We start from the raw sequence: 140,374 nt of genomic DNA on the forward strand, positions 1-140,374 counted from the left end.
ATATTTTTTGGGGAAAGAGTTCCTTCCGTTCCCCCAACCCTAAACCTACCTCTAAAAGAACCCTAAACCTAACTTAAATTTTGGACTTTTAGTCATTTTTGTGAGTTCTCACAATTGTTGTGTTAAGTTTGTTAATAATTTTAGTGTATACTAATTTATAAATATTATTGGGATGGGGGAGCGGGAGGAACTCTTACCTTTTGTTTACAAACATAGAAGGTGGTGAAAACAAAATGGGTTTTTATAGCCATTAGCAATAAAATCCACAACAAATTGTGAAGAAATGTTCATCGAAAAATAGCAAACTGTTTTGAGACGCTTTTTACCACAACTTTAGATGTACCCTGCTCATACTCCTGATAGTCATAATGTTAGAGTTTTGGGAAAACACAAATCATCAACAACGCCATCAAGACTATTTTCACACAAATACATTAATCCGACATTTTCATTAATCCGACATTTTCGTTAATCCGACATATTTCTCTGCAACCACAAGTGTCGGATTAACGAGAGTTGACTGTACTCAACTGACAAGCCTTCAGAGCTATTGATTCCCTTGTGCTGATTCTCAGGCTGTAAACGTCGACAATCTCTGGGTGGATATGTTCTGATGACAGTCTCCCTTGAAGTGACAGAGGTCACAGCATGCGAAACATGCTCCTGTCTTCGGACCTTTGGATCGAAAAAATTGGTTAGTGATTGGTTGAACAGAAACGCAGCTTGCACGGCGGATCGCCTAGCTGACCTACTTCCATATGGCGCTTGATGTGCACGTTTCTGGCGTAATTTTCCGATCGTCGTCGGAATCATTCGCCAGTTCGTTAGAAACATATTTTCCAACTGTCTCCCAACCACCCTCTGATAGTGCTATTTTTATCAGTTTATTGTGTTTTTGAAGCCTTGTGATCTCTGACGTGATCAATGTATCACAGTCGTAGATACGTTGATGTTGAATAGCTATAAGAATTTGATAAAGTGAATCTATTGTCTCTTCATTGAAATTTGGTTAAATCTTGTTACCCTCCCAACTCCATGCATAATCTTTTTTCAGCACGCAGTTTCTTGTCATCTTTGGTGGTATGCTGAATCTTTTCTCTCAACGCTCCGTTGCGGTCATTAAGCGACAATTCAAAATTGTGCTATGTTTGATTCTAATTGCTGAACAATGGCATCCAGTTTGGCGTCCGTGTCTATTATTGAAAATAACGTAATGGCCGTGCTTGCACTTGAGCGAGAATGAAAAATTCAAATCTAAATCCCCTTAACTACCACTTGTTTAGCGCCACCTACTGGCGCAGACTACTCTACTTACAACAAAGCTCCACACCACTAGGAGAAAGTAATTTCCTTCTTATTCATCCTTCAAACGAAAGAAATAACATTTCAACAGACAGTGTTCCTCATCTTCCACTCGTTAGCATTGTAGAAGGTACATATTCTGTCTATTGTAGGGGTGTTATAGTAAGTCACTCTTTCAGTTTGAAGGTCGCGAGTCTCAACCTTGGGTCTATTTTGCAGTGTTCGGATGAGTTACCTTTAGGGCTAGGTATTGTTAAATTTCGAATCTACCCGTGAAGGTCCGGGTTAGAATATTGATCTTCAGTAACCCATGCTTGTCGTAAGAGGCGACTAACGGGATCGGGTGGTCAGGCTCGCTGATTTGGTTGACACATGTCGTCGGTTCCCAATTGCGCAGATTGATACTCATGCTGTTGATCACTGGATTGTCTGGTCCAGACTCGATTATTTACAGACCGCCACCATATAGCTGGAATATTGCTGAGTGCGGCGTAAAACTAAACTCACTCACTCCAAGTCAGCGAGTCTGACCACCCGATCCCGTTAGTCGCCTCTTCAACTCCAATTCTAACCTTCATATTCACGGGTAGGCTGGATGGTGACCCAAATGTGACAATAAATCGGTATTGATACCTGCAGGCCTGCATTTGTAATTCAATGCTGCAGCGAGTTATCAGTGTGTGTGTATATATATATATTTGTTTCCTCGGATTTACCTTACTCTGTGCGCATACACAAACACATCGAACAGGTGACAAACGGGATCGGGTGGTCAGGCGCTCTGTCCTCCTTTCACGTCGTATCGTATCCCATTTGCGTAGATAGATGCGCAGGATGTTAATCACTGCATTGTCTGGTCCAGACGTCACATAGCTGCTATATTCCTGAGCCCGGTATTCAACAACAAACACACACATCATAACCGCATGCATAGGTAGGCCTTTTTTCTATCACATTGTGTCAGTGTATTAAATTCAAATATCGATATGGCATTCAAATACATTTATGCCAGTGTATCGATGAATTACTCTTCTAGACAGTCTTGCAAGTTGGACTGAATTTCCCTTCCCGTGGGATATATTACCAACCACGGGATAGTGGGCACTCCCCAAATATGCTTTGGACACTCCCCAAATATGCTTTTTTCGAATCCAATATCAAAGTCACTGCTACTTGGTCCCTTGTAAGATATACTCGTACGAACTCGTGGACTATACTATAAAACTAAAACAAAGCTAAGGGCCACCGGTTCTTTCGTATTACTAAAGCTAATCGAACCGTGAAGATCCAAGTCAGAATTGGTCATCTGCAACCCATGCTTGTCGAAATAGGCGACTAACAGGATCGGGTGGGTGGTCAGGCTCGCTGACTTGGTTGACACATGTCATCGTATCCCAATTGCGTAGATCGATGCTCAAGCTGTTGATCACTGGATTGTCTGGACCAGACTCGATTATTTACAGACCGCGGTCGTATAGCTGGAGTATTGCTGAGTGCGGCGTTAAACAACAAACAAACAAATCTGTCATCGGGGATCAGGACTCCAAATTATAATGATTACCTAGCAGATAAAACTGACATAACTTGATGCTCACCACTCCCTGTGACGCAATATTTACTTCCTGGGCGTGTATAGATGTATATATCCTCACTTAAGGGGTTGAGTTGAGAGGGGTCTCTGTATCACACCCATCTCTCCTTCATTACCTACTGATCCCCCTAAACATATTGTGTTAATGACACCAGCCCTCCCTGTAATGTATGGCCCGTCTCTAAATTAAGTTCAAATTAATTACATGTATTTAAAAAAAAAACATTAAGTTTTTCACCCCCTCTACTATCCGCTTATAAGCTGGGTATATGTAGACACAAGCACACACGCACCGTCCAAAGCTATGTCATGTTAAATAAGGTTTTATCAGCGACCATATACCGATATATCTGGCCTTTTCATGTACTTGTCACTTGTTCCATACACTGTGTACAAAATGTTTACTTCTGAAACTCCAACGTCATATCTGTTACATATTTGTACATACGTCATATAGGCGTCACCGACTTCATGACACGACATCAGCTTGTTGTACACATACCGTTGGAAGCTTGCGAAACAGCGGTAAACTCATCAAGGGCGGATAACTCTTACCGCTTAACCTCGAACTGGTTGCAACAGCTTTCCTGCCCATAATAACTTTAGACATTTCCTAGTCGGACCAAAGCCACACCCTCGGGATAACTGTCAAACTTCAACCCGCGTTCCTGCTCGTTTGTCAACGGAATAAGGTAATAGCAAGTCCATATGCAACCTTAACATCTTCTTGAGTGTTCACAAATGCAGTAGGAACCGTAAGGATTAACAGTATCGCAATGGAAGCGTCTGCATGAGTATCTAGGCCATTGCGAAACTGTATGTTTTTACACCGGTTTAGCTATCCTGTGGCTCCTTCACGACAGAAAAGCCTCTCAGATGTTATATGCTGATTTTATAAGAGTGTGAAATGGGTTAATTGCATCGCTACGTGGTAGAATCTTGAACGATTCACCGGGTGTTTTCGCACGCATGAATAATTCTGCACGGTAATCCATGTTTCGTGAAACCAGTTCGACCCCCAAGGCAGTCACTGACAGATGCGTGTTCCGCATGCCATTGACTGTCATATCATATTGAAGAGGCATGTTCAGAAACTGTGTTGCACTCGTGACGATATGGTGAACGCTCCGTATACGATATGAACGTGTATTATATCCGTTGTTACCTGTTGCAACTGTCAACAACATTGTTGTACTTTATAGACAAACAATTCCAAGGCAATCATAGTAATATAGTCTTGAACACGTTTTGTTAGCTCGTTCTATACACAACATGTCCATCAGTTCTTTCAGAACACGGTTGTTAGCTTGACAGCAAATCGTTTAATACAGAGCTCCAGATAAGATGTAGCTCATGTGGGTACTGTACCCACTGTATTTTTTTGGAGTGGGTATTATGAATGTTGAGTGGGTATTTCATTTTCCGTTACCCACTGTTTTCAAATATGTGGGTATTTCAGTGATTTTACTCACCTAAGTATATGTCATTGAGTAAGTTTACTAAGCAGGCATGTACTGCCTTATGTCATACCGAAGCAAAACCAACTGAAATACAATGGAAATGATTTCATAAAAAATCACTCATCCTGTACTGACAGTACAACAGTACTCCTATACTAACAATACAACTTGATACCAATCGATGTCTTTTTCATCGTAAAGCAACCTCAGTGCTCATACTTTAAAGGTCACATGCAACGTAAAACACAACTTTGCAGATTCTGATACCTTTCGGTATGGACTTACCGAAACAAATCGTCAAAAATGCAAATTCAACTTATAAAGTTGAAAAATAACATGATGAAAAATAACACGCGAAATCGGAGTTCAAACGTTTCACTAATTTTCCCCAGACTTTTCTGGGGAATACAGGTTTCAACAGCTGGCTGCGCTCATAGCACGTGCGCAGTGAAATAGTTTCGCGCAACTTGGAAGCGGGCTGTCTGGTGAATACTCGGTGAAGGCTTTGGTGTGAGCTAGTTTCATAATGTTTTGTTGATATCTCACAGGTGCGAGTTTTTTGTATGTTATGACAGTAAATAAACTGTTTATATAAGTTCATTTGTCTATTTCACCACACGTTCTTCTTACCGAGTCACTTTCTCAGTTCGATACTTAAAAGCAATGTCATTATTTAGAGTTGACACGATTTCTAACTGTGATATAGATATGTCGCTGTCACAGACAAAACTCAATGTCTTGTTTTATTGACACCAGTGTGTCTGCCTGCCTGTCTACTAATGACAATATTCAATACACAACTGCGATCACTGACCACATGCAATTTGAACTTAACACCAATCAGGCTATACACCATAAACAAAACACATTGATTTATGGCCCGAGTTCGGTCTCTGTCACATTATGTAATTACACAGACAGGCAGGTGTGATACTTGAACACATGACATGTTATGATGTCTGTTGATTGCAAAATGTTATACACAAAAAATGAGCATGTATTTACAAAACCCAACTTTCTATATATACACACACAATGACCCGTGAAGGCGGCATCTGCTAATGAACCAGCCGTTACACTTGAGTGCACACCCACCCGCTCTGACTGGGTTCGGTATCCCGGCTGCTTCGTTTCGAGGGAGGTAAACCCAAGTACAAAATATTGCACTTTTGATTTGCGATTATACGCTTATAATTTTGTTTATTTGTTTTTTCATAATCAGCAATGCATATTATATGTCATGAAGAAGTGATAATTGTGTTTTAATTATGTTTGATTTTTTGGTTGCATGTGACCTTTAACATACTCTTACAATTGTCATAGATCAAAGATATAATTGTGCAAGTGGATCCTCATAGCTTATTATTGGCAGGGTGGGTGAGACTTGTCACAGGGCATTCTGTTTATTATCATTGTGAGACTTTTATCTACACACACCTGCACCCTCCAGCCCATAACATTTTTTCACTCTCCAAATAGATGAAAAAATGGTTCCTGACAATAAATTACCAGTCCTTAAACAAATGCAGTTGGTTTCATGACCTGGGCCCTCTCTTTTCACCTTACCAACCTCCCCCTCCCCACCACCTACCCATCAAGGTCAAGGTTAGAATGAACCTTCAGTAACCCATGCTTGTCGTAAGAGGTGACTAACGGGGATTGGGTGGTCAGGCTCGCTGACTTGATTGACACATGTCAGATCGATGCTCATGCTGTTGATCACTGGATTGTCTGGTCCAGATTCTATTATTTTCAGAACGCTGCCATATAGCTGTTGTATTGCTGAGTGCAGTGTAAAACTAAACTCACTCACTCCCCACCATCTCCTGTCATAAACTATCAGTCCTTAGGAAAGTGGTATGAGTGATAAGAAGGCCATTAATTTTCTTTGTATGACTAAAAAATAGATGTGAAGGATGCGTGCATGATCACTTGGAAACAGCTGTATTCTAAGCTTTTCAGGACAGTTTGACATCCACTATTTCAATTGCCCCTCAGAGCATTACAGAAATATTATTTACTTAGTGACAACATCTGCGGCTATTTTACGAAAATCAATGTAAGTAGTACAGTTGACTTTTATTTCTGAATATCACATACTAGAAGCAGTATCTGAATGTAAGCCAGTTGGTGAAAATTTTGAACTTCAGAGACTGCAGATTTCTCTTTATTATTTATTTGTTTGTTGTTGTTTTTATGTATTTAATGGGATCAAGGTCTCTTATATTTCACTGTTATTTAGTGTTAACAGAACCAATCAAAGAGAAAGGATGTATATTTTGAGTATGTTAACTCTATTCTAATAACAATATCCACTCTCAGTGAATAAAACATATTATTCTAAAATCATCAGATCAGTGGATAAATGTACAAGTAAGGGCATGTAAGGCACGATTCCAGTCACCCATGATGTGTTATTTTTATTTGATGTTTATTCAAATCATATTGCATGCTGCCATCTTTTATCTGCTGTGAAGCCATTGTTTGAAACAATCATAATCAAATGTTTCTGGTTCCAGCAATAGATCTGTATTTTTCATATATATAACTGTAAGATATTTGATAGTGTCAAAAAATGAATGAAATCCTTCATTTAATCAATACATGCAAAATATTAGAAAAAGTTACATTGAAAAAAACGATCTTGCAGGACTTTGAGCAGTGAAAGGGTCCGATGATCACCTGTTTCATGGTGTCATGTTACGATGATCTCAGAAATAAAACAAACATCTGTTAACTGTGCAGCAGTCTAAGTAAACTTAGGCTCAGTATTATTCGTTACACTGCCATGCTGAGTCTACCAAAACCTAGTAGAAGGTCGTGTCAGCTATAACCTTTGAGCGACCTATGACCGTCCAATCAAACGCAAGATAGCCGAACGGATTTAACCAATCAGACAACGGCTGCTTGTTAGGGTTCGGCGGGACTTACATAGTTACAAAACGGTTTTTGGATTTTCTCTTCCCTGGTCACTGACACTGATCTATCAACAAACGCAAATCGGCATGAAACACAGATATTTGACCTGCAGCATATGCGCTTAGGGGTTTCTAATGACATGGTTACTATTAGCTTATATTTCCGCAAAATGACATCCTTGAATACTGACAAAAACTGTATACTCATTTCGTCCTCCATGTGTATCACTCGGAAGCGATCGTGTGGAAAATAGCATTCAGAATCGTTCGAGTTTTTGAGGTAAAGGTTCAAACGGTATGTGCGAATTAGAACTTTCGCGATTTAGTAAGCTGTGTTCTGATTGGTCAGTCCAAAAGGTTAGCTGACGCGACTTTCTACTAGGTTTTGTTAGACTTAGTAAAGCAGTGTAACGAATAATACTGAGCCTAAGTTTACTTAGACTGACTATGCAGCTGTGTGTGACCTTCATTGGATTTGGCGATTTTGGAATAACTGTTGTCTGAAAAAATTATATGCTGCAAAGTTCAAAATAATGTCTTCCTATCATTGCTGTTTGCATGGATGGCTTTGTCTTGTGGGATGAAGCAGATATACTCTGCAGAGTTGTGTCCCTTAGTTTTTAGGTTAGTCAGCATCATACCTATGTTTGTAGGATTCACTGGGTTTGGGGATTTCATCCCATATAAAGATGACTCACTGCGACATAACTGGAATATGTTTTAAAGGAGCATTACTCCCACCTTTCTTGTATCAGTTCTCTGCTTGTCACATGTCATCGTATCCTAATTGCACAGATCGATGTTCATAATGTTGATCATTGAATTGTCTGGTTCAGATTCAATACTTTGAGATTGCTGCTATACAGCTAATGAGTTAGTTTAGTTTTACGCCTCATTCAGCAATATTCCAGCTATATGGCGGCGGTCTGTAAATAATCGAGTCTGGACCAGACAATCCAGTGATCAACAGCATGAGCATCGATCTGCACAATTGGGAACCGATGACATGAGTCAACCAAGTCAGCGGGCCAGATCACCCGATCCATTCATCACCCCTTATGAGTGAGTGAGAGAGTTTAGTTTTACGCCACACTCAGCAATATTCCAGCTATATGGCGGCGGTTTTTAAACAATTGAGTCTGGACCAGACAATCCAGTGATCAACGGCATGAGCATCGATCCCCGCAATTGGGAACCGATGACATGTGTCAACCAAGTCAGTGTGCCTGAGCACCCAATCCCGTTACGACAAGCATGGGTCACTGAAGATCAATATTCTAACCCGGACCTTCTCGTGCGCTATACGGCCAGAATATTGCTGAGTGGGCATTAAACAACAAATATATGGCTGCCCTGTTGCTAAAAGTTATGATGAATAGATCTTGCTGGCCTGTTCCGTTGGAAACTCATCACTTTTCCAGTGATCCAAAGTAGAGGTGCCATAACCACTGTTTAAATGCCAAGGACAGGTGGCATTAAGACAATTTCATGATTTCATCAACTTTTCATGGGGCTTCCTATATCTCTATAAATATGGCATACATATTCAAGATATTTTGGTTGACAGTCAGTCAGTGGAATTTTAAGCAATCCTAAAATCTGGGGCAGTGGGGTAACTCATGGATAAACTCGTATCATTCAAGACCTTTGTTCTGCTGGTCACGCGGGTACTCTGTGTGAAGCCCATTTCAGGGGTCACCATTATAAGCCACCCACCGTTCATCAGGAATATTGCTGAATATTAGGTGTATATCATGTTTATGTCACAGATACTTGTAAGGCAAAAAAAAAATGACATCAAGGTATATATTGTCACTCTCTGGGTCTTCGCAACTTTTAACTTACACATGTATACCTATTACGTAGGTGCTAAGAGTAAGACCCAGTCAGTGGCAATATATACCTTGATGCCATGTTTTCCCTCTACAAACTCCTGTGGTTCATATAGGCCAAATAAAAAAAATGTTGTGGTTCCGATTTCACCTATTAAAAATTAGGGAAGGTAGGTCAGACTTTTTAAAATTATTTTTACATATATTTTTTTACAAACTCAAACTAATAATACATTTATCAATGTGTAATTGTTTATTCAATCTAGCTTGCAGCCATCATATTGACTTTCTCTATCCGAATGTCAGATATCTGTTGGTGCCGGGAAAAAAGAATGGTATCTGAAAGCTTATTTTATTCATTTCACTTAAAAAGAAATAGGGTTGGCCCCAGAATTCAAGGGTTGGTCGGGTAATTGGAACCACAACATTTGTTTTTTTAGGCCATATTTACACAGTAGGATCACTGTATATCAAGATATTGATTAGTTATAAGATATATTATCCTGTATCTGAAAAAGATACCAGTGTCGAACTGCAATTTATTGTTGTGTTATGAATGAGACTGATCCAGATGTCTAAAATCTAAAAATTTGTTTCCACGTTCTCCAAATGAACCATGGTGATTAATAAATGTACAAGTTTCTATGATAGTGAATTATTAGTGCAGTACTGATAGTCATAAATATATCGCTGCAGCATCTGTGCACCATTATACACTGATAACACTGGTTGCAGGGGTTTATACCCGGACTGTCGACAACAACAAATAATCCGTCCAAATTACTTGTCGACAGTCCGGGGAAAGGGGGATGATGTTCTACATGAGTGACTTCACGCCCAGTAACATATGTTATATTTGGGATTACACCCACCACCGCGGCTGAGCGGTCTAGGTGTCTGACTTTGTGTGCTGGCGATTAGGTGCCTCACTCTGAGGGTGTGGGTTCGAATCCCGGATGGGACTCAACCCCAAAAGTACTAGAATCTGTACTTTACTGAGAAAGTGTAATCCCAAATATAACATGTTACATTTCATCACTTTCTAAATGGCATTGTGTATTTCACGCCCAGTGTTCTTGAAATTAACAAACCAATTAAAACAGAGCGATATATATAGAAGACAATATATTTATTTAGTTAATATAACAATATGTATGTATCATATGTCACACAATATAACATATTTGTATATTTATTTCATAAATCTCACACAATATATCCCAAGACAAAATACGTTGTAAGCTCTCTGTTTCTTTCTGGTATTTTTTTTGCATGTTAAACTCCAAAATGGTAATCCTTCCAATCGCATAACGTAAAATACTAGTTTGTTTGCAAACTTAATTCTCTTACAAATTGTTAAAAAGACATTCTCTATAATTAACGTAATTCATTTACTCATGAAATGAACGAACATAGCCACTTGCAAATCACTAAGCAAACATTCTCTTTCATTAATTAACTCCGTCACGGTATGTTGACCACGCGATGTCGACACTCCTGGTTTTTTTTGTTCTGTCGATGATTAGCAACATCCTGTTTTTCATTTGTCGAGAGATCGGGCTGACACCGTTGCAGGAGCAATAAACAAGATGAGAATTTAATGTTTAGTTTTCATTTTTGCATTCAATAATGTTTTCACCTGTGAGAAGGCCAGCTGGAACTGGGTTTAGTGCAACATATGTTATACTTGTGATTACACTTTTCACAGTGTTGGCGATTACGGACCCTTCATAATTTATGGCTAGGGTGTGATGATGATTTTAAGGGAGGAGTTACCCCTTTTGTTCTGGGGAGGTAGGGGGGCTCATCAATGTTGTACACATGTACTAGGTGGGGTAGGGTCATTGATTTTGTACATTATATGGGGGGGGCACTTTGTACTTAAATTTTAGGGGGGTCATTCACATTGTACATGCTTTTCCATAAAAATCACGCCACGCCACGCCAAGCCACACCCCAGCCATACATTATGAATGGTCATGCCATGCCACGCCAAGCCACGCCCAGCCATACATTATGAATGGTCATGCCACGCCAAGCCACGCCCAGCCATACATTTTGAATGGTCCCTTAGGTTCCTCACCCTGAGACTATTGATAGTGTATACTCTAGTCCTGGATCATCAGGACTCATCCCCCCCAAACATTCTTGAATCTCTACTTTACTGACAAGGTGTAGTCCCAGATGTAACATGTTGCATCCAAGATCTGCATCCTTTGTGGTTTCCTCCAACATGGAATCTGACAAAGCTGTGTTTTAACTCACTCACTGTGATGTTCTCTAGGACACCCTTACCCTTTTCCGAATATCATGAATACACAATGCAATTGAAAAAGAGGTCAAATGTAATACTTGTGATTACACTTTTCAGAGTGTCATAGACTTTGTGATAGCATTGTGACGTCATAAGCATTGTGACGTCACGGGCTGAGTTAACAGTTACTGTTCAGTTTTACCTGATGATGGGGTCACAACTAGTGGTGTTCTGATTAATTGAAATAATCGAAGATTGGTTGCAGTGACCAAATGACCAAGCAATCGATCACATTTTCTCATAATTGAACACAAATGATTTTGGAACTGCTGTTTTAGTCTTTGAAACACTTGACGATGGAACATATCTTTGAAGTTGTCAGGGCCTGCAAACTTGTTTAATTCTTAGAAAAATCACTTCACTAACTGAAAAGTCATGACTGAATATTTCTTGAAGACTCCAGGAAGTTTATGTTCATGATATATTAGTCATCACTTTAAAGTAGCAAGTTGTATTATGTTATACATATCTGCAAGAACAATCTGGATAGGAAAATCTGAAAAATGATGCGAACCAATTTTGTTTGATGATTGTTCGTTGGTAATGAAGCAATCATCAATTGTGAGATTTTAACCAATTCCCAACACTAGCCACAACAAGCCCTGAAACATTGTACTCAAGAATAAAAAGATGATGTAACCCAGATGCCAATCAAGCAGCTAGGTGAAATGTAGTACTAGAATCTGTACGTTACTGAGAAAGTGTAATCCCAAATATAACACATACATTGTACGTTACTACTACCATAACGTCTACAGCTGATTGGGGATGCATGTATTTAACAAGTTACTTGAGCTTCAAACGATTACAAAATACCCATTGATCTGCTTCCGTTGTCCTGTGAAGGTGCTCACTCAACTATGCCATCTGGAGAACAGCTGACTGTAACAGTCTTACTTTATAGTATCTTATATTGATTATAGTAGATTTTGTGATGGCAATTCATAGCGTGAAGTACATAAGAACACCCTGCATTGTGATCAGAGGATCATTAAACTGACTGTAGAGTCGTGTAAACAGACTGTTATAATGTTGGTGTTAGCGTCACTCTGACGCAGTCATTGCCGAAGATGGGGGCGGTGGTTTTGTGTATCACTGGGTTTGACATAGGGAATGAAAATTGTACACCCTGTCTATTGAATGTATACCATTTGTACATAGTCAAGAAGAGGATGTAGTTTGTATTTGTAGCAGGACGTGGAGTCATCCCATGATGACATCCTTATCTTGTCAGCTTGATAATGGGGTTAATCTCTCTGGTAACGTGGACAAGGTGTCCGACTTCAGATCAGAAGGTCTGTGGTTCATATGCCAACATGACACTCGGAAATGTTATGGCCGCTGCATATTGAAGACATGAGAGTTATTGTTTGGATCAATTTATGTGACATTCTTGCACTCTCACTCCAACACATCTGGTTTGGAATGGATCACGAAAGTCACTCATTAAACAGTCTGGTTGTTCTGACAAGTGACCAGCTTCCTCTGTGGTCATCTGCTTGCAAGCACACAGTCCCCTGATGAGTCAGAGGTAGAATAACGCTTACCGGTAGTCTCTGAATGTGAATAATTCTGATAGAAACAAATATTTCTTTTAAACTGAAAAGGAGCCCCAGTATGATGCGAGACTCTCAAACTGAGGAAATCTAGATTTGCTTCATTTAGGGTATAACATTGCAGAAAGGGGTGGGCAGTGAGGATATATTTTTATGGAGTTCAGGGACTGACTCGTGTGAGACAGACTAAGTCAGAGGCTGCAATGGCTGTGTACATCTTAACTGACTGACTGAGTTTGGTTTTACGCCGCTTTTAGCAATATTCCAGCAACATCACGGCGGGGGAAACAAGAAATGGGTACTTCTTAACAATTAGGATCCTATCCTTTATATAACCTAACCATATACCATAACAATATGAATATTTCCTTTAATTATTTTATAATATGTACATGTAATTTCAGTGTATAAAACATAGTTCCACAGTCCTTGATGGTCTATTTTTGTGAAGGACGGTCTATTTAATAAATAAGGCCGTCCTTTGGTTGGGGGAAATATTTGAGAAAATAAACTTAACTTAAGAAAAGCAAGATTTATGGATATCAACTTCTTTATTGTGAATAAGACGACGTTTCTGAGTGTATGTTTACTCCTTCATCAGGTGAGCATACACTCTGAAACTTTGTGTTATTCATAATAAAGAAGTTGACATCCATAAATCTTGCTTTTCTTATGCATTCCACATCTAAATGCCCTTCATTTACATTTAACTTTGTTTGAACTTATATATATTTTTTATTGTTTTAGTTTTTGGGACTAGCAGTGTTTGTTCAGGACTGGTCACTCTTTTGGACAGCCAGTCTTTGGACAGGCCATATTTCAAAACTATTTTATACACTGGTAATTTTCAGTAGTTGTGTAGTCATGTGAATTGAGTATTCAGGACATATTTAAAACAGAATGTTTTTTCTTCAATTTGGGTGTTACACCCGATAATAGTCTTATATAGATAACATGGTCACTGGTTATTGTCCATATAAAATAACACTGTCAACATTGGTCAAAATATGTCAAATACCTATTTTGTTTTTGTTTCACTGAATACAATGGATAAAACATCAACACCTGAATTATTATTGTATTCATTACCCAATATTTGTATTTGTTACTCAACATTAGTGATACGTATCATATTCATCTCATCGTGGATCATTGCAGCCTCATTTCTGGTGTCCCCCGCCGTGATGTTGCTGGAATATTGCTAAAAGCGGCGTAAAACCAAACTCAGGCAGTCAGTCAGTCATTGCAGCCTTATTGATCAGAAAGTCCACTTAACAAGACTACCAGGTATTCAAAGTGGTAACATCATATTGGAAGAAAAATAATTATTTTAATCAGATTGATTGTTTGAGCAAATATAAATAACATGGTAAATAACTGTACTCATCATGTGATTTGAGTGGAAAGAAAAGGTGTATTAGGTAAGATGCCTGCTGTTTAAACAGCTGCAGCCTTGGCATGGAGACCGGACATGTGGTATTAAAGTTGATACCTGTTGTGATGTTACTAATAGTCCATGGCTACTGGTGTGTAGAGAGGCAGTGTATATGCCTCCTTGACTTAGGATAACATTTGACGAGCACATGTAGAAATACAACAGTAAGATGCAGTTTGGACCGACCAATCTTTCTCACATGTGATCTTGACGGAAGGAGGTAATTATTTTGAGTGGAAAGTGAGTGAGTGAGTGAGTGAGTCTTGACGTGGGACTGACTTACTGAGTTTAGTTTTACACCGCTTTTAGCAATATTCCAGCAACATCACGGCAGGGGACACCTGAAATGGGATTCACACATTGTACCCATGTGGGGAATCGAACCCGGGTCTTCGGCGTGATGAGCCAACACTTTAACCACTAGGCCCTTGACGTGTGAGGAAAGCCATAAGTGATGCAGGTCTGGGACATTTCCCACTCTGGCGTTATTAACACATTCATTGTCTCACTATTTTTATCATCATCAGCATCATCATCATCACTCACTGTCGACCCATGAAGATCCGGGTTAGAATTGATCTTCAGTAACCCTTGCTTGTTGTAAGAGGCGACTAATGGGATCGGGTGGTCAGGCTCGCTGACTTGGTTGACACGTCATCGTGTTCCAATTGCATAGATCGATGCTCATGATGTTGATCACTGGATTTTCTGCCATTAGCTTGAATATTGCTGAGTGCAGAGTTAAACAACAAACTAACCCACTCTGATGAAACCCACAAACACCTTTCCAGGTTAAGGGCTGAAGGGTCGCATCTTTGATACAACACTCCTTTAATAAAATAAAGAACTGACCTTTAATTTATTTTTTTTAATTTATCTTTTATCATACGTTGTTATTTACCAATGATGTATTAATTGTACCAATTATTGTACCGGTCTTTAGCTCAGAAATAATCTTACAGTTACAAGAATATTGTTTCAATAACTAAAACATTAAAATGACAGTCTGGATTTTCATGTGTAGGTGTATGTTAGACATATGTTTTTACAGAAAACAGCAGTGAATTATGCATATATATTTTCCAGTAGGTATTTTTTAAAGCGTTATAGTGTTTGGGACATATGAACTAAGTTTGTTCTGTACCAGCTATTCTCTGATAAATTGTTTTACTAGTGTATTGCTGTGTAGGCTAGCAACAATGTCCGCATTCTATACGCCAGGGCATTTATTACACCGAATATAGTGTGCATATAATCAGTATATACAAGACCAACCTAGCTACATGTGTATATACAGAGCTCCAGATAAGATTTAGCTCATGTGGGTACTAATTTTTTGGAGTGGGTATTATGAATGTTGAGTGGGTATTTTTCATTTTCCGTTACCCACTGCTTTCAAATATGTGCGTATTTCAGTCATTTTACTCACCTAAGTATTATGTCATTGAGTAAGTTTACTATGCAGGTATGTTCTGCCTTATATCATACCTAATCAAAACCAACTTAAATATAATGGAAATGATTTCATAAAAACATCACTTATCCAATACTGACAGTACAACACTAGTCCTATACTAACAGTACAACTTGATAGCAATCGATGTCTTTTTCATTACGCGAGCGATTTTTATAAATATATTCCGTACGCATTTGTTTTAAACTTTTTTCGTATCTAACATTTTAAATGCGTAATTGGTACGCAACAATTATTTTTGAACGCGTAATTGGAAATTTTCTATGCGTACTTTACCCGGATACGCAGCTTATCTGGGCCTCTGTATACAGTGAAGCCTCGTTAATCCGGACGGTTGCGTTTCTCAGTAAATTCGTCCGGATTGCGCATAGTCCGGACTACTGAATCAAGACCCAAATTGCTTCAAAAACGACACGAATCTGGATAAAACAAATAAGCATTTAATGTAAAGCTTAATTCATCACATCAATAATTTTACCGAGTGACATCCGCATGTTGATCCGACGTGTCTGATCACGTCCTGCCTCAGCACAGGTGAGGTAATGTCTAACAAGCGATCTATTGTAGTATGCCTTGAATGTCCGAATTATTCCTGCATCCATCGGTTGAATATGAGACGTGGTATTTGGTCACATTTCGCAAAGTTAGCGAAGCACACTTTCGACTTGCAGCATTGTCGTAAAGCAAAATCACTTTTAGTCCACGTGACCGGATCTGTCTGTCAAAGTACATTAACCAATCACAAAACAGCTCACTTGTCATCCACGCCTTTGTATTGTGGTGTCAATCAAAGTGTAAATGTACAGTATCTTCAGTCGGGAGCTTTTTATGTCTAATTAAAACAACAACCCAGTTGGCCAGTTATTTAAGTAAACATCGGCGGGCGGTGTTGTTACGGTTCGTTAACAAGACTTACAGCGTCCGGACTGTGAAGCAATTTACTGTTTATTTTACTGATAGGTGACAGCTACTTATGGTCCGGTTCCGGAAACCGAATTTCTGGATTATCGAGGCAAATTATATAGGCATAGATTGGTAACAAGCTTAAATCGCCCGGGAGGCGAGACATCCGGATTATCGGAGTCCGGACTAACGGGGCTTCACTGTATATACTCACACCGATGAATGCAACAAGCCGTTTTGTCCTAACTTTTCATCTATTTTCCTTACACCTATACATTTCTATTTCCTTGTGTATAGTGTGTATGTAGTACATAGACTGTTATACAATGCTACTCCATGGTATACAGGTTGTGTTAATATCTAGTGTTTCATGGATGTATGCACATATTTCCCCATATGGAATTGGGTCAGTGTATTTTGTATTGGACATGTGTAGATTTTCCCTGTCCATAATGTCAGTATGCTAGTGACTGTCACTTGGGTGCTGGTAGGAAACTAGAGTCACGTAGAGATTGACCATGATGTTTTTAGGTTTGTTTAGATTTGTGTAAATATCCAAAGTGGTAAAAGGTCTAAGATCTGAATACACAATGTCTTTTAGAAACTGGTCAGATGCAACAAATGTTTAGAATTACACTTTCTCAATAAAGTTCAGGTTCTAGTACTTTTGGGGTTGAATCCCAGCCAGGGTTTACACCCACAGTCTCAGAATCGGGCACCTAATCAGTGATCTAACCCACTCAGCCATCACAGCTTCTGACAACAATGTAGTCCAGATCACATACTTTGTGTCCCCCCTTCTGACAAGAGTAAACGCGGCTCCTACTGCTGAATATATGAATACACTATATCTTTCAGAAAGTGGTCACATGTAACACGTTATACTCAAGATTACACTTCTTAGCATGCAGGCGATTAGGTGCCTCACTCGGAGAGTATGGATTCAAATCCCAGAACTCTAAAAACATTCTAGAATATGTACTTGACTGAGACTGACTGACTGAGTTTGGTTTTATGCCGCTTTTAGCAATATTCCAGCAACATCACGGCGAAGGACACCAGAAATGGGCTTCACACATTGTACCCATGTGGGGATTCCAACCCGGGTCTTCGGCGTGATGAGCCAACGCTTTAACCACTAGGCTACCCCACCGCCCCACTTGACTGAGAAGGTGTAGTCCCACATATAACATATGTTGCATCCATGATGTGCATCCTTTGTGCTTTCCTCACACATGGAATCTGACACATGATGTGACGGGAATACTTGTCAAACCTGTGTTACTAGCTCACTGTGACTTTCTCTAGGTCACACCTAAACTGTTTGCTTGAACATGCAGAAGAGCTTTATATATATTAATTTTGATTTTGAATTCATTGAATGGAATACATGTATGACATTTCAGATGAAAATATTTCACATTTATATGGTATCCCACACAGGCATGTTGGCTATATTGCCTAACATGTACCTGTTGTGTTAACTGTTGTATATCATTCATCATACTGTACCCACTGTATTTTTTTGGAGTGGGTATTATGAATGTTGAGTGGGTATTTCATTTTCCGTTACCCACTGTTTTCAAATATGTGCCTATTTCAGTCATTTTACTCACCTAAGTGTTATGTCATTGAGTAAGTTTACTAAACAGGTATGTTCTGCCTTATGTCATACCTAATCAGTTAACTAACTTAAATATAATGGAAATGATTTCATAAAAAATCACTCATCCTATACTGACAGTACAACACTTGTCCTATACTAACAGTACAACTTGATAGCAATCGATGTCTTTTTCATTACGCAAGCAATGTTTATAAATATATTCCGTCCGCATTTGTTTTAAACTTTTTGCGTATCTAACATTTTAAATGCATAATTGGTACGCAACAATTATTTTTCAACGTGTAAATGGAAATTTTCTATGCATATTTTACCCGGATACACAGCTTATCTGGGCCTCTGGTGGTGACACGTATTTTGGTGAATGGAATAACTACTCAACTGAGACTATATGATTAATGACAGACAGATGAGTTGTATTCTGTCCACGGACACTGCGTGAGCCCAGCCATTTCATGACTGTGAGGCAGTGTAGTGTAGAGGGCCAGCATCAGCTGATTACGTACATGTTGCACACATTGTTGTATTCATGGATGATTGAGGAATGCAGGACAACCTCATGAAAATATGCATTTGTGAAACGTTTTTGAAAATGTAAGAGTGTCTCTTTGATTTTCAGTCAGGGTTGGTGGGGGGGGGGTGGTGGTGGTTATTTTTATCCCAGCTTTTACTTATTTATTTTTTATAAGTACTTATTTTCAGGGACTCACCAGATAATTTTCCTTTTTAAAATTATGAGGTCTGGGTATTTCCCACATAAAAAAATATTTTAATATTATATTAGGCATACTTCTGAACAATCTGTAAAGTAAAAACCATGTATGCTAGTATTCAGTAATTGAAGACTGTCAACTGGTATTGAGAATCAAAACAAAAAACTTATCAATTTTGTGTCAACAGTGCCAAACAGATGCTATTTTCAGTTTATAAGTTTGTAATTTTGAACCCTGCAACTGCATTTAGACAAGGCATGGTCAAATGTGACATTCAATAAAACTAAAAACAAAACAACAGAGTCTTCCACATGTTCAAACTAGTTATCTTGTCGACCTCCAGCCTGATGAACAAACACTCTAACCCCACTGCTCCACTTTATATATTTGTGAGTGGCCTATCTAGCATAGATAACGAATGGAACTATTCTGAGGTCATATTTACCTTGAAAATTCCAGCTTTCCCAAAACTTGGCTGACCCAGATCACCATGATGTCACAGGTATTTCAGACCATATACACCACAGACATCACAGTCAATCCTCCCCTGAACTCAAGCACGATGACATGTACTGTTATATCCCTCATTGTCTTCCTCTCTGTGTTATGTACATGTTCGTTCAAATAGTTACAGCACAACATCATTGAAACAGACAACGTTTACAACGCAAATAACCCTCAAAAGATGTTATTTACACAAAGTGCTGTATCTATCTGTTTAAGCGTGTGTTTTGTATCTAAGCAACATAACACCTTGTCATCTGACTGAATATCAGGTATTGCAGGTTAATATTGTACATGTCAGTGTCTGAAGATTGTGATTGATCCTGAAGGGTTACCTGGTTGGTTTATTTCATATAGTGTGATGCTCGTTATATATAAGGAAACTGTTCATGTCAAATTGGCGAGAAAGCTTTGGAAACAGATTCTTTGACTTGTCGTAGAAGCATTTACTGTGTGAAGCTTTTGTGAAGATTTCAAGTTTGTATTACTTTTGGGATAAACAGCGTTTTCTACTGGGTTACCACCACTGTCTTGAACCTTCAATACATCACAATGGTATGTATGAATTTCAGGAATGTGAACAATTCTGCTTATGGGCGTTAGCTGCAATTAGTATGAGATGACAATATTGTTATGTCAACTATGTTTGGGTGGTAAATATTGTTGATTCAGATGAAAAGGTTTTTGTAAAAATGTGTATGCATGATGGAGTTTGAAAGTAAGATATGTGAGTCATACGGGTAAACGAAACAAGTGGTACATTTCATCATGTGATGTGTGTAATGGAAGAGTCAGTCATCATAAGATATCTCGTGACACAGGCTATGAACAATAATAAAATGTATAGATACAGTGTAAATAGTGATGAAATATACACACAGTATGAACAGTGTTGAAATGTACACACAGTGTAAACAGTGTTGAAATTTACACACAGTGTAAATAGTGTTGAAATGTACACAGTGTAAACAGTGTTGAAATTTTCACAGTGAAAACACTTATTATGAAATGTGCACAGTGTAAACACTGTTGAAAGTACACATTGTAAACAGTGCTGAAATGTACACACAGTATAAACAGTGATGAAATGTACACAGTGTAAACAGTGCTGAAATGTACACAGTGTAAACAGTGCTGAAATGTGCACATTGTAAACAGTGATGAAATGTACACAGTGAAAACAGTGATGAAATGCACACACAGTATAAACAGTGATGAAATGTACAAAGTGTAAACAGTGTTGAAATGCACACACAGTATAAACAGTGATGAAATGTACACAGTGAAAACACTTATTATGAAATGTACACAGCGTAAACAGTGCTGAAATGTACACACAGTGTAAACAGTGTTGAAATGTACACACAGTATAAACAGTGTTGAAATGTACACACAGTGTAAACAGTGTTGAAATGTACACAGTGTAAACAGTGTTGAAATGTACACAGTATAAACAGTGATGAAATGTACACAGTGAAAACACTTATTATGACATGTACACAGTGTAAACAGTGTTGAAATGCACACACAGTATAAACAGTGATGAAATGTACACAGTGAAAACACTTATTATGAAATGTACACAGCGTAAACAGTGCTGAAATGTACACACAGTGTAAACAGTGTTGAAATGCACACAGTGTAAACAGTGTTGAAATGCACACACAGTATAAACAGTGATGAAATGTACACAGTGAAAACACTTATTGTACACAGTGTAAACAGTGCTGAAATGTACACACAGTGTAAACAGTGTTGAAATGTACACACAGTATACACGGTGTTGAAATGTACATACAGTATAAACAGTGATGAAAGTACACAGTGTAAACAGTGTTGAAATGTACACACAGTATAAACAGTGATGAAATGTACACACAGTATAAACCATGATAAACAGTGTTGAAATGTACACACAGTATAAACAGTTGACCCCATGGGGTCTGCAGGTAAGAGAGGACGGTAGGGTAGCCTAGTGGTTAAATGCTGAAGACCTGGGTTCGATTTCCCACATGGTACAATGTTTGAAACCCATTCCTGGTGTCCCCTGTCGTGGTATTGCTCGAATATTGCTAAAGGTGACGTAAATTTAAACTCAATCACAATCAAGAAGTACCACTACTAGTGCTAGACCTAGCATACTAGACATCTTACAAGTCTCCTCAGCTTCGATACACTTTCTCTTGTTACCTTCATGCAATTTGGTGTTTTTCCACCAAATTAAGACAACAGCGTTGTCTTCTTGCCAGCCGCCATTTTGCTGCAACTATCAGACATGTGATCACGCTTTTCATTGTGCATGATACCTTACACCCTAACAATCAATCAGAAATGTGGAGGGTATCGCAATGTGTCATTGTCGCTATTTTTAGCCTGGGTGTTTCATTTCTAATTTGATAACACCTCATTGTGAAAGCATAATCTTTTTTGAAGAGAAACAAAATTGACAGAGGTAATTAGAAAATTGATTTTAAAATTTGCCGACAGCCTTTGAAATTACACATTCTAACTTTGTACCGGTCAAAGTCCGGTATATACCAGATAACGGAGACACTGGATACGATGACACGTGTCAACCAAGTCAGCAAGTATGACAACCCGATGATCCTGTTAGTCACCTCTTATGACAAGCATGAGGCAGTGAAGACCAATTCTAACCCGGATCTTCACGGGTCGACACAAGTGTGAATACATGTGATTAGCTATATGAGTTTGATGAATCACCCTACAAACTCCTGATGGTTTACTCCTGTTGTGTGGATGGGGATTTCAGTGTTCATGACTACCCGTGAAGATCCGGGGTAGAATAGGTCTTCAGCAACCCATGTGCTTGCCATAAAAAGGCGACTATCTTGTTGTAAGAGGCGACTAACGGGATCGGGTGGTCAGTTTCGCTGACTTGGTTGACACATGTCATCGGTTCCCAATTGCGCAGATCGATGATCATGCTGTTGATCACTGGATTGTCTGGTCCAGACTCGATTATTTACAGACCGCCGCCATATAGCTGGAATATTGCTGAGTGCGGCGTAAAACAAAACTCACTCGCTCACTCACTCAGTGTTCATGACAACCAATGACACTGTATTTATTTCTTACCAGAATAGAAAAATAGAGGTCATGCATTATGGAATTATGATCAGTATTTGTATTCGAGCAGCTGTATGTTTTGCATTACTAGCAATGTAAAGTATTTGCGTCCATTATCAATTTGTATGCATACTAAACACTTTGCTTCTGATAAACCCACTGTTATTATGGTAAACCTATAATTCATTTATGGTTTTTTTTCAGGAGCTAGTCATCAGTACCAAGATTCAAGATGTCTGCCCCCTATCCTAACGCAGGCCCACATCAGGTCGATATCATTGTTCCAGAAGGCAAACCAGGTGAACCAATGCCTCAACCACAGCCTCAGCCTGGATACCCCCCTCAACAGCCAGGCTACCCTCAACAGCAGCCTGGCTACCCCCCTCAGCAGCCTGGTTATCCCCAACAACAGCCTGGCTACCCCGCTCAACAGCCTGGCCAGCAACAGCCAGGGTACCCAACCCAGCCGGGTGGCCAGGCGATCGGGATGCAGCCTATTCCTGGAGGTAAGGGATGCTGTGTTTGTTGTCAAGAGGTTACCATTGACTAATGTGAGTACTACCTGGGTGCCGTTGTACAAAGTGATCTTAGCTCTAAGGTGACCGTAACTCCCATGCCTTAACATAGACTTAAGGTAGTCTTAGAGCTAAAGTTGCTTTGTACAACGGCACCCTGTACTTTATCTGTTTGAGCCAATGTTATATTTGTACTAGAATTTGCACCTGTTGATAAGATACACTTATGTGTCAATTAATTAGAAGTTCAATTTCCCGGACATGGCATACGGAAGGACAGTTAGAGGTTGACATTAAGCAGAAAAAATACAGAACTGCTCTACTCAAAGTCAGTATATTTTTATCTGGGTGGGGTATTTGTGTTAAACTATGGCAGTGTATATTGGTGGGCTATCAGTAGAATGGGTTAGAATTGGTCTACAGCAAGTCTACAGTGTAAGTGAGACCCAGTTTCACCTGACCTCGCCCTGTACGTGTCTGTCTGTATATTACAACGTAAGTGTGTTGATGTCACCTGACCTCGCCCTGTATGAGTGTCTGTGAATGTTACAGCACCCCCAGTGGGAGGGCCCGGGGGTTGGGCTCAGCCAGGACAGGCACCTGTTGGCTGCCCCCCAGGGCTGGAGTACCTGGCTAGCATAGACCAGCTGCTCGTCAAACAGAAGAAAGAAGTATTTGAAGGTAGGTGACGCAGGACACATTGTGTCATTCCTGTAGTGGGGATATTGTACGGTACGTTGATTCATACAGCTGCAGTTACAGTTTTATTCTATTTACACGTCAATCAGCAGGAATAATATATGAATTGTGGTGAATAAATCTGGAAGACTTTAAAATATAGACAATTCACAAGTCTCTCAGTGTTTTTTCATGGTTGTTGGTTTTGTTGTAGTTTGAATTTGTAATGATTTGTAACGAATAGTGTACGAAGCCCTTACACTTGTAACTTCTGCCACATTTTCATGTGTTTCATGTGTAATATGGGTTGTCTCTGTGAAGATTGACAGATTGTTATCATACCTCCCAGTGATTACATGGTAGTGCATAATGTCATAAAGTCTCGTTATCTTTTAGTGTTACTTTAAATGAAATGTCAGTGGAAACCAAAATGCAATTATTATAAATATATTTCTTCTTAGAAGACTAAGATATGACTTCTTGGAAGAACTGGTGGTAAGGTGAAATAGATAATGAAAATTCGAAACTTGCTTTTGCAATGGTGAGAGAAAGAAAAAAAAATTGCTTTTGCAATGTCAAATTAAATAAGAAACTTGTTTTATAATGGCTAATGAAAATAATATCACTTCACATAGGCGGATCCAGAGGGGGGGTGCAGGGGTGCGCACCCCCCTTTTGTCCTGAAAGTTTATTAAATGACCATTGAAACTCTGGTGAAAATGAAGTGTGCACCCTCCCTTTTCTCAATAGTGTGCAATCCACCTTTCTCAAAAAGCTGTATCCGCCCCTGACTTCGTCCTCAATCAGGCTGGAAGGGTTTATCGGTACTGAAATTATTACACAGACTCATTTTTGGAAGGAAACAAAAGTGTTCTCCAACTTGTTATTTATTCCATAATTGTGAAATAACTGCCATTAGTCTGTAGTAAAGTGACTGTGTTTCAGCTGTGACTGGGTGTGAGAGAAACAACAAGTATGAGGTGTGCAACACACTAGGCCAGGTGGTGTACCGTGCCAAGGAAGGTATGTACAGGAATTGCAGGAGATGTTTTGTCAAAATGCAGCATCAATCAATAGCTGACAAAAAACCTGAGAAGATGCAGTTATAATTTGTCTCAGAAACCCATGCTAGTCATAAGGGGTGGGTATCGGGTGGTCAGGCTCGCTCACTTGGTTGACACATGTCATCGGTTCCCAATTGCGCAGATCAATGCTCGTGCTGTTGATCACTGGATTGTCTGGTCCAGACTCAATTATTTACAGACTGCAGCCATATAGCTAGAATATTGCTGAGTGCGGCGTAAAACTAAACTCTCTCACTCACTCACAAGGGGTGATTAATGGATCGGGTGGTCAGGCTCCTTGACTTGGTTGATTCATGTAATTGATCCCAACTGCGTAGATTGATGCTTGTGATGTCACTGGTTTTTCTGATCCAGAATCGGTTATTTACAGACACCATCATATACTACTCATCCAAAGTTAAACTCACTTAAAGCACTTGCTATATGTTTTGGATATCTATATGGTTACATCGAGGATGAATTTCTCCACTAACTTAGGGGAACCAACTGCAAACCTTATGCAGATGAATTGCTCGAGGATCATGCATAAAATTGCTGAAAAGCATGTGCAAATATCGTGCATGTGAACAGCTGCGTTTTGGTGTAACATTTTGTAAAGAATTCACCAATTTTCAATGAATTTCATCATTTATTGAACTCATGACAATAATCTTACGAATTTGTTTTACAATACATCGGTTCATGTGTAAACAGCACCTTTAAACAGTATGGAATATATTGCCAAATCTAGTTTAGAACATTTGACTGAAGTAAGTGGTTACATTTACACTAGTGAGTCTAAACTTTTTGATGGGTAGTATATAAAGCTGGGATATAGTTGAATGCTGCATGAAACAACAAATATATAAAGAATAGTAATAAAATATTTGAATCAAAGGAAGATGATGAGTTCATTAAAATATATTTGACTAATCCCCTATCACATTAATTATTACATTTTCATATCCACCAGCCTCTCTACCAAACCTCATACCTCTCATCACTCTTATATCCCCACAGATGATAAAAAATTACTATTGGACTCCATATTTACTGGATTAAATACACTATTAACACTTTTCTAATAACATTAATCTTCATGTAAGTCAGGTTTGCAACAGTCAAGGTACAGATATCTTGGGGGGCCAAGAGGTGGCCGAGTAGTTGAAGCATTTCCACATCAAACTAAGATCTGTGTTCGATTCCCCACATGGGTACAGTGTGTGAAGCAAATTTCTGGTATGTGTTGCTGTCATGTTGCTGGAATATTGCTAAAAAGGGAGTAAAGCCACTGACAGTTTATGTAAAAAAAAAGTTCAAATTCTAAACAAAATATGACTGACACATTGAATACAAATTAGGTAATTACTGAGTTTTTATGGCCTAACAATGTCATCACCTGGAATTGAGTTTGGAAGTAAGAGAGTGACTTTAGTGACTTTAGTTTTATGTCGATTTTAGCAATATTCCAGCAATATTGGAGTGGGGGGACACCAGAAATGGGCTTCACACATTGTACCCATATGGGGAATCAAACCTGGGTCTTCAGTGTGACGAGCGGATGCTTTAACCACTAGGCCACCCAACCGCCCTGGAAGTAAGAGGATGGTATTGGAGATGGTAGGTACAGATAAGCTGCGTATCTTCGTAAATCACACAAATATGTATGTGAAACTCAATTCCTATCAAGTCTGTTGCGTACGTGTTGAAGTTTTGTAAATACTCAATAAATTTGACATATACATTGAGGTACATGTGTATTGAGAGGTTCTATTTCAGCACCTGAACTTGGCAACGTGCAGTCTTTCTTAAGTCGTTTCTCATATAACAGATCAAATATAAATAACAAACATGTAAACCAACATTTAAACTTTATTATATTTTTGCAATTAATGGAAAAAGGCATAATACCCAATTGAGTTTGAGTGAGGTGGGTACAATTTATTTAGTTACTTAAAGGAAAATTAGGATACCCAGTTGAGATGAACACAAGCGAGTACATAACTCAAGCACCCAAAAAGTTATCTGTAGCTCTGGAGCTAGTGTTCAGTAAGGGTGACTATCGAGGGGGAAACAACTATTGCGATAGCGATAGTCTATTGCAACATACTATTGCCATGTTTTTTTTCTCTCAAATGAATGTATAGTTTATATGAAATAAAAACAAGCCGAAGTGGTTTCAATCTCTTTTAATAACTGACAAACTTGAAACCCAGTTCAAGTTTGTTTAAGAGGTAACAGGAGCAGATACCTCTAAATCAAAGTGAACAAATCTGGTATTTCCTATATTTTGTTCTGCGCATTTATCAACGGAAGTCAATTACTAAACTATCGATAGTCACACATACTATCGATGCATCAATAGTTTTTCGTTTCTTCTATCGATTAATTGCTATCGGAGACTCAACAATTGCGATACATCGATAGTTGGATGCATCGTTACAGCCCTAGTGTTCAGACACCTGCGTTGTGTTACAGACAACTGCTGCTGTGTGCTGTGCTGCTGTGGAGCTGTTAGACCCTTTGACATGAAAATCAAAGACAGTCAGAACCGTGAAGTGATGCACTTGTCACGACCGCTACGCTGTAACACTTGCTGGTGCCCTTGCTGTCTACAGGTAACTGTCACCTCCAACACACTCGTGTGTACTCGGGACTTTCACAAGGTCAATACAGACTTCTATACCATAAGAGGCTTTGTATATTTTCAGTTTTATCTCCTGTGTGCATATGATTCTGGTGATGTTGAAAATGACAGTGAATAGTAATCGATGATGAGGATGATTCTACCAATGCCAATTACTATAGTACTGATTACATGAGAAAAGAGATAAACTGTACTGGTGACATGATAGCAAAGATGATAGGTAATGTTAGTCCATGTTAATGGTTCATGTTGCAGATAAGTGATGACAGTGATTGGTGATGGTGATGATGAAGATGATTATGATGATGATATTAAAAATAGTGAGGCAATGAATGTGATGACAGTGATTGAATATTGTGATGATGATGATGATGATGATGATGATGATAAAAATAGTGAGGCAATGAATGTGATGACAGTGATTGGTGATGGTGATGATGAAGATGATTATGATGATGATGTTAAAAATAGTGAGGCAATGAATGTGATGACAGTGATTGAATATTGTGATGATGATGATGATGATAAAAATAGTGAGGCAATGAATGTGATGACAGTGATTGAATATTGTGATGATGATGATGATGATGATCAAAATGATAAAAATAGAGGGGCAATGAATGTGATGACAGTGATTGAATGTGATGATGATAATAAAAAAAAGTGAGGCAATGAATGTGATGACAGTGATTGATGATGATGATAAAAATAGTGAGGCAATGAATGTGATGACAGTGATTGAATGTGATGATGATGATGATGATAAAAATAGTGCGGCAATGAATGTGATGACAGTGATTGATGATGATGATGATAAAAATAGTGCGGCAATGAATGTGATGACAGTGATTGAATGTGATGATGATGATGATGATGATAAAAATAGTGAGGAAATGAATGTGATGATAGTGATTGATGATGATGATGATAATAAAAATAGTGAGGCAATGAATGTGATGACAGTGATTGAAGGGGTTGATGATGATGATGATGATGATGATGATGATGATAAAAAAAAGTGAGGCAATGAATGTGATGACAGTGATTGATGATGATGATGATAAAAAAGTGAGGCAATGAATGTTACGACAGTGATTGAATGTGATGATGATGATGATAATAAAAATAGTGAGGCAATGAATGTGATGATAGTGATTGATGATGATGATGATGATAATAAAAATAGTGAGGCAATGAATGTGATGACAGTGATTGAAGGGGTTGATGATGATGATGATGATGATGATAAAGTAAAGTGAGGCAATGAATGTGATGACAGTGATTGATGATGATGATGATGATGATGGTGATGATGATAAAAATAGTGAGGAAATGAATGTGATGACAGTGATTGATGATGATGATGATGATGATGATGATGATAAAAATAGTGAGGCAATGAATGTGATGACAGTGAGTAATGATTATGATGATGATGTTAAAAAAAGTGTTAGATTGTTATTATTGATGATTGCTGATGTCAGTGCTTGATGGTGACGATGCCAGTGATAATGGTGCCATTTGATATTAATGATGATGCTGATGACGATGATGATTGAAGATGACCTTGATGATGCTGATTATTGATAAAGTCTCTGATCACAATGACAGTGATAATGTGGCATTTGATGTTGATGATGACGGCAATGAGTGATGATGATGGCAACAAAAGCAAGGACGACGATGTCGACAACAGCATTACAAGTGTGTGTGTGTTTTGCTGTGCAGGTCATCGAGGTACAGTCGCCACCCGGCACGGTGATTGGCTACGTGAAGCAGGGCTGGCATCTGTGTAAGCCCAAGTTCTACATCCAGAACGCAGATGAACAGACCATCCTGGGGATCAAGGGGCCGTGCTGCCAATGGAATATCTGTGGAGACGTCGAGTTTGATGTGAGCAATGCATTACACTTCTTGCTTGGTCAGACATAAATGAATTAGTGGAATCTTTGAGAGTCTAAAGAAGAACTGTAAGAAGTCAAAGGTAGAACTATAAGAAGTCAAAGGTAGAAATTGTTAGAAGAATGAGATATTACTTTTGGTGCACTAAAGTATAACTTGTAGAATATATGGTCAAAACTACTAGTTTACGAAAATACTCATGAAAGGGGTCTGAAATGTGGATTGGAAGGTCACAATGTCCACTACAGCAATTATGATATCAACTGATTGTTGTAAATTGTAGGATTTCCTTGTCCAGTCTTGATTATTTACAAAATGTTGTCGTATTGCTGGAATATTGGTGAGTGTGTCATTAAACATCAAGGATACACACTTCTACGTACTGCCTCACTTATGACAACACATTCCTGGTTTACATGGATTATACATATAATTATTGTTCATATCTGACTTTTGAAATCTGTCTCCCTCAACACTCACACTGTATGTGGAATATATATACTGTGAGACATCTGACTTAAGACACCTCTCAATCTGTTTGCTGTAGTACCTACTTACTGTGAGACGTCTGACTTATGGTGGTTGTGGTGGAATTGGGTTTAACGTCGTGCTTGAGAATATTTCGCTCATATGACGATGTGCATGCGTGTGTAGGTGTATGTGCGGCTGCTTGTACTAGCAGAAACTTAAGCTGGTTTTATAGTGCTAGCCCACTGAGATACCAGGCCGCAGTGAAGCATGAATACCCCACTCACACACATTATACTGACTCCGAGCCGACCAGTCCTTGTTGTACCCATTAATGCCGAGCGCCAGGCAGGGACCAACAAGTACCATATTTTAATGTCTTTTGGTATGACACAGTCGGGGATCGAACCCGCGACCTTCCGCTCTCCGGGCGGACGCTCTAACCACTACACCACGGAGGCGGTCCGTTGACTTATAAGATCTGTCACTCTGAAAATTCATTTTCATAGAATGTATGCTTACCGTAAGACACCTGACTTAGACAATTTTCACTCTGCTCAATTCTGGTTTACACAGAGTATATACTTACTGTAAGGCATTTGACTTATGACCGATCTGACTCTGCACATTCCTTGTTTACGTGGAACATATATTTACCATGGAACATCTGACTTATGACAGCTCGCACTCTGCACACTCCTACTTTACATGGTGCATATACTTATCGTGAGACATCTGACTTACGACCGCTCACATTCTGCACACTCCTACTTTACATGGAGTATATACTTTGGCTTCTCCAGGTCACCTCTGCAGACCACAGTACGGAGGTGGGGAGGATCTCCAAGCAGTGGTCCGGCCTGGCCAAGGAGGTCTTCACGGATGCTGACAACTTCGGTATCTCCTTCCCCATGGATCTGGACGTCAAGATGAAGGCTGTCATGTTGGGAGCCATCTTCCTCATTGTAAGTATGGTCTGAGAGCTCAAATCATTCACTACAGACAGGTGGGATTTCTGGGTTAGAATAGGTCTCCAGCATAAAATGCTGGTTGTACAAGGAGACTGCAGGCACTGGGTGGCCAAACTCACTGACTTAGTTGACGATGTATCATGGTGTCATTGATGTCATTGATGGTTCATTGCTGTCATTATCAGTGACTGGATTGTTTGGTCCACACTCACTCGTGATATTTTGTTATGTAAGTTGTGCTACCAATACAGAAATTTAAATACCTGTGGAGATCCAGGTTAGAATTGGTCTTCAGCAACCCATGCTTGTCGTAAGAGGCGACTAACGGGATCGGGTGGTCAGGCTCGCTGCATCCCAGCAGAATAGATCGATGCTCATGATGCTGATCACTGGGCTGTGTGGTCGAGACTCGATTATTTTAGACCGCCGCCATAATGCTGAAATTTTACTGAGTCAGCGTTAAACCACAAACAAACAAACAAATCTTAGCATCCTCCAGTGAAGATGTTGACAGAAGAACAAACAATGTAAAACATGCATGCAGGTCATAAGATACTGTATGAAAGTGTGCGATTCTCTCAAACTTGGTATTCATACTTTGTTTATAAATTTACATCCTAGATAAGGTTATGTATTGCCATGGATTATTCTAAGAATGACATGATAAGATGAAAAGACCATTTCAAAAGACCATACATTTGTTTCTGTGTTGCAAATGTCAAATGTTAAGAATAACATAAAAGCATCCTGCTTATATTTCTAAAATATTTGTTCCTACTGGTGTTTACAGTGTGGATACCCTTGACTAATAACCTCTCTCTATATGTCGAGCAAGAATTAAGTTGTTGTTGCCTTGCTTGTTATTTTTTCCTATTTTTTTAAGAATATTGAAATTATCTTTCAGGAGGGCAGTATTTTATGGTTCTTCACAAAGTTGCTCATAATGTAACTGTTTCATCTCTCCTTATTTTCTTTCAGGATTTCATGTACTTTGAAAATGACAAGAAGAATGTCAAAAAGGAGATGGATCACTTACATTAGAATATATGTTCAGGCTGTACAACAAAAGAGTTTAGATGCTGTCTGCAATGTCCCTAGTTGTTCATAAAGCAGACAAGTTTAGTGTTCCTTGATTAAACTTGAACCTTTTATAAGGATAAGTTGAAACAACATGTAACAGTTATTTTCACACAGAATATTGATATTGTCTTTCTGTCATGAAACCTATGATAAGGATTAGGTTAAACCAATTATAACAGTCCATTGCCATGCATGTTAGTTTTGTTTTTCTGTCAGTGTAAACTCAAATTTGACGAGCTGATATAAAAAACAGAGTCATCCAGGCATTTGCTGTGTAGAGTTGCTTCCCTTGGGAATCCGAGAAAGCACTAATGGTGGGTTTGTCATGTCATGTACAAAATCAGTGACCCCCCTTCCCATAATTTTAAAACTTATTTTTTAAATAATTTCATTTACATAATTGCTGACACACACACACACCTCCCCCTGTACATGTGTACAAAATCCTCAGAATAAAATGGTGATACCCACACACCCCCACCCCTAAAATCATCATCATCCCCCTAGCCATAAATTATGATTGGTCCCTAGGTGTGTCGGCACTATACTCATGCCCTTGGATGTCACCAAAGTGAACTTTCCTCCAAAATAAAGCTGACATGTCCTGATGCAACTGGAATAGTGTTTAAGTCAGCTTTAAATCAGTCCACTCTACCACTCCACTCCACTCCGCTCCATGTTACCACAGTTGACTCCACACACCAACCAAACCCTCTGTTCTCCTGTGACCTTGATGGAATGCTCATCAGCATACTATGTGAGCTACTGTTCCAAGTCTTAATGACCTTGGTCGTCCATACAGAATTCTTTCCTTGGTGTGGCACCACCAGTGTATGCTGTTTTCTGTGATATACTGGCACCTATACCTTATTAATCACTTTTTAAATTGACGAGGTTAATATGTAACTTTTAAATCTTTGATATTATCAAAGTGTGTGTAAGAATATAAAAATATTAAATCTGTTTTATTTTACTTTATTTTTTATGTACCCACTTTATAGTATACATTGTATAATTCACCTCTCATTTTTATCATAAACATATATTTATTGTATATTTAGAGTAGATATTTCTACCATAGATCTGAGTGTAGATAGCGATTTCTGTAATGGCAGTAACTGTTGTAGGCTTTGCGTTTTTCTACTCAGACTTCAATGATACACTGAAGTATTTCTGTATCCTGGTAATATACGTACCATGATGAATGTGTTGTATCATAAATATTTTTCCTGGTGTACAAGAAGTTTAAAGGCACTGTTTGTAAAATTCTTCATTCTTTGATAATGTTTCATGGATTTTTGTAATTCCCTTTCTTTGATAGACTTTTGCTTCTTTACATGACATGGCTTCAGTTTACTTGTATTATATTGTGAATTAGATCTCTAACACAAAATCGTACTCAAGTACCTGTGTCTCAAACTCCCATCTAAATGCAAGTGCTCGATATTAACAGTAACAAATGACTGATGAAATCTCCACACAGCCTTTTATCTGAACATGATCCAAGTAAAATGGGTCCAGCTAAGCTTCCATTTATCTTCTATGCCTGCAGATTATGTTAGAGAAGTAAAGATGAGAGTTATCTCCCATTATCATGTCTTTGAGTTGTTGATGTAAGACTGGACTCCACCTATCTCTCCCAGTGGATATTCTCGGTTAGAAAATCCCTGACTTAATGGATTGAGTGGTCATACTGGGTTACTTGGTTATTGTATGTCATCCTTGCTGTATCAGTCACTGGATTATGTGGTCCTGATTGGATCACTTACAGGCTGCCATCATGAAGATATTGATATGAGAGGAGACAATCTATCTGGGTAAAACTGTACAGTACCAAAGTGTATCATTATAACAGCAAACTGTACAAAGAGTTATCAGTAACATTGATGTTTCTAATACAGTTTTGTTTGAGATCTGTTGTAGTGTTTCAAAAACATGGCCAGTAAAATCGCTCTGTTAAACTTTCATACAAGTGGTTGCCCAGTGGTTACAGGGTTTGCTCATCACATCGATGACCCGAGTTCGATTCATTACATGTGTAATGTGTGAAGCCTTTTTCTGGTGTCCCCTGATGTGATCTTACTGGAATAATGCTAAATGCAGCGCAAAACTGAACTCGCTCACTCATTCATTCAAATTGCATAACTTCCTGTAAACGAAATAATTTCCTTTGCACAACAACTCAAATGATTTCCCTTTTTAAATGATTAAAGTTCCAGAGTGATTAATCATTTCTATTTTTAACCCTGGTTGTAGGTATTTAGACCACTTCCTGTTGATGTGAAAGTGTTACAATTATCAAGTCTATTTGATACATGAAAGTAGGACAAACCAAAGAATATGTTTATGAATATTCATATATGGATATACAAACGTGCATTGTGTACAGTTTGGCCTAAATGTATTCATATATGGATATACAAACGTGCATTGTGTACAGTTTGGCCTAAATGTATCTTCCTCTTGGTGTATAACTAAATTACCATATTTAGTCATATAAACCGTGACCCACTGACCCTACTGAATATGCATAAGATCAGTCTATTTTGTTGTATGATATGGACAGGCAGGAAGTAGGTTTATGTAATGCCCATGTAAGCCAGACTTTGTGTGTGTTTAAGGTTACAAAAAGACAAACATTAAGTCAGGAATTGTTCTAAACATAGATCGGGGGTGGTAGAGCTGTAAACCATCACCATGGATGGTCGCTGCATTTGACTATCCCTACAACAGTGGACTTTCTTAAGCCGAACCAGATAGTCAGAAAGTGTTAATATACAGTATATGTTTGAGTATACATTCATTTAAGCGTCAGTGTCAAGTTTAATTTGTCTTTGAAGAAACATCATAGAAATTTCTCTGTGATGATATGATTTGGGTTACAAAATTCTTTTTTTGTGTGTTTGTACCTGCAACTGTTTCACTTCTCTGATGCATAAAGGCGTACAATTGCAAGGTCAAACAATGACAAGTACAAGGACATCCTAATGACAGGTCATTTATGTCATGTAGATTGATGTTTTTCACAAGATATAATGTGATATACTTGAATTATTTCATTGATACTTGGTGGAATTTTGCTGAACATATCTTAGACTAAACTTTTCAAAAGTTACAAAGTCAGTGTTTGGTCCTTACATTGGCGTCATCATCTAGTATGTTTCCCGTAGGGACAGTAAACTAAAATAAACATTGGACCAGTGTCATGGGTCATTTTTATGGTGAACAATTCATCCATGTTTGGGCAACTTTTAGAATCAGTGATAGATGATCTCCAGAGTCTAAGTAACGCCACCAATCTGAACAAACGTGCATTGAACAATGGTTACCTACTTGACTGGTTTCACACTCCAATTATGCATGCTCTCTTGTCAGATATACTTGATAATTCATCTACTCTCTATAACCTTTTTTTGGTCAGCACCATTGTGTCTTACCAAGATCCAACAAGAAGTAGAATTTTCTATGTCCCGGTCGTTTGGACCTCCAACACATTTTGGTCAGTGTCACACTCTGTAAATGTTATGCATTATATGTATTTGGAAAGGTAAGCAAAGATCTAAGTATACCCGTTATTTATGTTATTATCCCACTATGTTTCTATAGTACACATCAGGACGACCAAGTAGCATCATTTTATCATGTTTGGAGTTTAAACAGCAGGATGAACTCTTGTATATTCTCATTTAAAAGAAACAAATTCTATTATATTGTTGCATGTTTTTTAAGCGTGTTATTTTCTAAGGCTCAAAACATTTTTTCACGTTTTTTAATTAATGAAGTGATACACATTTTCAGCATGGGTAAATAGTTTTCTTATTGTCATATGTGTCTTGAAACAGGTGTTATAAATGTCTGTGTTGTGAGACAGGTGTTATCAATTTCTTTGTTTTGAGACAGGTGCCATTAGTGTCTGTGTCATGAGACAGGTGTCATTAGTGCCTGTGTCATGATACAGGTGTCATTAGTGTTTGTGTCATGAGACAGGTGTCATTAGTGTCTGTGTCTTGAGACAGGTGTTATTAGTGTCTTTGTCTTGAGACAGGTGTTATTAGTATCTGTGTCTTGAGACAGGTGTCATTAGTGTCTGTGTCTTGAGACAGGTGTCAGTATCTGTCATGAGACAGGTGTCATTAGTGTCTGTGTCTTGAGACAGGTGTCATTAGTGCATGTGTCACGAGACAGGTGTCATTAGTGTCTGTGTCTTGAGACAGGTGTCATTAGTGTCTGTCTTGAAACAGGTGTCATTAGTGTCTGTGTCTTGAGACAGGTGTCATTAGTGTCTGTCTTGAAACAGGTGTCATTAGTGTCTGTGTCTTGAGACAGGTGTCATTAGTGTCTGTCATGAGACAGGTATCATTAGTGTCTGTCTTGAAACAGGTGTCATTAGTGCCATTAGTGTCTGTGTCATGAGACAGGTGTCATTAGTGTCTGTGTCATGAGACAGGTGTCATTGTCAGTGTGTCTGTGTCTTGAGACAGGTGTCATTAGTGTCTTGAGACAGGTGTCATGTGTCATGTCATTAGACAGTGTCTGTCTTGAAACAGGTGTCATTAGTGTCTGTGTCTTGAGACAGGTGTCATTAGTGTCTGTCATGAGACAGGTATCATTAGTATGTCATGAGACAGGTGTCATTAGTGTCTGTGTCATGAGACAGGTGTCATTAGTGTCTGTGTCTTGAGACAGGTGCCATTAGTGTCTGTGTCTTGAGACAGGTGTTATTAGTATCTGTGTCTTGAGACAGGTGTTATTAGTATCTGTGTCTTGAGACAGGTGTCATTAGTGTCTGTGTCTTGAGACAGGTCTTATTGACTTCGGTCACATTATCGGTGTCAAGGGTAAAACAGGTGACTGTTATTTCAGTATTGAAATATTGTTCAACTTCAATAATGCATAATAAGCACAATCACTTTATAAGATCACATTGTTGAGTGCTGATTGTTATATGTACATCATGCACAGATACAGGGAGTAGCATCCTTGTTTTATAAACACATTTACATGCCGACGCTAACATGAGTTTCATAGCTGATCTCGTTAAATGTAACAACACTGCAACTAAACCATTTTGTGATACGTCTCCAACAATAACACAACAACCAAATAGATATTGTTCACAATTATTAGAATTCATTAAACAATGTTGACTTGTGATCTCAAAATACATCCAACTTTTCTACAAAACCTGTGTTCATGTTTGTAGTTGGCATGTATACATGCATTATTTGTTTTGTCTCTCTGTAGAATTGACAGTTTGAACTTGTTATTCTGAGTGGCATGCACAGCTTTTGAATTTTTTTCTGGTTTCTAAAATGTATCTGTCTTTGGATAGTGTTTCTCTGGGGTTTATATACTGGTTATGTTTTCAGCTTTTTAAAACTCAGTTAAGTTACCAATAAATTTTTTAATATTCATTTACAGCAATTTTTTTAATGGTTCCAAATAAATAATGTAAGGAGAATGTCATGCTGGATTTATTAACATAGAATGTTGTGTTCAATTTGTGACAAACTGCTTGATTTGAGTACAACTGCTGTACTTAATAGACATCTATTTTCATAGGTTTCCTAGCAACAGAGATTCTTTGTCTCCGTGTACATGTTGCTGCTTGCTTCTGTAAGTGGCCTCCAGAAGAGTGTCTTAATGTTGTTTGAAGGTTTACACACAGGGTTATTGCACCATGGGTTATTAGTCTTTTCCTGAGTATTGAATTAAGCAAAAAACTATTTTTATTTAATTGTTCAAGGGTTATATTTTTTTTTTGCTACATTCACACAACCTTTGCCCTTCTATCAAGGTTTGAAGATATTTCCTAGTTAGAATTATTTGTATTTATTATTATTATTGCAAAACTGTAGCTTTGTATTTGTTCTCTGATACAAACTGTTATTTTGTCTGTTTGTATGACACTCTTAATTTGGCGTGGTATTAAATTTAATGTTGTTTGAAAAGCTTGTGCCTTAAATGTTGAAACACTCAGGATTAACATGAATTAAGGAAGTATTTGGAAGTATGATTCAGAGTCACAATGTGTATTCAGTTGCAACTTGCTGCTGATACAACAGCTTGTGTTAGTATTACATGCATGGAGGTGCTGTTTGTCGTGCCATGAAGTGGGCGGTGTTTATCACTTTATCTCTGTTAGATTCCTGCTGTGTATAATTCTTTCAATTAATTCACTACTTCGTATTACCTGTACCATTATGTAATTAGCATGATTAGACAGAGACCGTCAGTACTTCAAAGACTTTATACACTGTCACCTGTGAACACCTGCTTATTTAGGTGAAGGAAGGCAGTGAATGCTGAGACAAAAGATGGCAACGTTCAAGAAATATTATTTCTTGCTGAACATATGCACCATATGCATAATTAACCTGAGGCTTCGCGCACTCACCGATAGTAGCGACTGTTGAGATGATGCAGTCACACGGATGTAGTTGATACATGTCATCATATTCCAGTTGTGTTGACTGATGCTCATGATGTCAATCACTGGATTAACTGGTTCAGACTCTATTACAGGTGGTGGGGTAGCCTAATGGTTAAAGTGTTTGCTCGTCACGCCGAAGACCTGGGTTCGAATCCCAACATGGGTACAATATGTGAAACCCATTTCTGGTGTCCCCCGCCATGATATTGCTGGAATATTGCTAAAAGCGGCGTAAAACCATACTCACCCACTAAGACTCTGTTAACATGTTATGTTGCGGGATTATTGCTAAGTGCTGAGTATCAAACGAGCATTGGTATAGTGTCTGGCAATGATAGGATCTCGATGTCCAAGAGTAGTAAACAAACTGATGTCAGTTCGGATGGAAGAACAGTGTACAAACTTATGAACTACTGACAATTGCTGTACATTACATCATGTACCTCAATACAATTACATTTTGATGTTTGTATCGGGGGGTGTAGAACATGATAACTGGAGGTGAGTTGATAGTAATGAAATATCAGTTTTATAAAAAAACCATAACTAAAGAATTGAAAAATATGCTTCAAAGATTTGAGAGGTGCATAACATCAGTGAAAATAAATGTGATTTTTTATATGTTGATTCGTCTGTAAGACAGTTATATGTGAAATGTTCGTGCCTGAAGTAACACTAAAAGTTACGCTACGTTTTGAGTGAAGAATCCCCGGTATTTCTTTACACTAACAATAACTCATAATCTGCTGTAAGTGTTGTGATTTTAGGGTGCAGCGATCACATATAAATCTATAGCACTGTACTCGGTACTATAGTAAATCTAATTCATCAGAAAACACTAGAAAAAGTCCTCTTTTGTAAGCGTGTTAATTACATAACATCATGTTTTTGTTGATCATGTTTCTTTTGCTTTTCAGTCTATATTTAATTAAAAAATATAAATATAAACTGAACAATACGGAATATGTAATTTACATGAGATTTGAATTTTGTTAAGGTTGATGTGAGGCCAGAAGTGAAATGTGTCTTGGCTAAAGTGATCGTTACACCCAAAGATTTTACAAGTGGAGTTGTAGTCATGTTTCACATAATGTGCAATAATTCTATTCAAATCTTGTAAATAGGTTAAATGGTAGCCATGTTATATTGCAGTCAGATCTATTTTCATTGGCTCAATTTTTTCTATTCAACTATTTCTGACGTATTGCTCGCTGAGAGAAGGATCTGGTGTTTCTACACAGTGACCATGTGTATGTATCTGCTTCAAATGTATACCCATCTGGAATAAACTGTTTTATGGTTTAAAAATGTGTTTTGGTTATCATTGTTCTTCTGAGAGCAAGTCTTATCTCTGATCAAGTCGATTGTGTCTGTCTGGGCAGGAGTATCTTCAAGGTTTACCAAAATGCAAATCCAGGAGATATAAGGTTCTGGCTTCAGGTATGATGTTGATGTAACCTTTTACTCAAGAGCAGACACTCTGTCCATTTGGCTATGGAGGTAGTATTGCAGATAGTAGAGTCTGAGGGTGATCCTGGCCTCCATCTTGAAGGACCGTTCACTAATTTGGATGGATGGATGGACTGAAGTCAAGAGGGGGACATGGAAACCAAGAGAGGGATATGAAAGCCAAGAGAACTATGAAAGTTGAGAGAAATATGAAAGCATTGAGAGGGATATGAAGGCCTTGATAGGGATATGAAAGCAATGAGAGGGGTATGATAGCCATGAGAGGGATAGGAAAGCCATGAGAGGGTAGGAAAGCCATGAGATGTGTAGGAAAGCCATGAGAGGGATATGAAAGCCATGAGATGGGTATGAAAGCCATGGGAGAGATATGAAAGCCATAAGACTGACTGACTGACTGACTGAGTTTAGTTTTACGCCGCTTTTAGCAATATTCCAGCAATATCATGGCGGGGGACACCAGAAATGGGCTTAACACATTGTGCCCATGTGGGGAATCGAACCCGGGTCTTCGGCGTGACGAGCCAACGCTTTAACCACTAGGCTACCCCACCGCCCGAAAGCCATGAGGGGGTGTGAAATGTCACAACAGAACGTAATGATATCTGGTTTCAAAATCAAACCAGTAGTTTATTCACATCACAGAATATACACAATATAAATGTCCATGTTATTACAGCATTAACACATTGAAAAAGATAGATGATTGGACTGAAGTTCTGGTGAACAAAACATGCCTGACTCATGTCCACCATTAAATTCATATACCACATGGACAAGTAATGCCATCCCCATCTGTTTTCTGTTTCCAAAGCAAAACGTCCAAACCATTCACTTCTGGATGAGTGAGTTGGGTTTTATGCCATTATTAGCAATATTCCAGCAATATCATGGCAGGGGGGCACCAGAAATGGGCTTCACACATTGTACCAATGTGGGGAATTGAACCCAGGATGAGAAAACGCTTTAACCACTGGGCTATCCCACCAACCCTATATCTGAATGAAACTTACTTGACAAGTCTAGTGTCATAGTGGTCACTTTTGACGATTTGGGATCAATAAAACTAATGAAAAGCATTACTGTTTTCTTGACTGAACTGAATGTATCCAGTAGCAATGAGCGGACACAGGATTGTAAGTAGCTATACTCTATTTCTGACTTGTACCGGGACCAAGTGATTTTAGTACTAAGCAATCCAAACACAAGTAAACTGTGGCCTATCAATATGACATGTCATTTAATTCTGTTTGTTTTGTGAGTCAGTAGCACTTGTGGATAGAGCTTGGAGTCAGTTTTCTGTAACTCTGGTAAATTTCCCATTAAAATCTGACCTGCCTGATACCACTTTACACATTTCTTAGGACATCCCATGACATGTCACATCAGAACATCTACAAACTTTGATGATCAATGAAAGAACAAGTTGAAGACAGATCATTCTTCCAACACTCTGATGCTGTGCTATGGAACTTTCTCAGCTTCACCTCTGATGTGCTCCTTCCTTGACTGGATTAAAACATGGCCAAAAGATCCATCTGTTCCTTAATTACTGACAACAGTTTAACTTTTTAGTTGCTGCACTTACAGCATACCCATGCAGCATGGAGTTTGACTCTACACACGTGACCGTATCATTGTTATTACTACTGAAACAAGGGGATGCAACTCAACATTGTAAACAAAGATAAATCCTTAGACACATTTTTCTTGCATGACTAATTAGGCCAGACCAATTTTATTTCTTGTTTTACGGATTTTTGTCCTCGGAAAACCTAAAGGCAGGAGGGAACAAATAAATAAATAAAATCACCAGTCAAAGTAATGTTCGTTCCAAAAACTCAAGTATTTTACTTTCAGCAATTTATGAAGTGTATATGGGGCAAAAAACAATCTAAAGAAACCTCTTTCTGTAAGTTTACATATTTGGCCAATAAAAACATTAGGATTTTATTTTTTGAGCGGGGAAAATTAAGTTTTATTTTTGTTCTTATTCTTGAAAAAATACGACCAGCGGATCCGTGACACAAGAAATAACATTGGTCTGGCCTTAACAAAAAGATAAATTCACACACACACAAATTTTGGTCTTTTAGCAGATTTCTTCATACAGGATATCAAGCAGACAAACTCAGATGTACATGTACATAAACTGACTTGAGACCCCACAATAAATAAAACACATCATTAAATCAAAACATTTTTGTATATCTCATCAAGGCCCTGTATAAGCATCTTTTTGTAATAATACCTACATATGGCAATGACAGGATATTTGTGTAACATACTAGACATCACTGGTTGACACACTTCACACACATTGTTACATCGTACAGGAATACCCCAAACAAATTGATGGATTATTAAATCATTCTTTGATGACGAGGGCTGGCTATCGATGTAGACCATAGAAATCAATAAACGTTAACTCAATATCAATCGAAATCTGAAATGTCTGAAAGAAATAAACATATTTCCCATCACCTGTGAGTGGGGACATGCTTTTGCTTGGAATATTAACAAAAAGGCGTTCTGAACAAAATTTAGAAGCAACCATGAATAAAGTCCTAAAATTGCATACTGAGTGAGAAAATTGAAACCTTTTTCTATCACAAAAGTTACAGTACGATATTACCGGTAACACAATTTTCATATCGATAATCATTCATCATTTTTCCTAACAACGATATTTCCGACTATCGATCATTTTAACCAGCCCTGTTGATGACCACCTAGCACATATTCAATACATGAAATCTCACAGAATCAGTTTCTGTCTTGACTTCCACCGGCTGACATGGTTAGAAATTAAGATATCCAAGAATCTACAAAACTGATTCGCTTCATGTGTTGGTAAACGTGGTACTCCACAAAGAAACAGTGTTCATCCTTCTTGAATTTAGACTGGTTATGGACAAACACTAATTTTAAACAGTCTTATTATTCAAATCACAAGGGGAAAACTTTGTGAAGCATCTGTTCAAGAGGTGGTGACAGGTAACTCCAATAATATAAAACAGACGAAACTGATGTCCATTTTTCCATCAATTTCCGAATGTAAATGTTTTATATCATGGTAGGCAACCAACACAGAGGTTCACACTAATGCCACGACAGCCCAACACAAAATGTGGCCTTGTGTTGACATGTCTGTGAAGGCTATGTGACAAGGTGAAAGTTGAGTGATCTGCGTGTACTGCTGGGATATACTGTGGGTGGGTGAGGACTACTTCCCAATGCGTTGCACTACCCACTCCTGCTGACACAAGGGGCACCTGTTGTTCTGCTTCACCCACAGGGACATGCAGCAGTTGTGGAAGGAATGGTTGCACTCTCCCCATACCACTGAAACAAGAACACATCAGTAGAGGATGGAACGTGAAATGCAAGATGAGTCCCCCATTATCTTGTATGCATGACTGCTTGACCACAGACGACAGAATTCTGCTATAACACGTTACATTTGGGATGACACTCACCAATCAGTAAAGTACAGATTCTAGTACTTTTTTGGGTTGAGTCACATCTGAGATTCAAACCCACACCCTCAGAGTCTGACACTAGAATCTGTACCTTACTGACCGCCTCCGTGGTGTAGTGGTTAGAGCGTCCGCCCGGAGAGCGGAAGGTCGCGGGTTCGATCCCCGACCGCGTCATACCAAAAGACGTTAAAATAGGGTACTTGTTGGTCCCTGCCTGGCACTCGGCATTAATGGGTACAACAAGGACTGGTCGGTTCGGAGTCAGTATAATGTGTCTGAGTGGGGTATTCCTGCTTCACTGCGGCATGGTATCTCAGTGGGCTAGCACTATAAAACCAGCCGCACATACACATACACACGCATGCACGTCGTCATATGAGCGAAATATTCTCAAGCACGACGTAAAACCCAATTTCACCTCACCTGTACCTTACTGCTAGAGTGTAATCCCAATATAACATGTGTTACATTTGACCACTTTCTAAATGGCATGGTATATTCAGAATTCTGCTGGTCACACAAAAATATGTCTACATGTGTCATTCATGAGAAAGAAAATTACTTACTCTCATTGACAGTTGTACACAACTAACAGACATGAGTGAAAAAGTGAATTGAAAATTGTCAAATTTTGGACAAAAAAATCTCAGCAACTTTGGATGATTTTTTACAGCAAATGTATACGATGATGATTGTCCTCATAGACAAGTGGCATATAGCTGTAATTCTGAACCATTTCTTGAGTGCTCCACTTTTGCTACAAAACAGCATTTGGAAAAAAACACAAAAACACAGTATGTCCTGTATTCACTGTTTAATGCTGCACTAAGCAACATTTCATTTATATGATAACAGCTTGTAAACAATCCTGTCTGGACCAAACAATCCTGTGACACATAATTAACCAAGTGGTTTAACCTAACCAACCGATCCATTAAGGTGCCTCCACCAACTAGCATAGGTAGCTAGGGAACAATTCTGTCCTCATGGGGTGTATGGTGCTGACAAATTAAGATCATCATAAGGACTTAACTAAGATTGGAGCCCATGATAAGCAGATCCTGGCAAGCCTAAGGAATGTAACTCTGGCTATATTTAATGAAACTCACCAACACAGTCATCTTGTTTGTTTTCTGATTGACACCGCAGACAAGCATCTAGAAAAAGATGACAGACATACAATGTATTTACTACAGTGATTTCTCAACATTCATATGTGTTTTAGGTGTCGTGAATGGGCACTTTATCATGTTCATTCACATATTTCAATGTTGTGTCAACAATCTCTTGCCAGTGAAATTGCCCCAGTTACAAAATGCTCCAGCAAATTTGGTCAAATTGCCCCAGGGAGGTAGTCAAAATGCCCCAGTATATTTAAAATGAATAAACATATGCCATAAATGCATAGGCTTTGTCAACTTCGATATTATATTCTTCATATAGAATAGTCAAGTAGAACAACCAGGTGTGTGAGATGTACGTGTGAAATTGAAATTTGACAGGCACCCTCAACAATCTGTTAATTTCACTATAGCATGTCTTTGCTTAATCATGCTAAAATAATAGTGTTGATTTCTAGACCGAAATTTGGGTTACAAAATTGCATTGTAATTTGAGGGATTGGCAAAATATGTACTCTCATTTCTAAAGAACAAAGGCAAAAAAAAAGAATTTTTATTTGAGTTGTAGCATGTTTCGAATTAACAGTCTAGCTTAAGATCTTTGAAAAGAATTAAGACTTTTACAAACAAAATCAATTCGAAGGCAAAAGAAAACAACAATTTTTAATGCCCATTACTGACTGAAGAACTTTTTCTCTCAAGAAGAACGTAGCAATTGACCAAGACAGACTGAACACACTACCCTTTGATAACACTAATATACGAAAGCGATAAACATGATATTGGTTTCGAAAGTGTGTCGATGTTACTGCCGTGTACACATAATGTCCCAAACATACGTGATGCTTCTATTTCTGTGTTGTGCAATACGACGTCTCGAACAAATATGGTTGTCAGCGTAAACTGCTAAGTGAGATGGATGACTTTGGATAAAGAAATAGAACATCGCATCCTCCTTCATCCTTACCCATAACCTGAACTCTACAGATGGCACACGTATCACACTCAACATCCCAGCTCCACATCGCTACCAAATTCCACTTCTTTAGGGTAAACATTTTCTCTGGCTTTTGTCCCGATTCTACCGCGTCTCTGTCGACTTCCATCTCGTCAGCCATGTTAGGTCTTGACGTGATGAACTTCACTCCTTACAGCGATACGGAGTTCCCGTACTCTCAGTACAACCACTAACGCGCTACACTTGTATTGGGGAAAAGAAGTGTTGGGCGCTGCGATAGAGCCTACTTGGTCACATGACCCAACTCCAAACAGCGATCACCCATTCCAACTTCACGAGTCTAACCGGAAGAGCAGTAGGAGGTGGCACGCGCTGCATTAGAGTGTACATAAACCAGGAAGTGTAATTTTGTTTTGTCGTTTAGGATGTGAAAACATTTTGTTCTACATATGCAAACTAGGTATTCAATATGAACGAAAGAGATGCGATTCATGATGGCACCCTTTATGCTAACAGTGATATTTTGAGGACTGCAAACGTTAGCAAGTTATTATTGTCCAAATCCTTGGAGCAACTTCTTTCAGAGGATCAAAAGGAAGTTGCCAAAGCCGATGAAAACAATGTCTGGTACCACAAGAAAATATCCAGGGAGTCAGCAGAGAGTATACTACAGGAAGGTAATTATCACAAGTACTTCTGGTGATGCTGTTATACCAAATCTGATTGTCTGCGATCTATACTGCATCTGTCATCTTGATCATGAACACACAAAACATGACATACAAATGGTAAATATCTCTTCCTGAATTTGCGATGTTTATGAATATAGGACATGTTGTGTTTGTTTAGACGTGTAAAGTACCATCATGTATGCTAAATGATTCCATCACCTTCATCCATGTGATATGTGGAACCGCATGAGAGCTCGATCTACCCATACAAAACATGCATAACATGCAACCTTCTGTGAAAAAACCTGAGCACCTTTAGAATACAGCACCACAATTTTTCGTGAGGACAATCTCTGCTGTTGATCATGTGTCACTTAGACAAGCAACCAGTTTTGTGAGAGTGAGAATCTGTTGCTGTGAACCCATGACTTTTGGATTGTTAGCCTGACAGTTAACCGACTGTTGCATATTGTGTAAATTTATCTAGTCATTCCTGAGACGTTATGGAAATGATCAGAAAGAGTCAAATATGTTAAGGACAATTACGAATGTTACAGGTAAACTTGCATGGTGTCTCGTGATTTTAATCTACAGACAACTGACTGTACCGATTCCATTTGGCATACTCGTCCCATTCTGTAATCTACAAGATGCTGAGTGGTGTGGAATGAGCAGATATGCAAACTGACAATGGCTGTTGACATAAGATGTCAAATTCATGGTATGCATGAATGAAGTGCTTTTTAAAAAATCGTGTGAGTTTGTAACAGAAAAGTGTTGTTGAGAACACTGTAAGGAGAATATGGATTACACTAAAGAATGAGGGAGACTTGAGCCTGTCTGGTGACGCCAGTGAGTCAGCCTTTGTATCATTGCTGAACAAATGTGAAACTGGTTCAAGTACAAGTTCTAGGACAATTTCCATTAGCCTAAATTTTCGACATTAAACCATTTCATTATGTACTTTACATTTTTGTGTGAAAAAAGGTATAAAAAAATGTGAATGGAAAAACAACAACAAAAGGTACATGCAACATACCAGACATCTAATCTATTGGATTAGGTCCCTAAGCCAAAACTTAACCCTAAGCCCTAAGCAACTCAAAATAACCCAAATAAATAAAATAAATTGACCGAATCGGCCCCAAAATTGCTGATGTGTCCAATGTAATGCATTCTTAAAAATATACTAAATAATCTCCATTCCTGTGTAATAATGCAAATTACTGAATGACAAAAAAAATATATATGTTAGTTCCCATTTATAATTCATTTAGTCCTGTACAAAAAGTGCTTTAATATACTGTCGCTTGTGTGAAATGCACTGCCATCGTGTATGTTAACATGTTGAACATGTAAACTCCCACAGTGCTTGGCTTACACAATGACAATGCGTATAGAGATGACAGAACACTGAGAGGAGCCTAGGCACACTCGATAACCCAGTAACATTCAGACGCCACAGAGCATTGTTTTTGGTAAAAATGTTCCACAAATTACGTCATAAGGGATTGTGGTCATTCTTGTTGATTTCACTAAAGTCTTTATTCTCTTTATTTCACATAATACAAGGCTAAACATTCTGTCCTGCTAGCTGGCCCAAGTTCACCCATGCGCTCAGTAAATTACCAAGCAAACCCACTTCTGTGCGCAGATCTTGCTCAATGTCACTTCCGTGCGCAGAGGGGCACCACCAGCCTAGCAGACGATATTTTATCTCAACAGTTCTAGCCAGCACCATATGTATTCACTCTACCAGCTTCTAGAATGCTAGCATGTTGAGAGATTGTGGTCAGGAAGACAACATATGTAGACTCTCTAAACAATGCCTTTATGCCTTTGTGAACACTGTTTGTTTAGCACATATTGCCCATGCTGATATATATAATGTTGTTGACATACTTTAAAACAAATGTTTTCAACCATTGTAGTGAAAAATTAGTTTCATTTGAGAATGACAAGTCTTTATGGATGATCCAACTTTTTTATTGTGCAATAACGACGCTCGGTATACCAATTTCCTCATGCCTTAAAACGGTATAAGTATCTATACCGAAACGCTGCGATTGCACAATAAAGAAGTTGATCATCCATAAAGACTTGTCATTTCTATTACTTACAACTTCTAGAATGCCTCTCAAACAGTTTTATTTAGCTCTGAACCTGTGCGGATGTGTGGTTAGTAGTGGTGTGACGATTCATCGATATGCATCGATACATCGATCCATGGGCCGCCAATACAGTGAATCGATACAAAGTTTTACATTGTCGTAAATCCTGATACGATACTTCAAATGGGTAACGATACATCGATGTTTAACTTTGAATATTGCCGAATCGCGATATCTGTCAAGAAAAAAGACTCACTTTTGTTTGCTGATTAAAATATTTGCTTACTTATTTTCCCTTCATAAGTAAACGTTTTCTCGGAAATTCTTGCGTCAAGAACTGTGTCAGACATATCGCTCACATGTTATTATAATTCACAAAGTCTGTGTGTAAACTTAATTATCTCGTTTCCGAACGAACATTGAAAAACGCTGGCAGAATTTGACGAAATACTTTGAAATGGTTTTGTTTTGATATTCAGGTGTTTTATAGTTGGTGTTAGAATTAAAGATTTTAGTATCGTGATACGTATTGTATCGCAGCTTCAGTGCACGATACTTTGGCAATATATCGTCGTGACTAAAATTTTAGCATCATGATGTATCGTATCACAGGTTGTATGCCAATACCAGCACTAGTGGTTAGACTTCTCCCCCAGCAAACTATAAAGAGGTTTGTCCATGGATTGGGTGGTCAGACTCAGCTTGCTCAGTGACAAGCTTGATTGTGTGTCATGCATAGGAGCACAGGTCGTTGTTCACAGTGTCAATCACAGTATTGTCTGGTCCTTGATGTTTTACGGGCACCTGTCTTATAGCTGGATGCCGATGTCAGTGTTACATTAAACAACACACATGCCACCCTGTCTCTGGTATATCAGACACACTGGAGTCATAGTTGACAGCACTTTTGTAATTAGTTGACTTCATGAATGTGTCAACCAAGTGAAGTCATTAGTCGTGTTACCATGTTATAAGCTGAACTTGTGGAATACTTGAGCAAAGGTGTTTGTAATTATATCCAAACTTCATCAGTGTATGAAATAAGGCCTGTCCGACCGCCTGAGACGGTCTAGATTTCTGACAGATGGTCTAAATGTACAGCTAGCCAGGCCGATGGTCTGGTAAAAAAATTCAGATGTTTCATGCATCTGAGTAAATCTGAGTAAATTTTCAGATGTTTCATGGCATCTGACCATATTTGGTCTGGTTAAATCCATTTTGGGCTGGTAACTTCAAAATGTTACCAGCCCAAAATGGATTTAACCAGACCAAATGTCTGGCTGGATTTTTGGCTTATTTCATACACTGACTTCATCAACAGCATCGAACACGAACACGTGTTTAATTATTCGTGTGAGAGAACCCACACTTCATAGTTCGTACAGAAACAGTGTTTAATTATTAGTGTGAGAGAACCCACACGTCATAGATGGTAGAGAGACAATGTTTAATTATTAGTGAGAACATAATATTTAGCAGTATATTTAGGAATTCTGTAACTCACATGCAAAATAAGAGATGGTCTGCTTTGTGTATCCATGCACATTGGCACCAGAACAAAACATACCTTGTTCCAGTTATGATATGGTAATTTTCAATTTTATCTTTCGACTTAATCACCAGATTAAAATGCAAGTATTATATTATTTGATAATAACTTGAGGTGATCTCAACTTATCCAGGGAAGGTGAGGGTTAATTAGGATACAGTTTTCCCGTCAACAAACTATCCCCTAATGACACAAATCATGTCGTCATACCTAGTTCTTTTGTAATACAACTTAAATGTTCAGTGTACTTGGGAGATTTTCTAAAACAATAAAACTTGTAATAAATATATATACTTGGTTAAAGTTTCATCACACTTACCATGATTTAAATTTGGCACATGGTCCATTTTAAAGGTTCTCAATGTTCAAATCAGGTGAAGCATCAGTCATGGCAAGATGGTAAGCTGGGCCCCGTCTCGCATATCGCAATATACGAGCCAGTTCAGGCCAAAGAGACGATGGCTGAGAAGGCCTACGAAAAGCTAACATTGACAATGTTATGTCATTTTCCATTGGTTGCTATTTTTAGACGGCCGCGCTGTCCTTCGTCGAAAGACGTCCAAAACACGTTTTGTAGCGTTTTCAAGAATCGGCCATGCAGGCTCTTGAAAGACCTTTGAAAATATAAATTGTTCTTATTTTTGGGAAACTTCTTTTTCAAAATTCTTACTTTCTGTAGTGTTATTGTACATATTTGATATCAATATTCACGAGAAATAGTAGTAAACGTAAATATTCGTTTTATTTGCATTAAAGGATCGTCGCTTTTCAAATACATACCCTAATTTCCTATGCGACAAAGATTTTTATTATAAGCTTGTCAGAAAACTGAGAGCAAATAAAATCATCTCTGATGTATGAACAAGACAAATATGCAGGTAATTTATACATGTGGACATCGGTCGAGCCACGCATACAAATTAAATCTCGTATTGCAAATATTCCAAACTTTCCTCGCGGATGATGTTAGAAATGTTTTAGAGTGGGTAGGTGTGCCAACAGGCCCAACACTGGCACAAAATCAGTAGTAAGTCGAAAAATGAATTTATAATATTTTGTGGCGATGTAAGTGTTGAATTATTCACTTAGGAACTGCTGAATGTGTCCTGAAGACACATTAGTACAGCAACAAGAAAACCTTTGAGGCGATGCATCAACACCGCGGCAAACTCTTTGTTCATCAATTTTCACCAAATATTAAATCAACATGGGTAGGCTTTTTAAGCAATATGGTCTTGTCATCAATACAAAGTGGTTATATGAAATTGAGCAATATAGATAAGGTGTGAAAACGAAGGTGGAGCAAACTCTACTTGTTTAAAATTTAAACAATTCATCACATTTCAGATCTTACACTGTGTAGTTTATAGATTTATGAACGTTTGATAATAGTTGGTTTGAACATACTTTTAATAGGAAATCGACAATGTTAGTGTTGTATACAAAATCTCGTACCTTTAGACAAGTGTCAGCAGATCTAAATGTATTCTACATCTGAACATAATTTTATAGTCGGAGGACCGTAGATCCAATGCAACGTTCACTTTTCAGATCCTATGAAACTGCGTCACAAAATACTTCCGCATCCAGTGGTATTATTTTCAGTAATTTTATTACATTTGAAGATATGACTAGTACTCTATTAATAATGATGCAAAATTAGTCAAAATACATCTACACTAACAGGTGAATATGGGAATCTAAGAACTAAATTATATATCAGATAGGGCCATCCAAATCGCTATTACATGCTTTCTCATGTAGTGCTTTGTCATCTTTTCTTATGAATTGTGCAACTACCAAAACATATCCGCTCACATTGTGGAACTTTGTATTAGTATAGTTTGGTTCATGGGGAACAAACCATAACGAAAAATATAGCGTCCAAATCCACAACAAATCCTCTCCAAGTATCCTGAGTTACATTGACCTAGTGTTAAGCATGTCGGAGTTATGACCCCTTATCTTTATACGTGTATGACCTCTCTGTCGTCGTTTGACGTCATAGAACAAATCCTTTTTCGACATTTCTTGCGAGTAATTTTTAAGATTGAGTGTATAACGTTATGCATAAGCACACAAACCCATTTCATATATACTTATGTCGTTCAGATATCAGGCTGTATTTTCTTCGCTCACACTTTCCGTAACGATGCCAAATTAAAAAATTCTTAGCACAGTGCTTTCATCAATACACAATCAAAAGCGGAGATATTTACTGCTTTTTAACGCATAACAAAATTTTGGACAACATTTAACAGTGTCTATTTCTCAAACCGCCGAGGTAGGTGCACTTATATTTATACCAACGCATAGGAAACTTAATATTCTACATTTCATTTCATTCTACAGTTAAACAACAAGCAAACAAACCCGAGTATTTATAATCAGTTATGGTTATGGAGTAGATGTACACAAGTCTCTAAAGCTATGTATATTACTTTGAATAATAATTTCTAGATTATATGAATAGAAAAAATAAGCTGCCCCTATGAAAGACTGGCATACGGTGTGTGTGCTTATCGAGATCTGCCTTTTATAAATATAGAATTACCTGACATCCGTGGTCTGATCATTTAGGGGGGCGGTGGGGTAGCCTAGTGGTTAAAGCGTTGGCTCGTCATGCCGAAGACCCGGGTTGGAATCCCCACATGGGTACAATGTGTGAAGCCCATTTCAGGTGTCCCCCGCCGTGATGTTGCTGGAATATTGCTAAAAGCGGCGTAAAACCATACTCAGTCAGTCAGTCATCATTTAGGACAGCCATGGAGGAAGGTTAGGTTGTGGAGGTACACCCACAGTTTTTGAATTTGTGCCAAGATATTTATAGGTCATCACTTGATACCAGTTGTATGACTGAACAGCTCCTAGATAAACATAAACACATGAGGCAGTGTTATCTCTCTCATGATCACCACGGTGTTTATATTTTGTATTACTACATTTTATCTCTGATATTGATGGTTTATATGAAACCTGAGTCAGATAACTTGAAAATCTTGTGCTTCATATCCTAATCAACATTATTTAGTAGCCTCTGTCTTTCCTCACAAGTCTGAGGCGGTGGGGTAGCCAAGTAGTTCAAGTCTGCTGTACAAAGCTGAACAATACAAGACAGTGCAAAACAACACTTAACTGGCGGGTCGTGGGGTAGCCTAGTGGATAAAGCGTTCGCTTGTCACACCGAAGACCCAGGTTCGATTCCTAACATGGGTACAATGTGTGAAGCCCATTTCTAGTGTCCCCCGCCGGAATATTGCTAAAAGCGGCGCAAAACTAAATTCATTCACTCACTTAACTGTCAGTTGTAGTTTTCCTTTGGTCTTTGTATTTTTTTAAGGGCAGCATGCCGTTTCCAGTTCCTTGTACTGTATGACTTAACAGTTACAGTACAACCAGAAATTATTGAGAATTTAAAGATTGTAATTTTTATATTTTTTTCACTCATTACTCACGTATTAAATGTGAATATTAGCAGAACGTAGCTCCAGATTCAAAGACAGGTGAACAGTTAGTATTTTGTCAAGTCACCGTGGGCAGCAATGTAGGCTAAGAATCAATGCGGCGGGGCATACTACTGATCAAAGAAGTTAGAAAGTTGTGGTCCATGCTGTCCCAATATCGGACCACCTCTTCTTTCATTTCAGCAATATTTGTCAGATTTTTCTTTTTGACACTTTCCTTCATAAGTCCCCAAACATTTTCTATTGGATTTAAGTCAGGGTTATAGCTTGGCCAATCTAATAATGTCATATTTTGGGTCCGAAACCAGGCCTGTGAATGCTTTGAACGATGTTTTGGGTCGTTGTCATGCTGGAAAGTCCAAACATGTCCATAGAACACATGAGCAGATGGAAGTAAATGTCCTCGAGAATATCTGTGTACCGCTCACTGTTCATATTCCCTTCAAATACACAGAGGGGCTTGCCCCTAACACTGATATGCCACCCCACACGTTAAATTTCGGACTGTACTTTGGGCGCTGATACAAAGGCTTTTCAGTTTGTTTGGTCCAGAATTTCAGTGTATTAGGAAACAGCCACACAGAACTTTCATCTGAGAAAATCACATTGTCCCAGTTAAAATTTCTATGCTGTAAGTACCAGTTCAACCTTCGCTCCTTTTGTTCAGGTTTCATGATTGGTGATGGAATTCCTCGACTTTTCTGCCAACCCATTGCATGCAGCTCAGTTCTAATTGTCTCCTTACAGACAGCCACATTTCCTCTATCAATCATATCCAGCCTTAAGTTTTCTAAACTCCTTCTTTTGTTTTTAGTAACAAGAATACCAAGCCGCCTCCTGTCACTGACAGTCAATTTTCTGGGCCTACCTGCGCCTCCCTGGTGCTCAATGCCATATCCATTTGCAATATTTATCAAAACACGATAAACAGTGGCCAAAGGGATGCCTGTTCTACTTGAAATCACTTTAGCTGATCTGATGTCCATGTTATAATACTCTAAAATCAACTTCCTCTTTTCTAAATCATCCATACTGAGGATCACTGAAAATGTCGTCTGCTAGCAAGTAAACAAGGGGGGTTACTCTTCACAAACTAATGAAAAAGGATTAGCAGAGTTGTCTTTCTTGAATGAAACCAAGCACTTGATAGCTGGTCAAGGTTGCTTATACCAGAAATCCAGTTAATCATATTCCTAAAATTCTCAATTATTTCTGGTCATACTATACTTTAATTACAAGAACTTTATATTTCTTGTCAAGCATTCAGTACCAGGAATATTATTGTGTATCCTTCAGGGTGCTCTGTGTGTGTGTTTATTTCGTTGTTTACATTGCGAATACTGGATACACATTTCTATTGGATAATACCCAGTGCTTTTGAGTGAGTGAGTGAGTGAGTATAGTTTTATGGTATTTTTTTAGCAATATTCCAGCAAAATTAGAGCGAGGGACAACAGAAATGGGCTTCACACATTGTACCCATGTGGGGAATTGAACCAGAGTTATCAGGTGACGAGCAAACGCTTTAACCACCGGGCTACCCCACCACCCCTCCCGGTGCTTGTGACTGGGTTAGGGACTAAATATGACTCTGAGGTTTTTTGGTCAACAGAATAAAACCCGCAGAAAGCATTGACAGATCTAGTAAGACTGAGGATGTTCCCAGACAATACTTAAATGTCCACAACTGCCCGGTTCACCAGAGGATATCCTGATGCGTAGGTGTTATTGTTTTGGTTTAGCCTTGACCTAAGAAAATAATTTGAAAATTAAATCCTGCTCTTGATTACTTCTGACTCTCCATTGGACAACATGTTGGAGGAGACCATTTTTTTCACTAGGTCAGCTGGCTGGACAATCGTGATTGAGGCGGGGCTCATTTAAATTCCTTTGTCACAATATGTGTAGTAGCATGCACAAGGAATTCATATACAGTCGATTTCTTGTCACGCATTCACTCACTGGGAATATTATCATACATCTTTCACAGTGCTCTGTATGTGTCTCTATGTGTATGTCTCAACTTATACTTAATGTTGAACCCAGGGTTGGTCTTGACGGTGAGCCTAGTGTTGGTCTTGATGGTGAACCTAGTGTTGGTCTTGATGGTGAGCCTGGTGTTGGTCTTGATGGTGAGCCTGGTGTTGGTCTTGATGGAGAACCTGGTGTTGGTCTTGATGGAGAACCTGGTGTTGGTCTTGATGGTGAACCTAGTGTTGGTCTTGATGGTGAACCTAGTGTTGGTCTTGATGGTGAACCTAGTGTTGGTCTTGATGGTGAACCTAGTGTTGGTCTTGATGGTGAACCTAGTGTTGGTCTTGATGGTGAACCTAGTGTTGGTCTTGATGGTGAACCTAGTGTTGGTCTTGATGGTGAACCTAACCTAGTGTTGGTCTTGGATGTTGAACCTAGTTTGGTCTTGATGGTGAACCTAGTGTTGGTCTTGGTGGTGAACCTAGTGTTGGTCTTGATGGTGGTGAACCTAGTGTTGGTCTTGATGGTGAACCTAGTGTTGGTCTTGATGGTGAACCTAGTGTTGGTCTTGGCCAGTGACCTAGTGTTAGTGTTGGTCTTGATGGTGAGAACCTAGTGTTGGTCTTCTTGATGTGAGAACCTGGTGTTGGTCTTGGTGGAGAACCTTGTTGGTCTTGATGGAGAACCTAGTGTTGGTCTTGATGGAGAACCTGGTGTTGGTCTTGATGGAGAACCTAGTGTTGGTCTTGATGGAGAACCTAGTGTTGGTCTTGATGGAGAACCTAGTGTTGGTCTTGATGGTGAACCTAGTGTTGGTCTTGATGGTGAACCTAGTGTTGGTCTTGTGTGTGCGACGCTAAATAAAGCAAATAACTAACTACTAACCTTGATATATCAGCATGGCTGGGTTACGCAAAGTCAAAATTATCATATTGCAGAGAGGCACTCAACAAATACTTAATAAATTTTGTATTATGCAGTAATGTAAATGAAATGCATCTACAAATTCCTTTAAATGACACCAAGACCATTGCCCGAGTCACACTCATAGTGAGTGAATTGTCAACATAATTTTTTAGGGGTATAGTCTGGGCTGGAGGGGTATACTTTGGCCTGGTCCAGAATTTACCCCCGGGGTATAAACTGGGCTAGTCTATAGTTTACCCCGGGGTATAATCTGGTGGGGGGTTATTCTGTGCTGCTACACCGGGTTTGATTCCCTACATGGGTACAATGTGTGAAGCCCATTTCTGGTGTCCCTGCTGTGATATTGCTGGAATATTGCTGAAAGCAGCGTAAAACTAAACTCACTCACTCCTATGGTTTTCATGCAAGATCATTACAATTGTTTGTCCCAAGTTTGACTAATATTATCAAGTGAGATATATATATAGAGAGAGAGAGATATAGATTACTGTATTGTCACATCACCAATAAATATAAATTATTTGTACACTTTCTACAGGCATTGTCAGATGCACAGCAGTTTTTTACCATTTAATAAGTATGTAATGGGAACGTCTACATTTTATGACAAGTTTAGGTGATAGTTGACAACAATTTGTCTGTGTCATTTCTTAAACATCCATAGAACTTCGTGCTGATGGAGATTACTATTATTCTGGTCAAGATCCCAAATGTTGGCACCAATTATCCCCAATGTTCCTTGTTGCCTCAGTTTGGGATCGGCATTTCTGGTACTGCGGCACATGATGTTGTGTAATAGCCCTACTGACAGGACGTAGGCGATGGAGTAGCTCATGACGGTGTGGTATTTCTGGCAGACACGCAAGCAAGGTCTACTTGACATCGTCACATGGGGAACCGCTGACACCAGAGCTCCGAATAAGTATATGTGCTTAAAAAATAGACACAATAAGTCACGCTAACCCTATTAATTTTAATTGCCTATATCACTCATAATAATAATAACAACAAAAGTAAGGGGGCTCTATGCCCCAATATATATTTAGTTGCTTGTATCATGCATGAACACAGCCCATAAAATACAATGGTCTCACCAGGACCCAATTTTCTTTATTTACCAGTGAAGGGTGCACAAAAATAACACCAAAAAAGTAACGTTATCACCACAACCCAATTATTTTATTTGCCTGTATCATGCATGGAAATATCAAAAAGTAACGTTATGACCGCAACCCAATTTATCGTTTTTTTGCCTGTATCATGCATAAAAAAGTAAGGTTATCACAACAACCCAATGTTTGGTGGCTTGTAAAATGCATAAACAATATGGACAAACAGCAGTGGAGTATCACTTCTCAGTTCGTAATCTCCCAGTGTAGCCTTTTCAGAAGCTGTATTTCTTTACATTTGTTTGTTTACTGAAGACATCATGTGTACATGAACTCTACTGCAGTGAATGACAACGCCCATGTTACTTAATCCAACATTTGTGTGCATGTGGGCTATTGGACGCTCATAGGTATCACATATCAAACAAGGAATCACTTGAAACTGTTTTTAGCAGAATTATGTTTAAAAAATGTTCACTCATTGACGTGAAAATAGCCAGTAGACTCAACCCAAGCAAGTAATATACAGTCGAGTACGCTGTGTTGAACTCTGATAACTCGATATCTTGGTTGTCTCCATATAACATCTCGGTCCCGGCAAAATCCTTCATAATTTATCATTATTCAAGCTCTTTTAACTCGATACGGTTGTCTCGATATTTCGGATATCTCGATATAATTTCATGTTCCCAACAAGCAAACTTACCCTTTTAACTCGATATTTGCAAAGAAACTCGATATTCACCTACCTTTCATGGGCAAGTATCCCTCTGAACTGAGGTTGTTTCCACACGTTTACACATGGTGCGGAATGAATCAAAGGTATGCGGTAGTGTAAACTAATCCGGGGCTTAGCAATTGAGTTGAAGGTGTCACTTGTTTGTTATTTAATTAGGATTAATTAAGAAGGAAATAATTAGGAAGTACTCACTGTTACGACTAAACACGACTGATAACGGTTTATAGTTTCGAATCAAAACATACTGAGAAGCGTTTTGTTTTCTTTCATAGTGATATGTGGCGATATGCCCTGGTCGGATGTCTCGAAGTTCGCATAACTCGATATTTTTTCTTGGTCCCATGAATATCGAGACAACGGTGCTCGACTGTATATCGAACACCTAGAGAAAGCAGTTTTCTGTCAGTAAATGGCTGTGATACCATGACATGCTCCATGACTAATTTTTATATCTGAAGCTCTGGGGGCAGTTGTACAAGGCTATCTAAGCATTAAGGTCATCGTAAGTCCAGACCTTAACGTAGGCTTACTGCAGTCGTAGTACTAATGTTATTTGGTCAGTTAGGGTCGCCTCGTATTTATTTGATTTTTTCCATGAATTCCATGACTTTGTGTTGGAATTCAAATCAGACCGTTTCATCATAGGAGCGTAAAAGCACATGAAGAAAGACATAAATAATACAGTACATTCTTTGTGATTGTTTAACTTTACTTTTGAAAAATGTATAACAGAAATCTTGACTTTGGAAGGGAGAAATGTAGGGTCATTTCCTCAGGATACAGTAATCCTCACATGTTGAACATATGTAATGTCCAAACCTCTGTCTAATATTTTTGCCCTTGTGTGTCAGTGTCATGATAATCAGCTGATATATGTGTCAACAAGACTAACATTCAGTCTCCAAACATGTGTCATTTTGATAGAAACAATATTTCATTTGAATAGTAAAAGAGCCTGAGTGAGTGAGTTTAGTTTTACGTCGCACTCAGCAATATTCCAGCTATATGGTGGCGTAAATAATCGCGTCTGGACCAGACAATCCGGTGATCAACAGCATACTGGTAAGCATCGACCTGCGCAATTTGGATCAGCCACCAAGTAAGTGAGCCTGACCACCCAATCCCGTTATTCGCCTCTTACATTACAACAAACATGGGTTACTGAAGATCAATTCTAACCCGGATCTTCACGGGTAGAGCTTGAGTGGCATCAGAGTTTCAGGACCTGAAGAAATCTAGACTTGCCTCAATAAGGGCTTTAGCATTGCAAAATGGGTTGGGCAGAAGGGAAAATATTGAAGTGGATCATTACAGTGAGACAGAATGGGTATGAGTGAGTGAGTGAGTATGGTTTTACACCGTTTTTAGCAATATTCCAGCAATATCATGGTGGGGGACACCAGAAATGGGCTTCACATATTGTATACATGTGGATCTGGATCTTCGGCTTGACGAGCAAACGCTTTAACCACTAGCTAGCTACCCCATCCCCCCAGAATGGGTATGAACCTGCTTCATGTAAGGTTAACAGTAGCGACTGGTTCACCCCAGGTCAGGTATGAGTGACTTCGCCAGCTAGACGAAGTAGGAAGGAGGGAGGAAGTTGATACCAATTAGCGATGCAGATGCTGGACAATGCCTGAGTACAGTGGCGGAAATCATCTACGCCATGGTGATAAATTACTGCATCATTCCATGATGTATATATGTCCATATCTAGTTGTAATCATCCAGAATGAGTAAGAATTTACAAATAAAAGTTAAAATTCCCCAAAGAAACAACGAAAATCTTTGACTCATTCATTTAGTTTTGTAAACTACATTTGCCTTGTTTTGCATTTCTTCTTTCCGATTTTCATTCAGTTGAATTTTCAAATGTTCACAGCTGGTGTAGTAAATGTAAATATATGTGATTCATATGTATATCTGAGACCATGTTGTTAGGAAGACATTATGTTTTATTAATTGAAGAATAAGCATTGATAATGGCTGTAGTCATCTTATTTAGTTATAAATTGAAATGCACTGCTAGTATTTTTGTTGTGTTTGTGGTTTTATGCCACACTCAATAATATTCACGCTTAATGACGTGGTCTTTCAATAATCATGATGCATGAAGCAGACAATCCAGTGACTGATATCATGAGCATCGATTTACGCAATTGGGATACAGTTGCAACCAAGTCAGCGAGCCCAACCACCCGATCCTGTCAGTTGCCTCTTTCAGCCAGAATGGGTTGCTGAAGACCAATTCTAACCCACATCTTCACCGGTCCTAATATAAATATAATACACATTACTGCCTCTTCAACTGATAGACAATGAATAAGTTTTCAATATGCCTCAAAATTCATTTTTGTATAAACACGACCAAAATCACCGGATCCCATTCACCGATGATAGGACCATTAAAGGTGAATCCTGTATTGAATGCAATTTTATAATACTAAATAGTTATTACTAGTATCTTTAAGAATCTGTAAACCAAAGGGGCGGTGGGGTAGCCTAGTGGTTAAATCGTTTGCTCGTCACCCCGAAAACCCCTCATGTTTACAATGTGTGAAGCCCATTTCTGGCGTCCCCTGCCATGATATTACTGGAATATTGCCAAAAGCGGCGTAAAACTAAATTCATTCACTCACTGAGACACTGTAAACCAAATGTTTAAGAAATGCCTTGTGTTGTATACTGAGATCTCCAAACAACTGCAGGTGCAGCATTAACTCCTAGTCCGATTTGACCGACATTTTAATTCTGACATGAAATCCATCATCAACATGGAGACTGTACTGTCCCAACTGTGAAGGTATCTCATGTTTAAAGCTCTTGCCCATCATGTAAAAAATGGCGGTGGGCTAGCCTAGTGGGTAAAGCGTTTGCTTGTCTTGCTGAAGACCCTGGTTCGATTCCCCACACGGTTACAATGTTTGAAGCCCATTTCTGGTGTCCCCCGCCATGATATTGCTCGAATATTGCTAAAAGCGGCATAAGACCATGCTCGCTCACTCACTCACTCACTCTCACTCACTCACTCACTCACTCACTCACTCACTCACTCACTCACGCACGCACGCACACACGCACCTCACTCACTCTTGCCCTCACTCACTCACTCTTGCCCTGCATTATTTGACGTCCATTAGTGGTAGCGTAAGACAGTTTTCTGTCAGATCAGCTTTCAATGCGCTATGATTCAGACAGTTTCACTTTCCAGGCTTGCACTTTCTCTCAAGTGGACAATGTATTGACAGCTCATGTTTATAATAGCTCATGTTCCGTGCGTTTTTTTTAAAACAGAAGTTGGTTAAATTGTGGCCTTGAATTATGTAAGCAGGAATAAACGTGATAAAACATCATATAACATTTGCTAGCGAGGATATTGTATCATCAGATTATCTAGATATATGTTTTATCATCTCAGAAGGAAACACTCATCTAACACAGTCACGATTGAGGAAGTGGATCTCTTTTCAGGGATATATCAAGTTGCATGTCATTAACTTGAGGCCTGTTTCTGTAGTTTGTCACATGTTGTTTTCTGTATCAGGACTTTGTTAATGTTGATAAAAGTGAAAGGATGTTTGTGAGTCAGCCATCCACTTCAGAGATATATACTCTCATGCTGTCTCTGTGACAGTGCAGGTGTATTTTGGTTGAGGGGTGGGGGGTCATGCCCCTGACTGGCAATGGGTAATAAAATATTTACAACTCAAAAGAAAGGGGAATATTTATGGATGTTAACTTGCACAATATGAGGAACACAAGGTCTCGGAGTATCAGGGCTCGATTTAAGAGATGTTAACCTACTCGCACCAGGTGCAACCTAAGATAAAAACCTAGTTCCACCAGCCAAATTCCAGTTGCACTGATTTTTTGGTAATATGCAATGAATGGAATATGTTATTGAATTATTTAGATGTTTTATTCAGAAGTTCACCCACTCAAAAATTGACCTGCACCTGGTGCAAGTTGGAATAATAACTACGTTGCACTTTGTAATATTGGCTAGCATCAGTGCAAGTAACAAACCACTAAATCGAGACCTGAGTATGTTCTTACACATTGGTGTTTTTTATTCTCCTGATGAAGGGGTAGGAGGATACTTGTGTTCCTCATATTACAGAAAATTGACTTCCATAAATGTTCTCTTTTGGTGCATCTCTTCCAAATGCAATTCAAAGACATTGCTCAAAAGAAGTTAGGGATCAGTCGAATGTTTCATAAAACTATAGTTAATCTCTCATGCCATGATAAAATTCTTTATTAACATGAAAGAAATGGCTCGTCCTTAACTTCTTTTACGTAGTATACTATGAATTTGAATAGCACAATTTCTCATTCATAAGCATACAGATGTGCTTAGACCATGGTAGATATTATTATTGAATATCCGGACCACTGTTGAATATCTAGAGAGAGTGGATTTAGTTTTACGCTGCTTTTATCAATATTCCAGCAATGTCACGGCGGGAGACACCAGAAATGGGCTTCACACATTGTACCCATGTGGGGAATCAACCCTGGGTCTTCGGCGTGACCAGCGAACGCTTTAACCACTAGGCTACCCCACTGCTCCTTTATTATTACTAAAACTTTCAGTCTCAGCTCCCTGGGGAGTTTACAACACAAGCAGCCTTTCAGGGTACCATCACGTCACGTTACCATCTCACCCTACCAGGTACCCATTAACTACTGAATGAGTAGAGGCATATTTATTGTTATGTTGTCATGGCAACTGAGGGCTGTAAATTCCAGTACAGGAATTATTTTCTGATAAATGTTGCAAAATATCTGAAAAAGGCCTAGTATGTATATCCAGATGACACTCTGGCACTCAACATATTCATGAGCCACATTCTATTATGGTTGGGCTACAATAATTCCTTAATGTTAAGCATTATGTTTACATCATTAAGTACATCAGGTACATGAGATTGTGCACTTTACAGGGTGCACTTTAAACTTTACAGGGTGCACTTTACAGGGTGCATTTAAACTTTGCAGGGTGCGATTTACAGGGTGCACTTTAAACTTTACAAGGTGCACTTTACAGGATGAACTTTAAACTTTACAGGGTGCACTTTAAACTTTACAGGGTGCACTTTACAGGGTGCACTTTAAACTTTACAGGGTGCGATTTACAGGGTGCACTTTAAACTTTACAGGGTGCACTTTAAACTTTACAGGGTGCACTTTACAGGGTGCACTTTTACACATTTCAATTAGCGCAGCATTAAGGATCAAACTCACACTGCCAGGTCACACCCGCCCAAATTCTGGACTAATGAGATGATATAATTAGTCCACCTGTATCACATGGTCAAGGGGACTATTGCAGATATATAGTGCACGTTAACCATGTCATCATCAGATGATTGTTTATATTCATGTGCATGCACAGTAGCCATCTCTGTGTAACTTCCATCTTGATAAAGTTGTATGGATTTTCCTTATATTTCGATAGATTAGTTTGTTAAGTGAGATAGCTAAGCCATAACCAACTCATGACTAACCCTAAGGATCACAACAGGATGGCCAACCCACGGTTTTACATAACGTAGAAATGTGTAGCCAGATATGCACAAACTTACATTATGGATGCTGAAATATATGTGTTGTGCCCCACAGGATGCACAAAAAATATTCATTGTACAAAATTCTTGACAAGAAATATTGAGTTCCTGTTCTAAACAGAGACATACATCTGAAAGCACAATACACTACACTATTTCATTACTTTACAAGGCCCCGTGAAGATCCGGGGTAGAATAGGTCTTCAGCAACCCATGGACCCGTGAAGATCCAGGGTAGAATAGGTCTTCAGCAACCCATGGACCCGTGAAGATCTGGGGTAGAATGGGTCTTCAGCAACCCATGGACCCGTGAAGATCTGGGGTAGAATGGGTCTTCAGCAACCCATGGACCCGTGAAGATCCGGGGTAGAATGGGTCTTCAGCAACCCATGGACCCGTGAAGATCTGGGGTAGAATGGGTCTTCAGCAACCCATGGACCCGTGAAGATCTGGGGTAGCATAGGTCTTCAGCAACCCATGGACCCATGAAGATCAGGGGTAGAATAGGTCTTCAGCAACCCATGGACCCGTGAATATCCGGGGTAGAATAGGTATTCAGCAACCCATGCTTGCCACAAAAGGCGACTATGCTTGTCGTACGAGGCGACTAACGGGATCAGGTGGTCAGGGTCGCTGACTTGGTTGACACATGTCATCAGTTCCCAATTGCGCAGATCGATGCTCATGCTGTTGATCACTGGATTGTCTGGTCCAGACTCGATTATTTACAGACCGCTGCCATATTGCTGGAATATTGCTGAGTGCGGCGTAAAATTAACTCACTCACTCAAATGTCCTGTAGGGACTTGAATGTAGTATTCGGGGTTGACTTGAATGTAGTATTCGGGGTTCCCCAGAAGCCTTGGTTTTGTGAAGCAATTCTGCCACATTAAAACATCATAAAGACATGTAGATCCAAAAGTTGTGCCTGACCCTGAGGATTGTAAAAGAGTATTCTAGTGTTAAGGACCTACCCTAACACAATATACCTAAATACACACAAAGTTAGCCGCAGTTGGCAGCCAGTTAACACAATATAATCTTCTTCAGGTAAACTGCATTATTGTCAAGTACATACAATAGTGTAGAAAAGATGTAAAATGTTCGATAAATGTGGGTTTGATTGGTTGGTTTGTTGTTTAATGCTACACTCAGCAATATTCGGCGGCGGTGACTGTAAATAATCAAGTCTGGACCAGACAATCCAGTGATCGACAACATGAGCATCAGTCTACGCAATTGATAAAAGTGGGAGAAAGATAGTGAAAAAGAAGTTTTTGAAGGACAATAGTGTATTGGATGGACAGATCTTTACAGAAATCTTTTAGCAATACATATATATGAGGTTTAACTTTAAAATGCTTTGAATATGACTTCATTATCATAATCATGTTTACCAACTTGGTCTGCTTTGTCATATCATCAGAGTGTCATCAGGTATGCTATGAGTGTGTTTACGGCTGTTAAACATAATGACATGCTGATGACTAAGCTATGTACATTCTACCTTGTACTTATTGATCATGCTTTGAACATGTACAAGTTAGGTGTTCTTTTGAGCAATTATTTTATGTATCAAAATTTATAAGACTGCAATCTCATTAATGTGTGATATTTTATTTCCCTTTTACATAGGTGAAATACGAAATACAAAGATGGTGTGGGATTTCACTTTTGTGAACAAATTTAAGAACAAGAATCTGTATAACTTGAACTGGTTATCTACAAAGGTTTCAAAATTCCCACACCATTAAACTCGATAGTTATGATTATTATGATTATCATCACTTTCAGTATTTAAGCTTTACCCGCGGCAGTGGGGTAGTCCAGTGGTTAAAGTGTTCACTTGTCATGCCGAAGCCCTGGGTTTGATTCCCTACATGGGTACAAACTAAACTCTCTCACTCAAGGTTTAACCATGGTGTTAGGCAGGATGAGAGTCAATAAAAAAAAGTCTGTTTATAGTGTCAGATACATGCATTTAGCACAAACACATCAAAACTTTGCAACCAAACTCATACCAGCGATGCATAAATCTGTTCATTTAATCTAACAGGCTACTGAAGGGTCTCGGTGGTGATATGTCATATATACCAGGTACCATGCTTTTTTGTGACATAAATATACCTACATGTGAAACTTTGTGACAAAAGTATTTGTTGCAAGTGCATGTTATCTTTTCATTTAATACTGATTAATTAATTTGTTTTTAGGTATAATTCAATGTAGACGTCAAACTGACGTGCCTTTGGTTACAGAGAACGAAAAACGTTGAACTGTAATCAGTGTATGAAATAAGGCCCCTCCGACCGACCGAGACGAGCTAGATTTCTGATGGGCGGTCTAAATTTACCACTAGCCAGTCTGATGGTCTGGTAAAAACTGTAGGTAACATGTTCCATACATCTGAGTAAATACACCATATCTTAAAATCTAATTATTCATTGTAACTAATTATTTTTCTTTGGATTGGTAACTAAAACATCTTGAAGTTACCAGCCCTGATATCTGGCTGGGTTTTGGGCTTATTTCATACACAGCTGTAATGTCAGATGATATGTAAGATCTGGAAGCCGTTAGGTATGACTTGATTTTGGAAGCCGTTAGGAATGACTTGATTGATTATCTACTGATGGTTTCAGCTTACCTCTAATATGTAAAGATCTGGAAGCCGTTAGGCTTGATTGTTTCAGGACTACAGAAGCAGTGTACTGTAATGTCAGATGATAACATATGACTTGATTGTGACCTCTAACAGACTTGAATGGTGTAAGTGTGTCAGATGATATGTAAGATCTGGAAGCCAAGTAGGAATGACTTGATTGTTACCTCTAACAGACTTACTGATGGTTTCAGGACTACAGAAGCAGTGTACTGTAATGTCAGATGATATGTAAGATCTGGAAGCCGTTAGGAATGACTTGATTGTTACCTCTAACAGACTTACTGATGGTTTCAGGACTACAGAAGCAGTGTATGACAGATGATATGTAAGATCTGGAACAGTTAGGAATTTGATTGTGACCTCTGATGGTCTTACTGATGGTTTCAGGACTACAGAAGCAGTGTACTGTAATGTCAGATGATATGTAAGATCTGGAAGCCGTTAGGAATGACTTGATTGTTACCTCTAACAGACTTACTGATGGTTTCAGGACTACAGAAGCAGTGTACTGTAATGTCAGATGATATGTAAGATCTGGAAGCCGTTAGGAATGACTTGATTGTTACCTCTAACAGAATGTCAGAATGTCAGATGATATGTAAGATCTGGAAGCCGTTAGGAATGACTTGATTGTGACCTCTAACAGACTTACTAACAGACTTAGCTGATGGTTGATCAGGATTAGCATGAAGATTGTTACCTCTAACAGACTACTGTAAGGACTAAAGTCAGATGATATGTAAGATCTGGAAGCCGTTAGGTATGACTTGATTGTTACCTCTAACAGACTTACTGATGGTTTCAGGACTACAGAAGCAGTGTACTGTAATGTCAGATGATATGTAAGATCTGGAAGCCGTTAGGTATGACTTGATTGTGACCTCTAACAGACTTACTGATGGTTTCAGGACTACAGAAGCAGTGTACTGTAATGTCAGATGATATGTAAGATCTGGAAGCCGTTAGGATTTTGAGTTGATTGTTACCTCTAACAGGCTTACTGATGGTTTCAGGAGTACTAGGATATGATGTTGATTGTACTGTACCTCTAACAGACTTTACTGATGGTTTCAGGACAGGACCACACAGAAGAAGCAGTGTACTGTAATGTCAGATGATATGTAAGATCTGGAAATGTCTTGATGTGATAACAGACTTACTGATAATGTCAGATGATATGTAAGATCTGGAAGATCTGGAAGCAGTAAATGTCAGATGATATGTAAAGATCTGGAAGTTAGGTATGAGTTGATTGTGACCTCCTAACAGACTTACTGATGGTTTCAGGACTACAGAAGCAGTGTACTGTAATGTCAGATGATATGTAAGATCTGGAAGCAGGAGGACGAAGCAGTGTACTGGTATTAGGTATGACTTGATTGTGACCTCTAACAGACTTGCTGATGGTTTCAGGAGGACAGAAGCAGTGTACTGTAATGTCAGATGATATGTAAGATCTGGAAGCCATTAGGTATGACTTGATTGTGACCTCTAACAGACTTACTGATGGTTTCAGGACTACAGAAGCAGGGTGATATGAGCGGTCTGTTCCTGATCCGAGACAGCACCGTGTCCAGCAACGACTTTGCACTGTCGCTGGTGTGCAAGGGGAAGATATTCCACTTCCAGGTGCAGCAGACGTGTGAGTGCTTCTACCGCATCGACGATGGACCCATCATCCACGGTAAGCATCTGGTCAGCCTGTTCACTCTTCGATTCAGACAGAGACATATACCTCAATAGTATCCAGGGCCCTAATTCTCAAAATGTTCGTAACCTTAAGAATTCTTATCTTTGGTCATAGCCAGTGTGTTAAGAATGGGCTTAAGAAGTTCATATGGCTACAAACGTTTCGAGAGTAGCTAGCCTGGGTTTCGTATGATGCAACAATCCTGCGTATTTCATACAATTTTCTTCCAAAGTACTGATGTCTTAATCATAGAAATGTAACCAAGAACATTAATAACAGTTTCCCGTAATTAAAGTAATCCATTGTACAATTCAGACTACATCATACATGGCCATGTCATAAGCATGTCTTTGTGAATAATATCCAGTGTTGATCAATCAATTGTCTCCAGGTTTGGACAAACTGGTGACTCACTACACCGGCAATGCAAACGGACTCCCCACCAAACTCAGTAGCTTCTGCCGAGGGTCCATACCACCAAATACATGTCGGAAGTTTGGACCCAACAATCTTTTGCACCGGGCAGTTCTAGAGGGTAGGTGTCGTCTACAGATTATACCAGTTAGGAGGAGCACCTTGTTGTGGTACATCTCTGTGGAAGGTATAAACAATCTGTTGGGGGAAAATGTCAATGTAGTTTACCTAAATATATAGATCACCTTATGTTATGTTATTTTTATTAAGCATACATGCACTTTTTTTATAGGAAGATATGATATTTGTTTGAATTTCCTTTCAATCATTTGATTGACTGAATATCAGGTTCCACCCAACTATTTACTCGGTTTGTTTTGTAAATATTATTTTGTTGTAATATTTTTTGAATATCAAATATGATATGTTAAATATTGAACTAGAAAATGTTAAACTGTTTACTTAGTATGCATAAAATACACAATCATGGACAAATCTTTATCTGCTTTAACTGCCCTAGGGCCATACTTCATGTTTTAGCTAGCAGAGAAATATATATTTCTGTACATAATATTATTTTAACTAGCAGCAAAATATATTGATATGCATCATAACATTTGAACCAGCAGACAAATATATTGATATACGTCATGACCTTTCAACTAGCAGACAAATAAATTGGTGCTTGATTAATTTTATTGCGGGTTTGCGACTCGAACACAATAGTTCCTGTTAAGGAAGGTCCATATATACTTGAGGTTTCATCCTGGTTTGTTTAACCTACAAACTTTCCTTACGGTTTAACCTAAGATTTTATGTGCATTTTAATCTAGATTTTAAACAGTTTTCTGTTTAATCCCTGTGTTTCCTTACTGGTTATGACAGAACTACTCAAGATTTATCAATCACCATCCAATGAATCGTTTCAGTGTAGAAGGTGTTGGACATCATGAATGGAACTAAGACTGGTTTGGTGATGAGTCCACTATTTATACAAAAGGAAAACTTTGTTGAAACGTGTCAGGTGTACATTAACGTTCGTATAATTCCTTCTTGTGAAGGACCCTGCATTTCTTAAGTGCTTTATTGATTAGAAATACCTCTACAAAAAGATATCAATAAAATATATTGTGAAGCATCAGATCATGTTATGTCACATTCATGTTTTTGAATAATTTCAGTGACAATTCCTAAATTAAACCTGATTTATTTATATGGAGTACATTGTTTTTATGTATGCAACATCATATTGCTTTCTGTTTGCAGGTAAAAAAGATATTGTAAAGAGAATTTTGGCATATAGTACCTGCCCAGATGTTAATGCCAAAAATAAGATTGGTAAGTAACCATGGTAATATAAATTAAGACTTTTAAAAACTTTTTACAGTATTTTACTACTTTAGGAACTGATTATACAAATCAACCAACAGATATGTGTGTCATCTGTCACATAAAGTTATACATATTGGGACAGATCATAGTGAGCTATTATAGTTTTATGCCTATTTTGGGAATATTCAAACGGTTTTATGGCAGGATATTCACAGGTTTCTCACCTTGTTGACATGTGAGGAATAGAAGCTCAACTTTCTATGTGACAATCGATCAGATTGGATGGAAAACATTAATGAATTGGATTTCATAGCAAAGACATATGTTGTGCTTTTCACCACATTTGAATGTACACTTGATAAATTATTTTCTTCTGCCTCAAATTTGCAATAAATTGTATAGAAATTAATTGCTTTTTATCACATGCCATCGTATCCCAATTGCATAGGTAGATGCTTATGATGTGGATCACTTGATTGTCTGGTCTAGACTGGTGCCATATTACAACAAACAAAACTCATATTCCCGTCAAGCACCACAGTATCCTGTGGTTTGCTGTGACTGGTTCCATGTGTGTGTTGCAGGTTCTCTAGCTCTCCATGATGCTGCCTTCCATGGCTACTATGAAATTGTGGCTCAACTGCTGGACAGAGGGGCCGACGTGAAGATCAAGGACACAAATGGACACACCGCACTACATGTATGTCATGTATACTAGACTGACAAGTGAACCACAGTTTGGTGCATTTACCAAATATGTTAGGTCTACTTAACAGACGAATGAACCGGTGTGCAAAACTTTGCTAGCCAGTCGGGCTAGCTATGCCTGAAAGTTACTAGTCCACAAAATAATTCACTAGCCTGAAATTTGAAAGTAGAAACTAAGCAAAAAGATTACAAAAATAGATGAGAATAAGATATTTTCGGCATGACAAAGGTTTCATCTTCAAGTTGGGTCGGTGACTGTGGAGATTTACTGGCCCGACTAGATTTTTACTAGCCACGTGCGAGTGGGCCAGTGGCTATTTCGTACACTGGAGTGACCTAATATTGATGCCCGATATGTTAAATCAACTTAACACACAAGTGAACCCGAATTGATGCCAAATATTTTAAGTCTATTTAATGCACAAGTGAAACCCGAGTTGATGCTCAGTATGTTAAGTCTACGTAACACACAAGCGAACCCGAATTTGTGCCAAATATGTCACGTCTACTTATCTCATAAGTAAACTAGAATTGATGCAAAATATGTTGTGCAAGCGACCCCAAGTTTAGTTTTTTTTAATGATTACTATGCTTAACTCACAGATGAATATTAATTAAGGCTGTGGATGTTGAACCAACTCACAGGTGAATAAATGTCTGGATTGATGCTCATGAGGTCAATCACATGGATTCGATCATTTGTAGGCGCCCTTGTTAAAGCTTGAATATTGCTGGGTGCAGCATTAAACAACAAACCAACAATTTGTCATATTTACAGAGGGCCTGTGTAGCCAACCAACCGCGGGTAGCAGAACTACTCGTAAAGAAGGGTCACAGCAGCACTTCGGAACGCTGCTCTCAGACAGGCTGGGTGCCACTCCACGAAGCTGCCATGAGGGGTCACATCAGTTGTATCAAGGTCAGTACTATCACGTCCCCATACATTTGATGAACGTCAAGGTCACAGGGTATAAAGGATTTACTGAAAACCACGTACAGTAGAATACTTTTATAACGAACACGGATATAACAAACTGACAGCTATAGCGAATGTTTTAAAAGTCCCGAATAAACCTTATATTATTATATAAAAAGTGAATAGCAAACTACGGATATACCGAACTAATTTCAGTGGTCCCTTAGAGTTCGTTATTTTACTGTATAGCTTGGTATAGCTTTTCACTGTTGTTGCTACAGAGGCTGTAGCTATAAGATGTAATACAAGTACAGAATTCATGCAGTCTTTCTGTGATTTCAAATTAATTCAATCATTGATCTTTTAATGTCTGTCGCATGACATCCCTAGAATGTAACATTGCCGTAGCAACCAACATTTTCCTCATCTCAGCTGTTGGTTATGACTGAACGAGAGCACTACAGACAATGTCCATGGACATTTTGTGTGGTTATACATGCTACTTTGTCCATTTCAACTGAAACGTTGGCAGGGGAAAACTCCATACCACCCACAAATGTTAACCTACTGAATTTATGTGTCCAGATTGAATTTCTTCATTACTGTTTAAGCCCATTATTTAATTATCATTTAGATTTGGGCAGCAAAAACTCAATACCACATGGTCTACAAATGTTAACATACTTAATGTGTGTCTCCAGGTTGAAGGTCTCCATTACTGTTTTGCCCATTGCTTAATTATTGTTCATATTTTTCCTTACAGGTGCTATTAGAAAATGATGCTACTCCATTTCCCAGGAATGATGACAAGCAGACGCCCCCTGGACCTGGCACAGACGTACGGAAGGAGAGAATGTATCAATCATTTCAGTGAGTAGCGATCAACGCTGAGAATAGACACCATATTAGACATGTGTAGCTCTCTGTTCCGATAACTGCTTCTTCACAAACTTTGACACCAAACTTTGACAGTAATCTTTATGAACTCGACCGCCTCCGTGGTGTAGTGGTTGGAGCGTCTGCCCGGAGAGTGGAAGGTCGCGGGTTCAATCCCCGACCGCGTCATACCAAAAGACATTAACATATGGTACTTGTTGGTCCCTGCCTGGCGCTCGGCATTAATGGGTACAACAAGGACTGGTCGGCTCGGAGTGTCTGAGTGGGGTATTCCTGCTTCACTGCGGCATGGTATCTCAGTGGGCTAGCACTATAAAACCAGCTTAAGTCTGGGATAGTACAAGCTGCCGCACATACACATACACGTATGCACGTCGTCATATGAGCGCAATATTCTAAAGAACGACGTAAAACCCAATTTCACCTCACCTCACCTCACCTCACCTCACCTTTATGAACTCCCTTTCAGAGAAGGTATACCTACATGAAAAGTCCATGTTTTCTTGTATATGGACAGATGTTTTACAGAAAACAGCAGTGCAGAGGGGGTATATCATTTCCCGTTACCTATTACTGAAAAAGTTCTGAATTCATCAGCGTATAAGTGATTGATTGAGTTTGGTTTTACACCACTTTTAGCAATATTCCAGCATTGTCACGGCAGCGGAAACCAGGAATGGCCTTCACACATTGTACCCATTGAATGCTTTAGCCACAAGGCTACCCTACCACCATTTTCAGGATGTGTACAGTGTTCACTACAACTGATCCTTTGAAGAAAAAGAACCTGTTATGCTTTTGTTAAACTCCCCTCTTTAGGTGAAACCCATGCTTGTCATAAAAGGCAGGTTCAGGGGGTCAGACTTGATGTGTGTCATCTTCCAGTTACCTCGATCAATGATCATGACATCAGTCACTGGATTGTATGGTCCAAACTTGATTATTTAAAGGAAATTGTCTGTGGAGACACTATTTGTTCATGTTATTTGCATTTTCAGAAAATGTTGAGATTCATGATGTGCAGACCAAACGGGCAGATTGGTTCCACGCAGAACTAGATAGACAGGTAGGTGTAACACTGACATGGTTTACCATTGCCCAATGCCCGTATCTAGCAGATTCACACATTGGGCTAGTTAATTCATTACTGGTGCTTGTTGCTGATCCAATAATCAGGGACTTTAGCAGATCAAGATGCACAAATGTGACAAGTGCTTTGCCCCATTTTTCAGAGCTAGGTTGCATTGGCTTTGAAATTTGTTTTTACAAATGATTACCTAGGACCTGTAATCATGTCATGTTTCCTCAGAATGTGTGACTAGTCCTGCTAGACTGGTTAGTGAAATAAGGCCAATGATCCCCAGGAAGTTGAGATTGATAATATGATGTCCTGTTTGAGATTGAGGTTAAGATGATTGTCAAAAATATATTGGTCTAGGGTGATTTATCGACCTTCTTGAAAACCATCAAAATAAAAAAATAACACCCCATGCCCGTGTATGGGGCTACTGCGTTGCATTCCATGTGTTGTGTTAAGGGGTGGTGATATAGAGGAATGTTGGTGCGTTCATAAGATGCCTGTCTTTGAAAAGCTTAACACTAATGTTTCCTGTCCAAATTTAAAGTTCACAGGTTCCCTTACTGTTTTAAAGAGTATATATACGAAATATTTTTGGATCCCCAGGTTGAAACTATAATGTTGGGAAACACATGACATGTGTGTTTGATGCCAACTCTGAGTTGTTGATTCTATACCACAGGGAGCGTTGCAGATGTTTGAGTTGCACGGAATGAGGGAAGGATTGTTTTTGATTCGACCAAGCAAGAAACGCTATGGCTGGCATGTTCTCAGTTTGTGTCACAGTCGAGCTGCCTTCAACTACGAGATCAGGAACCAGGTAGGTCACTGCGGTCACCTGTTGTCAGACACCTGCCTACCCAACATATATGATAACAAAAAAATATGAACTGATTTAGGTCTGGAACATATGTAATATTTGGGATTACACTTTCTTAGTAAAGTACAGATTCTAGTACTTTTGTTGGGTTGAGTCCCATCAGGATTCGAACCCACACCCTCAGAGTCAGGTACCTAATCACAGCACACAAAGTCAGACGCCTAGACCGCTCAGCCACCATGGCCTCCACAAAAATGTAGAACAAACTTTATGGACAACAACTTCTTTTATTCGTGAGTGTAACGTTTCGATACAGATTCTTGACAAGCTTGACAACGATACAAGAATCTGTATCGAAACGTCGCACTTACAAATAAAAGAAGTTGTTATCCATAAAGTTTGTTCTATATTGCACTTCCCAACTTCTAAAATGCCACTCAAAGAAGTTTTCACAAAACTTGAAGTCGGACAACTGGTAGTCTAGACTGCTGAGTTTGTGTACCCCTCTGATAAGTGTAAATTGGCACGGCTCCCACAGCCGAAAGCTATGACTACACAATGCTATTTAGAAAGTGGTCAAATGTAACATGTTATATTTGGGATTACACTTTCTTAGAGTAAAGTACAGATTGTAGTACTTTGTTGGGTTAAGTCCCATCTGGGATTCTAACCCAACACTCTCAGAGTTTTAGGGCTTATGAAAACTGTAACAACCAGAATCATCTTTTCTGATGATTGACTATTTCATCCATAAGTGGCACTGATGCAAAAGTTCAATACTAGTAAGCATTATGATCAGAATAATTCAGTTTAAATTTTTGTGGATTAATATGAAATGAGAAAAAGTAGCCCAAAGTATGTTAGGGTTGACTGTTCTTTTTTCAATGTATTTAATGAAATAAACAGATAGATGTTTAGAATATGTAATTTTATGTCTTTCTTTATGTACAACTTTTTACAATATATGCATTTTCATTTTGTCTATAGTTATGCTAATGGCAAAACAATACATGTATGCAACAGTGTTGACACAATGACATATTTCTATGGTAACACCAAAAACAGACATTCAATGCAGTTAATCTGACCTCACTAACTCAACAAACTATATGCTTAGTTAATGAGTTAATTAGTAAGCTAAGGAAGTACTATAAAGTACTTGCTTTTAATTCAACAGTTAGAAGAAACAATTAATTTTTGGCAATATCTGGTGTCTGAAACTTAAAGGAGTGCTAGTCTGGGGCCTAATGGATGCCCCAGCATGTTTGATTGAGAGGATTCACACCTATAGTGACTGTAAACTCAAATTTAGTGATGTACATATGAATCAATCTGTTAATGATTACCCGAATACACAGATATATCATATGATGTCAAGTTGGAATGGTTAACATCTTTTCCATTGGTTAAGAGGCTGGTCATGTGACTGGGAAACTGACACTCATGAACCTATGAACGACATGATTTAAAGTTGACAGGAGACTCTTCTGATGTAAACACAGACAGACTACCTACACATTCTTGTGGAAAGTCCTTTGTATTCATGAATAATCCGGTGTTCATAGTTTGTCCTCACGCTATGAAAATTCCTTACTTAATAAGTTGTAATTAGTTTTCCATCAATTAACATTTGCACTGTTTTCGGCTGACATCTATCTTTCTGTTGTCTCATGTTGGTACTACACGTGTGTTTGCAATAGTGGTGTTCCGATTAATTCAAATAATCGAAGATTGATCACAGTGACCAAACGACCAAGCAATCGATCACATTTTCTCATAATCGAACATAAACAATTTTGGAACTACTGTTTTAGTATTTGAAATACTTGACAATGGAACATATCGTTGAAGTTGTCAGTGCATGAAAACGTGCTTAATTCTTAGAAAACTCACTTCACTAACTGAAAAGCCATGACTGAATATTTCTTGAGGACTCCAGGAAGTTTATGTTCATGATATATTAGTCATCACTTTAAAGTAGCAAGTTGCATTATGTTATAAATATCTGCAATAACAACCTGGATAGGAAAATCTGAAAAATGACGCTAACCAATTTTTTTCGATGATTGTTCGTTGGTAATGAAACAATCATCAATTGTGAGATTTCAACCAATTGCCAACACTAGTTTGCAAATATATGGTTACTGGTTTGAGTCTCACCCTGGTGATGGTGATCTGTTTGTTCCAAAGGGTGATAACTCTCCTTTAGAAATGAACTGACAGTGCAGCTGTGGCTTCAGTATGTGCTTGGACATCTTGTAACATGTAGAGACTGAGTCAAGTTCATGCTCTACCCTGTCACCTTCATTGAAAACAGACTTTACAACTGAATATTTTTCATTCGTGTTATGCTTGGTCCTTGGTCGAAAAGATGACGTGAATGTCCATTAAACTTAAAAGTTTAATCTTCAAGATCAAGTTACATTCGCCATGCCTTGGCGCACTGTTTACCAAGGGAGACAACTCCCAGTTCACTAAAAGTATTACCGTGAACTAATGAAACGAAATTAAATCACGTAATGTGACAATTACGTGTTTTGTAGTGATTTATTGTTTCAAATAGTATCATTTGATCATTTGTTCTTTCTTTAATCACAACAAAACTACCACAATGAATGACAAAATGATAAATGCCATTAAAAACAGTATAATGTCATATAATTTTCTACATTCAAAAAACAACAAGAAATCAGGGGTAATATTGAATTTAGTGAAAACTCAATTTATTTACCAACCTTTGTGTTATTTCCCACAAGTTCTCAGCTATTTCAGCATTCAAATCGGACAAATACATTTCATACTACCATGTGGTTAAATGTATTAATATCTTACGGTGGTGGGGCGGTGGGGTAGTCTAGTGGTTAAAGCGTTGGCTCGTCACGCCGAAGACTCGGGTTTTCTAATCCCCACATGGGTACAATGAGTGATGCCCATTTCTGGTGTCCCCCGCCGTGATGTTGCTGGAATATTGCTTAAAGCGGCGTAAAACCAAACTCAGTCAGTCAGGCAGTCAGGCAGTCTTACGGTGGTCATAGATCTAAATAATGATTATGCATCCTAATCTTTACTACCATCTGAGCACATCTGGCATGTCTGTTCAGGGCTTGGTTTAGATATACATACAAGGACAACATGTTATTGACCTTTGAAGATCCGGGTTAGAATTGGTCCTCAGTAAACCATGCTTGTTATAAGAGGCGACTGACGGATAGGTGGTCAGGCTCGCTGACTTGGTTGATCATGTCATCGTATCAAAATTGCGTAAATCAATGTTTGTGATCACTGGATTGTCTGGTCCAGACTCAATTATTTACAGATTGCCACCATATAGCTGGAATGTTGCTGAGTGTAGGGTTAAACAACAAACCAACCAACCAACCAATCAATCAACATGTTAGTGAAAAATGCATTGTAATATTTTTGTCTGTATGCCTTAAGCCTAAGTAAAAAATTTAAATTGCTTCTTCCTAACCACAAAAATTCTTCAAACACAGTCACTCAGTACCTCTAAAGGTATTTTTCAATCATACCTCATGTGTCACAAGTAATTTGCCATACATTCTTTGGCGTGACATCATCAAACTAGGTATTTCAAAATAATGTAATTATGTTGTAAACATTCCCTCTAGATTATGGTTGCCTTTTCCTGTGGGTACCACAGACACATACAGAATGGGGTCGGTGGGGTAGCCTAGTGGTTAAAGTGTTGGCTCCTCACGTCGAAGACCCAGGTTCGATTCCCCACATGGGCACAATGTGGAAGCCCATTTCTGGTGTCCCCAGCCGTGATATTGCTGGAATATTGCTAAAAGCGGCGTAAAACTAACCTTAGTCAGTCAGACATACAGAATGGAATTGAAAACTCTAACACTGGGAACTGACCAACATATGTTTCAACATTAATAAATTTATGGGACAAGGGTGCCAGCTGGTTTTGTTTGGTGGAACTTGACTGATTAGTTAGATCAAGGTCAATAAAGTGATCTCTGCTGGTTTCTGTGCAGGACTACGAGGGACGTATGGTCCACTACATCGACGATGGCCCCTACCTGCTCTCCCTAGAACACCTGGTGTACCACTACAGCCATCAGATGGACGGATTGCCTTGTGTGATTAATGCCTCCGTCAACTCAGGTAGAGACTTCACTTTCTCCATAGGGGCACTGAGCTAGTAAAGGGGGGACTCATCATGCTGAAGAACTGGAACCCTGTCCACAAAATGTTTGCATTTGCCATTCTAAAACCTATTATAAAGTACAGAGTTTCAACAGATGATAGCGCTATAAACGCTTTGTGGATCGAGCCCCTGCATAATGCCTTGCTCAATGGGTGAAAGAGCTCACATTCAGCATAAACCTTCTGCAGAAGAATCACACAACTTTGAAGTTCCGGGGGAAGCTTGTATTATGAGAAATTCTACAGTTTTCATTGGTAAAAGGACTGTGCTTTGACCCCAGTTGCGAATACAAACAATACGCATTACTGAAGTATCATCAAATCGTTACGGTTTGCCTTTAAGCATAGTTACACAGTAACATTACACCCTGGGTTTTGTTTCTACTGTGTGTGAAGGTAGTTTGGGTTCTTGGTTTTGTGGTAATTCTATTATGTTGCTGGAACATATAGTCCGTCAACTAAACTTTTGGCATTCTGTTTTTCACAATTTACCTTTTAACCAAAAATGCCTTCAAAATGTTTTTGTGCATACGCTCATTATATCTTATGACCTATCCAAGGTTTAAATTTAATAATTTTATGTCAATTATTAAAGCTTCTTCTTAAGAAGCCATCTGATAAAAATATGAAAAATAGAAGTAGTTATACAAGGGAGTAGAATGATACGATGGAACAGCCAACAACATGATGTGACACGCCTGCATCTTGTTTACATTGTTACACCTGCAAGCAAATCTACAGGGACTGTATAATCATCATAAATCCATTTTAAACAAGTAGATTCATTGAAGTCTTTAAAGACTGGTTGCTTGATCTCTTGTATCTCTATCCAAATTTGAGCAACAGCCTGCATATGGTATGCTTTGATACATTGATGTCATGGCCATCTTTTGAACAATATTTTCTTCAGTTTGCTTGACAATATGGATCGATGTAACCGACGCATGACGTCCCTCACAACCCTTCTATCGAATTCATCAAGCTTTGTTTTCTTTGCATGTTTTGAGACGGTCCCCGATTTAACTGCCATGTCATCGTCAGGTTCTGAAATAGTGTCATGGGAGATAACTCTTTGCAATATTCTTCTGCAGATCTTCATGGCATTAAATGTCTTTTGGAGAATCATTCAATTAAAAAATGATTTTTTTTTCGCTTTGCCTCACGCTTGAAAAAGTTGTAAACTCTTTTGATGATTTGCTGGTCATCTTTGTACAACATCGTTTTCCCTACAACCTGTGCGTGTTGAGGATCTTTGACATCACTTAAGCGTGCTAATGTAAATACCCGTGCATGTACATATCACACTGACACACATTTTACAGTGTTGTTGGCTTTTCTGTCAGGTGCGTTAACCCCTCGTAAAACTCTCCACAGTTTTACAATTATTATATGACAGGTTTAAAGGGAAAATCTTTAATAATCGTTTTAAAATTACTAAAATCAATATCTTGTTAGGTCACGGTATACAATTACCATGTGAACAGAGTAGGGTTTTAAAACATTTAGGCGTTTTATGTAAATTGTGAAAAACAGGGTGCCAAAAGTTAAGTTGACGGACTATAGCTGAAAGTCGGTAGCTGAAGTGTTGTTTGTTATTCTTCACTGCTGGTGCAGCAAGCTTCTGATGCTATGAAGAGCATTGTGAGGTTCTTAGTGAAAATAGCTTTGATATTCCTAGCACATTATGGAAAATTAATATTCTGAACCTATTAGACCTAGCAACATGTTATTAGACCTAGCAACATGAGGGGCGGGTGGGGTAGCCTAATGGTTAAAGCGTTGGCTTGTCACGCCGAAGACCTGGGTTCGATTCCCCACATGGGTACAATGTGTGAAGCCCATTTCTGGTGTCCCCCGCCGTGATGTTGCTGGAATATTGCTAAAAGCGGCGTAAAACCAAACTCAGTCAGTAGCAACATGTTACTAGTCTCAGGCTGATTAGTGGCTAGAGTCTACAATCTGTTAGTCATGTACAGATATGATGCCGAATCCCCGTCACAAAGCTTTTTGTAAAATGTATTTGGTGATATATGTGAAATGCTCAATCCCTAAGCCTCTGTGTGAAGTTTTGTGGAAGAAATTGTGGAAATTTGCCGAAGATTCAAGAAGTGTCATTCAGACATTCATATTCTGTCTCATGTTTAGAACAGTTTATAACCAGAGTGAGTGAGTTTAGTTTTACACCTCACTCAGCCTTGCCACCCGATTCCGTTAGTCTGTTGTAGAGGCATTCTAGAAGTTGTAAGCAGTAGGAAAGACAAGTGTTTATGGATGATCAACTTCTTTATTAGAGAACTAATTAGAGAACTAATCCCCTTGCCTAATTAGTTATCCCCACTCCCAATTCAATTCAATTCTTTATTCTCATAAACTACCTTGGTGGTACAAGAGCATATAATGTAAACATATGTACAAATACAAATTCAAATTCAAGATGGATTAGTAAACAACATATTAACATTTTTTTCTGACAAGAGATGAGAGATGTAGGATATATTTTGATAGATTTACTATGTCTTGAGATGTTTTTACAGATAATATTTTCATGGACTTTGTTTCATTGGGAAAAGAGGTTAGATGGGAGGGTAAATATTGTTCCCACTTGTATCCTATTCAGCATGATGTTATCTTGCTTCGTCTTATCTCATGTACATTTATGCTGTTTTCATTTTAATCATCTTGTTTTACCATCCATTGTCTTTGTTAGCCCTCATGTACCCTATATATACCAGTGTATGAAATAAGCCAAAAATCCAGCCAGACATCAGGGCTGGTAACATCAAAATGTTACCAGCCCAAAATGGATTTAACCAGACCAAATATGGTGAATTTACTCAGATGTATGGAACATCTAAATTTTTTACCAGACCATCGGGCTGGCTATCTGTAAATTTAGACCGTCTGTCAGAAATCTAGACCGTCTCGGGCGGTCGGAAGGGCTTTATTTCATACACTGCATATACCCTGCTGTACTCATTCACCACCTCATGCTTGAAGATGGTATAAGCATCTATACCAAAACGTCGCTATTGTACATTAAAGAAGGTGATCATCCATAAACACTTGTAATTCCGATCCCGTTACAATCTTACGACAAGCTTGGGTTACTGAAGACCAATTCTAACCCAGATCTTCACGGGTCATTTATAACCAGAACAAATATTGACAGCTTTATCATTTTCTTTTCATTATTCTTCCCAGCTAATAAAGTAATTGAGGCAATAGTGCCAAGATCACATGCTCTGGACAACAGCAGCCCAAGACCAACATCACAACCAGGTAAACACCAGCATTTATGTAACATCCTTTCTCGCTCATAAATAATCGTATTTATAACATGTATGATTGTTTTTTAATTGTTGAACTGTTTAGATGTGGATTTGACCTTGAAAATATCATTTTTGACTTTGCATGTGTTAGCTAATGTTTTTTTGCTGAGAGACCGTTCAATTAATTAACTGTCCTCCAACATTTAAATGTGTGGTTTATATCATGCACTCTAATATTAACAAACAATCAAACCCAGGTACCTGTAGGTCTAGAAAACTAGAAAGAAAGAAACACTTCTGCATTCTTCCAGGGCCCTTATTCTCAAAATGTTCGTAGCCCTAAGAATTCTTAACTTTGATCGTAGCCAATGTGTTAAGAATGAGCTTAAGATGTTCGTAGGGCTACAAACATTTTGGGAATAGCTAGCCAGGTCTGCAAACACTCACATCCAAGTTCCTAAAGGTCTATAAACAAAGAGTGACACAGAAGCTGTATGACTGACTTATCTTTCAGATATTCAACAATGGCAAGCAGACATTAAAAACAACTCTAAACTATCCTCATATGCTACCTACAAATCAGTTTTAAATGTCGAACACTATCTAACTCATATCAACTTAAGAATATACCGTCAAGCTTTGTCAAGATTTAGATGCGGATGCCACAATTTAAGGATTGAACTTGGACGAAGAATCGGAATAGATGTAGAAAGCAGATTATGTACACACTGCAGCCGCTACGGAATAGATGTAGTTGAAAATGAATTTCATTTCTTACTTGTATGCAAAGCTTTTTCAAATTTTCGAAAATCATATATTCACCCTGCATACCATGAACATCCCTCTGTTGCAGCATTTGTCAATCTTATCAATTCCACATGTCCTCAAACATTGCTAAATCTAAGTATGTATTCTTAGCATTTAAACTTTACCCATCGGTACACCAATAATGTTATTATCGTGCATTGTGTATTACTGTAGTACCTTGTGAAATTTATTCATCATTTATATATTGATGTATAACAAATATGTGTACATGCCGTTAATGTACGTCCTATGGGCCTGTGGCCTTTGACTTGAATGAATAAACAATGAAATGTGAAATAAACAAAGAGTGACACAGAAGCTGTATGACCGACTTATCTTTCAGATCCTCCCGGTCTTCCTCCCAGACCGACGTCTGAAGATATGTACTCTGCACCCAACAAGAACAACCCTGCTGCAAACGACCCTGTCACACCACCGGTTCCTGCTGGGGTGAGTCTCACTGACACACACTCACTTACTCATGTTCCTGGGTCACATTGTTATAAATACAGAGGTACATGTGGGTCCTGTACCCACTATATTATTTTTTGAGTGGGCATTATGAATGTTGAGTGGGTATTTCATTTTCCGTTAACCACTGCTTTTAAATATGTGGGTATTTCAGTGATTTTACTCACCTAAGTATATATGTCATTGAGTAAGTTTACTAAACAGGTATGTCCTGCCTTATGTCATACCTAATCAAAACCAACTTAAATATAATGGAAATGATTGCATAAAAAATCACTCATCCTATACTGACAGTACAACACTTGTCCTATACTAAACAGTACAACTTGATAGCAACCGATGTCTCTTTCATTACACAAGCAATTTTTTAAAATTTATTCCCTACGCATATGTTTTAAACTTTTTGCGATTCTAACATTTTAAATGCGTAATTGGTATGCATCAATTATTTCTCAATGCGTAATTGGGAATTTTCTATGAGTATTTTACCCGGATAGGCAGCTTATCTGGGCCTCTGAAATCGTGTCAGTTTTAGCTTATTCTTGGTCAAGACTCATATTTGGCCTTGTTTGTTTCAGCCTATCCCCAATCGGAAGCCAGCAGATGCAGAACCTCAGCAAACAAATTTAACACTGATCCCACTTTCGAAAATCAAAAAAGGTATTTTTTTCTAGTTCTTGTCTTTGTGTGTCAGGTTCTTGTGGATCTGTTCTTGACTAGAGGTCATCATCAAGCATCAGCAGTTGTCTTCCAGTTCTTGTCTACCACATGACATTCACTTCATTCACTGCAATTGTGCAGATCAATGCTCATGCTGTTGATCACTGGATTGTCTGGTCCAGACTCGATTATTTACAGACCGCTGCCATATAGCTGGAATATTGCTGAGTGAGGCGTAAAACTCAACTCAACTCACTCACTCACTCACTTCTTGTGTATGGCACTAACATGTATCTGTTGACAAGTTCGGCAAGCTCTACGACGTGACATTCACATACTTGGATACAATATAAGTTGTTCACTGGTCATGAGGGGGACATGGGTTGATGTACCCTGTATGTTTGTTTATGTTTCCTGACCCCGAACCATGGGCCCCGAGGGACCAGTGAACATTAATTTTTCTTACTGAACACCTCAGTGTTAATTTTGAACTGTTTAAAGCACGGGTATCAGATCACCTGAGTTAGGCAATCAGCCAAACGAACAACAGACGATAAGAAAAACAAATGTAGAGTTATCTCCCTTCCATTGATTTGCATTTGAAAAACATTGGTAATTTTTGTAATCATATGTGACTCAATTATTCAAGATAAATAATTACTAACATGAAGTACCAAATGAATTCCCACAGTTCGGCATTCCCAGCAGGTAACATAGAAAATGGTACTCGCTTGTAAACAGGAACCATTCATTGAAAATAATTGAAGAGTTCTCAGCCACACAGAACACGACGTTTATGTGTGAGGTGAGACAATGCGTGTTGACACTGTCGTCGGGATTGTCACTTTGCTCAGTGTGTTTTCCTTTAGCTGGGGTTCTATATCATGTTGTAACTCTTCCATGGCTAGAAGCCCTGTGGTATAACTGGAATATCATCAACTATTATACAACAGTGTCTCACTGTCTGATGCTCAGCTAAAGTTCATCATTCTGTGTGCAGGTTCGGAGCTAGGACAAGGAGAGTATGGCTCTGTGTTGAAGGGCACTTTAATAACACACAAGGGCACGTTCAGGAGTGAGAAGGTAAGTCACTTCATTCAGCCAGCCAAGATAAAATGAGAGATTCTTCTTTAGCACTATGTAGTTACTGGTGTACAGTCCGTTTGAGTCAGAAACGGACCGTTTCATCATTGTACAAAATTGCCACATAAATATAAATAGTACACATGTTTATCATTTACTAATACCCAACAGCTTTCCTTATATTTGAAAATTTTCCGGACTCCACCAAAAAAGTTCTTTAAGAAACTATCATTAAAATTTTGACACAGTTCACTATTTGTTACGAGGGAGGAGTGCAGAGAAAGGGACAGCCAGGTGTGCGAGAAAGGATGGAGACGGCACAGCACAGGCTAATGAATCAATAACTTGGTGGGCACTTGTGCACGTGCTTCTCTAACACCTGTCTGTCCCATTCTCTGCACTCCTCCCTCGTAACAAATAGTGAACTGTGTCAAAATTTTAATGAAAGTTTCTTAAAACCTTTTTGGGTGGAGTCCGGAAAATTTTCAAATATAAGAAAGCTGTTGGGTATTAGTAAATGATAAACATGTGTACTATTTATATTTATGTGGCAATTTTTTACAATGATAAAATTTGCAATTCATCGGTCCGTTTCTGACTCAAACGGACTGTACATTTGAATGAATGTTAGTTTTACATACAGATCAGGAGAGCAGAGGGTGCACTACCCCTTTTTTCAGACCTTCCCTGTTAACTGCACCTCAGTGGAGTCACTTTGTGACTTGGGTATCACAGTCCCCACCCATAAACAGGTCCAGCGCTGCCCTCATTCAGAATCCTTTAGGGCTGGGATGGGTCAAAATTTCCTACCCAGGTACCCGACGCCCTATTACCCAAGCTGACCCAGGTACCCGTTATAACACTAATTGCAAGTTATTTCCATTCAATAAAATCAGTCATGGTCAAGATTAAGAGCAGCATCTCGAAATATTTTAAAATCGCATCAGCCACAAAAGCAAACACATTCAGTCAATATTTCATTTATTAGTCACGTGATCAAAGCGGGTCCGGGTGTTCGGAACCCGGGCCCTACTCTTTACCCACACGTCTCGGTATCTGGGTTACTCGTCCCAGCCGTTGAACCTTTTGATCCATATCCGTAACATGTCCAATGTGTGACTCATTATATCTAACAATGTTTGATCAGATGTGATTCTTTGTCTTTATTCGTATCAAACTTGTAAAAGGCTATGCAAAGTTTAATTTATGTATAAGAATGTACATGTTTAATAGTGGGATTGTGCTTACTGAAAAGTATGTATATTGCTTGCAGATAGATGTGGCGCTAAAGACGTTCCATGATGGGTCCGTTGAGAATGCCAATAGTTTTCTGGCTGAAGCCAGAGTGATGCAGTCCCTTCAACACACCTGCATCCTGAGTCTGCTGGGCGTCTGTGAGGGACCACCTCTCATGCTGGTCAGTGTCAGGGACTGGGATAATGTGTGGGTAATATCTGCTGTAAATGACATGCTGCTTGGCGTAGACCTGCTGTAAGTGACATACTGGTTGACGTCTTCTGTGTTGATGTCTGCTGTAAGTGACATGCTGGTTGACGTCTGCTGAAAGTGACATGCTGGTTGACGTCTGCTGTAAGTGACATGCTGGTTGACATCTGCTGTAAGTGACATGCTGGTTGACGTCTGCTGTAAGTGACATACTGGTTGACGTCTGCTGTAAGTGACATGCTGGTTGACGTCTGCTGTGTTGACGTCTGCTGTAAGTGACATATTGGTTGACGTCTGCTGTAAGTGACATGTTGGTTGACGTCTGCTGTAAGTGACATGCTGGTGATGTCTGTGTGAATGACATGCTGGTTGACGTCTGCTGTAAGTGACATGCTGGTGATGTCTGTGTGAATGACATGCTGGTTGACGTCTGCTGTAAGTGACATGCTGGTGATGTCTGTGTAAGTGACATACTGGTTGACGTCTGCTGTAAGTGACATGCAGGTTGACGTCTGCTGTCAGTGATATGCTGGTGATGTCTGTGTGAATGACATGCTGGTTGATGTCTGCTGTAAGTGACATGCTGGTTGACGTCTGCTGTAAGTGACATGCTGGTTGACGTCTGCTGTAAGTGACATGCAGGTGATGTCTGTGTGAATGACATGCTGGTTGACATCTGCTGTAATTTACATGCTGGTGATGTCTGTGTGAAAGACATGCTGGTTGACGTCTCCTGTAAGTGACATGCTGGTGATGTCTGTGTAAGTGACATGCTGGTTGACGTCTGCTGTAAGTGACATGCAGGTTGACGTCTGCTGTAAGTGACATGCTGGTGATGTCTGTGTGAATGACATGCTGGTTGACATCTGCTGTAAGTGACATGCTGGTGATGTCTGTGTGAATGACATGCTGGTTGACGTCTGCTGTAAGTGACATGCTGGTGATGTCTGTGTGAAAGACATGCAGGTTGACAACTACTGTAAGTGACATGCTGGAGATGCCTGCTGTCAGTGACATGCTGGTTGATGTCTCCTGTAAGTGACATGCTGGTGATGTCTGTGTGAATGACATGCTGGTTGACGTCTGCTGTAAGTGACATGCTGGTGATGTCTGTGTAAGTGACATGCAGGTTGACGTCTGCTGTAAGTGACATGCTGGTGATGTCTGTGTGAATGACATGCTGGTTGACATCTGATGTAAGTGACATGCTGGTGATGTCTGTGTGAATGACATGCTGGTTGACATCTGCTGTAAGTGACATGCAGGTGATGTCTGTGTGAATGACATGCTGGTTGACATCTGCTGTAAGTGACATGCTGGTGATGTCTGTGTGAATGACATGCTGGTTGACATCTGCTGTAAGTGACATGCTGGTGATGTCTGTGTAAGTGACATGCTGGTTGACGTATGCTGTAAGTGACATGCTGTTGATGTCTGTGTGAATGTCCTACTATACCCTGTATTCATTTTGTCTCAATCAGGTTGAGGAGTATGTGCAGATGGGGTCCATGCTGGACTTCCTGCTGGACCACGAGGAGCGGATTGATGTGAAGACAGACCTGTACCTGTGGGCAGCACAGATAGCTAACGGCATGAAGTACCTTGAGACTCAAAGACTTGTTCACCGAGATCTGGCCGCAAGAAACATCCTGTTGAAGGATATGAAGCAGGTTTGTAGTCTGATTGGTCAGTGACGATGGTCTGCCTGGAGAGTGGAATGTCAATGTGTCGAACATGACCAATCACATGCAAAGATGTTCAAAGATGGTTCTTGTTGTATCAATGCTGAGAATAATGGGTATTTGTCATATATTGTAATTCAAATCCAATTCCACATGCCAAATCCTTGTCCGCATTGTAATCCTACTTTTTGCCAAAAGTCAGATTTTACACTGACCCGGCCCTGTACATGGTCGGATGGTGAATACAGCATGGCAAGCATGGCTGTTGTTGTGTTGTCCTTGAATGAAGTTGGAGGTTATGGCTATTAATGATGAAATAAGCTGACAATTCAACAGTATTGATAACAGGCTACTTGGCTCAGAATCAGTGGGCTGTCCATGTTAAAACTGCAGCATGGTTCAGTGCATTCGCGACCAACTCGTGTTATTCCGGGACATGTCGAATAGCGACACATATTCTAATGTAATTATTACCAGCTGTTCACCTCACCTTATATTTCCAATTATGTTAATTTTCTAAGTAGGGTTTAATAATCACAAATGGGAATTGTTTTATTGAATATACACATTTATTTTTTTAGCTACATTAAATCCCAAAGCAGATACTCAAAAATGACTTTAAAATATTTCTCAAACTGAATATTCGTGTAACCTTGCTGTCACACACCTGGTGGAATTTTACATGACTTTGCTGAAAAAAAATATGAATGACCAATAAAACAGTCAGATTTAAATATCCCCAGAGCTGTGAAATATAAGCGCAATGTTAAAGATTAAAATTGATTAGTTACATACAAATATGATATTATTGTTTTGAAACTCGTAGCGATTATAATTACATTTCATAAAATTATTCAAAGCGCACATACAATTTCCAAAACAAGGCCGCAAGATCATCAGAAATACACTCAATTGGACCCATGAGAGCTGGAATGTCAACAAACACACATGCATCTGTTTAAACCTCTAGCCGTTAAAAACTTCATAACAGGCAGCAAAATCCTGTTACCAACATTCTTTGTTCTTTTAATATGACGCTATATATTTTTCATGATTTTCTAAACAATGTCATAATGCCATAAACGATTTACGTACTTGGGATTATTTTTATCAAAGCACAGCAGTCATAACGCGAGTTCTGATTGGATTGTCATATTTTCGCACATAACAAGCATCGATAGGGTGAGGAGTCTTCTTGGAGGTTACGGAAAGAGGCGAGTGGTGACAAATGGGTTCAGTGGACTGGCACTTTCAGTCCAGCATTAGTCTGGACTAGTGCAAGAAGAGAGACACACATTCTGCACGTTATTTCCTTTTGGAACTAACTCTTAACAATTTACTTTGCAGAAAAAAACATCAGATAGCCTGCTCACAATATTTTGCTCCTATGTACCAAGCCATATGGGCTTGTTTGAAGGTTCACCTCATATGACTTACCATGTATTGTAATTTATACGAAACATCTTCTTAAATTATTCCTCATCTTCACTTTCAGATTAAAATCAGCGACTTTGGTCTGTCAAGAGCTGTCGGCACAGAAAGTGATTATTACAAGGCTACACATGGGGGCAGATGGCCCATCAAATGGTTTGTGTAATAGCAGATATAGAAGTCTAGTATTTTTATCCCCCTATATTATATACCGGGGGGATAAAAATACTACCCCCGGTATATAATATAGGGGGATTTAGTCAACGCCTCATCTGTCTGTCCGTCCATCCGCCCGTCTGTCTGTAATCATTTCGTTCGCAGAGCATAACTAAAAACCATTTTTCAACAAAAATTAGTAGATGTATCAAACAGAACCTAAAGTGGTGCCTATTGCTACTTACAGATTTTTGGCATTTATATATTTCTTGATTTCCGTGGAGATAATTTGGACTCAAAAAGGGGATGATTTCATTTCCAGAGCACAACTCGAAAACTTTTCAATATCTTTTAACAAGACTTGGCAGATGTATCAGACAGATCCCAAAGTGGTGCCTTTAGCTATTTGCAGCTTTTTGGCATTTTTATTTTGCTGATTTCAATGGAAACAATTTGGACTTGGTCTCAAAAGGAGGAGTTGAATTTTGATTCCAGAGCACTGCACAAAAACTTCAAAGACATCCCATCCCAGCCTGTAGTGAACACGAGATGATGTGACGCCTTTCACTATTTAGGAAGTATTGTCATACGATAAGAACCTAAAACTGCAGCTGTGTACCTGGCGCCGGAGTTCAAATTTATTATATTTTTCCTTATCCTGACTCATGCTCTTTTTCTTGTCTTCTTCTTTTTGCGAACATAGTGGAACACTTGTATCTCCTTAATTGAAGCTCCCTTCAATGTAAAATCACTAATTAGTACTCACCAAGAGTTGCCTCCCTTTGCCTTTGCGCGGGAAAGGCGGCACCACCTTCTGGCCTCATGCTTCACTCTCTCCTTCGCCCAGTGAGCAGGATGTGAGAGCGCCTGTGTCTCCTTACACACTATATCCTTTGGTTATTCTTAGTTAGTTACCTCCTATAGGTTACTATAGAGGTGTAGCTAGTATCCTTCATTAATATGTATTGATAATTATTCGTATTTCTACTGTTTATTCACGGGATTTCGTGATTGTTCAGCTAGTTGACGTTGATGAAAATCTGTACCATTTGTAGATTACGTTTTTCTGCTGCTGACCCGCATGTAATATGCCCTAGCTGTACTACGCCTTGTGCGTTTGATTCACGTTGCAGTTACTGTATTAATCTATCTAATTCTGCTTTTAATAAATATCATCTTTAATGCCTTGAGACGTGCAGCAGATAGGTCACGCAAACAAGGATTAGACATGGCCGATACATCGGAACCCCTAGCCAGTCAGCTGCTGTCGGACGACCCCCTCCCGTCTGGTGTTCCGCTAGAGTTTCCCTTGGAGGAGGGGCGTGGGATGCAGTCCGCCGCCTCCAAGAAGCATCCTGCTTCCCCAGACATCCCGTCATCGCAGCCAAAGTCTTAGAGGGCCTCGACATCTACTCAACGCAGACTCCGTACCCCAGGGCAGCGTCTACCTCCAAGGGAAAGTCTACGAAGTCGTCAAGAACCTTCTCAGCCGAGATTGTTCCAGCCGCTGAACTGGGCCTCTACGATGATCAGCCGATCATCATCCCCGACCTACGCCACAAGAGACGACCGGTGTCGGCTACAGTGACGTCAGCACAGATCGCCATGCAGCCTGATGTGTCAACACCGATGTCGGACGATCTTCCTGAGGGCCCCGTCGCTAACATCGCAGAGAGGGCACCGACTACATCGTCGCAGACCGTCCCAGACGACCTGATGCGGCAAATCATGATGATGATGGAGGACCACTACAGACTGGAGAGACAACCAACCCAGGACCTGAGCCTTCGCGAAGGCTCCAACGTAGACGACACCCCAGAGGGACCCCCCCGTCAACGTAGCGGCCACGACGAAGCCACCTTCGCGAAGAAAGTCACAGACCACCTCGACGAAGGACCCAGATGTACAGCCTTCGCAAAGGCCTTCACGAAGGCTTGATAGATCATCACCTACCTCGGCTTCATCCTTAGATGCGGACTCGGACCACCAGACTTCACGAAAGCCTTCGCGAAGGTCAAGTCGTCGTTCCCCAGGACCGGACGCAGAGGAAGCTTTGCGAAGGCCTTCGCGAAGGGCACCATTATCAGGCTCTAAATCATCTTCGTCCAGAAGGACATCGAGGGATTCCACAAGAGCTTCGCGAAGCTATCAACATTCACCTCACAGATCTCCGCGAAGGTCAACCTTTAGACGCAGATCGTCAGGCCGTTCACCAAGACGATCCCCTCGCCATTCTCCATGCCAATCACCTCGTCCTTCACCACGCCGATCTCCTCGTACATCACCATCGATCTCCTCGCAGGTCACCACACAAGTCTTCACAGAGGTCCACAGTCAGGTCTCCTTTAACGTCACCCTGTACAGTGGTAGAAGCACATAGTCCACCATCTGAAGAGCATCAACCTCTTATCAGCGATCCTGTGGTAGAAGATGATGGAGGCATCATTTTCTCAGACGCTGAGATACGTTATTGGATGGTTAACAACCTAGACCTTTCTTCACCTTCCAAGAGTGGTAACTTGGCGCATACTTACCTGATGAAGGAGGACGATGCAGACGCCATCACCTTACCTCCGATCGACCCGATTGCTGCGGTGCCACAGAATTTGGACACAGCCTTCCATAAAGCCACGAAAGTTCAAACGCCACACCTACCGCACTTTCACGCTAAGAAGTTTTCAACTCATAATATGGACCCCTTCCTCAAGGCACAAGACATCGATGATAATTACAAGATGATCAACGATGTCAAGAATAAGAACTATAAGATTGACGATCGCAAAGCTGGTTCAGATAGAAACCATGACGAAGCGCATGTTCTTTGGCCTTAATAGATCTAGAAACGATCAATGAGACTCTTATCACCAGATTTCGTGACCACGACTTCTGAAGATGATAGGATGATCTACTCGGCCCTACTTATGCAAAGAAGGACCAGCAGTTCCTAACGGATCATCTCACATCAGTCTCAGCAGCGCTAACCTTAGCTCGTCGTCAAGGCCTCCTCGCTTCCTGCAGCTGGGGTGAGCAGTTTACAGCTCCACTCTATACAGCCCCGTGGTCCTCACCATCCATCTTTGACGGAGAAATAGAGAAAGTCTCCAAGGAAGTCACTAAGGATTCTAGAGAAGTCCTTATGATAAAGTCGATGGACATGCTAGCCAGCGTCATCAGGCAGACTTCACAAAGATATTCAGGGAAATCTAAATTCACTGGATTACAGAGAGCACGGGATAGGAAGATGGCCAGCTCCAGGGGAAAAGATTCTTTTCGTCGCCCATATGGCAACTACAGAGGAGGATCAGGAAGAGGCAGGGCACCCAGAGGTTCCCGCAACTATAAACGATGAAAGACAGGTTCGGAACAACTGGAGTCTTCCACCCCCAGCCGTTCCAGTACAACCGTCACAAGTGGGTGGACGCCTTCAACTGCACTGGGAGAACTGGGGAATGTTACAAGACCCTTATGTCTCCAACATTCTTCAACACGGATATCGTATCCCACTACAGGCCACGCCTCCGCTGACAGTCAACCCTCACAAGTTCGACTTCCAGGCACAACAACTATCAAAGTTAAGAGAGGCTGTTACATCTCTACTAACCAAGCAGGCCATAGAAGTACTAGATCAAGTAAACGTCGAACCAGGCTTCTACTCCCCAGTTTTCCTAGTACCCAAGAAAAACTCCAAGGAGAAAAACAGACTCATTTACAACATGAGCATATACAACAGAGATTATCTACGCAAACAGCCAACGTTTCGCATGATACATCTACCTCAATTACGGCAGTTAATTCGTCCCATGGATTACATGGCCAGTATAGATCTGCAAGACGCGTATCTACACATCCTGATACATCCCGAATCCAGGAAATACCTACGATTTACACTAGACGGGCTGCATTACGAATGGAAAGTACTCCCATTCGGATATCATCGGCCCCCTGGTTATTCACAAGAATAACGAAACCTATCGTCACCTATCTACATCATCTAGGGCTACGCAGTGCGTTCTACCTCGACGATGGGATACAAGTAGATCAAGATCCACAGCGTCTCAAACTACAGTTAAACTACATCATCAAGCTACTAACGCAGCTAGGATGGTTAGTAAACTTACTCAAGTCGGACCTAGTACCCTCGCAAGATCTGCAATTTCTAGGCATTCGATTTATCACGACTCTCAACCGTATCGCCGTACCAGAAGACCGATGGCTCAAGATCCAACAGACCATTCCTCTAGCCCTACTCTCTCCGTTACCACTACGACATTGGCAGAGCCTGTTGGGTCTCCTCACGTCAGCCCAAGACATGACAGTCAGAGGCAGACTACAGTTACGTCCGTTACAGGTCTTCATCAATGCTCATTTCGACGACCTACAACCATTCAGTCTACCGAAACACCTCAGACCTCATCTACTATGGTGGACCAGGAGGTCGAATGTCTGCGAAGGCATTTGTTTAACAGAGCAGGAATTCAAAACCCATCTATATGTAGACGCGTCGCTCCAGGGTTGGGGAGCTCATCTCGCCAACCGGACGGCTTCAGGGTTATGGAATCAGCAAGAAAGCAAGCTCCATATAAACATGTTAGAGATGAAAGCGGTAATCAACGCAATACTTCATTGGAGCACCATTCTACAAAGGCGCGTCTGATGATTCATACCGACAACTCGACAGTGGCGCTTTTATGTGAACAAACAAGGCTCCAACGAGATCACTGAACCTATTGACTTTATGCTTTCAACTGTTCGATCTAATCGACGATCTCAACTTACATGTCAGAGCATGTCACATTCCCGGAGCCAAGAATGTACTAGCAGACGCACTCTCTCGCCACATCTACCGGCCACCGACAGAATGGATGCTCCATACAGAATTTTTGCACAGATTATCAAGCAAATAGGAGCTCGCTAGTAGATCTATTCGCCACTCGCTTCAACAATCAGCTACCGACATTACGTATCGCCAGTCCGGACACACGAAAGCATGGGCAATGGACGCTCTAAGCATATCCTGGGAGGCCTCAATGCGTCACGCGCTTCCGCCGCCAGCGATAATCCCTCAAGTGTTACAGAAAATCAGACTAACACAGAGCCTCCAACTCACTTTGGTCGCGCCCTACTGGCCAGCCAGAACGTGGTTTCCCATTCTAATTCAAGAAATCGGACAACCAACACTAGAGCTACCAAAGCTCTCGAATCTATTAGTACATCCACACACCAAACAGGTGCACGGAAACCCAGAAGTATTCCAACTTCACGTATGGACTGTATTAAAATGTGTTTAAACAAGAGAGGGTATACAACCAGAGCGGCAAAAGCAGTCACGCCTGCCTTACGCTATTCTACACGTAACTTGTACGACGACAAGTGGCACAGTTTCGAAAATTATGCAGCAAATAAGGGATTTACAGCGAGAAATGCTACACATCCACAAGTGGCAGATTATTTGTGTTACCTACGCCAAAACAAACATTTAAAAGGCTCGACACTGTCAACATATCTTGCCGCTCTTAGTTCTGTGATAACTATGAGAACGGGTGTCAAGCTAACCAAGACGCCAGAGTTACTGGCCTTACTACGTGCTTTCCGATTGGAAGATCAGAAACGGAAGTTCCACGCCCCAGCTTGGGATCTGAATATAGTGCTCCAACACCTCTCAAGTGAGGCTTATGAACCGTTGGAATCGACAACCTTTGAATTTCTCTCACAGAAAACATTATTCCTGTTATCTCTAGCGACGGCAGCCAGGATGTCAGAAATTCACGCACTAGATTATGAGAGGATACAGTTTGATGACAATCAAAACACAGTGCACTTTGGACTAAGATGGGATTTCATCGCCAAAAATCAATTGCCAGGTCAACCAGACAGATTATTCCATATTCCTGCACTCTCCTCGATTCTCGGATCTCAAGATACACTGGACTTATCTCTATGCCCAGTCAGAGCTCTCAAAATCTATTTACGATGTTCCAAAACAAGGCGACGACTTCTCAAACGATTATTCATCCCCTTATCGGCAACAACTCAGACAGAAGTCTCTCGTACCACCATATCTATATGGATAAGAACTGTCATACTACGCGCCTACAAGGCTGCAGGACTCGACCCTCCAAGAGCATCAAATCCCCATGATATCAGGGCATTGGCTTCCACACTCGCTCTACATGGTAACTGTTCATTAAATACCATCATGGAAGGCTGCTTTTGGAAATCCGACATGGTGTTTGCTAATCACTATCTGAGAGATATCACCACCGAGGACGTCTCAGGTATTCACCATTTTGGTCCCATGGTCCTCGCACAGCAGTTGACAGTCCCTCGTAGACGTTAACACATAGTCTTACTTAGATTATTATGTATATTTCATACCAGTATTATCTAGCTTATAACTCTCACGGAGTTTTAGGGCTATTTATATGCTTAGCTTAAGTCTACTCAGCCTTAAGCCTGTACTGATGATTATGTTCAGTTGGGTAGCTTCTCCATGTGGGAGTCGCTTTTATATCTTTATTGCTATTATCATAGTATATTATTATTGTAATACCCCTTCTATGGCAGTGTATAAACTTATGGTTTATAGTAGCAGGAATTATCCTAAGTCAGTGCCATTATGAAGTTCCTGTTAGGGTTATTACAGTTATATATATATAAATCACTAATTAATTTTATAAATCCAAAGTATTCTGTTCTTTCCCACCTCCGCTTCCGTGAGGATTCTACAAGTTAAAGAGCATGAGTCAGGATAAGGAAAAATATATGTAATTTTTAGAGTAAAATTGATATTTTATACTTATCCTGACTCATGAGGTAAGCCCTCCCATCCTCCCCACATAACACTTTGGATTTCCCTGTAAATTCAAGTGTTGGGCTCACTATATCAGGAGAGAGTGAAGCATGAGGCCAGAAGGTGGCGCCACCTTTCCCGCGCAAAGGCAAAGGGAGGCAACTCTTGGTGAGTACTAATTAGTGATTTTACATTGAAGGGAGCTTCAATTAAGGAGATACAAGTGTTCCACTATGTTCGCAAGAAGAAGACAAGCAAAAGAGCATGAGTCAGGATAAGTATAAAATATCAATTTTACTCTAAAAATTACATATTGTTTCTCTCATCAAATTGGACTTAAAGTAACTGTCAGATGATTTGTTCTTTCAAATTTATGGGGGCTTGGGGAATTTGTATTCTTCTGATGACTTTTGTTTAAAGTGTGTCAAGGCACACTCATTTCAGGGTGCCCTTTGGGATTAAAGTGTATCAAGAAAAGTGCTTTATAGTCATCTTCACACCCGTGAATGTCATTTGACTGACTGACTGAGTTTGGTTTTACGCCGCTTTTAGCAACATCACGGCGGGGACACCAGAAATGGGCTTCACACATTGTACCCATGTGGGGATTCGAACCTGGGTCTTCGGCGTGACGAGCCAACACTTTAACCATTAGGCTACCCCACGGCCCCGAATGTCATTTGAACCCTTAGGTAGATCATTAGCATGTTTAAATTAGTCCGCCTTCTGTTACTGAGGTGGACAATGGCCTGTTTCTCAACTAAGGAAATCATATACGGCCAAACTTGATGGATAAACAACTTCTTTAATCAGATGATGACATTTCGATACAAATTCATGTTGACAACGATACAAGAATCTGTACTGAAACGTCGCACCACCGGAATAAAAAAGTTGTTCATCCATAAAGTTTGTCCTTATCTGACTCTCCAACTTCTAAAAATGCCACTCAAAGAAGTTAAGGGAATCATTTTTGACAGAAAAGTGTATAAGAGGTGCTTTGTTGCAGGTATGCCCCTGAGAGCGTTAACTATGGACAGTTCTCCCATGCGAGTGATGTGTGGAGCTATGGAGTCACTCTGTGGGAGATGTTTACATTTGGGGAGCCGCCGTATGGAGAGATGAAGGGGATTGAGGTTATTATCTAGTCTTCTTCCGTGTCACTTCTTTGCAGGTCCTATCGGGATCTGCAAAGATCCAGGTTATAATTGATCTTCAGTAACTCATGCTTGTCGTAAGAGGCGAGTAACAGGATCAGGTGTTCAGGCTTGCTGACTCGGTTGACACATGTCATCGTATCCCAGTTGCGTAGATCGATGCTCATGCTGTTGATCACTGGATTGTCTGGTCCAGACTCGATTATTTACACACTGACGCCATATAGTTTGAATATTGCTGAGTGTGGTGTAAAATTAAACTCACTCACTCACTCCATATGAGCTTCATGGCTAATTCAGTTTCAGTTGTTGTGTAAGGTGACTTGCTATATCAGGCAATCAGACTTGTTCTGTGTCTAGTGGATTGTCTGGTCCAGACATTTGTTGAAAACTCTTATTATGACTGTATAAAACGACAAGCACATGCACACATACATACCGCCCTCCCTAGTGCTACACACAGCTATCAAAGGGTAAAGTACTGTCGGAAATAGAAAAAAACTGTTTTTAGGCTGTTACTCTGTATCCCTAAAATTTACACAATTCCAAATAGCATAATAATAAATAATAATAATTGATTTATAGAGCGCCTATTTCCAAAAGATATTGCTCAATGGCGCTATGAAGAGAAAAGATTGTAGACAATGTCTATGGAAAAGAGAGTTTGAACAGATGAGTTTTGAGGGCAGTTTTGAAAGCATCAGCAGATTCTATTTCTTTTAGGGTGAGTGGTAGAATGTTCCAGAGATAGGGGGCTGCAGCAGAGAACGCATATGTCGAAATAACCCACTTCGGCCTAACTGCGCGTTCAGTGGGATGCGTAATAGGATATGCAGGAAGCATGTTTACTTAGAAAAAATAAGAATAGCTGCTGAAAGCAATAGATCAGACTATAGATTGCAATTAGGTCGCTCAGCCAGGTATGAGGACGAACCCTCGACTCACTTGGCATGAAATGCATGTGCTGCCCACAGGCACGAGGGATCATCTCAAACATATATTATGCTTTTTCATGTTTATCGAATATGTCTCTATTGATAATCTTATCTTATAGTTTTTATAGCTGATATCTCTATCCACCAGCCCGACCCCAACCACCATCTGTGACACCCATCCTGGTTTTGCTTTTGAGACGACCCCTCCTACCCGTTTCTCTTTATCGTGATAGTGAGACTCAATGGCATCTACAACCTTAATAGTTTCAGCATTAAAAGTTGTTATTTATTACGTCTGCTATCATTTATAATGAAGCTAATTTCAAAATGGGCATTTAATAAGTGCCATTTGTAATACAATACCATCACACATTAATCTGCATATAGCCATGGTCTGCGGTCAGCAGGAACTGTACTAGTTGTCATATCAAACGAAACCACTAAATCAGAATCTAATATTTGTTTTAATTTACCTTTTATTACCTTTACAATATCTTACATTCCTAACTTTCTATTACTAAACCTCTGTCAAACAATCTAACACCCAAATGGTTACCACTAACAGAAAATCTCAAGGCGTGCTGCCTTATCAAAGCATCAAAACCAACTAACTACAATTTCACTTCAATCCCTACACGTGGCAAAAACACATGCTTTTTGCATGCTCGAGCTTTCCGCGAAGTAATTTGTTGTCAGGTGTGTTTACGCGAACTATTCGTATGTACACAAACTGAAACCTAATAACCTGTCTGGTTAACAGTAGTGAATAAATCAGTACAATGAATGAACAATTTGTGTGGATAAACCTTTTGTCCAATCTGTTCTAAATAAGTCGCATTGGACATTTCTTCACTAATCTCTCCTCAGTAAAGTCCTTCTTTTACGTTTCCTATCTCCCTACCACTGATACTGTAGTTAGGCCGAATTTAGTTTAACAGATATTTCACACTTTCATATATTAACTACCTAAATTGTAGATATAAATGTGAAAAAACAGGTTTTCTCTATTTCTATTACAGTACTTTAGTACATAACATTTAGCCTTCACTTCATGGCAGTTAAACATTTGATATTTTGAGTGTGGCATTAAGCAACAAACAATAAACAACACAGGTGACTCGTCTCTGAAGGCGACCAGAAATCTATATGTGATTCTCTCCGATGATGTTCCAGGTGTTTCAGCAACTTATTGACAAACTGAAAAGGTTGAGAGGTTATTTGTGATGAAAAATAATCTGATCTGAGTGTCTTTTTTTATATCACCCATGTCAACATGATGCAATGTATGTTGACAGCTTATGTTGACAGCTCGTTGATATGTTCGACATCAATAGACACACAGGTGAGATTGTCTGTATATTGGTTTGTTCAAGCTTCATGTTGATATACTCGACATAGAAAGACACACAGGTGAGATTGTCTGTATATTGGTTTGTACAGTATACTGTAACAGGTGCTTGTTACACCAGGTGGTACAGTACATCGAGCACGGAAAGAGGCTGCTGAAGCCAGACAGGTGCCCCAAGACAGCGTACGACATCATGCTCAAGTGCTGGTCTTGGAAGGCCGAACACAGGCCACAGTTCATGGACCTGGCTAAACACTTTGATGAGGACCCTGAATATGCAAGCATTCAGGATCTGTTGAAGAGGGGCTGGAAAAAAGAGTAATGTGCGGTGAAGAAGTTTGTTGAGGTTGTTGAGATTTCAAGGGGTCAAGGGGGGTTCAGATAGAGGCTGGAATGTTGATATTGAGCTCACTGAGATGAGCTAAGCTGTTTCAGTGAGCTACAGCTGTGTTATTAGTAGGTGTGGGTGAATAGTGGGAATAATATAGGATGTTGTTGGATCAGGAAAAGCAATAGCGCAGTGGGGTGTGGTAGAGTCTTGGGGTTAACTAGCTGGGTTTAGCTGTGGGGTGGCTAGAACTGTGGGATAGAGTGAGATTGAACTGTCAGTAAGAGTAGAGGGTGAAAAATATCTCCAGCACAGAAGTGAGTTGAATTCTTACAGATAATTTAGGCAGGGGATGTTGACAACTAGCTTACAAAGCTATCACCCCTGAAACATGTTACATGATCCCTGAATAACATGGAATTTAGATGTTTTAACCGTATTAAAAATGATAAAATAGATTATGGTTAATGGACAGTTTGAGTTCGAGTAGATTACAGCTAACTGACATAATATATGTCTCCAATAATGCACAGCAGACATGTTTACAATGAATTGTGGGATAGGGGCGGCCTCAGTTTGAACCCAAACTGACTGATGTGTGAGCAGACAAGCAAGTAATGCATATTAAGTATATATCACAAGTGTTCCCACCGTTTGCTTTCTCTGCACTACTATATACAAAGATTCAGTGTATTCTCTCTCAGTCCATGTCACTTGATAGGGGATGTGTTGGAGGCCTTGAAACTGTTCCAGAAACCTGAAGGCCCCAAGACCAGGTGCTCCCTTTCCAGGACTGTTAACTGTGAGTTTGTCTCTCTAGTGCCTTCTATGCAAACTGTCCATGTATACAAAGTCCCAGGAAGAAGCTTTCATAGATCCATGTTGCCAGCAATGCTGCAGAGTCTGTGTCTTCTGTGTGTCTAACAAGAGAGATCTCCACCATGTTCTACCCCTATGTTGAAGGATGTAAAACCGTCACCAGGGACTGGTGTCACATCTGTGCCAAATACTTCTGCTGAAGAGGTCACTACGGAAATGTAGACCAAGTATGTTTCTGTATAGAGAAATCACCCTAGTGGAAATCATAATACATGGAGGTAACTCTGTTGCCACTGTAGATAACTGTAGTCTGAAGTCCTTTTATCTTAAAGCAAAACTAATTCCTCTTTGGACTGATGAATTCAGTGTTGGCTTACATGCTGGAATCATGTCAGATATTCTATTCCGCAGATGATATATAATGTATCCCACTCCGCAGGTGATATATAATGTATCCCACTCCACAGGTGATATGTAATGTATCCCACTCTGCAGGTGATATATCATGTATCCCACTCCACAGGTGATATATAATGTATCCCACTCCGCAGGTGATATATAATGTATCCCACTCCACAGGTGATATATAATGTATCCCACTCCGCAGGTGATATATAATGTATCGCACTCTGCAGGTGATATACAATGTATCCCACTCTGCAGGTGATATACAATGTATCCCACTCCGCAGGTGATATACAATGTATCCCACTCCGCAGGTGATATACAATGTATCCCACTCTGCAGGTGATATACAATGTATCCCACTCTGCAGGTGATATACAATGTATCCCGCTCCGCAGGTGATATACAATGTATCCCACTCCGCAGGTGACATGTATCCCATGTCATGGACTACTGCAGATTCAGCAAACAAACAAACAAACACAAAGCTATGCAGTGGTCGACAAGGATACATTTCAGCTCAGTTACAGCCTTTATACAGAGATGTCCTGGGTTACAATTCTGTAGTGCTCTGTACAACAATCCCTTCAGCCATACTTCTGTTATGTTGAACTTAGGTATGCTATGTCACTCTCGTATATATGGATACACTGCCATTGCTCTGTCCACTAGAGAGGTACCGGGTATGCCATGCTTGTCATTAGAAGTGCCTAATGAGGCTAAAGTGTTCAGTCATGTGCGCAGATGCTCTTGTGTGACCTGATAAATTGGATAAGTACTCTTGCAATTCAGCCTCTGGTTTGGCAGGTTTCATGTTATTGGCTTCCATAATATAGCTGTAACATTGCTGACTTTGTAACAAATATTATCTTTGGGATTACACTTTCTCAGTAAAATGCAGATTCTAGTACTTTTGTTGGGTTGAGTCCCATCCTGGATTCGAACCCACACTCTCAGTGTCAGGCACCTCACAAAAAGTCAGCCACCTAACCAACTCGGCCACCGCAGCTTCCATTAATTTGGGTGCACATTTTTTCAATTTTTAACACACAAATTTGACAGCAGATTTATTGGACATTTTTTCAGTATTTACTGGAATAAATTTAGCTTCATTCTTTATCCTTCCCAAACCAGAAATGAATACCATATTAATTTTGGTATACATTTTCCAATATTTATCACAAATCTTGGCTGCTGACAGCAAGGTTTCACTTGTCACAGAATCATGTGACAACATGCATACCCTCCTGGTCGCTTGTATCATGACAGGGAGAGTTCAGATAGTGGGGCAGAGCCATGCAAAATTACTACCACTCACGATGTTATTATCTCCTGCTCGTTCACGTGAAGCGATATGTCATTTTCTTTCCACCAGAAAAAAAAGTTTGATGAAAGTGTAACCTGTAGATAAGCTAACCCCCTTCTACAAACTGCTTTTTTTCCCCTCAAAATTAGTCTCATCTACGATCATATACGGTAATTTCTGGTGTGCTGACACCCCCCACCACCACCCCGTGATATTGCTGGAATATTGCTAAAGGCAAAACCCAACTCACTCACTCACTCACTCATATACGGTATTAAACTTATTATAATCCAGATATCCTCATATAAGATGAAATTTTAACAAGAGAAACATCAGGCAAATTGTTTTGATTCTAAATGAAATGTCTTGGCCTGAAATAGCAATGTCTGGCCATCCAGTACCCATTATATTCTCTGGAACAGGTTACAGCATGGTATATTGTCAGTATATACCTCTGGAACAGGTTACAGCGTGGTATATTGTCAGTATATACGAGGATGACATAACAGCTGTAGATGTGTTTCCTGTTTTTTTGTAGTCATGGCGATATGTCGGCAGTCCATGTACATAACAGAACTTTTGTACCTGTTGTATAAACGTGGACTTCAAGTTTGTATACAAGTTATATCTGTATTCATAGGAATGTTTTTAGTGGACTTGTTTTAGGAAATACATTGTAATGTCAAATCGTATCTAAAGAGGGACTGGACGTGTACAATTGGGTCCCTTTGTTCCAAGTACCGGTAATTCATCAACCACTTTGTCTTTAACTCACTGTTGTGAACTGTAGTCCCTCTTTAAGGTTGGAGATAGCATTGACTGCACGGTCTCATTGATGTCAGATTGTGTACTCTCCATTAGAGGTCACATCAGGGGAACTTTCTTATTGGACAATCTTTTAGTTAACTGATTTTTTTCTTCTTATAAACCCTGAGTACAAGCAGGCAGGTCTTGAAGACACGTTACATCTCTAAAATAAACATGAGCATCAAGTTACAAATGCAAAAATAAAGGACAATACCGTATATGATATGGTTCCAGATTTTTTTCAAATGTTGTATGACACACAAAAGAAGCTACTTCGAAGGAAATGTTTGTTTGCTGTCCAGCTTTTCTTTTATTGATATTGACATTGTTTCAACAAAGTGTTAACAATAAGTAAATGAAGCTGAACCAGGAGAGCATACAAATTCATGCATCTCCCATTTAAAACTGAGAGTCAAAATGTGCTCACAGATCCTATGAAGGAGTTCTGATATCCTCGTGGAGATCTCGTAAGGAGTTCTAGATCTGATCTGAATGATATTGGTGTTAGGTAGAGGCTGTAGAAGCCTATGTAGAAGTCTAACAGACCATAGAAGCTCCCAATTCATGTGAGTTGGTCAGGTGCATAATGTATGTTTGAAAACACCACTCGTTGTATAACAACACAGCTAGGCGCTGGTAGCTTGGTAACGCCACAAAAGCTGATTTGTAAATAACATCTCGCAATTCTTCATCATGCTGAATTTACATCATTACTTTGTTTTTATTCCAGAAGTTTGTTTTATTTCCTTGCAAACATGTTCCTCAAATGAAGGCTTATATCATAACATATCTCTAGTATTGTTTGTTAATCCAACCAAAGCATAGTGAAGGAATCATACAACCATCAAGCTTTGAAATCAAACCAGATTGGTTACATATATGACTTCAATGAAATCACTACATCTTTCTTCCATAGCTTCCACATTAGGAAATATAGCAGGACCCGATTTCTCGAAACAAACTGAAGTTTTTACTCAAATTTCAAATTGAATTTGACAAATTGAAACATCTGAATTTTTAACTCAACTGTATTTTTAAAATACGAAAGCCCATACAAACTTCAGTAACATATTCACCAAACTCAAATTGTCTACTATGTTTGAGTTTAATATCGATTTCAGTTCATTCTGGGAAATTCATTTTCCTGCTTTTTCGCAAAATTTAGTAAAAACTCTAACTTAAGTCAAAACTCAGACAGAAGTTTTTTGAGAAATCGGGGCCAGATCAACCAAATTTGCAAAGTTTTTGTTTGGGGAAATAACCCCTTGTATCTACAGTATTGCTGCCAAGCACTTGCAACAAGTGGAAAGCATGTAATCTGTAGGCCTTTGTTTTCTATGTGTTAGTATGTCCACGATCGGGGGAGGAACATAGGCAACAGAAGACACAGGTATAACAGGTTGAAGTGATGGCTCTGCAAATTTGTTTTTATCCGCAGTCGGCACCAGTGCCAATGAAGAATCACTGTACCAATGATGATTTGATACACAATTACTAAACACAAAATAACACTTAAGTTTGACAACTTCCTGTCACAACTATTTTGCTATTTGCCATGATGGTCTCATATCCAAATTTGTAGACCTGACGTATCAGCTAGCTAGACCATCTCAGTTGTATGATGGTGCTACATAATGATGACTAATAATTGTCTGCTGGACCAGCATATTTGTCAAATCCTGGCATTGCCTTGGAATCTTGGCCGCTGATTGGACAGTTCTCTGAATGCTGTAGAACAGTCAATTTCCTGGTCATATACATATTTCTTGCATTGCTAAGTCTAAATCTTGCTCTTGTGAAGATTTTGTTGCCTATATATCCTGATATTTGGAGTTTTCGGATGCCTATGAAACATTAATTGTTTACTCGTTAATCACATGAACAACTGTAATACATCTCACTAACGTTTGATAGGCAACATTATCATTAAAACTAAACTGTCATCTGAGTGTTTACAATGTCTCGGTTACACAACCAACATCTATGTAACGAGTAATTGCAATAGACATTTTACTGCAAATTCCCTTATTCTGTATTCTGTTATCAATATACAAATTGATATGTTGTACAAAAGTAAAATTGTGACGATAGATATTACCATATCAGTAATATGTGAATGATGGCTAGAGCTAGCACCTTATGTAGTTTAGGCAATGCATTAATACTCCTGTAAAACAGCTCATCAGGTACGTGGTGAGATATGTTAGGTTTAGCCAAGAGTATATAATGTATACCCTATCTATATACAATCTATAATCATTGTGTATACTGTATGAACAATCTGTAGCCTCTACTGTGACTTCTGTCATCATATTTCAATATTTCTGAATGTTTCATAATTTTTCAGTAAAATACTAAAATATGTAAGCATGTACGAGGTTCAGTGGCATTAATTGTGAAACTGATCTTTTTCTAAATATTAACTTTAGTAAGAAATTGACAGCATTCTCCATGAAACCGAACACTCATAGCATGTATAATAGTTCTTTAAGTAAATAAAAATCTATACCACAAAGCAGCCTTAGCACAATGGTTGACTTAGCCCCTTTTCTAGTGTGATTATCTATTGTAACAACCTTAAACCTTTTGAAATGCTCATGTTAGTCTATGAGCCAAGTCATTTCCTTAAAAATTTCTTAAGTCTGTGAGGAAAAGGAAGGCGTAGTTCAGAAAACTTCAACAAAGAGCTTCCAAACTTGTCCCATGATGTGACACAGTGGCGTGCTATGAGGATCCCAAGTTAGAATCAATAACCAATGTCCTTTACTTGTAGTAAGATGTGGCCAGATGAACCAGCAGGCCAGATTCTCTGACTTGGTTGAAAACGTCTTGATACCTGATAGTGTAGACTTTTGATCATAATATTAAAAACTTGATTTTCTAGCTCAGTATTCATAGGCCACCATCATATAGCTGGAATATCACTGATTGCGGCTTTGAACAACGAAAATTAATAAAAGAGGCTGGCTCAAGGAAATATTGCTTTTTCTGGCAGATTATCTCCCTTGATAGTAGTAATTACTGTCCTAGTTCTTTGTTTGCATGAAATTAATGAAGTACATGATTTAACTGGCAACAATCACTGGACTTTAAGAAACATTTAATCAGCCAGTTCTACATTGGTTAATGTACTGGCATTTTACTGATTAACAGTCTGAAAATGTTGAAGAGTCTGAATTAATATTACCCTGTTTGTTTGTCATTGTTACAAAATATTGTTGAGATGATGTGAAATCGACTGATGTCAAAATTTCATTATAGTCATCATTGCAGTAACCTGATCCCAAAGTCAGCACTGATAAGTGCTTTTTATCACAAGTTAATATCATCTTTTGTGTCATTTTGCATATCATATTACTCATTAAAGGATTGTGTACAGTTTTATTTATTTTTGTACTTCTTCATTTTCAATATTTTTTAACATTTGTGGACATAAGAGGCATAGAGATAACACTGGATTTGTTGATGCATTTGAATTTAAGGAATGAATTAAATTGAATAGTATTTTGTCGCCTTTAAGTTCTTGAACCTTCTGTCTTAAGTGCATGCTTAACTTCCAAATAACTTGAGTAATTATCTTGCATTTGCATGTTTGTCACACATTATTATCAATTCTTTTGTATTTGCACATAAAAAGTATACCCAAAGGTAGGTAGAGTAATGGTAGATTTGTGTTATGATGGTTCTAATCAAATTCCAGTTAGCCTAAACACAATACTCTCCAGAAGTCTTTATTGAGTTGAAAACACTATTCATAAGTAATGGAGACCTCACCTTCTTTATTTCTTTGTTTGTTTATTTTGAAGTTATTACTTTTACGAATACAGGTGTTGAGTTTTAAGTCTTATATTTCTTTCTTGCTCTTAAATATTTTTATGATTTTTCCAGTTTCTCATAAGTATCAACATTCATACTCTCGGTTAAATAGTCATGTATGCATTTTCGCTGAAAATGTTTGTCAGCCAAACCATCCGCTAATTGTTCCAACTCCCTGTCATGCTGTCCTCATTGTCCTAGTTTTTCTAATACACAAACATTTTGTTTATTGAAACCGGAAATGAAAACCAATCATATACTGAACCCTACATTGTTAAACAGTCTAAAAAAGAAACTGAAATGAATAAGGTATCTGTGTGTCCCTGTACCTCAACATAAGGCATCTTACAATACCAATCACTGGATAGTCTGGTCCAGAATGTTTACAGGCCACCATTACGTATAGCTGAAATATTGTATGGCTTTAAATAACTAACAATATCCTGTGCAAAGTGTTTCAATTTGTCAGTGAGACTTGATTCAAAATGCATTTTATTTGTTTTCAACATCCCTTAAGGCCACTCAGATCAATGCTGTCACATACATGAACAATTGCGGGATCTGCTTGTCTTGGGTTCAAATCTCGAATTTGCCAAAGTAATGATCATTGATCGTTCAGCATCATTGATATACTGATGGGTCTAAGATCTGCATCAGTTTGTTCTCTCTACACACCAGGATGGACAGAAATAGAGATTCAAGCAGCTCTAAACCCAACACACGACCCATGTGTTTGGGGCAATTATTCAGTTGCAGTAAAAACATGTTAATTGATAAAAGTACCTGTCTGTACCAACTCTGTATATATCAGCCAGGGTCTCGTTTCACAAAGCGTTCATAGAGCTACAACATATCGTAACTCAATACTTTATGATAGGCTTATGAATGACATAGTGCTACAGATAGCATCTCCAAGGTCCTCATCCACAAGCGTATGTAGCGCTACCCTATGCTAAACTGTAGAGTTACGACAGATTGTAACATTACGAACGCTTTGTGGATCTGGCTAGCTATTCTCGAAACGTGCGTAACCGTACGAACTTCGTAAGCCCATTCTTAACACATTGGCTACGATCAAAGTTAAGAATTCTTAGGGCTACGAACGTTTCGAGAATAAGGGCCCTGGGCCTAGATTTTCGAAGCTCTCTTAACGCTAAGATAGTCATAAGTTAATGTTAATGTATGGCACTTACGACTATCTTAGCGATAAGAGGGCTTCGAAAATCTGGACCTTGGGTCCTTATTCTCGAACCATTCGTAGCCCTAAGAATTCTTAACTTTGATCGTAACCAATGTGTTAAGAATGGGCTTAAGAAGTTCATGGGGCTACGAACATTTCGAGAATAGCTAGCCAGTACCTTGGAGATGCTATCAACAGGACCCAGATCCACAAGCGTTCATTGAGGACTATGATATTCGTAAGTTGATGGTAAACTGTAGCGTTACAACAGATCGTAATATTACGAATGTCTGGGCTGCAGCAGGAACTGGTTTGACTTCGACCTGTGTGTATGCTGTACAGACTGTACCATGTACCATAGGGAGTATCACGTGATATTGTAACATTGTAGTTCCCGACATTTGTTCATTATATTTCTACGATTGTTATTGTTATCCAGATATATCACACCCGTCAGACAGTAGTGACATTGTTATCATGTGTATCTATTCAAATAAATCATTATCACTTTGTCACGTATTTGGGGTTGTTGTTTTTTTGGTTTTAGCTGGGAGGCATGAATTGCTCAGTTGTGTGAGGGACCACATCTCATTGTGCAGACATGGGTAAGTTAGTGTCTGTTCTGCGAGTGGAAGGTTTGCGTTCGATCATCAGGCTAAGTAAGGTTAGATACTTGTTCAAAAGAGCCTTTGACTGCAGAATTGTATCTCAGTGGGCTTATGCTCTTAACCTCTATTAGTCCAGACTAGTACACGCATGCACACACGAACAGGCCCACACATGGATCAAGTAGCCATATAAGGGTCATGATGTGGAAGACAGCCTTAAACAATGTTTCATCTGGGTAAGTGAGCGAGTTGCATTGTTTTGTAGTAACAATGTTTCACAAATTACGTCATAACGTATTATGATGTAATTCGTAAAGTTTGTGGTGCTGTACTCTAAAGGTATGCCACGCTGCATGCGCTGGAGCAAAAGCGCTGAGCTTGCACAGTGTACCAACGATGAAAGCAGTTTAAGATATTTCCAGTTTTCGACACTCTTTTATTTATGTTTGAAACCAGATTTCAGAATTCTCACATCCAATACCGAGCGATCGCAATTCTAGCGCAGCTTCTATTTTCAGAGAAAAATGTGCAACCCATACTTCTGTGCACCTTCAGACAGATAAAAGGTAGATGTATACCACTTTACTTTACCAACACCAGTTTGCAAAGTGTACCAACAGGGGAAGCAGTCTAAGATATGTCCGGTCTTCAACACTCTTTTAACTATGTTTGCAGACAGAATTCAGGACACTCTCATTATCGGTGAGGGAACTCCCCCCAAAGAGGGTCATCGTATCGTTGAAAAGATCTGAATTAAGTGAGATTGCTCAGACTTAAAAACATTCTGAAATACTCATCATTCGGGCGTACACCATGAACCTTATACCCCCTTCACACTTGAGGCGGAATGAACCGGAATGCTGTCGGAATGAAAATTCCTGGAGATTCCTGGAAATTCGAACTGCATTCTAAAACTTCTTAGTCCATTCCAAATGCACTCCAACTATTCGTCAATTCTTGTAACATGCCCGAATGTTTTGAACATGTTCAAAACTTTCGAGGTACATTCGAAGTGGAAAAATATCGAACAGCATTCGAAGTGCATTCTAACTGCATTCTAAGAATTCTTACTGCATTCTAACTGCATTCTAAGTATTCTGAATGTATTCGAGGGAGAATTGAAAAGGCAAGCCATTTCAAATCCTGCAAGAATGTCCCGAATGCGCCTCGAATGTACTTCGATTGCTGGTGGAAGTTAGGTGGAATATTCGATTGCACTTGGAATACAGCTCGAATGTACATCGAATACACCTCTAATACAGTCAGAACGTCCCGAATGCTCTTCAAATGGGCCCTGGCGTCATCAGAACACCGCCGAATCGCATATAAACGTAGCCATCTGTCACTGAAACTTCAGACATCATTCACACCTTCAAGCTGCGTAAGTTGTCTCCAGCCTCCTGGCACCACGTTGTGCTGCTCATCTTCCTCATCCACCATACCATTGTGGAGATTAGGATAACGATTCCTCATCAAGTTGTGCAGGCTGACACAGCATTCAATGATGTCCTTTACAACGGAAGGCCTTGGCAGCATGGTGGTGAGGAGGATTTGCCATCTCTGGGCCATGATTCCAAATGCATTTTCCACTACCCGTCGGCCCCTGCTGATGCCGTAGTTGTAGATTCTCTCGTCTCTCTGGAGAGTCCTATGACCATACGGTTTCATCAAGAAGGCCCTTATTCCAAAGGCATGATCTCCCAGAATAAAGCATGGCATACGCTCGTCATCTTGGGGTAAGGGGAACGGATCATGAAATCATTATGCTTCCGTCTTCAAGACAATCCTTGAGCTCGCACTCGTTGAAGATCTGAGCATAAGACATACTTCCGTAAGCACCAACGTCCACCCACGGGGACTTGTGATTTCCATCCACAAGGGTCATTTGGACCACAGAGAAGAAGCCCTTGTAGTTGTGATACAATGAGCCGCTCTTGGCAGGCTTCCCAATGGCCACATGTTTGCCATCTAAAGCTCCCACGGCATGAGGAATATTCCATCTGTTTCCGAATACCTCTTCAATTGGTGCCCTTTCTTCTGGAGTGGTAGGACAGATGGTAACTCATCCTTGTATTCCTCCACAATGACATTATATACTTCTGGGATGACGAGGATGATTGTGTTCCTTGTCACGCGGAAGCTGTACATGATGCTGGGGAACCTATCACCTTAAGCCAGGACCCTCAATGCTATGGCTAGCTTCAAGTCTGGAGGTAGCGCCTTTCTCACATATGTATCCTGCTTCTGTGTTCTTGGCTCCACTCTCTGCACCAACTCATCAAACGTGGCAGGCTCCATCCTGAGGTAGTTGAAGAATGACTGCGTGTCCTGAGCTCCTCCATCAGTCTTGTGTAATGTCTATACAGCCTCCTCCTTTCCTCACTCAGCCATGGTCTGGTCTGTAATCTCCTGTTTCTTCTCCTGGTCTCCTCCACATCACGTTCAATCAGGGCTTGCTGGAGGACAGCAATCTGGAGCAACGCAACATGGTCCAAGTGGTCCATAATCTATATGGGAGTGGGGCAGTGACTGATGAATAGTCCAGTTTTTATACCCCATCGTGGAACATTCCGGCAGCATTTGATGCATTTCGGACATTCGTGTTACATTCTAAGTGCATTTGAAGGACTTTTGAAATATTCGAGCTGCATTCTGTTTTAATTCTTTAACATTCGATCCATATTCGGGGGTCATTCCAAGAGGGTTCTGAATGCATTCTATGTATATTCGTACAGTATTCGAAGTACTTTCCAACTGAAATTCGAGTGCTATTCACACAGCAATCGAACCGGATTCGTACGGCAGTCGAAATACATTTTAGGTATTCTTAGTGTATTCTAACGGCATTCCAATTATTCCCACTGTATTCAGATTCATTCGAGCTGCATTCGTGATCCAGTACATTTGGAATGAGTAAGAATCATTCGAGGCAGGTTCAAAGTGTGTTCTAAGTATTCCAACAGCATTCTTACAAAGCTTGAGAAAAATTGTTTATTTTGACATTCTCTCCCGAATGCGGTTCGAATTTTGGGAAAACAAAATATCTGGCTGATTCTCCTTGATTCCTGTCAATTCGAAATAAGTGTGAAGGACCCTTTACTGCCTGGTGATATGCTTCAGACCAGACATATTTTGTGTCTACCGTTGCATGAACAAACATGATAAGACATCCAGACGAGTGAGTTTAGTTTTATGCCGCTTTAAGCAATATTCCAGCAATATCACGGCGGACATCCAGACGACCTCAGCTGACACTACAACTGCCTTTCAACGATAAATGGGTTATCATTGGGTGTGGACAGTACCCGCAACTCATTCTTACACTTCACCATGAATGCGGAAGGTTATACTTTCCCCGCTACTCGGAACATTCTGACCAGCAAAATACACCGCCTATATCTACTGACCACGTTCTTCACAGGGAAAAGTCCAACATAGCATGGCTTTCTGGGAATGGAGCCCACGTGACCACGGACAGTTGTAATGTGAAACCCATGTCCAGGCACCTCGGTCGTCCAGGTATAACCTACAGAGACGATTACATTTGCAACCACGTTGGCATTTCTGGGAACACAATGGCCGATCTTGCTGCCAAGGCAGCACTACACAAATCTATGACACCACTTCTTATCCCATACTCTGAATACAAAGCTAGCATTAGAACCTACATCCGTGATCTGATGCAGAAGAAGTGGAACACCCAAGTAGGTATAAATAAATTACATGAAATAAAACCTTATATCGGTTACACCTACTTGGGTTGTCAATCCAGATTTGAAGAGGTCATTATGCGACGATGTCGCATTGGCCACACTAGATATACTCACGAATATTTACTGAAAGGCGAAGATCCTCCGTTTTGCATCCCTTGTGATGAAAGAATCATTTCAATGTCAAAACATTGAAGGATCTTTTTTATAATGTTAATTATCATTTAATAGTTGAATTTTTAAAAGAATTAGATTTGTTGACTGATCTGTAGATAGCTAAATATTTTATTGTTGGTAGTTTAGATTAGTAACTGAGATTGTTAGTGGCTGTACCCTCAAAGGGGGTTGAAGTAGCGGAAAATTATTGTCCTCATGAGAGGGTAAGTCCCAAAACTTTCAAAGTAAAATGTAAATTTACCATATTTTAAACGCAGTATCTTTGTTCTTTTAACTTCCGGCTAAATTTTCCTACAATCGCCAGCGGCTGAAGGGATGGTGTAAATCCAACTAGGGTCCATGCAGGTAGCAAAAATAATGTAAGTCCCCATGGTTCCTAGTATGGTGATCTACCTTCAGTTGTTGGCGATCTATAGCCTGTTTTTATCTTGTTTTGTCCTAATAGTGCTATTAGTTTTAACCTTCCTCACTAGTTTTAAATCTAATTGTGATATTCTAGTTGTTTTACTGCCCTTCGATGACAGGTTTTATAACATATACATATTCAATTTCAATGTAAAATGTTCTCGTCACGATATGGCTGAAATATTGCCGATGTGACGTTAACTATTAACTCACTCACTCACTCACTGACGAAACAATACTGATCATTGATGTAGGTCACTATGACTCCGTTATTGAAATTTATCCACGGTCTTATAATGGTGCTACTGTAACAGCCATTATTTATAGAACTCATATAACCTGTTCATTGTGATTCCTTGGTTATGGGGGATTTATTGACGGTGTTATAATGATGTTACTGTAACAGCCATTGTTTATAGAACTCATATAACCTGTTCATTATGACGCCTTGGTTATGGGGATTTATTGACGGTGTTATAATGATGTTACTGTAACAGCCATTGTTTATAGAACTCATATAACCTGTTCATTATGACGCCTTGGTTATGGGGGATTTATTGACGGTGTTATAATGATGTTACTGTAACAGCCATTGTTTATAGAACTCATATGACCTGTTCATTATGACTCCTTGGTTATGGGGATTTATTGACGGTGCTATAATGATAAAAAAGACATTTGGTATAGTGGCTGAATGGGCTATATCCTATCTGGTCTTATAATAACCTAGTCATATCGCGAACATGCCATGGTACAATATCATGGAGAGATGATGCAATATGACCACAAACGAAATGACGATAAAACCACAAAGCCATTGATCGACACAATACGACGATTAGATGATAAGTTAAAGGACACGACACTTTATGGTGCCTACACGACACAACACAGACTAGAACAGTGAGTAACTTTAACTCTGCAGTCGTCAGAAACAACGAACTCTTGTAAACAAGTTCGTGTCCCGAATATTTCATACTGCCGAAACTGAACGAATTGTGTAGCCTAACAGTAATGTCTAGTAATTTCATAAAAGTTACACCATCTGGTGATTAAGAAATTACATAGCCAACATGACTATGGTCGAATCATCAAAATCCACCTTTTGCGCTAATACGCCACAGTTATATGGTAATAACGTTTATTTAGTCAACGTTGAATTTTGATAATGTACAAATTTTAAGTGGGTAATAGATGAATTGCTAAATACAAACATTTCCATCGTGGGACCCGTACTCATGGTATCCATAGGCAGTAGGACCAAGGCGACACATGAGAAAACTAACGTCCACAGGTGCTGGGTTCTCGTGGTCATATCTGTATAATATCTTCATACAGGATATATGACAGCTGCTGTGGCGTATATCTGTTGCAATATGCCTCAATTATCACACATTTGGATATGCTATAAATGTGTTATTTCTCACACAAAATCTGCTTCTTTCTGTACAGTACAGTATTTATGGGTTTAACGCTATTACTGTCAACTTTACGTGACTTTACATGTCGAATATGAAACACTTCCAGGACGTAATAGTTTCATTCTATGAGCCTAATAGGCGATAGTAAATCGATTCAATCAGTCCAGTTGGATATACCTTGCATGCTATTCGTCAGTATAAAAGACTGAGTCGAAGGGGCAAGAAGTAGCCATGCATTGGGGGCCGTTGTACAAATCGATCATAGCGCTAAGATGACCGTATAACTCCCATACCTTAACATAGACTAGAGGGTAGTCTTCGCGCTAAGGTTGTTTCGTACAACGGCAGCCTGGAAGGGAACACATATTAAATAAGTTGTTATCCATAAACGTGTTCGTGGTCATATATTCGCTTCTAAGTGTCTATCAAACACTCAGTAAACATAATGTATACAGCTTGCTTCGACCGCGTCTGTAGTCTCGTGCATGCGGAGCGTTTAGTCGGAGAGCGGATGGATGTTAGTCCCAAAGACTGACTGACTGACTGAGTTTGGTTTTACGCCGCTTTTAGCAATATTCCAGCAACATCACGGCGGGGGACACCAGAAATGTACCCATGTTAGGATTCGAACCCGGATCTTCGGCGTGACGAGCCAACGCTTTAACCACTAGGCTACCCCACCGCCCCTAGTCCCAAAGAACGTTCAACGGTGGTGTTTGTTACCCTGCATGACGGTCGGCACTATAGTGATAACACAAGAGCTGATCAGCTCGGAGTCAGTATAATGAGTGAGTGAGTATGGTTTTACGCCGCTTTTAGCAATATTTCAGCAATATCGAGGCGGGGGACACCAGAAATGGGCTTCACACATTGGACCCATGTGGGGAATCGAACCCGTTTCTTCGACATGAAAAGCGAACGCTTTAACCACTAGGCTACAACCGCCCCCAGTATAATGTATCTGAGTAGGGTAGCCATCTTAATCCGCGGCATGGTATCTGCGTGGGCCATCACTGTGGATCCGGCAGAAGCCCCACTAAAACTAGGAACCACCTGGGCCACACGCTCCATACGCACCACACGGGCCACACGCACGCACGCGCTTGCCCGGCGTTAAAACCAAATTCTCGCCTCTACTCATTACACATGTCTGCATGTACGTCTTGTCATTTTCAAAGTTCACTAAACATCGCGGCGGGGCAAGAAGTCATTTGGAAAGATATTCACTCGAGCACACTTTGAAAAATGTCCAATGTAGGGCATATGTAGAAGAAACATGACCAATCAAGCCTAAGTTAATTTTTCATTTCGGTTTTAAATAAATACTCACCCCCGTGAATGGGCATTCGCTGATACATTTCTTGAATAAATGCGTCGTCTGCTGTCGTTCAGGCCCTGGAACAATGCGCACGGGGAACTCGGGAAAAGGAAGTGAGTTCTGATTGGTTATACTCGTAGACACACTATCACGTGACAAGGTTGGTGAAACCCTGCGTGAAATATACAACGCCTGAAACTTCATCTGACATTGTATGTGTAAACATTCTTCAACGAGACAGCATTAAAGATATCTAGATGTAAAACAGTTAATTGTCGTCTGGAAATTGATTCTTGGTATGAGCAGGAATTAAAAGAATAAAAAGATGTTGTTATCCATAAAGGCGTGCCATGTATTCATGTTCGTCCAACTTCTAAATGCCTTTTAAGAACTTGATTCTTGGTAGCTAGGTATGATTCACTATTTAAATAGCTTGGTAATTTCACATACCCCGTAGAACCATTCAAAAACAAAGTTTTGATAAACGTGTTCTACATATGAATAGTTTCTATCCACTGGTGAATTAAAATCAGAAATACTGCACAACAGCTGCTTCATTCCTTTAATTAGTCTGATAAGCAAACAATGTTGCATATGGTTTTCGATTCTCACAAGTATACTCATGCCAATAATGGTTGTCACCCCCTCCCCACCCCAACCCCACACACACCTCACAACCCCACCCCAAACCCCTCTCCAAATAAAAATTTTTAAGGGGGTGACAACCATTATTGGCATGAGTATAAATGATAGTATCTATCAATGTTATCAAGAAGGGGATCAAACTACATTTGGTCTCAGGTCAAATGACCGTTCTCTTTTTGCATGTTTAGTTTAAAGATTTAATTCAGAGTGAAAAGGATCGGGGACAAGTTCTTGAAACAGAACTATTAGACAAGTATATTTAATGGCGTTAAACATAATTTTCTGATGCTGTTTGTGAACTGAACACTCAAAGAAATAATAATGAGCATTTTCGTATGGGTTACCACATGTGCATGATGGATCTACAATTAACCCTACTCGGTATATATAAACATCGTAACTTAATTTACTTCCCGTATATGACGTATGCAGTATATTCAGTTTTTCAGTACCGTAAGAAATATGCAGTGCAATGCATTGAGATATTAGATGTTTATATGTTCAACAATCGGATCGTGTATGGAAAAACCACTCGGTGTGTTATGTTTTATGATGAAAACACGCATGCTTATCATCACAAGCGTATCTGAGCCTGTGTTGAGCGTTAGATATGAAGCATAAGTGAGATGGGTTTTACACCGAACGCCAAAAAAACAAAAACAAACAAACTATTTTTAATATTTCGAATAAATCCTGGAGGAGTAACCTTGCCTCGTGTTGAGAATTGTAAATGTTAAAATAAGATCGTGATATTTCGGTATTCGTCTCATCAGTGTTTCATCACATAAACGGATCCAGAAGGAGGGTGCACGGGCGCAGCCCCCTTTGTCCTGAAGGTTTATTAAATGACCATTGAAAACGGGTGAAAATGAAGTGTGCACACACTCTCCTCCCCTTCTCAAAAGCTGTGTCCGCCCTGTCATCATATGTAAGTCACAAGTTTTAGAGTGAATGCATGCATGTGGTTAATACATGAAGCCCTATACAAAAAGTGTCAACAACGTCTTCATCTCATGCGTAAACTGAGATCTTTTAATGTTAACCCATCTGTGATGTCATCTTTTTATGTAGCATTTATTCAGAGTATTTTGACATTTACCTTCCATTGTTGGTACGGGTCTCTCTAAGTTCATCTCAAATCTAAAATAGACAAAATTGTTAACACTGCAAGTAAAATCGCTGGAGTCAGATTTGAATGTTTATCAATATGTGAGCGGCAAATCGTGAATCATGCTGTCAAAATCATATCTGACCGTACTCACTACTTAAATTCGGAATACAACCTCCTCCCTTCAGGCCGCCGCTACAAAGTTCCAATTGTGAAAACTCAGAGAGCCCGTACATCCTTTATTCCAAGTACCATATCTCTCTTAAACAAATGTGAAGATACCTAAATCAAAGAAGTTATGTAAATATGTTTGGTATCTCTCTCTAATGTGTCAGTAGCTCTGCTGATGTAACACAAATTCCTGAAAAGGCATTAAAGTATTCTTCTTCTTCTTCTTCTTCTTCTTCTTCTTCTTCTTCTTCTACATCTTCGTTGCTGTAGCTGGTGTATCATGATCAGACACTCCAGTGGGTGATACCATCAGCATCGTCTTCCGTCCGTCCCGTAATCCTGTGTCGTAAGATTTCTTATCACTTGATACAGTAATAATTTCCCCGTATATGCATTTTTTTGCTCCAAGCGGGGGAAGATAACCGATATCTGACCCCTCAATTTCGTGTGCGGCGTCATGGAACGTACAACAATATAATGACGTCATGTGTTCCATGATTTCTTATTTAGTTGCGGAAACTTACATGTATAATGAAAATGTCATTCGATCGGACGGTAGCGTCGCTTGCCAACAGATTCATGGAACCAGAGGTGAGGTGAGGTGAAACTGGGTTTTACGTCGTACTTGAGAATATTTCGCTCATATGACGATGTGCATGCGTGTGTATGTGTATGTGCGGCTGCTTGTACTAGCCCAGACTGAAGCTGGTTTTATAGTACTAGCCCACTGAGATACCATGCCGCAGTGAAGCATGAATACCCCACTCAGACACATTATACTGACTCCGAACCGACCAGTCCTTGTTGTACCCATTAATGCCGAGCGTCAGGCAGGGACCAACAAGTACCATATTTTATCGTCTTTTGGTATGACGCGGTCGGGGATCGAAGCCGCGACCTTCCGCTCCCCGGGCGGACGCTCTAACCACTACACCACAGAGGCGGTCTGGAACCAGACATTCCAGTAATCAACAATATGAACATCGATCTTTGCAATTGGGATACAATGCATGTGTCAACCAAGTCAGCAAGCCTGACCATCCGATCCCGTTAGGCGCCTCTTACGACAAGCATGGGTTACTGAAGATCAATTCTAACCCAGATCACTTTTTTTTTAACTTTCTTCTTTTTCATGCGAACGCAGATGTGGCGCTTAAATAACCGGATTACTGTTGAATGTCTATGGTGAGTGAGTTTAGTTTTACGCCGCTTTTAGCAATATTTCAGCAATAGAAAGGTGGGGGACACCGGAAATGGGCTTCACACATTGTACCCATGTGGTGAATCGAACCTGGTTTATCGGCGGGACGAACGTTAAAGACCAGTATTCAACTCCACAGCTGCTGAATATCTAGAAACACTTTCAGGCGCGTAGCTAGCCAATTTTTTTCGTGTAAGCCCGATAGGTTGCAAAGCTTTATATTTTTCAGATTCAGATTCAGTTTATTCGGCTATTCCACAGTGGACAATATATTTACTCTGCAAATTCTCTGTTCTAAATATCTTTCAAGACCAAAGGGACGATTTTTTTGTGCCTTTGTTGATTTTAGAAAGGCTTTCGATTATGTAGATCGTTCAAAACTTTTATATACGTTGTTAAAATCAGGTTATCATGGAAAAATGTACAATCTTCTGCATAATATGTATTCATCTGTTAGATCTTGTGTAAAAATTGGAAATTGCAAAACTGATATGTTCTTCACTAGTTCAGGTGTACGGCAAGGATGCATTTTAAGTCCGCTTCTAACTTGCCACAGAAATTCATAATAAATGTAAACATGGTGTTTTTATATCTCCAGATATTGAGGATATTATGATGTTATTATTTGCAGATGATGTTAATATGTTCTCTTACACTATCATTGGTCTTCAGCAACAGTTAAATGTTCTCCATGAATTTTGCACGAGATGGGGTTTAAGTGTGAATTTAGAAAAAACAAATGTTATTGTGTTTAGAAATGGTGGTGTTTTACAAAAAGAAAGAAAAATGGTACTATGGAAATGTAAAACTTAAATGTGCTTAATATTATAAATACCTGGGTTTGATATTTTCCTCAAGATTACATTGGTCAACAGCGTGTACAAGTTTGGCAACACAAGCATCTAAGGCAGCCTACTCTGTTTATAATTTATTCAAAACTAACTCTTTTATTTCTTTCCAAAATGCTTTTATCATCTTTGATTGTAAAATAATGCCTATTCTTTCATATGGATCAGAAATGTGGGGTATGACTTAGTTTCATTGTATAGAAAAAGGTACAAACTACATTTTTAAAACAATTTCTAAATCTAGGTAAATTTGCTTCTAATAAGGCTAAATACGGAGAAACTGGTAGATGTAATATGTTTGTGTTCAGCAGAATAAGAGCAGTTAAATATTGGTTAAAGTTGGTAGAAATGCATTACACAAAACAGTGTTATCTTGTTTTGAAATCACAAGATGATATTGGTAAAGTTAACTGGGTGTCTAATGTTAAACTATTACTCTTTTCTACCGGATTTTCCTATGTATGGCTTGCCCAAGGGCTTGGCAATGAAGACTGTTTTATATCTCTTTTCAAACAGCGCGTATGTGATATTTTCATTCAAGAGTACTTCTAGATGTCTAGAATATTATGCCTCTCATAAGTCGTTGCTAGAACCAGAATCGTATATCTTAAATTTTCATGATAAATGTTTGATAAGAGATTTATGTAAATTAAGAATTGTTTTTTTATGATTTCTGTGTAAATAGGGCACGTAAACATCGTATTTCTTCAGAATGTAAAACAGATTTGATCTGTTCTAATTGTACTACAGGCGCTATAGAGGATGAGTTCCATGTCATGTTTGTATGTACCAAGTATCTAAGTTTGCGAAAAAAGTATATGCCACTTCTTTCAAACACTGTATTAGACAAACATTCACTGTCAAATTTGTTAAATTCTAAGAATATTATGATTTTTAAGTCTGGAGCAATTTATCTCAAACATGTTTTCACTGTGCGTAGCCATAAATGTAACCATGAATGTAACCATAAGTTCACGTGACTTGCTTAGTATTTGGTAACATCAACAATTGTAATGTAGGCCTTAAGGCCAGAATTACCGAATAAGCTTTAGATTTAGATAGTACTGAGGGCTTGCCCAACATTCATTTTCAAAATCATGTGTAAGCCCGGGCTTTTTTTATAATGGTAGGTACGCTCCTGACTTTTGAATGTGTTTAAGGTATTCAGTATTCATTCATTTTGTATTTAAATAAATTTAAAGACTTTGACGTTTGCTAGATATATGTCAGGCTAGACTAACTTAGAATCGAGTCAATATTATATGGCACAATGCATTTCTGTCTTCTCGTTCTTTCTACCTCTAATTCCACAGATTATAGTTAGCTTGGCTTGTCCATTTCATATCTTAGTTGCAGATATTCGAATAGTCTGTCTCTCAGAGCTAGGGAATAAATTGAAAAAATGAGTCCAGGTTAAGTCTAGAGTGATAGGCAAGTAAGATTGCCTCAGCTCTAAGCATGGAATTATTGATTGTCCTTTGCGTATTTTAGATTTTATCTATTTTATTTTCTTGATCCTTTTCTTGTTAAATGTTTATATTCGAAGGCGATATGTTTATTTCTGGGACTAAGTACCAGTCCACTATTTGAAACCTATTGTCCGTATTTTACTGATACAGTTATATAGGCATTAGCTGGTTAAACTGATCCGGATTTATCAACTTTGACCTTGCGGCCTTGCCAGCCAGTTGTGATCCGTGAATTATGAAAGTGTATTGTTAAAGGGGTTCTTACTAGGTACGTTGAGTCAAGATTCTCTTGTATGTTATAACAGTTATATCTTTGTGAACGATGAACCAATGGCTGTTGGGGTTTGCTTCCCACATGTCTCTTGTTTTCGTGATAGATCTGTGTCTGGGCTGACATTCAATGTTCCCGGCTCCATAACGCCGTGCACATGGCTCTACCTAGCTAGACCTGTAGACTAGTGTCAGCTGTCAGGATCGCGAGGGCTGTTTGTTGGCTTGAGATACAGGAATCAACGCACTATTTAATTTTGAGTTTTTAAGGCAAGCTATTCCAGTTAAATGGGATCAAGTTTACTACTGATTTAGAGGCAGACAATTTTACAAGAAAGTTTAAAATTTTGATTTTGGTTGCCAATAGCTGATAAATCACATTATATAGCTCTGCGCCGAGAGTGGTTCAAGCATATAATCAGCAGGCGAGGAATGCCAAAGCAGTAGATACATTGATTACCTTTAGTCTTTGTGAGTTTGTCGCTGTGAAATCGTAACTTCAAAGTCATACCTGTTTTATTGTGATAATGGAATCTGTTCACTAACTAACCGGTCTCAAAGGGTTGTCTAGATTAATGTGAGGGTAGGTTACCATACCTACCCACACATCATCTTTAGCCCTTTAATCCCTTGTTGGATCAATGACCCAGTATTTCGTTAGGGTTAGGTAACCGTTTAATGGCGAACACGTTTTGTAATGGCTCCTTGATTTTGCACCAGCCTTTCCAGACTCTGCCAGAACAAAAAATATGGAATAAGATGAAAATTATGATCTGCTGATTATAGTTCCATGTTCCCAAGCCATTTTGGAGCACAGATACAAAACATTAAAGCATGAATCATACCTTTTTATTAGTGGCCATTAGATGTCAGATAGTATATGTGGAGCAGTCAACATAGCTCTGATTTTGCAGCTAGGAGTGTTATGTTTATCTTTTTAGAAATAACAAGTTCACTTCTCTTTCAGGGTAATGGCTGCTAGGTGCTTCCTGCGATGCATTGTGGTTCCTCAGTATAGGGCGACAGCGAGGGGGCCACAAGTACCTGGGTTGAAGTGGATACGATGCTGGTGTCAAGGACGTTCCAGTGTTGTGGAGGGGAGAACCAGCGTGGTGACGGCCAGGGTGGACAGGCGTGAGGACAGTTTCACTCTGCTTCCGCGGGGCATCCCGGCTGACAAGGATGATGTGAGTTTCACTTCTCATATGCAGTTAGATTATTGTAGGGATGGATAAAAAAGATCAATTATCAGAAATATATCCAATGATAAGAATTATTGATTGATGATATGAAAATTGTTATCGATAATGTATGTGACTTACTGTGATGAAATAAATATACAGAACGTCATATACTGGGAAATCTGGAAAGAGCACCTTTAGAATACAGCACAACTCGTGAGGACGATCTCTGCCGTGTGTCACGTGTCATTAAGACAAGCAACCAGTTTGTGAAAACCCGTCGGACACGAACCCGCGACCTATGGATTGTTAGCTCAACAGCTACCCAACTGAGCTACGTCCACACTGTTACACAATGTGCAAATTTCCTGTGAGGTCACGGATATAAACGGAAAGAGTCGAATAGGTCACGGACAATTACGATGGTTACGGGTAGAATTGGTGTCTCGTGATTTTAATCTACGGACAATTGCCGAATGGACCCGATGCCATTTGGCACACTCGTCCAATTCCGTAATCTACAAGATACTGTGTGGCGTGGAATGAGCCGATATGCCTCAAACTGAAAAGGGTTGTTGACGTCAGATGTTGATTTCACGGTGCATGCATGAATGGCGCGCTTTTATAAAAATAGGGTGATTTTGTGACAGAAAAGTGATGTAGGTAAATCTGTAAAAATAATGTGGATCGCGCTAAGGAACAAGGGAGATATGAGCATGTCTAGTGACGGCACGAGGGTGAGTTAGCCTTCGAATCATTACTGAACAAATGTTGCGTGTGAAAGAGGCATGAGTGCAAATTCCAGGCCAACTTCCATTAGCCCAAAATTTCTACATCAAACCATTTCATAGTGTACTTTCGATGTTTTTGGTTTCCTGTTTTTGTGTGAAAAAAGAATTAAAATGCAAAAGAAAAACAGCAAATGGTACTCACGTATTACACCAGACATGTACCTACTGTCCGGGATTAGGTCCCTAAACCCTAAGCCCAAAGCCCTTACCCTAACCCTAACTCCTTGAAATAATCCTAATAAATAGAATAGGCACGAACATTGCTGACGTGTCCAGTGTAACCCTTATTACCGCTTCGAAAAATAAAATACTAATAAAAAACATTTCTATGTAATAATGCAAATTACTGATGAAAAAAATATATATGTATGTCAGTTCGCATTTGTAAATCATTTAGACCTTATAGTTACGAGGAACCGAAATATGAAATATATTTATCCATAATTTGAATAATTAAATTGACCAAATTTGCCAATAATAGAGTATGGCAGAATGTGACCGATGTAATGCATTCTTACTAAATTTATAAAATACAAAATACACAAAACATAACATCTCAGCACCCCGTAATACAAATAAATATGAGTGTATTAGTGAAAAAAGAAAAATATTTCAAACTGGTGCTTGCAAAAAATTGCGCATCCTCCGCTGTACAACTACTGGAAATCCTCAACATCGTTGGGCTTATGCAGTGACAAAGCTAGTAGAGATGAAACATCAGTGAGCAGAGCTTATTCGCACTCGCTGAGCTAGACAACCGTGTTGCTATGCAGGCGTCATAGGGCATTGTTTCGAGAACGTGTTTTCGAACAAAATCACATGTAATTACGTAAAAGGGTATTATGACGTACGCCATCTGGAACACTTGCCCAGTAACCATGGTAACCCATGCTGTAATGAAAGGTGCTTAAATGGGTCATTTGGTCATCTTTCTGGCAGTTCTACTTTGCCAACACAGGTTGGCTAATTCCAATATGTTTGACATTTCGAGTTTTTATATGATAAATATGTTGCTGTTCCTTAGTTCTGCTAACTTCTATGAAGTTCTAACGTGATTCCGTAACATACGTACATATAAATATCATGTGATATCTATACAATTTCTAATTGGTTGTAAGCGACCAACATGTTACAGAAATCATTCACAATCACACTATATAATTGAGTTTGAAAACACTAAAATGTTGGCAAAAATATTGGCTGGAATAGAGACCCATTTTATGTTAGCTTCTACGTACCCTCTCACTATCCATCTTAACGGTAGTGTAAACATTACTCTGGCAGTGAATTAAAACTTTTTAGCTTTTGTCATATAAGGTAACATCTGTAAATTCTACCTTCAGATACTGAATGAAATCAACAATGTCCTATATGGGAAGCCGGCCAATATACAAGCTCGTCATGGCATCCATAGTCGTCTAGAGACCCTGGAGAGCGTGGGATGCGCACTCGACGACATCCACAACAGCCCCGACGTCCTTCTTCTCACCGAGGTTCAGGTGTTCAAGGCTGTCCAGAAGTTGCGCAAGAGGCATCTGGATGTAAATGTTGAAAGAGTCAAGATCGCTCATCTGCGTTCAAAAGGAGATTTTCAGAAACTTGTCCAAGATCACCAGAAGAAGCAGAGGCATGAAATATCAAAATTGTTGCAGTGTTCAGTGGAACACTGTGAGGCCTTAGGGAAACAGTACCCATTCCTGAAATCAGAAACTGCAAAACGACTCGCGCCCAAGATTGACTATCTTCTCTCAACTGGCATCACGCTGGATGAAGTCCGGGAAAACTGCTTCATCCTTAAAAGGAAATTGGATGATCTTGCTGAAGTGGCATCAGGAATTCAGAAAATCCGGTGCGGCAAAGTGGGAACATTTGACAAAGAATCAAGAGAACTTTTTCTTGACACTGAAAAGCTGCTTCTTTATTCAAGAGAAAAGACTGACAAGAAGCAACAGAGATGTGAACACGTTGCTCGGTTGTTACAAGTAGATATATCCCAGCTGGATGTTAAGTATTGTGCAGTGCCACTGAAGACAGTTTTGCTGAAAATAATATTCCTGTTGGACCAGGGCATTAACAAGAAGGATCTTCTGAACCATCTCTACCTCATGCAGATCAGTCTGTCTACACTACAACGAACTGTCAAGACAGCGCACAATGTAGGTCTGACAAAATTCACTGCAATGTCTCTCATCAATATCCTGCAGCATAGAACAATCTCACCCAAACCAGGCAAAGCCAGACACCATAATTTCGTTGCCCGTCAGCTGGATTTGCCCAAAACTGTGTTTTCAAATCTGGGACCACGTTCGAATCTCGTTTTCTCCCGGGACAAATCGATATTAAAAGCAAACATTGATTATCTGAAGAGTAAAGGGTTCTCCAGTAGAGATATACATGACTGTGTGTTGGTTATTGGACATGAGCCTGATGTATTGAAGTCATATCTGGAATCGATGTCCGAGAGGCTGGAGGTCCAACAGTATGAGATCATAGACAATGTGGTGGTATTAAATGCTGTACAGTACTTCATTGAGAGGGATGGGAACTTTAACTGTAAGGAACAACTTAGTGATGTGAAGGAGTATGTGGCCCCTGAGAGCTTGGCCGACCTGCACGAGGACGACTCAACGGGGGACGACTCACCTCGATAAAGACAGTAGCAGATCTGGGATAAAGGCATTAGATTGAATCCTTAATCATACTCTTTTGTTAATGATTGTTTGATTGGCATTCTAGAAGTTGGCAGGTCAATAACGAAGCATACAACTTAATGGATAACAGCTATATCAGGGGTTCAAAAATCCCATCGCAGAACGCCCGGGACAAGTCAGTTTTCATTTCGGGCAATCAAATAATGGTATCCTACTTGTTATGGTTTCAAACTGCAAATAAACTTGGATTTAATTTCATATCTGCTCAAAATGTAGCTATTAAATTTCCCAATGATACTAAAATAGAGTTATCTTTCTTTGCTATTTATCACTTTTCAATAAATCTAATAGTCCTGTAAACATAAACATCAAATACCATGTTGATTTATTCTTTCATAATTACATCATCATGATTATTTCATAAAATCAGGGCTAGTGGAAAATTAGTCAGGGCAAGTTACTTTCTTAAAGTCACTTTCCCTGTGGCAATTGACTGTTTAAAAAAAATTTGAACCCCTGTGTATACAGATACAGCTGTATAGATTCTTACACTGTTATTTAGCTTGATAACGGTGTAAGAATACACACCATAACGTCACTCTATGCAATAAACAAGAAGTTGTTACCCATAAAGTCATACGCTTTATTATACTTTTCTTACTGACATATTTGCAACTGTTGTCAAGTTGAAAGGCAAATACTACCAAACACCCCTTACCTCCAAAACAAGCAGATACATGTTTATTTCAATGTGTCAGCACTTTTTAATGTTGATGCAGTAGCAAACCAAATTTGTGAATATTGATGCAGACATGTCAAAGGACATTTACATGTACTACGTTTACAGTATTCAGATTACAATAGTTTAGATAGACAATGAAAGTACAGAAGATTTAGTTCATGGCAGTTAATGAATGGATCAGCTCAGTTCATATTTTACAATGCATAAATTGATTAATTGCAGATCTGCATAGATGACTTTCATCCATACACATTAAATAATCATGATAATAAGTGGTTATCAAATTTTCAGCATCCCAAGTGAACAGGGTGGTGGGTAGCTGAAGACACAGGTTCGATTCCCCATATTTCTGGTGTCAGGCACCGTGATATTGCTGGAAAATTGCTAGAAGCAGCGTAAAACAAAACCCACTCACTGACCCAAGTGAACACCTGACCCTGCAAATGGTGAAGATCAGTTATATAAGGGCCTTGCTCATCCACTCCCTTCCAAGAAATCCTGGGTGTGTTTCAGCCATGTTAGATCAGTGTACTGTGCTTGATGTGGGACAGGGGGTTCAGACTGATATTAATGTGTGATTTCTTGTCAAAAACATGAACATTTTGTGTGAGTAGTTGGACAGGGTAATAAAAATTAGTGACATCTTGTTGCTTGAGTTTGTCGTGTTTTTTGGACTTTCTTGGTGCAGTTTGGCTGTGTTTCAATCAATAGCCATGTTTTGTCAGGATAGCAATCAGTGTTTAAAATTTAAAAAATGGGCCAGATTGCATCAGGTCTGACAGTTTTTCAGCAGCTCCAGGCCCCTACTAAATGTTTCAGCACCTCTGTATTTTTCTTACAATCAGCCTGTACATTCCAGATTTCATTGCTTGATTGCCATTCTAGAAGTTGTAGAGTCAATATAAATATGAACAGAAATGTCACTCTATGCAATAAACAAGAAGTTGTTATCCATAAAGTCATATTCTTCAATGTTTAAGATGTGGATGTGCTACCTACCTTATGGCCTAGTTGTAAACTGTTTGCTCATCACGACGAAGACCCGGGTTCGATTCCCTACATGTTTACAAAGTGTGAACCCCATTTCTGGCGTCCCCTGCCGTGATACTGCTATAATACTGCTATAAAAGTGTTGAAATCTATGCACACTCACTCTCTACTTTGTCACACCACATATTTTGTGTGCAGCTCTCATTGTTAGAGAAAACATGCTTTTACAGTCAGAGTGAGTGAGTGAGTTTAGTTTTACGCCGCACTCAGCAATATTCCAGCTGGACCAGACAATCCAGTGATCAGCAGCATGAGCATCGATCTGCGCAATTGGGAACCAATGACATGTGTCAACCAAGACAGCGAGCCTGACCACCCGATCCCGTTAGTCACCTTTTATGACAAGCATGGGTTGCTGAAGACCAATTCTATCCCTGAACGCAAAGGTAACCACGGGTGATCAAGGGCCAAGGCTACACAATTTTAATCTCAGTTGACTTTCAGTCCAGTGAGGTGAAAAACACAAATATGTCTGACTGAGCATAATATCTTCACATTTAATCAGTAAAAAGCCAGTGTACAAATACTCTGATATACAGCATGAAGTATATACACAGAATCACCAACATGAAATGAAAGCACGAAAATACAATCAGCTGAGAAATCAACATATACTAGTAGCTGAAATGGCACATACTGTAAGTGGTTCAGTCAGACAGTTATATGCCGGCGGTCTGTAAATAATCGAATCTGGACCAGACAATCCTGGGATCAACAGCATGAACTTCGATCTACGCAACTGGGATAGGATGACGTGTCAACCAGTCAGCTATCATAACAGATTGTGTCCTACTACTCAGTAGATATGTTTCAGGGAGAGGTCATTTAAGAAAACTCTTGCATACAAACAATATTGACAGTCAACATTGAATTCCTGCTGGATCAGTTTGTACCTAGAAAGACTTGAAATTAACAAGACTTGTTACAGGTCAGTCAACAGTTTGTAGCTGTTACATGACTGCAGAAACAGGTACGGTGACGTGAGGTGAAATTGGGTTTAACGTCGTGCTTGAGAATATTTCGCTCATATGACGACGTGAATGCGTTTGTATGTGTATGTGCGGCTGCTTGTACTAGCCCAGACTGAAGCTGGTTTTATAGTGCTAGCCCATTGAAGCATGAATACCCCACTCAGACACATTATACTGACTCCGAGCCGACCAGTCCTTGTTGTACCCATTAATGCCGAGCGCCAGGCAGGGACCAACAAGTACCATATTTTAACGTCTTTTGGTATGACGCGGTCGGGGATCAAACCCGCGACCTTCCGCTCTCTGGTCGGACGCTCTAACCACTACACCACGGAGGCGGTCTGACTGCAGAAACAGAAGACGTGCAGCTACTTCAACAACAACCTGAAGTCAAAACCTTTGTTTTCAGGTCACTTCATGTACAGAGCCACTGACCCATTTCCCGGAAAGGGAATACAAATACATCAGTATTGTGGCTCCCACACAGTACGTAATAAGTTTCAAATCATGTTCACTTCATAGGGCCCAAAAAATAAAAGGGCTACACAAGTTAAGCACCATATTATTGTTCATCCTTTGGATAAATGAATATATGTCAGGCTGGCAAGTTTAAGATCAGTATTTTGTCAATATTCTCAGTATGCCTGCAGAATTGATACAGCATTTGCATTCTTTCACAACATATTGTAGTTTGGTGACAACAAACCCAAAACAAGTCTTATTACCAACTTGATGTGGGTTGAAATTGCAATTTGAAAAGCAAGGTCATAAAGGGAGGTAATAACAAAACAGTATGGCTTCTTGTGCATGCAAAACAGCTTAATAAAGTCTGTAAATGTTTTAATCATTTATTGATATTCCTTTCAGACTATAACTAAAATTTAACAGCCCCATTGGTTTGAATTAGGTTATATATTTCACAGGTTTGGTCACATGATATTTAGGGTTTTACGAGGAGACAAAACAACAAAATCTTCACTAAAAAAGAAAATGCTAACAATTTAACTAAATAATTCACCTAAACAGTATACTTGGAAATGTTTAATGATATTAAAGCGTGCTTTACTCACAAAAAAGGCATGAAAAATGGAGCTTTTTAAACGAATCAATAGTCAAATTTCAAATAGCATCATTTCAATCTAACACAGGAACTACATTTTTCTGAAAAAATGATCTATCTAAACTGAGTACAATCTGAATGCAGCCCACAGAGACAAACTGTTTATTGTGTTCTGTCATGGGGGGCACTAAGCCCAATTCAGTGCTTGTGCAGACAATACTGTGGCCTGAAGCAGCGTGTAGAGAAGACAGCCACAGCTGTGACACATGTTGCACAAGAGACCCGTGAAGATCCGGGTTAAGAGGTGACTAACGGGATCGCGTGGTCAGGCTCACTGACTTGGTTTCATGCGTCATCATATCCCAGTTGCGTAGAATGATGTCTGGTCCAGTGAGTGAGTGAGTTTGATTTTACGCCGCTTTTAGCAATATTCCAGCAATATCACAGCGGGGGACACCAGAAATAGGCTTCACACATTTTACCCGGGCCTTCGGAGTGACGAGCGAACGCTTTACCCACTAGGCTACCCCACCGCCCCTGTTTGGTCTAGACTCAATTATTTACAGACCGCCACCATATAGCTGGAATATTGCTGAGTGCAGCGTTAAACAACAAACAAACAAACAAACATAAGAAATATTGGTAATGTAATTCAAGAACTCATAGCTTTAAATTGTCAATGGTTTCTTGCTGAGAGCAGACATTGCTTGACTCTTCTCTTGAAGAAAGTACTACACTGCAATCTGGCTGTCTGTGAGTGAGTGTTGGTTTGAGCCATTCACCTGGGTAATAAATCCGGGGCGACGAGCAAACATAATCACTTGGCTACCATATAGAGTGAGTGAGTTAGTTTAGTTTACTGCCATTTTTAGCCATATTCCAGCAATATCACAGCAGGGACACCAGAAATGGGTTTCACACATTGTACCCATGTGGGGAATTAAACCAGGGTCTTCAGCATGACAAGTGAACGCTTTAACCACAAGGTTACCACATTGATCCAACATCGTCATATGAGCGAAATATTCTCAAGCACGACGTTAAACCCAATTTCACCTCACCTCACCTCACATTGATCCAGGTACTGTTTGATAAATACCTCTGAAACTGTCAATTTCCCACTGTGTCAGTGGAGATAATTTAACACTAAATATAATCAATTGGTGTAAGTAGGAAAACAAACAAATTTATGGATCTAATCAAGATATACACTTTTTAATTGGTATCCAATCAGCCTGTCACAACTTTTAGATCTTCTTACTGTACATCTGGCTTCAATATTCATTTGTTAATATTTATTTGCTGCAGATGGCAACATATCATGCACCTTTCATCACTTGGTTGAAGTCACTTCAGAAGTTGTTATCATAAAGTTGTACAGGTTCTTACTGACAACTGGATTCAATATCTTGGTACTGTTCATATAACAGACCGTTCCATCACAAGCACAGAGAAATCAGAAACAATATACTTCTCATTAAAATCTGATCTATGACTCCGATATGATACATCTCTACATGAAGAACGGACAACCCCCACAGAAGGCTGACCAATCTTTAATATGTTCATTCCTCAGCCAATCACTGTTCAGTTTACATAACAGTTCGACTGCACGTCTTTACCTTACAGATTAAGGAATTTTGATCATAACATAAGAGAAAGTGCAGACAAAAGATTATTCCTTCTATTGACTCCTTTGGATGTAGATGTTCTAGTCCCTAGAAACAACTATAGTCTGTTTGGCTCAAAAGCAGACCGATTAATTGCAATCTAACTCGAAAACTAATAAACATAAAATACTCAATGAAACACTCATCATAATCAAAACGTCAGACCAACTCTGAGAGGTTTTGGCAGAATTTATGTCCTAAATATAAAAAAGTTGTTTAGCAAACTATCATTAAAATATTGACACTGTTCACTATTTGTTACGAGAGAGGAGTGCAGAGAAAGGGACAGCCCGGTATGCGAGAAAGGATGGAGACGGCACAGCACAGGTTAATAAATCAATAACTTTGTCGGCACTTGTGCACGTGCTTCTCTAACACCTGGCTGTCCCTTTCTCTGCAGTCCTCCCTCATAACAAATAGTGAACTGTGTCAAAATTTTAATGATAGTTTGTTAAACAACTTTTTGAATCTTAGGGACAAAATTCTGCAAACAAATCACAGAGTTGGTCTGATGTTTTGATTATGATCAGTGTTTCATTGAGTATTATATGTCTATTAGTTTTCAAGTTAGATTGCAATTCATCGGTCCGCTTTTGAGCCAAACGGACTATAGGTGTATAAAATACCTACCAGGCCATGGGAAAATTATTTACATTCAGAACTGGTTGTTTAAGTTCATTTTCGAGACACAGAAATCATATATGCTTGTCTGAATGTGTGACCTGCTGTGGAGATGTCATTAGATCCCACACTGAAAAAATTGGAGTAAAAGATCTGACATTACAAGATCAAATCAAAATCAACATTATACAATCAGGGCATAATGAGCAAGCTCAGCAAGTGTACTTGTGAAGATTAGATCTACATATGCCATTGTAAAGACAGACAAAACTAAAGCACAAAGATAATCACAGATATTCATTACATATTCATCTTGTGTGATCAACCAAACTGGACCCAAGACAACTGAGATGGTAGGTAGCCATGGCGTTGTAAACTTGACATAAAAACAATCCCACTCAACAGTTTCATAGAGAAACAATTTCTGCTCACAAGTCAGAGGCTCTGGAAATGGTACACCTTTCTTTACAGTAAAAATGTTACAAAATACATCTGTAAGTTATTCATACACGAAAAGTGTAGGATTACATTTACGTGCATTTTTAGAATTTAGTTCTGGACAGATACTTTTTTCTCCAAGAACATTGCACAACTTCACGTGTCATATTATATCCTTACAAATATATGTATCTCGATGAAAGAGTACACGATGCTGATGAGATAATCGTCAGTTTCGGGCAGAGCATCACCTCAGTCTCTTACAATATGTCAGTGGTGAGATGGTGTACTGGAACAGATTCTTGATAGAAATTTGATATCTAAAATAGGTCACAGTTACTGCTACAACGCCTTATTCGTAGTCAGTCTCCAAGAAACCTCTCCCAAGGTGATCTGTGGCACAGGGGTAGACAATTCCTTTTGACAGCTGAAATGATTGAACACAGGAATGATGTTTCCATGGTAACGAGGTATACGACGTGTTACTACATGGTGAAGTGTCGAGTGTAGTCGTATTCTATTGTTGGTATCACTGCCTGCACAAACTTGAGGAATATCATGAGGTACCTGTAGCTGGGTTAAGGAGACAACATGGCACAAGTGAGTATTGAGTGAGTGAGTTTTTCTTTGTTTTGTTTGTTGTGTAACATCGCAGTCAGTTATTTTCCAGCTATATGGAACCAGACAATCCAGCGATTGACATCTGGAGATTTAACATATGTTATATTTGGGATTACACTTTCTTAGCAAAGTACAAATTCTAGTACTTTGTTTTTTGGGTTGAGTCCCACCGGGATTCTAACCCACACCCTCAGAGTCAGACACCTAATCACCAGCACACAAAGTCAGCCGCTTAACCTGCTCAGCCACCGCGACTACCACTTTCTAAAATGGCATTGTGTAATCATCATGAGATTTGATCCACACAGTTGGGATATGATGACGTGTGTCAACCAAGTCAGCAAGCCTAAGCACCAGATCCCATTAGTCGCCTCTTACAACAAGCATGGGTTGCTGAAGACCAATTTTAACCTGGATTAAGAGAGTTATGCCACATTGAACAATCTTTAGTTATATCCTATCATGATGTGGACATAGTCTGTCTCCCATAACTTAGACAATAGACAAGAGTCCTACTCAAGTCTTGAATGACTAAGGTTTGTTCTGGCCTCCATTTGGATTTGTTTTGTGTTTTTTGAAGATAAATATATAGAATTATATTTGAACATTAAATAATGGGATTCTAGCATGACTGGAGGACCTATTTCCGTGAAATGCTGTACCTTCGATGTGCCTTTACCCTCACCAGGACACTTAAATCCACAAAACTACTGTTTCCATGAAGTGGTATACATAACTAACTATATGTCAGTGATGTTCCAGCTAAATGGTGGTGGTGTGGCCCTGTGCGTAGAGCTCAGGTCACAAAACATTGAGTGCAGACAGTCCTTGGATGTGTGACCGTGTTTGGCAGCTTGATTCCTGAGAGTGTTTAGGACTTTAGTCCTGCCCTACAATGAAGCACATGTGATACATGAGGTCTCACCTAAGGCAAGTGAGTTTGTTCAAAACTGCCTCCGTTCACCCAGCAGAAAATGGGTACCCGGTGAGATAAGTCATGTGACTATTAACCTTCTATCACCTTCGGTTATCCGGGGTAATAATAATCATATTGTGATTACAGCGTCCAATGATCAACTAGTCAAACAGATACTAGACTGACTGACTGAGTTTGGTTTTACGCCGCATTTAGCAATATTCCAGCTACATCACGGTGGGGGACACCAGAAATGGGCTTCACACATTGTACCCATGTGGGGATTCGAACCCGGGTCTTCGGCGTGACGAGCCAACGCTTTAACCACTAGGCTACCCCACCGCCCCAACAGATACTAGATGCTATATAAATGAATGATCATTATTATTATCATCAATTATGTGGTCTAATAAGTCTGTGCAAGGCAAAGCAGGCAGAGAGAGATGGGCGATGGTCCATAACATCAGACAGCAACCACCATCATTGAGGTCACTGACTCTACAAACAAGTGTTTAGGTGCCTTATAATGTATGCAGCTCTTACACCAAACATCGGGTACTGAGAACATTAGGTTGTTCCACGAAGTGATTATAGCGCTATGTCAATGTTTAAAGTATGGGAGTTATAATCATCTTAACGCTACAATCGGTTTGGGGAAGGAGCCAGGAATCCACATTTCTGTGGAGTTCATATCATATAAAACTTATGTTAGCTTCAGGTTTAATGTTAAATCTGAGGGGTTTCAATTTTGAAACAATTTAAGGTATATATAGGACATACAGTCAAGTCTCGTTAATCCGACTCCTGTTTATCTGACAATCGGCTTTAATCGACACTTTTGTTGGTGACAAATTGAATAAATGTAATTTAGTCTCGTTAATCTGACAGTCCTGACTGTCGTAATCACTTAGTAACTAGTCCCATTAATCCGACATTGAGATTAGCAACGTGTGTGATCAATTACCCGTGAATACACTGCCATGTGTCACTCAAGATGTTATGATACGTGAGGAGCAATGAGGATTATGAACACAAATTCTGTCATCTGATGAACATTGTATAACTGCCGTAAAACAGGAAGTCAAGACTATTTATAGTTTGCCGAGGGAGCAGCCGTTCTGTCGTTTTATTCTTTAAACCCATGTCTAAATGCAAGCATTGATGACGATTTCGTAAATGTTTAATGAAAATAGGAATTGGTTTAAACAAAGAATCCTCCTCAAGAATACTAACACGTGATCAAAACAAGCAGTTTGATTGGCTGACAGGACTGTCAACAAAATGCCTGCTTCCCTGCGCGTGTTCGCTTCAAGAAAACATTTTGCATTTGCGAAAGGCTCAGGTTTCATCGAATTCACGAACAAGGTTGGAAACAGACAGATTTATTGATACTGGTTACATCTACTCTTAGATCTATAGCCGTTGTATTCTGATTTCTGCATTGAAGTTGAAACGTACGTAGATCCAGAGTTCTACTTTCTCAGTTTTCACACACACAAATATCTTGATGTACGTATCGTTTAGATGTAAAACGTGTGATCTAAAGTCGATAATCAATTATGGTTTAAGAGGTCGATTTCCCCCCCACACACACACACACACTTAATATGAATCATGATTGTCCTGTTTTTGACCGTGAACGTGATTTAGTAAAATCTAAATATTTTTTATATTTGTATACTTATCCTGCACTACTTACTTCCTGCACTTATTGCTTACGGCTCGGCGTGGCTTGCCAGGCGATGTCAAAAGGCGTAGAACTGCAATCACTTCCTGGTCTCGGCTGCTTACTGCGTCTGCGCATCGTCACGGAAGGTGGCGTCAGCCACCTCAGATTATTGCTTAGAAATCCCACAGATGGCAAAACTAAAGCGGGGAGGTAGCTGATAGCACAGGGTGGGCCCTTATCATAAGTAGTGCAGGATAAGTATACAAATATAAAAATATTTAGATTTTTACTAAATTTTTAACTAATCCTGCACTACTTACTTCCTGCACTTTATCCGACAGGCTGGAAGGTGGGCGTGTCATCTGAGGGATCGCCTACCACTTGCGTAATAGCAGCCAGCTCAATCCGTAATCCGTGCTTTCGGGCGTTGATATTGCGCCTATAACAGAAGGCGAATTAGCGAGGGGCGATCAAGTAGCGGTAATTACGCAAATAAGACTGCGTCTTAAATGAAAAGAACCCACTAATTTTAAAGCTGGCGAAGCTTAAGGAATGCAGCAAAAGCATGGACTTGAAAAAACAAGGATAACTCCTTAACTGACATACCTAGTTGTTTGTGAAGAAAAACAACTCATTCCCCACATGGTGGTCCGTGGAAGGAAACACAAGGCAGGAGGGTCACTTTCTTGAGGAATGGCGAGTTGCTGAGCAACCACCAATGGTCGAAGCTGTGGACATCGTGCGTCCTTGACAGCCATGTCCATAGTAATGACTGGCAAACACTGTGTCCGACCGCCAAAAACAACCTTGCATAATGGATGACACAGTGCAATTACTGTGAAGTGCCATAGTCGAAGCAAGTGCTTTCGAATCTACGTGGGGATGAGAGGGCGTAGGAGGAGTCCAGCCCAGCCGCTTTATATGCCTGAAGAATGGTTGTTCTTAACCATAAGGCAATAGTGTTTTGCTGACATCTGACTGCGGCGCCGGGACAGTGGAAGAAATAAGCGTTTCCTTGTACCCGCGAGCGCCTTTAGTGCGATCAATGTAAGTTTTGGCGCCGCGAATCGGGACATAACAGTAATTCCGCGCGTCTTCAGAGCCAACAATAGATGATAATGGCGGGATGGAAAACTGGCGATCAGGTTGTCCTGGTAGTTGGTTTTAGCGATGAAATCCCAACACATACCTAAGTGCACAGAACCATGGCGGCGGCGTTCAAACTTGATCCTAGTCACGTCAAAGCGTGAACCTCACTCACTCTAGCGCGGTCGCTAATGACAACAGAAATGCCGTCTTCCTGGATAAATCAGCGAGGGAAGCGTTATCAAGAGGTTCATCACGGTTGCACCACGGAGATGGTCTAAAACAGTGTTGAGATTCCATGCGGTGGGCGAAACTTCAACTTCTGGTCTTCAAATTCCGAATGAAGCGAAGCATGGCCTGTAATTCTGGGATTTTGGAAATCCTTCTGTCAGTGGGAATCGCTAAAACAGAGCTAATTGCCGCCAAATGCGTGGCAATGGTGCCTCCCTTCAGGCGCCTGGGCGTTGGAGATAAAGTAAGAAATCTGCTATGAACTGAGGAGACACAGTCAGCGGATCCTGCTTCTTGGTAACACAAAAGCGTTCAAGCGACTGCCACTTGTCGTCATACAAATGTCTAGTAGAAGTTCTGTGCGCCCGTCGCAATGGCTTTGGCTGCTCTAGCGAAAAACCCTTAGCACTCAGTGCTTTCTGCAAATGGTCCATGCGTGCAGATTGAATCGGTCTGGAGCGGATCACGGGAAGATGGCTGTGAGGTGCACTAGAGCGTTCCTCCGTGGGTAGAGGAAGGGATCTCCTACCACTAGACTTTGTAGAGCGGGGAAACCAGTTCCTGGCTGGCCACCAAAGTAGCGACCAAAATTAGTAAAGTAAGCAAGTTGTCTCCTTGACTTTTGCGAGAACTTTGGGTAATAGAACTGGTGGCGGGAGCGCATCTGGCGTGAAGTCCCTCCCATGATAGGCTGAGAGCATCCACCGCCCAAGCGCTGGATCTGGGACTGGGGACACATACACTGGCAGTTGATGGTTTTGGCTGGTGGCAAACAGATCTATGTTTGGATAACCCAGTCGTGACTTAAAAGAGTGAAGGCCTCCTTGTGTAGCATCCACTCCGTGGGAACAACTCTGTCGGGTCTCGAGAGGCGTCTGCTAGTATATTGCGGCACCCGGAATATGCGCACTCTCAACAGAATGTGGAGATCGTCGACCAGTTGAAAGAGCGAAATGTCTGATCGAGGAGAAACTGTGAGTGTGTCGACCCTTGCCTTCATTATGTACCATACGACCGTGGTGTTGTCTGTAGCCACTAGAAGACAAGTTCCTCGTAGTCGATGTGCCCAATGATGAATAAGCGAGGATCCGGCCTCCAACTCCAGACTGTTTATATGCCAGTTGATGTGTTGACCCGACCACAGGCGGAGGCTGTCTGAGTCGTGTAAGTGGCGCCCCAACCCTGCAGGGGCGTCCACGAACAGTTGGCAATCGGAGGAGGCTGCTCTGTCAAAGAGACTCCTCCTAAGGCGTTCAATGGGGCGAGTCCACCAAAGAAGATAGCGATGTAACTGAGGTGGAAGGCAAAACCGTTGATGAGCGTCTGCCCGGCGAATGTATGGTTGAAGAAACGCTGCAGAGGGCGAAGTTGAAGGCGCCCTCTGCTGGTAAGATCCTGCGCCCGGCGTCAACAATCCCAGAAGTGACTGCCACTCTCTGAGGGACAGAGGTTGGGAGAGTGCGCGTGGAATCAGAGACTGAATCTTGTCCCACCTGTCCAGGGAATCTGAACTAGGTTCTTGTCCGTCTGGAAATGGCCTCCGATGAGCGTCAGAGTGTGAGTCGGGACAAGCTCCGATTTGTCCAAGTTGACCAGCCACCCTAGTTGGCGCAACAGGCGAAGGGTGAAATCCCGTTGTTGTATAAAGAAGTAGGCGGTCTAACAGGTGCATAAGGCAATGCGTCCAGATGCGGGTCGAAATTGATGCCCCTCAAATGTAGATACGGGAAATAGGAGTTGTGATGCGTGTGAACAACCACGGGGCCGTTGAAATTCCAAATGGGAGGACAGCCCATTGGAAATGTTGATTGTTGAAAATAAAGCGCCAGGTACTTCCTGTAAGCTGGAAATGTGGAACATGGAGGTATGCATCCTGTAGGTCCAGGCTGATGAGAAAGTCGTTGGCGCATACCATAGATTTGAGGTATTCGAGGGGCGTCATTGGAAGTCGCGGAGGGCGTTCCAGGAAAGTCTCGTTGAAATAGGACAGATTGTGAATCATCCTCATTTTCGCGGACCCTTTCTTGGGCACTAAGAATATTGGAGAATAAAACCCTGGTGTTATGATGGGATCACGGGAGGAGTTCGATGGCTCTTTTCTCCAACAAAATCGCTATGTTCTCCGCTAGAAGGTTGTGTTGAACCTGAGAGTGATTGTGCGGGCGGGAACATTGTCAGAGGTGGATCGGAGAGGGGAGCGAAACCCCTGCCTCAATATATCGGTGGCGTATGGATCCTCTAGGATGGACCAATTTTCCCAAAAGATCCCTATTCTCCCACCTACGGTGTAGGATAAACTGGGGCGACTGGAGGTGGGAGTGTCCAGTCGTGCGTGTCCCTCACTTCACTTGCCCCTCGCCCGTCGCCCTGGGGAACGCAGCGGCGTTGATATCCACCCTGTCTGATCTAGGCTTGGCACCACGTCCCCTGCCGCGAGGCGGCTGAGTTTCTGTACGCCCGAACAGGCGGTCGCCGAGGCTGGTAGGTGTTGGATGGCGTGGAGGCAGGGCGTTGTCCCTTTTGAAGCGCTTTCAAGGCAGTCTCCCCTTTGGCAAAATCACACACCTGCCGATAAACATCATGAATGGCATCGTTAAACAGTGGCGGCGATGACCAGGGTTGGTGGAATAATTTCGCTGAAATTCGAATCCCATGAAGAAAGGAGAGGAAGCCTTGCCGGCGAATTGCATACTTGGCGTTGGCAAGCGCCGACCTAAGGTGTTCCGCGGGTCAGTGATCACTTTACCCTGCCATAGCATCATAGTTGTAAGATGATCCAGTCGATCGGTTTATTTCCTTAAGATCCTGAGTGATGGCATCAGTAAGCTGGCGCCAATGCCGATATAGAGTGAACATCAGCTTAAGCTCTAAGTCCAAAGCAGCGACCCTTGTATCCTGAACTTTATAGGAGGACACAGAGGAAGAACCTGTCACCGCGTTTCATTTCCTCATCCACCTTAGTCACTGTCTGGGCAAAGTCAAGCCATGAATAGGATAGTCATCACGGCGTACTCTAGAAGCTTTAATAGTTGGGTTGAGAGACATTCCCTTGAAATCTTCATCAAGGGTAGAGAATCTCTCTGACCGCCTCATGTGCTGGTAACATTAAGGAAG

The 140,374-nt window shown here is 39.7% G+C and overlaps 4 protein-coding genes across 26 annotated transcripts; 3 read left to right on the forward strand and 1 right to left on the reverse strand.

Moving 5' to 3' along the window:
• Positions 1–3,430: 3,430 nt before the first annotated feature.
• On the forward strand, positions 3,431–38,439 carry LOC124277450 (phospholipid scramblase 2-like). Of its 23 annotated transcripts, none has more exons than XM_046713156.1 (12): positions 3,431–3,585; positions 22,921–23,222; positions 23,784–23,912; positions 24,855–24,932; positions 27,452–27,591; positions 29,349–29,513; positions 30,794–30,955; positions 31,940–36,144; positions 36,227–36,311; positions 36,460–36,488; positions 36,589–36,644; positions 36,699–38,439. In XM_046713156.1, the coding sequence occupies exons 2-8, from the start codon at positions 22,949–22,951 to the stop codon at positions 32,000–32,002; spliced, it is 1,011 nt and encodes a 336-aa protein (XP_046569112.1). In that variant the 5' UTR covers positions 3,431–3,585; positions 22,921–22,948; the 3' UTR covers positions 32,003–36,144; positions 36,227–36,311; positions 36,460–36,488; positions 36,589–36,644; positions 36,699–38,439. The 23 variants fall into 23 exon arrangements, with proteins under 23 accessions (XP_046569112.1, XP_046569196.1, XP_046569201.1 ...); XM_046713240.1 differs by lacking the exon at positions 36,589–36,644 and having other exon boundaries at positions 36,670–36,785; positions 36,844–38,439; XM_046713245.1 differs by lacking the exon at positions 36,227–36,311 and adding an exon at positions 36,339–36,394 and having other exon boundaries at positions 31,940–36,115; positions 36,589–36,617; positions 36,670–38,439.
• Positions 38,440–40,537: 2,098 nt separating this feature from the next.
• On the reverse strand, positions 40,538–45,718 carry LOC124277590 (RING-box protein 2-like). The gene is made up of 3 exons (XM_046713312.1): positions 45,512–45,718; positions 44,533–44,580; positions 40,538–43,286 (listed from the first exon to the last, which is right to left on the reverse strand). The coding sequence occupies exons 1-3, from the start codon at positions 45,660–45,662 to the stop codon at positions 43,168–43,170; spliced, it is 318 nt and encodes a 105-aa protein (XP_046569268.1). The 5' UTR covers positions 45,663–45,718; the 3' UTR covers positions 40,538–43,167.
• A 138-nt stretch (positions 45,719–45,856) lies between these two features.
• Positions 45,857–107,721, forward strand: LOC124277802 (tyrosine-protein kinase HTK16-like). The gene is given in 20 exon segments (XM_046713518.1): positions 45,857–46,179; positions 67,801–67,968; positions 68,366–68,509; positions 69,655–69,726; positions 70,305–70,420; positions 71,207–71,347; positions 72,108–72,161; positions 72,163–72,214; positions 73,240–73,307; positions 74,002–74,139; positions 78,144–78,273; positions 81,517–81,594; positions 82,735–82,841; positions 83,441–83,522; positions 84,523–84,605; positions 85,879–86,022; positions 87,533–87,721; positions 89,229–89,320; positions 97,120–97,246; positions 99,672–107,721. Coding segments are annotated over 20 exon segments (2,394 nt in total). The 5' UTR covers positions 45,857–45,971; the 3' UTR covers positions 99,873–107,721.
• Positions 107,722–121,484: 13,763 nt separating this feature from the next.
• Positions 121,485–126,313, forward strand: LOC124277599. Its single transcript, XM_046713324.1, has 3 exons — positions 121,485–121,560; positions 122,530–122,749; positions 124,878–126,313. The coding sequence occupies exons 2-3, from the start codon at positions 122,534–122,536 to the stop codon at positions 126,183–126,185; spliced, it is 1,524 nt and encodes a 507-aa protein (XP_046569280.1). The 5' UTR covers positions 121,485–121,560; positions 122,530–122,533; the 3' UTR covers positions 126,186–126,313.
• The last annotated feature ends 14,061 nt before the right edge of the window (positions 126,314–140,374 follow it).

This window comes from Haliotis rubra, unplaced genomic scaffold (genome assembly GCF_003918875.1).
Source record: "Haliotis rubra isolate DU_JTF1 unplaced genomic scaffold, ASM391887v1 Scf106, whole genome shotgun sequence".
In the NCBI taxonomy this organism is placed as follows: Eukaryota; Metazoa; Mollusca; class Gastropoda; order Lepetellida; family Haliotidae; genus Haliotis; species Haliotis rubra.

Bases quoted from the DNA above. Each gene is read 5' to 3' on its own strand.
- LOC124277450 (XM_046713156.1), top strand. From the start codon at position 22,949: ATGTCTGCCCCCTATCCTAACGCAGGCCCACATCAGGTCGATATCATT. The intron at 23,223-23,783 runs GTAAGGGATGCT...TGAATGTTACAG, and splicing joins GATGCAGCCTATTCCTGGAG to CACCCCCAGTGGGAGGGCCC. The intron at 30,956-31,939 runs GTAAGTATGGTC...ATTTTCTTTCAG, and splicing joins TGGGAGCCATCTTCCTCATT to GATTTCATGTACTTTGAAAA.
- LOC124277590 (XM_046713312.1), bottom strand. From the start codon at position 45,662: ATGGCTGACGAGATGGAAGTCGACAGAGACGCGGTAGAATCGGGACAA. The intron at 44,581-45,511 runs GTAAGGATGAAG...ATCTTTTTCTAG, and splicing joins CTGTAGAGTTCAGGTTATGG to ATGCTTGTCTGCGGTGTCAA. The intron at 43,287-44,532 runs GTGAGTTTCATT...TTCTTGTTTCAG, and splicing joins CAAACAAGATGACTGTGTTG to TGGTATGGGGAGAGTGCAAC.
- LOC124277599 (XM_046713324.1), top strand. From the start codon at position 122,534: ATGGCTGCTAGGTGCTTCCTGCGATGCATTGTGGTTCCTCAGTATAGG. The intron at 122,750-124,877 runs GTGAGTTTCACT...TTCTACCTTCAG, and splicing joins TCCCGGCTGACAAGGATGAT to ATACTGAATGAAATCAACAA.